Raw genomic sequence first — 144,179 nt, 5'->3', positions numbered from 1 at the left:
AGCATTTTGGCAGATCACCTACTGCACTATTAAAACGTGAAGTTGCAAAGATTTATTTGCACAGGTGAGGAAACAAGAAAAAATGTAGGTTGAGAATAATTTGAATCCTGACTCCCAGAATTGGAATTGAATCAAATGGTGTAGTACTTACAGATTCCCACCCCTAACATGCACGATGCATGAATCCAACATCATCTGCGGGAAAAGGCAGTGTCTTGTGAATGCAAGTATGACAATTAGCGGAAGCTACAAATACAAAAGTCTTTTAAAAATTTTAAACGGATATTTTACTTATATATATATATATATATATATATATATATATATATATATATATATTTATTTATTTTTTTTTTTTAAATGTATCGATTCACTACAGGAGACCTTTACACCCCATTCACATGGGGCGTCAGCGTCAATGCTTTCCTTTTACTTTAAATGGGTGACGTCAGGCATTGTCGAACTGCGTCGTCTGCGCCGCTTCAGAGGCATTGCTCGCTGCAGAAGTTGGGTCTAGCTCAACTTTTCAAGCGCCGACAGAAGCGTCAGCCAATCAGATCGTTGTATGCAAATACACCAGCTAGACAGTGGCGTATTGCTGTTGAATGACGATTCGCTCAGCCCCAACTTCAGACACGCCTTCAACGTTGACACTGAAGCCTCGTGTGAATGGGGCATTACTCACTCCCTGGAACCGTGAGGCACTTTTTATCATGAATGAATGTGCTTAAATGGATTAATTTTTGACAGAAAAGAAACATCCTCCTGTTGCCAAATCGTAGGCTAATTTTCATTTTCAAGTGAACCAACGCTTTAATGATCAATACATTATGACAGACTTCATGCTGATAGCAAAAAAACGCATGAAAAATGTGCATACTTCCACATTCAGACACTGAATGCACTGCACCACAGATGATTTGTGCTGAAACAGTGTATGTATAATATGCATTATTTGAATTAAGAACCGCATATTGTTTACCCAGGGTTCAGAATGACTGACAGTTGACTGTTACAAGTGCAAAAACATCCAGAATTTCATCTTAACTTTGTTAACATTCTCCCTCCAAAACTAGTTCTTGTTACATACACTACCTGACAAAAGTCTTGCTGCTTATCCAAGTTTTATGAACAACAAATAATAACTTGACTTCTAGTTGATCGTTTGGAGTCAGAAGTGGTTTTTATGAAAGGCAAAGGCCTCTAGATTACGCTTACTTTACCAAAATAAAATATGATCATGGCTTGATTTTTAATTATTTAATTAAGACAGTAAGGTCTGACTTTGCTTAGACAAAAGTCTTGTTAACAGAAATAATGTACAGTATAAAACAGGGGTGTCCAAACTCAGTCCTGGAGGGCTGTTGTCCTGCAGATTTTAGCTCCAACTTGCTTCAACACACCTGCAGGATGTTTCTAGAAAGCCTAGTAAGAGCTTGATTAGCTAGCCCAGGTGTCTGACTGAGGTTGGAACTAAACTTTGCAGAACACCGGCCCTCCAGGATCGAGTTTGGACATGCCTGGTATAGAATATAAAGTCATGGTGCAGTGGGAAAATGACTCCCATGAGCTTGGAGGACTGCATCCATACATCTCTGCAATGACTCAAATCACTTATTAATAAAGTCATCTGGAATGGCAAAGAAAGCGTTCCTGCAGGACTCCCAGAGTTCATCAAGATTCTTTGGATTCATCTTTAATGCATCCTTTTTCATCTTACCCCAGACATGCTTAATTATGTTCATGCCTGGTGACTCGGCTGGCCAATACTGGAGCACATTGACCTTCTTTGCTTTCAATAACTTTGTTGTGGAGGCTGAAGTATGAGAAGGAGTCCTATCCTGCTGAAGAATTTGCCCTCTCCTGTGGTTTGTAATGTAATGGGCAGCACAAATGTCTTGATACCTCAGGCTGCTGATGTTGCCATCCACTCTGCCGATCTCTCACACGCCCCCATACTGAATTTAACCCCAAACCATGAATTTTTTCTCACCAAACTTGACTGATTTCTGTGAGAATCTTGGGTCTATCCGGGTTACAATAGGTCTTCTGCAGTGTTTGTGATAAATGAATTGCAGTTCAACAGATTGAATGCAGTTCAACATAAAAAGAAGTCAAGTCTATTATTTGTTGCTCTTACACTAGGATCAACGACAAGACTTTTGTCAGGCAGTGTATAGGTGAAGTATCTCGATAAATTACTGTACCTCTGTGCCATTTCTCAGAACGACAAGCACAATACCTGTGAGAATGATGTTGGGGATGTTGCCATGGCTACTGTAGCTCAGCTGCTGTGCGTCCTGCTGACTGCTGTGGCTCCCAGTTAAACCCATCATGGCGGCCTGTGTGTAGTTGAGTGTTGAACAGGGACTAGTGCTTCCTGGATTCTCCATCATGTTCATGTTGAACTGCTCCAGCTGCACGATATGCAATAAAAAAAGAAGGTCACACTTTATTTTGATGGTTTGTTTGTTGAATTTAAGTTACATTGCATCTACATGCCAACTGATTCTCATTAGATTGTCAGTAAACTGTTAGGTTGAGGTCAGAGTTAGCGTTAATGTAGAAGTGTAAACTAAGGTTGTCTTGGGTGATAATTTGGATTAGTCGATTGGCTATGGTGTATGTTTTTGGACAGTGGGAGGAAACCGGGGAACTCAGGGGAAAACTACGCAAACACGGCGAGAACATGGAAACTCCACAGAAACGCCAAGCGACCCGATAGAAGGTTGGACCAGTGGTGTTTTTGCTGTGAGGCAACAGTGCTAGCCACTGGGCCATTGTGCTGTGGCAGGTAGGGGTGGAAGGGGGGGGAAACTTCAAGACGAAGATAACTGGAGTGAAAACTTTGGTTGTTTATAATGCTTCCGTAATTATCTAATAGGGCAGATTACTGAGCTAATGAGGTGTCAGCCCTGTTGATCATAAGCACGTGATCCTCTCGAAATTAGTTCACAAATAAACCACACTTATTTTTGCTGCTCACGCAAAACAATAGTCACCAACCAATGAGAGTGATTGAACATAAGAAAGCCGATTGGCTGAAATTATTCCAATAGTTAAAAAATAGACTTTTTGCTGGTAAAACACGAATATCTGACATTTTCCGAAACAGGATCTGGCTCAAATTAAGCACCGTCAATAATGTTACCTGTTGAGCATACATTTTCATAACACACAAAATCTTACCAATGATTTGTTATTCCTTTATGCTTTGTTTTCTTTGTTTGCTTGTTACTACACACGTACGCAGCGCAAAAGTCCAGCATCTTAAGATTGGCTTTAGTCTTGACTAAGTGCGGTTGAACGACTTTTGTCCTGGGAGCCATGTACCAATTTGGCGACAGTACTGACACATGCTCAAGGCCCATATGCTATATGTAATAATTTTATGACACGCATTAATTTGTAAAGTTTTGCTTTAATCTAAGAGTGCTTTCACACCTGTGAATCGATTCAGTTGTTCCGAAACAGACATTACAAGTGTTACATTGTTGCTCTTTGCTCTTGGTGCGGTTCGCTTTCACACTGCAAAGTTTCTAATCGAACCAAAAGAGCTAAAACAAGTCACGTGTGAGTAAACTCTCTTCACATTGGTCAGTGTCAGGGTTTATTTTGCAGAGTCCAGCTTAGCTGATTCAGGAGAGGTGGTGGTTTGGTGGTGTTTGACATGGTGCACGCGACGTGTCTGAAGAGAGAGATGCGGTGGGGAGGGGTAAGAAGGTTGCGCGACGTAGCCTATTTGAGGACCAGGAGGGAGACGCGCGATTATTACCCGGAGATTATCACCCATTTGCGGGCATCCAGAGATTCGCGAAACTTCCATGAAGATAATTCTCTCTTCATATAGCCGTAAGCCTATTACATATCCATAAAACACTGTGATATAACCGCGCCCGGATCGTATCGCTTTCTTACTGCAATCGATCCGCTCCAGGGTTCGTTTCAATCGAGCCGAGACCACCTCATTCAAGCAATCTTGGAGCGATTACTTTGGCGCGGATCCGAGAGCGATTGCTAGTTTCATATATGCCAAACGAACCGCGCTAACTGGGCAAACGAGACAGGTTCTGAAACAAAAGTGTAGGTGTGAAAGCACTCTATGTGTGTATTGCTTACAGCACCTCCTAAATAAATCATAACGTCTTACTGTTTGTATATAACCGACAAATATCCCAGATATGCAAAATTTGACACTAATCTAAATCAAGCAGGCAAAAGCTAACTTCAGAAATGACCACAGTCCACTATGAAAGCAGAAAAATGAACTTATCGATGGTGTTAATATCTGTAAAATCACGTAACGTAGTTGTCATTTATTTAATTAGAAGATTGAAAAGGATCACATGTATAACAGTACCTGGTTTGACAGGGAATTGGTCTGTCTGGAGGGAAGTTGCTGATCATAGAACGAATCTCCAAAGATGCTGCCAACCACCTGAATATGCTTGTGAAGACATAAAATCCACATCAGCTTCTCATTTTTAACCGGTTTTCCCTCTGATTAACCAAGATCTTTTAGTCTGTGCTGTCTTTTAGCAGATTCTTGAACAAAGAGTGACAATACTATGTTTTGTGCATTTGCTATCTAATTATTAGAATGTGTTTCGTGTAGTGCAGGGCCGGCCCGTGGCATAGGCAGTATAGGCAAATGCTAAGGGCGCTGTACATCCAGGGGCACCAGAAATGAATTAAGTTGTTTTTGATTTTGATATTCCTGACACATTCAGTGATATACAGCAATAACTCAAAAACCTCTTACCCTAAAAAGATCTAAAGTGTGTTTCCTACAAAAAGACAAAGCTGGTTATGTTTCACAGCTGTCTTTTTCTTTTTTTTTTTTTTCGCTCGACATTACGACCACTGCTCCGTTTAGCCAGGAGAGCTCGCACGGAGTGGAGCTCTCAGTAAGAGACCGTCGGAAAAGTGCTTCTTTTTTTTAGTTTTTTTTTTTTGCTCTGTTTTTGCTCTTTTTTTTGTTTGTTTTTTGCGTGTTTTATTTTAAACACAACTAATTGTCTCTTAAATGAGAACAAACAGTTATTAAAGTAGTCGAATGCGTCATTCATACATTCATATAGATCTGTGCATTCTTACATTAACATCTCTGTTATCAAACAGAACACAACGAAAGATTCATCTGCTACTTTTCACTAAACAACTATACTAACTTTAATCAATATGCAAATACAATTAAAAGTTAAATAGATTTTATAGCTTTATTTAATTTCTGTATAAACCATTGTTTTTAATAAGTTAAACCTTTTATTTTATTGTCAATATTTTCTATTGTTTGCTATGTATTCTATCATTTGAAGCTATTTGTTGTCCCATATTTTTTACATCCCAACGTTGACAGATATGGCATAACATTGCTAATCAATAAATATCTATAGTGCTATCTGTTAGGTTTAACGTCAGCTAATGTTATGGAAGGGCATAGATGTTATGGAAAATAGTAATGGTAATGTAACTACCCCCATCATTCCTTCCTCAAGCAAATGTGTAAATATTAGATCTATTCAGCAATAATGTTAATTGCATTGGCATATTTATTTGACGTTTTCCCAGCTTTCCCAAACTGGTTAGGGCCGGGCCTGGTGTAGTGAAATTGAACATTTGTCAACACCCCTGTGAGTTGCTGAAAAAAAAAAAAAATAAATAATGAAATGGCGAATTAAATTATAAATGTTATGCTTACTTGTGGTGAACCACCAGGTGAGAAGCCCTGATTGGACACTGGAGATGTTGGGGACTGATTTGTTGAAGAGCCAGGCTGACTGCGGTACTGTAGAGGAAGAATTACAGGATTTGGTGAATTTGTGCAGAACTGAAATGACCAGGTCTACCTAAAGTAAAATGTAAGACATACCGAGTTGGAAGTTCCACCTGTGGTTGTCGGTGATTGGCTGGCAAGAGAGGTCTGGGTGGTGCTGGGGGTGGAGCTTACGGTGAGGGGCGGGAGCCGTATGAGACGGATGTTCTGAGGGAGGGTGTGTGGCTGCTTCTGCAGGTCGTTCAGTAAACTCAGCAGCGAGTACTGAGACAACTGCTGCTCCAGTAACAGACTGTCCATCGTGATCGGCTATGACGACAGCAATGTTAAAATTAGACAATTCTATATACATTTATAAATTTCACAATACATTCATTCATTTTTCATCGGCTTAGTCTCTTTATTTTTCAAGGGTTACCACAGCGGAATGAACCGCCAACTTATCCAGTATATGTTTAACGCAGCGGATGCCCTTCCAGCTGCAACCCAGTACTGGGAAACACCCATACACTCTCATATACTACAGCCAATTTAGCTCATTGAATTTACCAACAGCACATGTCTTTAGAGTGTGGGGGAAACGGGAGCACTCATGTGGAAACCCACGCCAACAAGGGGAGACCATGCAAACTCCACACAGAAATGCCAACTAACCAAGAAAAGGCTCGAACCAGCAACCTTCTTACTGTGAGGCGACAGTGCTAACCACTGAGCCACCATACTGCCCAGTTTCGCAATACATGTTGTTCCAAAGTATCCTTACAGAAAATCTTAATACTAATGTTTATAATTTAACTCGGAATCTTCCAGGACGTGTTGCAGTGTTTAGCTTTAACTTCCCATAATACACCTGTTTAGCTGGCAACTAGCTCTCTGCAATTCTCACATGGTCGCCCACTGAAGCTAAGCAGAGCTGCGCCCCATCAGTACCTGGATGGGAGACCACATGGGAAAGCTAGGTTGCTGCTGGAAGTGGTGTAAGTGAGGCCAACAGGGAGCGCTCAACCTGAGATCTGTGTGAGTCCTAACGCCCCAGTATATTGATAGGGACTCTATACTGCTCAGTGAGCGCCATCTTTCAGATGAAAAGTTAAACCAAGGTCCTGACTCTCTGTGGTCGTTAAAAATGCCAGGACGTCCTTTGAAAAAGAGTAGGGGTTTAACCCCGGCATCCTGGCCAAATCTGCCCACTGGCCTCTGTCTATAATGGCCTCCTAACCATTCCCATATCATAATTGGCTTCATCATGCTGTCTTCTCTCCACCAGAGAATATTGAGGTCTGGATGCTGCACACTGGTGGGAATTGTAAGGAATATTTACAGTAGGGATAACTGTAAGGAATTATTATTAATATTATTAATTGTCTGGAACTCTCTAGTATGCTTAGTAAGACCATGGCTGCTTTTGAAATGGCAAACTTGCCTATACAGATGTTCCAATACCCTTTTTTCCTTCGCGATACAGATTCCGATACCTGAGCTTAGGGTATCAGTGATACCGAGTACTGATCCGATACCGGAATTTGTATCTGTAGGAACAGTTGTGTATACTACTAGCCCTGATTAAATTAAGAGAATTAATGTACGGTGTGCTTCAGACGTATCCATTAATAAAACATGAACAGACAAATATAGTGAACTAGAGTCTTTTTATTCTCTGACATTTTCATTATTAGATATTCAACAGTAGTATTATTAACTGTACTGTGCTGAAACAAGATGAGCCACAAATCAAACACTGAAAGAAAAAATGTAGGTTTCACAGTGTAACTATAAAAAAATAAAAAAATGAAAACATAATAAATGAATAGGAATAATATAGAAAAATAACCTCTTTAAAAACTTACAATTCAGAAACATTTTTTAAATAAAATAGCATTTCCTTCTTTCCATCTTCTTTTTCGATGCTCTAACAGTGGTTGTTCATAGTTAAATTTACATCGGATGTCGCTATTGTTGTCTATTGGAAGGAGTAAGTCAATAGAGCCATTTTGGTACAGGTTAGCGCTCCTTTGAAATGAATGTGGGACCAAGGTGCAGTGGCCATCTGGAGCCAGAGGTATATACACAAATATACATACATCTATGATCGAGAGTTTTCCCGGTGGCCAGAACGCAAATATCTACATCAATGAATAAGTGACCACACAGGCATTGCCGACAAAGAGCATGTGTTGGAGTGCATGAAAATGTATCATCATCCCTCCCTGTCAAATTTGACCTAATCCAAAAACAATGGTCCCAACGTATTTCCTGTTTTACATTTTTAACCTCCATAGCTTCCAAGAATGTAAACAGAGCCACATATTGATAAATAATAGCTGCGTCCCAAATGGCACACTATGCACTCATGCACTATGTACTTATGCACTTACACACTCAACAGGATAGTATATGTATGTAGTGTCGTCCCAAATGGCACACTAATATTTTTTTACTAAGCGGAAATTCAAACTGTTTCTTTGATGATGTTTGACAGTCGCCAAATCAGTGAAATAAACAACAGAATTTATCAAATAATACCTGCCGTGAGTATAACCGCATACACCATAGGGAGGCGCTATAATCACTCTCGTAGAAGAATTTTGCTTTCACCATCCAAAATAAATAAAGTTATCCAACATGTGCGCCCGATAGCTTCGCCCCTTCCGCTACGTGAGCAAACCTGCGGATGTTGAGTGCGTGAAGTGTCCATCATTACACACTTCTTTTTAGCAGCTGAATGAGTGCATCATCCGGGTAATTAAAGTGCACTTATTATTTTTAGAGTTTTCAGTGTGAAGGCACTACTTACACTATTTATACTACAAAATGGCGTAGAATAGTGAATAAGTATGCAATTAGGGACGCAGCTAATGTGATGAGAGCTGTTTTTACATTACATTATAATTGCAGTTATGAAATAGTTTGATAACAAGCAGGAAATGTTCATGGGCCAATGACATAGCCAGATTAAAACAGTCTATTTAAGATATAAATTTAAGACTTTTAAATTAAGCATTTGTTATCTTAATACAATTCAGTTTTAGAAAGCAGCACAGTAGTTATTGAAATAACACTATAAACTTTAAATTCACTTTCAAGGTCCTGGTTGTTTTATAGTATTTTCCAGGCATTGAATTCATATGTCTGTAACTCTCAGGGCCTACTCACACTATGCCATCCATACCGTGCCCAGACCCGTTTCCCGGATCGTTTGAGAAGTGTGAGTGCGCTGAATCGGGCTCCAGCACAGTTTACTTGGCTGGCCCTTGCCCGGTTGGAAGAGGTGGGCCTGAGCGTGGTTCACTTGGGCTTTGGCGCGGTACACTTGTGTGTGAGTTAGGGTTGTAACGGTATGAATTTTTTACGGTATGATAATTGTCTGAAACAATACCACGGTTTGACGGTTTCGCGGTATACGGTATGTTATAAATGTTACAAAATAAAAGAACAGTGAAGCAAATTTGACTTTTTGCAAATAATATATTTTCAGTTACTATAAACAACACCACTTACAATGAACAAATAAAAAAATAAGAAAATAATAAATAATGTGTCAAAGTCCAAATAAAGTCCAAATAAACATGGTGCAAATCCTCAGTAAAAAAATAGATATAAATATTTACTATACTATAAATAGTTACATAACGAAACTAGATTCAATATGGAACATCCTTAGGTTTTATGTGCCAGCATGGATATGGTTGTCTGTGGATATGGATTTGGATTTGGTTGTCTGCAATGCAGACAAACAGCTGCACCTTCATTTGTGTCTTTTGAAAACAGCAAGAGCAGCAGTTCGTCTTTGCTGTGTCACTGTTTTGTCATGTTTCTGTGCTGCTGTGGATGCAAAAGTACTTAGTATGAGAATTATTTCATGCAAAACTTTTTTAAAGACCGGCTGTCTCGGTCTTTAAGGGTTAAAACCGTTGATATGCAATTGTTCATGGTATGATAATCGTGCACGTTCAAATCGTGGTAGACCGTCATACCGGTATATTGTTACAACCCTAGTGTGAGTGCAAAACGCGCCAAAGCCCGAAACTGAAAGCGAGACGTGACTTTTAAGGGGCTGTTTCATATGGATTTATTAATCTTTCTTACTGTTCAGTGAACGCAAACTGCCGTAGTTTATTACAGACGAGAACACACTGCACGACAGCTGTGCGCCTTCAGCAGACCTCCTCATCCCTCCAGCACGAGAGCATTATGATTGTTTATGAGCGCCAAAAGTGGCGGATCTGTTCGGCAAAATATCTGACTGTGTGTCCCCGCATCCCTAAGGACTGTTTGGCGAAATATTTGACTGCATGTCACTGTATAATAAACGACTGAAATGATATAACTAGAGAAATCTCGACTGTGCTGCTGAGTGAAAGAGCGCTTCTCACTGAACAGCGCAGCAGCGATGACGCAAGCGTGCCGAGGCCCATTTGTGGTGTGAGTGCGGGCCGTCGGGGGAGACGGGTGGGGGGACAAGCGTGCTTTGGCCCGGTTCGAGGCAACTGTACCTAGTGTGAGTACAGCCTCAATGTACTTTCAAGAAGTCTGTGAACCCTGGTTTTCATAAGTTGCTACATATTAAGCTCTCTCAGCCACCATAGCTGAGCTATACAGTGTACATTTTAACTGGAATGCAAGCAAAATTGATATTTAGAAGCTGGCTTACCTGTGCAATTGGTATTTGAGGAGAGGCAGCAGGCGGTAGTGTGGGTGTGGTTTGCTGTTGGCTGAGGCTGGGTGAGGGGGCGGAGCCTGTGTGCTGGGCTGGAGGGGAGGGAGGAACGTGACTGGCAGCACTGATCCCCAGGTGGGTCAGATTGGTGGTCAGGTTGCTGGTACTGCTGGAACTGGATGTAGGAAAGGTAATAGGGTCGTCCGGATCCAGTGGGGTCGGGAGGGGAGGAGGGAACTGGATGTTTGTCAGATCAGGTAAAGAGCCGCCTGTGCTGTGAGCACCTGGCATCAAGGAGCAATTCATTTCTTCATCGGGAGAGGGAAATATGCTGGTGAATAAAAATGACACAGAATACATAGCGAGATAAGCTATGGTAATGTTGGTGGGTGTTATTTTTAGATAATGGCTGACACTTTCTACTCATGTTAGAGGCTAATAAAACAAATAACTTACTTAATGCCAGGAACATCACAGGAATCTGTGAGCAGAGATGTCTTGGAATCATCTTTCTCCATTTCTGATTCAGCGTCCTCTGTGTCCGGAGGGGTGAGCAACAGCACTGATGAAACACAGATATGGAGGAAATAGCGGTTACGTCATTGTAAATGAGGAAAAACACCTTACATGTTGGTGTATGATTTACTGAGTTTGATGTTACTGTGAATTGTGTGAGTTTTTACAGGGCACCTATGGTGAAGCATCTACTTTTCAAGCTGTTTGGACAGACATGTGTGTAGGTATAGTCCGCCATATTGGGGTGATATAAACACACCCAGTGCTTTTTTTTTTCAATTTACCAAAATAAAAACGGTGGACCAATTTGAGCGGTTTTCAAAGTGACCACAACTTGACGTAGGAGTGCGTTCCCCACGCCCACCAATATTGATTGACAGACGCATTACCATATCCTCAGTTTGTTGTTTCACGTCCGCCATTTTCAGCATGTGAGTCAAAGCGATGTCAAAATCAACCTTTCACATCATAATATTCATTAATCTTTTAAAAGGGCTACACTGCAAAAAAAAAAATCCGTAATTTTACGTTTAAAAACAAAAAAAAACGTCAAATAACGGCCGTTAACTTCAACCCAAGCTCATTCTGAAAATGTAGTACCGTGGACGTTTCTGGAGACAGCGGAATATGTCCCGGGAGGTACGTACGGCTGCATTTATTTTTTTCAAGCGAACGCTGCGGGGCGGTGTGACGCCGTTCCCTTTCGCGCTTGCCGGCCGACCGCTTACCTCCTTGTGGAGGGCTTTCCCGCTGCAACCCGTTTGTCCACTCAGCTCACCGTGTAACGTCGGCAGGCTCGAGATGCAGAGGGGGAGTTGACCACGGCGATCGATCGGTTTCGAGTCCGGGGAAGAGCAGTTCCAGCAATCAGGTAAGACAAAAACAGAATCCCAAAAATTAAGTGAACGAGTTTCATAACAGGGTGAGAACGCGGTGAAATCCGAAAACGCAGTAGAAAAAAATAAAAAAATCAGGGCTTTTCTTTTTTTGGACGGCTTTTGTAAACTGTTGCTCGGGTTTAGGGGAAGCGACCGGGCGGGCGGGTCAATCGGTAAAATTGGTTGGGTTCAGGGAAAGAGGAGGGCAGTCAGCCGATTGGCCGGTCGTGCAGTCAATCATCCGGTCAGTCGGACAGCGGCCTCTGGCGGGTTGACGCGAGAGTTCGCGCCTGCGAGAGACGTTCGAGATGAGAAATATCACACAACAGCGGCCTCTCGCGGATTCGCAAAAACAAAAACTGCAGCTGTACATACCCGCCGGGACGTATTCCGCGGTCTCCAGAAACGTCCGCGGGACTACGTTTCCACAATGAGCCTGGGTTGGTTAAATTACAGGAATGTACTGTAAAATAACAGGTTGAATTACAGAAATTTACCAGAAATTTAAATTTAAGGAAATTTCTGTAATTTAATGTCCGTTATTTTATGTTTTAAACTGTAAATTTACGGATTTTTTTTTTGCAGTGTACTTTTTACTCAAACTTTAAGTATTATTTACAACAGATTTTTTTACTCTACTTGAACTACATTTTGAGCAAGTAATCGTACTTTTACTTGAGTATGATTTGCAGTATTATTTCCACCACTGTAGATCAGTTAAATAACGCGCGATTCACATGGGCAGTCAGCGTCAATGCTTGACAGAGGACTTGTCTGAAGTTGGGACTGACGCGATTGTAATAGCAGCATCAGCCAATGAAATTAGACCACAATTGGCTACTGTCAGAGCTGGGGTATTTGCATTAAGCGATCTAATTGGCTGACGCTTCTGTTAGCGCTTGAAATATGAGAAATTCCTAACTTCTGTAGCAAACTACACCATTGAAGCAGCACATAGATCCAAAATTCAATTCAACTTAATGTCACCCATTCTAAAAAATGGGAAGCGCTGACGCTGATGCCTTGTGTGTATCGGACGTAAATGTACCCAAAAGAAAGAGAAAAAGATATGTATTAACTTTGTAGCTTATTGTTGTTAACTTAAACATTTTTTTACAATCAAACTAATGAAAACAAAACAAACAAACACATCACAAATTCCAAAAAAAGAAAGAATCTCCCAAAATCTTACATGTCTTTACGCCTTTTGACTGCAGTTCCTGAGATCCACCAACAAAAGAGTCCTGTGGAGCTGGATTCACAGCGCTCTGGTGTAGAGCTGAGTCAGAGTTTGTTCTGCAGGAGACCAGCAGAGGTGAGAACATGTATAAACCCTAGGATTTATGACCCTTATTAGTTAATGAGAGAAACTGTTTACCTCCGCCAACTTGTGTCAGGAGGCGGTGACAGATATACCGAGCCATAAGGGCAGCTGTCAATGTGATTAAAGTTAAGGACGTCTCACATGCATACATCAACATTATAGAAATCGGTCACACATATGGTTGAAGTCAAAATTATTAGCTCACCGGTATTTTTTTTTTATATGTTTCCCAAATGATGTTTAACAGAGCAAAGAAATTTGCTGTGTTTCCTATAATATTATTTCTTCAAGAGAGAGTCAGATTTTTTTTTTGGTGCCTAGAATAAAAGGTGCTGGGCCCAATCATACACCCGGCACAGTGTGGTGCAAGGCGTGGCGCAATAGTCTTTTGCTAGTTTCAGCTAGGCGCAAGAGTCGTTTTGAGGCATTGCGCTACGCTGTTTAAATAGCAAATGTATTAGCGCTCATTTGTGCGCTCATAGGCGTTCTGGTCTAAAAAGGGAGGCGTTCTGAGGCGGACCGCTGGCGCATTGCTATTTTGAAAAACTATAATAGATTTTTCATTAGACCAAAACTAACCCGGTCTAAACTCCAGCGCAGAGTTGCGCCTCACTTACGCACTGCTTAATACGCACAAGAGAACAATAGGCAAATATCTTTACATATGAAAAAATTTAAATATTAAGGATATATATAGGATATAATAAGAATAGATATAGGATATAAATATAAAGGATTCAAATATTACAAAACATATTATTTTCTAGCCTACATAAATATGAAAAATCACTGCTTTTATGTCTTCTTCATCTCAGGAGGCTTTTTCAGTTCATTCATAACAATTTGCTTTTGTATAATGTTATTATTATTAGCAGGATTATTTATTATATCCATATTTATATTTGTTTTATTAAAAACAAGCTTAGATTTGCCCACCTGTCAGGTTTTAGACCATATGGGGCACAGCATGTGTTTTAGGATATAACTCAGGTTTTTGTGCACATTTTGTTATTATTGTTCATTTATTCGGTTGCTGGAAATTAGAACTGAAATTAGAAATAGTTTTGAAACAAATCTTTGCGCTTAACAAACAAAAGTATTTATTTATAGACTAATTGATGTCTGTGCGTAAAGGTTTCCCTATCCAAGAGCGAATGTGAAAGTGATCCATTATCTCTCATTCTCACGCAGTAGATGCTCTGTTTAACAGTTTTGTGTTAAAAAACTGTTAACTGTTTGCTAGTGAAATGCTAATTTTTTCCACTTAGACTTACTTTGCGTCCTGTAAATAGCGAATGCGCTCTTGGCACGACGCAGCTGACTCTTAAAGGGAATGGGAGATGAGACACTAATTTGTTTATTCTCAAAACACAGCTATAACTCATTAAGAAAATAAACTCAACCCTTTTAGACCATGCGCCACGGAGCAAAGCAGGTTTTCCCGTCCTTAAATTAGCAAAAACCCATTCTGACACGCCCTGAAAGGGTTTGCGCCCTGCGTTTTGCGCTCTGCACATGAACCGTCAAAATAGAGCCTGCTGTATTTAAGTTTTACACCCAGTGGTTGATCTAGGTATTGCATTCCTGGATCAAAACAAACACAAGCACAGGTTGCCAGATTGATGACCAACAGGAGCGAGTCTGACCATCTAAAGGATTATTTAAATCGTGTTCTAGAAGGAATATTATTGTATAGTATATTCATATATTCAGTATATTCATATTTTTAATATGCATTATTAAATCAAAAACCTTACCATTTCGTGACTGAGTGCATATTATGTGCGTCTGAATGGCTGTATATAAATTTGTGTCCTGTTTCGTCTGATGCGAACAGCCAAATTGCTTATCACTGCGACTCCCGTCATGTGTTGTGTTGTTAGGATACAGGGTTACAATGTAACCTGCTAATGTTTATATTCTACTATTTATATTATTTGCTGATTAATAACCACCTCATGTGAAACTCTAAATCTGCGTCTCATTTCGAAGTCTGCTACTGTCCACCGGAGGAAGCATTTTGGTCATGAATGAATGCTTTAAAAGCCTTTCAGAAAGACAGAATGAAATACGTGCAGTTTTGCCAACTATTTTTAATGAAAAGTCACTAAGCTCTGCTCGAAAAGTCGCTAAATGTCGTGAGGTTATGTCATACGTCAACATCATACGCTTAATATATGCATGTAAATTTAATTAATTAAATGTAGTGTTGTTTGGATATCAGTATATCAGTATAGATGTGTATTAGTGTAAATAATTTGTAAATATTGTAGTAAATAATGTTTAATAATTGCTGCCTACAACTTTCATTTTTGAGCACATGACAGTGATTTTTATCTTTATCATCAGTGGTTTTATCTAAACTACAAACTGTTATCCTAGTAGTTCTGCGTTATTTGACTGTTTGTAACTTCATAACTAACTCAAAAGACTAAAGACTGAATCTCTTTCTTGATTTTCTAATTTATAGGGGAATTACCCACCTTTGTCACACATGTTGCATGAGTTCAACCGTGCATACCGGTTGCAAAAAAAAAAAAAAAACGGTTACAGTAGCAAACATGTTGTGTTGTGCGGTAGGATGCCAGAAGCGAAAGTCCAAAAATAGAAATATTAAATCTTACCGTACACCACACTGCTTTTAATGCCAACCGAAGACGTCTTTGGCTAACAGCCATCAGAACAGCTGAATGGAGTGAGGACCTAATTAAAAATGCTGGACTCTGCAGTTCTCTTGTTATATCAGGTAAGTTCACGCTATGCTAAATCATACACATTACTTGTTTTTGATTGCAGCAATGATTTCAGCAAAAACTGTTAAAGGGTCACGAAACACCAAAACACATTTTTTGAGCTGTTGACAGTCGTATATGTGTCCCACACTGCTAAAAACACCATTAGGACACATATATTTCATTAAAAAGTGTAAATTGTTTTTTTTGTGTTATTTCAAGCTAATTCGTACTTCCGGTTTGAAACGAATTTTTGAAGCTGCGTCACGGCTATGATATAATAGCGTGTATTCCAGCGTACAGACTGGACGTCTGTGCCAGAGTGTGTCTTATTACGTCTTACAGTGTGCTGCATTAATGCAAGAGTAAGGCTTGGTTCAAACCAATCAGCGCGCTCTATTGTGCAACTTCATTAATATTCATTACTGTCACAGTGTTTAGACGACAGAGACGCCACGTTGTGTTGGCAAAACAAGCGTGAAGTGTTGCTTTTATAGTTTGCTGCAGTTAAGTTTTGTTTTCATTTTCTCTCTGTGAGAGCGCAGCTGGAGTCACGTGTGGATTAACAGTGTACGCGACGCTCGACAACAATAACTTACGTGTCTAAGGAGGATTATTGTTTACCTGAGAGCTGTTCTCATATGCAAATGCTGAGATCCGGATTCGCTTGTAGTCTCCTCTTAATACAGACGCGGCTCTTGCTGGTGATTGTCCCGTCTGATTTGGTAAGTGAGCGACCAGGGCTCTTTGTTTATTCAGTTTTTTCGTATCGAACTAAGTTAACTATTGCACTGAGCGTAAACATGTTAGCACCACAACCAAACTTTACCCTCGTGTAGGATTTTCACCGCATTTTGTGACCAGAATAACACACACAGCTTTCTGACGCTACCTGCCGAGTGCATCTAAGTTTCCGGGAAATGCTGAGTTTTTTCTGTCATTCGCCGTGCGGTATCAAACATTGCATGAAAAATACACGCTTAGAGCAGTTCCTCATCACCAAGCCTCTTTTCTTCCTCCGACACTCCCCCTAAACAAAGCTGGACACGCCCACTTTTCTGACTTTTTCCAAAGTAGAGGTGTGAAAACACCCTGCTGAAACGAGGGGGTTTCATGGCCCTTTAAATATAATGAATTAAACTGCGGACACTGAATGCCTAGAATGAAATGTAAAGAAGCAAGTTCACATACCCAGCCATACAAGAGCAGTTTGCTGTCAGAATGCAGTTATTTTGCTTGTTGATGATTAATTACCCAGGCCTTGTACAGTTCCTTCTTCTTTCCCTGTTTTTAGCTAGGTAGAACCTCGGTTTTTAGCACTACATAGTTTTGAATCTGGTAACCATTATTTCTTGCACATGACCACACAGAACCAAATCGTAGGCATCCAAAGACTTGTTTAACTTCTCTCTTGTAAAATCACTTGATCACGCTGGATGCTTGGCCATTTCATCTTATCCAATATGCATTGGGAGGGTCCTTTCGCAAATGCACCTGTCAGACGAACGCTGCTCACTTTAACGTTAATTTTGACGAATAAAAGTGCTTATTACTGGGTGACAAGCTCTTATAATACACTGAAAGCATTATGTAAATAATGTAAGTAACCAATATAATTTATCCCTAATACAACAACAAACTCTGTCCCGCATCGGATGTCATTCCCTTGCAGTAAATATTAGCGCTCCCAGTTTTTTTCCTGCAACCTCGCTGCGCGCGCATCCTGAATGTTTACAAACCGGTAATTCGCCTATAAAAAACTCCAGTAACACCAAAAAAAGTTGCAAGATTCGTCGTTTTTTTTTTTTTAAATGTGTCACTGGGGGGTGTGAAAACTCACTAAATATCCGCCTGTTAAGTCGTGATGTAAGGAATACTGTTTCCAGGTCCAAGCCACTACTAATTTGAATTAAGAAAATATTCGTTTATGTCTACTTATGTCGTTTTAGTCACACTTTAAAATGAATGTTATATAAAATCATGGTGTACACAACAGTCACCGGACTTCCTGCATCAGAAACACTAAAATTGTAATAATTTCTAAAAATGTATCACTTTCTGGCCATCTGATATTAGGCATGGATATATATATATATATATATATATATATATATATATATATATATGTATATATTGGGATCGTGATTTTAGAAAGTATTACAGCGCTTTAAAAATGTTTATTATTACTATTTAATGAGTCTCCCCATCCAGTTTGATAGAGCACTTGGACTCGGAAGTCGATTCGAATGACGTCACACTTAAGCAGATAGCCACAAAGTCGCTAAGTTGGCGACATTGAATATGTGGTTTTCCAACAAGGCAAATGCTGAAGTGCTGAAATATAATTGGCTGAAGTGGCAGTGGACAGGTTAAAAGAACCAAAACAAAGACAGCGTTCTGACATTTTCAAAGAAGAATATCTGACTTCAGCATTGTTTTTCAGATAAACAAGAATATTCACTTAGCATGTTTCTTAAATATCTGCAAACACATTATGGTATTTTTATGTTTTAGAAGAGTCAAAAACTTACATACAGCACCTTTAAGGTCAATATTATTAGCCCCCTATTTATTCGATTGTCTACAAAACAAACCATTGTTATATAATGATTTGCCTAATTATCCTAATTAAGCCTTTAAATTACACATACTAGTCAATATCTTTGAAAAATATCTAGAAAAATATTATGTACTATCGTCATGCCAAAGATAAAAGAAATCAGTTATTATAAATGAGTTATTACAACTACTATGTTTACAAATGTGTTGAAAGATAATCATCTTTCCGTTAAACAGCTATTGGGAAATAAATATACATGGGCGCTAATAAGTCTGACTTCAACTGTATACAAGTCCAGTAAAACAAAACTCTTTCCTGTAAAGGATATCTGACGTCCGTGCTTGTCCACAGAGAGAGGTCTACGATGTGGAGAAGCGATGCGATTCCGGTCACGATAGACGCGGTCCACCAAGCCATGGTGCCGGGACGTCCGATTGGTGTCTAAAACTGTCGTCTGCAAAAGAATTGAATTTGTGATCTCCTCTGTAAAACTGACTTTCCCAGTAAAAGTTGTTGCAGTGTTAGGCAAATTAAAGCATAACACAGGCTTCCAGGCTGAAGATGGACTAGCAGTATGAAAGCTTAGAGCAATGACGACCATTTTGTATATCCTTATGCTCGTGTTTCATTAATGAAGAGCAATGAGAAGGAAGAAAATGACATTTATGCAGATATATCTCTTTGTTACATTTACCTAATTCAGTAAAATGGAAATCGTCACTACTTAGGGTGACTGATAATTTTATGAATCTTTGCTTAATTCTTTGCTTTACAATGTGAACAGAGTCATTCCTACTATGCAGTGCATGTCCCCATTAGCAACTCCAAAGGGTATCCGGATAAATAATCCATATTTACATATGTCTGAAGGTTCTTGGATCATACAACTGAGTATAAAAGACTTTACTTTCAATACTACAACAACATTTAACACCAATTTATGTCCTGATATCAGAATAAATATACTGACATTTGTTATAGTATAGTATCTAGCATACATTCAACAATCCCCTTGCATTCATGTTTTTTAAGACATACCTTTTAAAAACTGCATACAAATATAATAGTAAGTGAAGTATGTGTATTTATGTATATTGTGTACTTGTTTATATATGTATGTACAGTGTGAATGTATAAACACATGTACTCCTGACAAAAGTCTTTTCATGAATCCCAGTTGAAAGGGGAACAAATAATAACTACACCTCTGGTTGATCATTTGGAAAAGTGGCAGTAGGTAGACATTTTAGATGAATCATCTGTTTAACTGCATCCCAATCATCACAAATACAGGAGAAAACGTTTTTAAACCCGCATGTACCCAAGATTCTCATAGAAATCGGTCAGGTTTTGTAAAGGAAAAGTCATGGTTTGGGGTTACATTTAGTATAAGGGTGTATGAGAGATCTGCAGAGTGGATGGCAACATCAGCAGCCTGAGGTATCAAGACATTTGTGCTGCCCATTACATTACAAACCACAGGAGAGGGCAAACTTTAGCAGGATAGCGCTCCTTCTCATACTTCAGCCTCCACATCAAAGTTCCTGAAAGCAAAGAAGGTCAAGGTGCTCCAGGATTGGCCAGCCCAGTCACCAGACATGAACATTATTAAGCATGTCTGGGGTGAGATGAAGATGTCTTGATGGTTGATCTTGATGGTCTCTGGGAGTCCTGTAAGAACGCTCTCTTTGCCATTCCAGATGACCTTATTAATAAGTGATTTGAGTCATTGCAGAGATGTATGGATGCAGTCCTCCAAGCTCATGGGAGTCATACACAATATTCATACTTTTTCCACTGCAGCATAACTTTATATTCAATACTGTACATTATTTCTGTTATATTTGGTAAAATAAGCGTAATCTTGAGGCTTTTGCCTTTCATAAACGCCACTTCGAATACCAAATGATCAACTAGAAGTCAAGTTATTATTTGTTGTTTTTAAAACGTTGATAGGAGACAAGACTTTTGTAAGGTAGTGTACGATGTGTTTATATATATGTGGTATATACACTATATTTTTTATATATGTGGTATTTATACACACTATGAACAGCAGCTACGCTAATTATTCTATTTATTCTTTATTTCCACCTGGGGATACTCATTCAGAGGCCCCCGGAGACTATGCAGTGCCACTGATGCGATCCAAGACCTGTGAAGAGATGATCCCAAGGTTCCACAATCCCGGACCAGGCCGTATCCTGAGCGGCTGCTGTGGTGGTCATGGAGGAGTAGAGAGCATGTGTCTGATTCCTGTGACACTCCAGGGACAGCAGAGTCTTTGTTGATATCAGGCGTTCTCCACCCTCCGGCACCTAGACTGCAGCTCTGCATAATACATTTGGCCATAGGAGAAATGGTCGTGCCTAACTGAGCCTGGTTTCTCTCAAGATTTTTATCCTTCACTTTTGCTAATTGGTGAAGTTTTTTTCTCGCCGCTGTCGCCACTGGCTTGCATGGTTTAAGACTTGTAGAGCTGCGCATCGCATCGTGTTGAGGCAACTTGGAGCTAAACTCTGCAGGACGCCCGCCCTCTAGGACCGAGTTTGGGCACCCCTGCCAATTCAATGTATTATCCCAAGCTAAAAGTGATCCAGCCGGACCCAAAGATAGGCTAAAAGGATTCAAAATTGGAAAAACCCAACTGTTTAATACCTTTAATAATAATCTGCTTTAGCTTTTAATAGAATTAAATCACAACCATATTATCATGTATTTGTTTAGCAAGCTGACCCCGCTGAAAAGGCACTGCATAAGAGGAATGACCAGTCTAATGCATATAAGCATATCTAGGATGTTTAGGAAACTGATTAGGTGATTTAAAAGGTAGTTCATCCAGAAAGTGACAGTATAAAGAGAGAATTTTCATACTTATAAAATTTCTAAGGTCTCACCTGAAAAGGAAGGTCAGTGTTGCTATTTCCAATCTGATTGACATTTGGCAGTGACCCTCCATAGCACTGAGCTCGATTCTGGCCTAGTTGCAAATACTGGGTCTTCTGTAACTGCAGCTGTGCAAAATAACAGTGTGTGAAAAGCAGCAGTGAATGACGCAATGAGCGCATGAATGAAATGTAAACCGGATACTCTGGAGGAATAACACTTTATCAAGTGAAGAATGGGAAAAGCAGACTAGTTAATAAAACGTAGCAGAACATGGGCATCAACATATGTGACCACACTAAAATAAGCTGAAGGTTAAACACCAGGAGACTAAACAAAAGCCTGGATTTACAATATGGTAAGAATGATGATTTGCTAACTTCCAAACATTTTATTTCAGTGATTACTTCTCAGGGTTTGTTTGTTTTCATTTAAGTCATCGCAAAAGAAAGATAGAAATAAAGTTTCCTTTGTAAATTTCATTTACTGACACTGACCAAGGATTGGTATAAAATATTTTTAGCTTAAACTGAATTGACAGTGACCATTGTATTTTTTTACAGTATACACTCACCGGTCACTTTATTAGGTACACCTTACTAATACCAGGTTGAACCCCCTTTTGCCTTCAGAACTGCCTTAATCCTTCATGGCATAGATTCAACAAAGTATTGAAAATTTTGCTCAGAGATTTTGGTCTGTATTAATATGATAGCATCACGCAGTTGCTGCAGATTTGTCGGCTGCACATTCATGATGCAAATCTCCCATTCCACCACATCCCAATGGTGCTCAATTGGATTGAGATCTGGTGCCTGTGGAGGCCATTTGACTACAGTGAACTCATTGTCATGTTCAAGAAACCAGTCTGAGATGATTCACGCTTCATAACATAGCGTGCTATCTTGCTGGAAGTAGCAATCAGAAGATGGGTACACTGGGGTCATAAAGGGGTGTACATGGTCAGCAACAATACTAAGGTAGGCTGTGGTGTTTACATGATGCTCAATTGGTACTAATGGGCAAGAAAATATCCCCTACACCATTACACCACCACAACCAGCCTGAACCATTGATAGGATTCATGCTTTCATGATGTTGATCGCAAATTCTGACCCTACCCTCCAAATCTTGCAGCAGAAATCGAGATTCATCAGACCAGGCAACGTTTTTCCAATCTTCTATTGTCCAATTGATATATTGTATATTCTAATTGATATTATTCTATTGTATATTGATATTTTCTCTTTTTCTGACCATTCTCTGTAAACCCTAGAGATGGTTGTGCGTGAAAATCCCAGTAGATCAGCAGTTTCTGAAATACTCAGACCAGCTCGTCTATAAAAAAAAGAGCTTCACGATTTTCTTCTAGCCTCTCTTGAAAATACATCAGCCTAATTAGTACAGCAAAAGTCAGTAAGGTACTTGAAAAATGTGGAGAAAAAATATTAAAAAGCCTTTACTGACATGGCTATTTCTTAAAACTGCACATACACGTTTTGATAACACTTCACCAGGGTAACCTGATGTAGCCGCAGTTTTAAGGAACAGCCATGTCAATAAAGGCTTTTTATTATATTTTCCACATTTTTGAGTGCCTTGGACTGATTTTGATGTTTATTCTGATGCTTACACAAAGATCATCGACACATTATTTAAGCTACCCCTGATAACTTTTTGATTGATTTTGGATTTTTATACACAGCCTAATTTGTATTAAAATTAACTTTAATAGGCTGCTTTTGGTGCTTTAGACCTTTTCAATGGTTATTTTTTTTTCTCAAGAATAAGGTTCAAATTTAGAATAAAAGTTAGGCTACTTGTAAAATAGATTTTTCTTTTTAGAAATTGGTCAATAGTGAAAGTTGACTTCACTTTGATGGGTTTTTTCCACAATTTATGAGGATATAGCAGTCAAAATAGGTCAACTGAGAATATAGTGGGCTCTTTCGAACCCCCCGAATCCCCCCGTGGCTACAGGCCTGATATAAATGATATGATATATTGATTAATAATGAGATATATTAAATTAAAATGTGATACATTGAATGATAATATGATATATTTGATAATATATATTATTTATAATTTTATTTAAATTTTATATGCATAATATATCTCTTTTTTTTACTACAACTACTGTTTACTGTTTTTTTTTATTATATATGAATGTTATTTTATTTTTATGTAAACTTTACAACTGCTTTGGCAATACATTTGTAACATTTGTCATGCCAAAAAAAGCAATTATTGAATTGAATTGAGAGAGAGAGAGAGAGAGAGAGAGAGAGAGAGAGAGAGAGAGAGAGAGAGAGAGAGAGAGAGAGTGTGTTTATTACATTTAGCATACTTGTTTTACCCAACAGCTTTTACAAAGACACTACAGGAATAACATTTTAATCCAAACAAACACAAGATGTCTAATCCAGAAATAATAAACCTCTGCAACAGAATGCACATGTGCAATCAGACTGGTAACTCAATCCCCACAGACACTAGCCCAGTTCTCCTCAATATGATACTATTTCATGAAATGTGGCGGGTACAGAAAACACTAACAAGAAATAATAGAGCTGAAACCAATCGCACTCCATTGAAGGCCAGAGCAGGTGCAGATGTGTGTGACATCTGTCTGACCACTGCCAGCATCTCCTCAGCATCTCTGACTGAGATTAAAGCTAGTCTACATCCGTGAAGCTCAACCACCGACACATCATTATCGTCCTATATGTCACGACAGTGCGACAATAATGCTCTTAAATCAAACACAGGCGATATCCTACATAGCAGTTGTATTATGATAAGGTTTAGCCGCGACACACACCAACACACACACGTACCCGTGCAGCTCGCGTGATGCTCAGGTCTTTCATGACCTCCTCAAACGCCGCGGTCTCCTCCGCCTGCTTCTGGTTGTGCAGGGCGATTTTCTCGCTGAATTTTCGCGGATTGTTTGAGGACGCCATCTTCCGTTCTTCTCCAAAACACAGAGCGTTGCGTGAGACGCGTTGCGCGCGGCTGCGGCGGCGGCGTCATCATCATCACGGGAAGAGTTGTGGGCATTGGAGTCCAGTCCACTGCAAGAGCGCCCATTGATAAAACACTCTGGTGTTTTTATTAAATGTCTTCATAGAAGATGAAACACCTGTCTAAAAGTCTAAAAACCTGCTAGACGCTGTACAGGCAGCCTAACATAAATATAAATAAGCTAGAGAATTTCTAACTGGCGTCCAGGGAGAGCCAGGTCAAAGAGCGTGCTATTATAAGGGGCCCGTGGGAATATCTGGAGAGAAAAGCCTTAAAGAAACAAACAACAAAGATTTTAAAATAATAATAATAATAATAATAATAATAATAATAATAATAAATAAAAAGAAATAAAAAAGTAAAACTTACAAACATGAGGTTTTAAAAGACAAAATTCTTACTTAATTGTGATATTAAAAAATTACTGTGTTTTTTATTATATGTGCATGCTATTTTTTATGTACACTTTAGAAATGCTTTGGCAATAAATTTGTAACATTTGTCATGCCAATAAAGCAATTATTGAATCCAATTGAATTAATTTGAATTGAGAGAGAGACATGCACACACATCTAGATAATTATAATTTAATCACTGTAAATATACTGATTATTATTTTTTTACGTTTTTATCCTAAAATGTTGATTGTTAAAAGTACAGTTTATTCTGATCTATTATTATTTTTCTTGTTATAAATAAATAACATGATATGAATGATATAATATATTGGATATTATGATGTATTATTTAGAATTTAATTAAATTATTATATGCATAATATATCTCTCTTTTTTTGACTACTACTATTGTTTACTGTGTTTTTATAATATATGTACGTTCTTTTATTTTTATTTTATGAGAAACAAACGTTAAGGAAACAAACAAAAAAAGATTTAAAAAATTATAATAATAAACAGAAATAAAAAAGTAAAACCTACAAACATAAGATTTAAAAAAAAAAAAACTACTGTAAATTCTTATTTAATTGTGATGTTGAAATTTTAAAAGCAAATAATACATATATGGCAATATAATTTTATTCAAATAAATGTATGCACATATTAATATTACGGTACTATAAAGATGAGAAAAATGATGGATAGACACTATCCATCTGGAAATATTTTCCAGGTAATAAGGACAGGTGACAAAAGAAAGTGCAATTATAAGGGGCCCATGGGAAAGTCTGGAGTGAAAAACAGTAAACAAAAACAACCACATCAACAACAATATTAGTAATAATAATAATAAAAACAGTAAAAAAAAAAAAAAAAAAAAGTAAAAAAAAAACAGACCTGTAGCCAAGGGGGTTAGGGTGGTTCGAAAGACCCATAATGACAAAGTAAAGAATTTAGCTGCTGTACAAGCCAATTTGTCCCATTTCTAACAGTATGCCATGATTGTGCAAATAACCGAAAAAGAAAGCTTTAAGACAAATGTAATTTTTAATTATGGACTGAATTAAGTTCAGACTGAGCAAATGAGCTGGCCAGTTAGTTATTTGCTTATAGGCTACAGTTTTCCCATTTAAAACAAGTTTTAAAAGATTCCTAAAAACTCATTTTTTTTTAAAAGAATGGATGATAATATATTTGTTTTTTTTAAAACAATTTCAGGCGATGTAGTGGCGCAATAGGTAGTGCTGTCGCCTCACAGCAAGAAGGTTGCTGGTTTGAGCCTCGCTTGGGTCAGTTGGCATTTCTGTGGAGTTTGCATGTTCACCCCGTGTTAGCGTTTCCTCCGGGTGCTTCAGTTTCCCTCACAAGTCCAAAGACATGCGGTACAGGTGAATTTGGTAAGCTAAAAACTATCCATAGTGTATGTGTTTGAATGAGAGTGTATGGGTGTTTCCCAGTGATGGGTTGCAGCTAGAAGAGCATTGGCTGAATAAAACATATGCTGGATAAGTTGGCAGTTCATTCTGCTGTGGTGACCCCTGATTAATAAAGGGAATAAGCCGAAAAGAAAATGAATGAATAAAAACAATTTTCATATTTCTTTGTTCAACATTTATTTTTTTATGAAAAATTCTACGCTTATAACATTATTTATAAAACTGTAATAACCTACAGTTTACATGCACATTTGTAAACTAACACTTTGTGGTAAAATAGTATAGTTAGCACTTTGACAAAAATGTAGAGAATACTTTTGTTGCATCAAAAAGTGTGGTTATTATAATCACCATACGACAAGCTAATCTGGCAAAAATTAATGTTTAAAATGTCACTAAAACGCAGTATTTGATCCTCGTAATTTAATAGAAAACAAGCCGAATATCTACAAAAATGTCCACTTTTTGAGGAAAAAAACCCCCCACCCCTATTCAACAGGCTGGCTATGGGCCTGAAAACAACAACAAAAAGTAAAAAAAAACAATGAAAAAAAAACAATACAGTTTATAAGACAAAATCAGAAAGACAAAAAAAAAATAAATAAATGCATGGAAATATTATTTATTCATTTTCTTGTCGACTTAGTCCCTTTATTAAATCCGTAATTAATGAACCGCTAACTTATCCAGCACATATTTACGCAGTGGATGCCCTTCCAGCCGCAACCCATCTCTGGGAAACATCCACACACACTCATACACTACGGACAATTTAGCCTACCCAAATCACCTTTATCGCATGTTTTTTATACTGTGGGGGAAACCGGAGGAAACCAACGCGAATGCAGGGAGAACATGCAAACTCCACACAGAAACGCCAACTGAGCCGAAGATCGAACCAGCGACCTTCTTGCTGTGAGGCGACAGCACTACCTACTGCGCCACTGCATTGCCGGAAATATTATTCATTAGCACTAGAAATAATACAAGTATTTTTCAGACAATATTTTGGACCAGTTCATATTTTAAAAAGTTCTGCAGCCATCTGATTATGACCTCGAGCTGAAACAAACTCGGTTTCTGCAGCAGGACAATGACTTAAAGCACACCAGCAAGTCCACCTCTCACTGGCTGAAGAAAAACAAATTGAACACTTAAGGCTGGTTTATACCTCTGGATCAAGCGGAGGCCGTGACCCACGACTCATGCCTTGCGCGTAGTCATGCATTTATACTTCTACGTGCGGTTTGTGTTGCTCTGCAATAACATTTCAGAAACGCTAGATGACAGTAGGTCATGTTACTCTGTATCGAATTTCTTCACCGGTGTTTTGTTGCATCCACCCTGATCTCACGAGAAAACGTTAAGTATTTTTCGTTTTGCCAGTTTAGTGGCTAATTCGTACAAATTCGTACGAGTTGAGTCGTACGAAATTGTACGATTTTAAAAAGGAGGCGTGGCACCTAACCCCACCCCTAACCCTAACCGTCATTGGGGGATAAGCAAATCGTACTAAATGATCCCCCCTCCCTTTCTGAAAAGAAATCAGTAAGGGTGGGCAGCACATTGGCTCAGTGGTTAGCACTGTTGCCTTACAGCAGGGGTCACCAATCTCGGTCTTGGAGGGTCGGTGTCCCTGCAGGATTAGCTCCAACTTGCCTAAACACACCTGCCTGGATGTTTCAAGTATACCAAGTAATACCTTGATTAGCTTGTTCAGGTGTGTCTCTAAAATCTGCAGAACACCAACCACTGCCTTACAGCGAGAGGGTCACTGGTTCGAGTCCTGGGTGGAATTTCAATTGGCATTTCTGTGTGGAATTGGCATGTTTTCCCCATTTTCAAGTGGGTTTCCTCCAGGTGCTCCAGTTTCCAAAGGCATGCAGTGTAGTTACATTGAATAAGCTAAATTGGCTCTGGTGTGTGAATGTATGAGTATGTATGGGTGTTTCCCAGTACTATGTTGCAGCTGGGATGGCATCCGCTGCGTAAAATATATGTCGGAGTAGTTGGCGGTTCATTCCGCTGTGACGACCTCAGATAAAATAGAGACCAAAAGCCAAAGAAAAACGAAGGAGTGAATCAGTAAGCGGGCAATCACTTTTTCACACCACTGTGTGAATTTATACACACACACTCACTGCAAGTAAAGCATCTTTGTAATTGTTCACCACTGATAACAAGAGAATATGTTTGTATTTTTTATTTAGAACACATTATAATGGACACAACATTGATAAAAACATGAACACAAACAATATTTTGCACATGGAAGACACACATTTAAAAGTATTACCCATACAAGTACATTCAGGTTTTCATAAACGGTAGCACAAATTACAAAATGCAGGTAAGTTATACATCAAAATCAGATGGGAATTTGTGGAACGAGAACAACTAAATGTTTAATAAATTGTATGTCATGAATTCATTTAAACAGAGTTTACTTGGAAAACAGATAATTCCTAAAAGAAATAAAAGCTGCATGGGTTGAAAGCATCAGGCATCGGTTGTTACGTTTCGAAAGAACCATACAACACATTTACAATATGTGCTTTAAACAGGTTAAGGCTGATCTGTGACAAGTCAAATATAAGAGCAAAGGCCATTTGTTCATGTGTGAAGGCCCAGCTGGACTCCCCAAATGCATCACCAGATGTGCTCCATCTTTAATCAGCTAAGGCTAATAATAGTCATTTACTATGTTAGAAAATCTAAAATATAAAGCGGGAGAAAGGTCAAATCCAGCAAGTCGTTACTTTAAAAATGTACCAAAACATTAGGTAGTTTCTCGAATGTTGTAATATTTTTAAAATCACATCCATGTTCTTAAATGAAAACATGCCAGAGCAATATTATGACAAAAATGTTGCCATGGATCAATCACTGATGCGTGTCATGAAATGTGCTTAGTTAGTTTGTTAAGATAAAAAAAGTAAAAAAAAAAATAAATAAAAATTAATAATAATAATTATATATATATATATATATATATATATATATATATATATATATATATATATATATATATATATATATATATATATATATATATATATATATAAGTATTTACCCAGAGAATAGCACTGGATATTCATTGGTTTGAGGCCTTGAAGATTAACCTAGAATTCTGTTATGTGAATTTTCATAACGGCTTGTCATAGATTCAAACAATCTTGAAATCATTTGAGAATTAAAAATAAATAAATAAATTACAAAAAAAAAAAGGTCAAAACAAAAGTGCAGGTCTAACTTTTTAAATGAAACTGTTGTGAACATCCACATTCAAAGCTGCAGGGCTGGCACATGCTTTTAGAATACTCAAAGACTATATGTAATGTGTATTTATACAGCGCATTTATCGTTTATGACCATACACCCAAAGCGCTTTACAATCATGAGGGTGAGGGGTCTCTATGAGCACCGGTGTGCAGCATCCACTTGGATGATGTGACTGCAGCCACAGGACAACAGCGCCAGTGCACTCACACCAGCTATTGGTGTAGGTCAGACAATAGCCCCTTTCACACATACAGACCTTTCCGGAAAATTGCCGGCAATTTTCCGGAAACGTTGTATGTGTGAACAGGTCCTTTTTGAAAATACCGGTAAATTCGTTCTGGCTATTTTCCGGAAAGAGAAGTTGTAACATTACCGGCAATTTGCCGGAATGCTGCGCTGTGTGAATGCAGAGGGAAGATTCCCAGAATAAGCGCGTGCACGTCTAGAACGTGCTGACGTGAGACGTCTGCTTTAGCCAATCACAACAGTCAGATGCATTTACGTCCGCGCGGTTTGTGAGAATAAAAGCCTTTGAATATTTTTCCAGACACATTTAGCTGCTAGAAGTTAGTCAGATCATGTTCATATGTTCTTCTTAATGCCAACTGTGTAAATAATCATCGATGAGATGCTTATGATAAGCCGTTGTTTGTTTACCTTCAAGCTTTGCGTGTGGTTGTGAAACAGCCTTTGAGCGCCTTTACACGCACATATTATGAACATCTCGACATGCGAAAGTGATCCAGCGAAAGTTGTTCACAATATTGATCATCCACAGAGTTTTTAATTTAGTCAAATGTTTACAAATACAAGCGCAGCCGTTTAAAGCTCATTTGTGGTGAATGATGTCAGAATTTACCGGTATTTTGGAATGGATGTGTGAATGCTCTTTTCCGGAAAATTTCCGTAACGTCCTCGCCTGTGTGAACAGCGCTTTTTTCAATATACCGGTAAAGTCTTTCCGGAAATTGTCCAGAAATTTACCGGTATCACTGTGTGAAAGGGGCTAATGATACAGCCAATTCGGTGAATGGGGATGATTGGGAAGCCACGATGGAGAAAATTTGGCCAGGACATCAGGGTTACACCTCTAAGAGAAGTGCCATTGGATTTTTAATAACCACAAAGTGTCAGGACCTCGGTTTAACATCACGCTGACAGTATAGCATCCCCCTTCATTGTACTGGGGCATTAGGACTCACAAAGACTGCAGGTTGAGCCTCACCTCATGGCCTCACTAACACCACTTCCAACAGCAACATAGTTTTTCCATGTGGTCTCCCATCCAGGCACTGACCAGGCTCGGCCCTGCTTAGCTTGGCTACAGGGTGATATGGTTGTGGGCTACAGGGTGATATGGTTGTGGCACTAAAGGGTGCACACGACGTGTCGCTCGTATAGTTTTGAATGAGGAAAAGTGTAACAGCCAATATGGCGAATGAAGCTCCCCCTTCTAGTACAAGAGCCAATCAGCGATCTCTATAGACTATTGATCTTCCGCAGGATGGGCCCAAACCAGATGTGAATTTCTGACAATTTCTTGAGACAGTCCTCGCTGCAGCCTGCAGCTTAATGATGTAGTTGACCAGGTCCGCTATGTAGTTGACGATCGCCTACACCTCCCCTTAGTCTAAACCCAACCGTCAAAGTAGCATGGGTGTTAACTTAGTGGGCGGTACAAGGTCCGCTATAAAGTTGACGATCGCCTACACCTCCTCCTACCCTAAAACCAACCGTTACAGTAGCATGTGTGTTACCTTAGTAAGTGGTACAAAGTCCGCTACGTAGTTGACAATCACCTATGTCAGGGTGTCCAAACTCGACCCTGGAGGGCCGGTGTCCTGCAGATTTTAGCTCTAACTTGCTTTAACACACCTGCAAGGATGTTTCTAGACTGCCTAGTAAGAGCTTGAATAGCTAGCCCAGGTGTTTCTGATTGGGGTTGAAACTAAACTTCGCAGGACATCAGCACACCAGGACTCTGGAGTGTCTGGAGTCTGGACATCCCTGGCCTATGTCATCAAGCTGCAGGCTGCAACGATCACATCTTGATTTACTTGGTAAGCAATTTTGAAGAATTTGATGATTCCGCATTCAAACAGAATTATCGAACATACTGGCCGAGAGGCGTTTCAAAGATGGTCGCCAAGTGAAATGGTTTGCCTTAAAGGGACTTTGGTATACTGTAGGAGAAATAGGCATCTGCCTAGTGCGGCAAGACAGATAAAGCAGCAAGATGAAGAAACATTTAATTTGTTATTCTTATTACAGTCATTACAGGACATTCATTTAAAACTTTTACATTTATATCGAAAAGTCAATACTGGCACCAATTAGACAGAACACATTTTTTTTGCGAGGCACTTTTAAAAAACTTGTTTTCTATTGGCAGTCAATTCTAATTTGACATGGAGATGTGGGCAGCAATCTAAATGTTAGAGTGATAATGCTATGCTGACAGGAAATCTGATTCTGTGGTGGCATGGGGAAAAAACTAAACCCAAAATGCGCACTACATTGACGTAAAAAGTCCACGTAGTAATTCTAAATATTGGCTGCATTCCAGTGCACTTTTAGACACGCGTGAACTTCCCTTCCCTTGTTCCCTCGGAGGAGATCCCCAATGTCATATTGAACTGCATTCCACTATCACAAGTGAACAAGGGAAGCTTAAATGGACATACCTGTACCCTCGGACCCCTTGATTTTTGACGGAGGGAGCGAGTTGGCTTCAAATGTCCACTCTAGCACCTACAGTATATGTCCCAGAATGCAATATGATTGTAACAACACAACAGGGTAGTTCTCAAGTGCTCAAGGGTTTAGTGCAATCCATTTAAACCCATCCAGCTTTCCCACCAGTAGTGGACACTTGCTTAATGTAATCCATGACATACATCCGAGGGAACAAGATGAAGGGAAGTTAGCGAGTGAAGAGCATAAAAAGACTGGACAGGAAGGCAGCCCTTATTTCACTTATGTGCCAGACTGCCACTCCCGGCATTCTGTACATATAATTACCTGCGTATACTTTTATGTTAGAGAAATTTTACAAAATGTCCCACATATTCACATGTCTCTTGGTCATGTTTATTTGGAGTGTAATGCAGGGCTGGCACAAGCTTAAGCTAGCCCTGCAAAGCGGTGATGGAGACCTGTCTTGTAGGCAAGGTATGTAACACGCTGAGGCAATTTACAAGAAACATGTGCCAAGTTCTTGAGATGAGCAGACAGGTACTCCATGTTATCAACGGGATAATTAGGAAAACGTATTCATAATTTGACACCTAAACCCAACTCAGAAAGTGTTAGCAAAAGTCCATAGTGTTGTCGACGACCGTGTTGTCCAAATTGTAGCTAGCCATTTGAACTTCAGACCAAATTCAAAAGATCACAACGGGTTCCGTCAAGACTTATTTATTTTCAGAAAAATACTTGATTCTGTACTAGATTACAATGATTTTTGGCATAAATGTTTTTGTATATATTGAAGTTATAAATATTTCTAAATGAATCATTTTTGTTTTGTTTTGTTTTCTGGTGTCATTTAGCCACACCAGCAAGAACCTGTTTTAAAACCCTGTAGCTTGAAGGGTTTAAAGCATTTACTAAAAGGGCAAAAAGATATGCCCCAATGTTATTGGTCGTAATTGTAAATCACACAGGCACTTATATGAAACCTTCATCATGACACAGGATTGAGAAGCATATAGAAAGTGGCACAATCTCAAAAAGGACAGTTTGTGCTATAATGTTATTTAGGTACACTGTTTCGAACCTTAAATCATCAATGCCTTGAAAATGAAGACATTACGCTGTCTATTTTTTAATGATGAATAGACATTTATTCCATTACTTATGCTGTCCAGGTGGGCACTTGTAACTTGAGCTTAAAACAGCAATCGTGAAAGATTTTGTGCTCAGCGCTGAGTGGTTGTTTGGGGTAGTATTATGGGCGTACAAGCTATTCCTGCAAAAGATTCTGGAAAATGAAGATCTCTTTCCCACTCATCCGTCTCAGTATTATAAACCTGCACAATACTTGTGACGTTATTAAGATGCCAGTTGTATCCTCCAACGATATAGATCTTTTTGTCCAGCAAACAGCAGCCAGCCTCTGACTGACCAGCACGCATCGGACTGACAGTTGTCCATTGGTCTGTCTCTGGAATGTAATACTCTACAGCAAGAACATCAAAGCAACGGTCCACATGGTCCATTCTGCCACCGAGGGCGTAAATACGATTGTTAGCGCTGATCATAGCATGCAGAACTCTAGGTTCATTCATGGGACACTTGAAATCCCATTGATCCAAGGCTGAATCATAGCAATGGAGAGTCTTCTTATCTTCCACAGACACTCCATAACCTCCAGAGACGTAAAGCTTGTCTCCGCAGGTGGCTCCGGCGTGACCCCAGATCCTCCTCTTTAGGGAGTCCACATTAGTCCATTCATTCTTCTTAGGACAATAGCATTCAACAGATGATAAACTGCCAGACCTGTTGCGCCCCCCAGTAGCGTAAAGTTGACCATGAAGTACGTTGAGTTGAAACTGAATGCGGCTCTCCTGCATGGGTTGAATCCGAAGCCATTGGTTTAGATGCGGGTCGTAGCGGAAGCAGATGTCAACTGCACCTTCTCCACTACGATATTGCAAATGCTGCCCACCCACCACATACACAAAATTGTCAAGAACCGATACGCAGGCATGGCTGCATCCCATCTCCATTTCGGTCAACTCTTTGAATTGTCGAACTGTGATGTCGGGAAGAAAATAAACTTTGCTGCTGACTGTACGGTCGTTGTCCGTGTAAGGTGTCCCGCCGAAAGTAATTAGCGATGTGATGTCTGAGCGAATGGAAGTTCGCGGTGATTGCATTTCATGTTGTCGGAATGGAAGTATCTGATAATTGAAGGCCTCTAGGAGAAAGTGTCGACATTGTACATCTTCCACCATGATGTCGACAATTTGGACACTGTCCACAAGCTCGGACGATCGCATCAATGGGAAGCGCACATGGCAGAGCACTTCGCTGGCCACAGTTCGTCTTGAAGCATCATGCTGTAGCCAGCGGATTGCCGCATGGAACAAGTCAATCTCGCTACAGTTCTTTAACTTGTTGCTCTGAAGAAAGAAAGTCAGTCGCTCCATTGGAATGTGAAGGAAGTCGTCCTCCTGAGCGATTTGCAGAAAGTGACGGAACGTGTACGCATCGACTGACTGTTTGAGAGATGAGAGACTGAAAGTGGTGGCCATTTGCCCGATGTTTAAACAAGTCTCGACACTCATGGCAGATTTGAGAAATTCCTCACAAAGCTCCACCACAGGCACCATCTGCAGAAAGACAGCTGCACCGAGAACATCCTGTATGCAGTCCAAGTCCAGGGTGACTTCAGAACTGTAGGCGAAATCAATGATGTGCTTCAGTCCTCTAGCCGAAAGACCTATTAGCTCTATGGTGTTCTGGTTCGACTCCTTCATTCCACCAGTGAACATGGCTCTGCATGGATCAAGAAGAAAAGACTTAACATCTTTATTCAAATTGTGAAAATAAGAGTCTCCGTACTTTTTGAAGGGACGGTTTATCTCCTAACTAGAGAGTCTGAAAGAGAAAACATACACAAAGAAGAAAACATACACAAACACGAAAAACTGTAACACTGGTTAATAATATCAGAATTTACCTGCATTCTGGAATGGATGTGTGAAAGGTCAGCAAATTTTTGCAATTCTGCAACATCCTTGCTCGTGTTAACATCGCTTTTTTGAATTGATTAAAAGGGGTGGTCCAGAATGTAATTTTAGGGCTTGGTTGTGTTTATAAGCACAATCCATGTACACAACACTTTGGCTTGTTTCCCTCGCTTGAAAGTTTGACAGACCTCCTGTGCGTAGCTACAGCTGCTGAGCCACAATTGGTGTGTGGTGGTTTTCAGGTGTGGCTTAGCAAAGGGTCAGTTCGTGCCTTAAGCATATCAAACACGCAAACAAAAAAATCGTGCTGCTTCATTTGCACCACTTTATTTGTGCAAACGAAGCAGTCTGAATTGAGCGTTTACGCATTGAAGGAGACATTCGCGCCACGTTAACAAGTCAGGAGATGCTCTTGTAGCGGCGTGATTATGATGTAATGCCTGTTGTGAGAAATCCTGCTGCCAACATTAGACAACAGCGCATCAAACTGGGCTTGGCTCAGTTGGAAGCACCGTTGAAAGCTTCCATCATCCAGGTACAGTTTCCGGAGGAGTTGATGAACTTAGCTCTTAACTGGGTGCATCTCTGAAAGGATTTAATGGACTCAAGACATGGCGCCGAATGAATCTACACCGCTTATCAGCCTTCCTAAAGAACAGCGATTCTCTCAATAAAAACATAGTTAGCCATTTAGCAATGAGGCTAGAGTTACCAGGCAGACAGAAGCCCTGCCTATGATGTGAATCCATGTCTATTGTGAAGTGAATTTGACACGCAAATGAAGCGAGTAAACTCAAAAAGATCAAGTGTCTATTTCTATTTCGCAATTTATTTGCACATGCCGCATCCGGTGTGATCAACCAATAAGGTTTTCAGCATTCTTCAAAATACCTTTTTTTGTGATCAACAAAAGAAAGAAAGCTGTAAAGGTTTGAAAAAAGTAAAGGTTGAATAGATGGTGACAACATTTTGCGTTGTGGCTGAACTATCCTTTTAAGACATTAAATGTTTTCAAGTCTTCAATGAGTAAAGTATGTGGAATTTCATTAATGTCACCATTTAAACTCCTGCTAACAAACAGTCTCACCTGAAGTAGTCACTGCAGGAGGCTAAAACCGCTTTGTGAACCTCGAAGCGCTCGTTGTCAATGGCCAGAACCACATCCAGCAACTGACCTTGATCACGCAATGCAGACAAGCCCCTCAGGAGAGTGCTGCTGTGGCTGGGGGCTGAGAAAGTACAACGAAGCACGCTATTCTTGTTGTCAGCCATGCTGAAAAAAAAGAGAGAGAGAATCACTTTATGAGAAGGAATTGTATCTCACCACTCCTCTGCTCATCACACTAATGCCTCTTGCTTTACAGTCTATAGAAGTCTTCAAAAGTACTTGATGAGCTTGCTGTATGCTGACGTTACACCAGTTGGTCTCAGTTTCTAAACTGGTGCATCAACATGATCCCTGTAATAGCACGCACTTCTAAATAATTCAACAGAATGGATCAAGAAGAACCTGTTTAGAGAAAGAACTTATAAGCCTTACAAATACTCAAGCAACAAGCAGTTCTTGTGATAAGTGTTATTATGTAAAAAATATATATATTTAATAAAAAAAGAAAAAAAGCCCAGTAATGTTTTCTTCATAAGCATACATTTAAAAAGCACCTAAAATGAGGAATGCTCATTTTGGTTCATATTGCCAACCGACAACAGATGTTCCATAACCGAATAAGAACTGTGCTTTCACGCTAAAGGCGGCAATAGCGTCAAAGTAAAAGTCCACCGCTTGAAAATATTCAGAGAACACAGTACTGGGTTCTGACCACAGTTATTCCCAAGGGTTTGATTATTGCGGTTGCCGGATTTCCAGTTATCTACCATGTTTTTATAAAAGGACATGAATAAAAAAAAGTTACTGGCAAGTAGGGTTGGGCCAATATAAGATACCATCGTCAATCGCCGATGGCCAATAGACAACACGATGCTGAGCCGGCATCGCCGATCCTCAACCCTGCCCCCGTCGCAAACCAGCTCTCGAAAGATACACACTTGGCCCCATTTACACTGAGATGTCTTAGTGTTAAAATAGCATTTTAGAACTAAAATGACCCCCCCCCCCCCCCCCCACACACACACACACCAAACTATATATTATATTGCCCTCAGCCCACCCCACCTCTAAACCCAACCATCACAGTAGACTGTGTGCAGCTTTAGGCCGTACTCACACTAGGTACAGTTGCCTCGAACCGGGCCAAAGCACGCTTGTCCCCCCTCCCGTCTCCCCCGACGGCCCGCACTCACACCATATCGGGCCTCGGCACGCTTACGTCATCGCTGCTGCGCTGTTCAGTGAGAAGCGCTCTCACTCAGCAGCACAGTGGAGATTTCTCTAATTATATCGTTTCAGTCGTTTGATATGCAGTGACATGCAGTCAAATATTTCGCCAAACAGTCTTTAGGGATGCGGTGACAGGCAGTCAGATATTTCGCCGAACAGATCCGCCACTTTTGCCGCTCATAAACAATCATAAAGCTCTTGTGCTGCAGGAATGAGGAGGGCTGCTGAAGGCGCACAGCTGTCATGCTGTGAGGAGTTTGCGTCTTTAATAAGCTACGGCAGTTTGCGTTCACTGAACAGTAAGAAAGATTAATAAATCCATATGAAACAGCCCCTTAAAAGTCACGTCTCGCTTTCAGTTTCGGGCTTTGGCGCGTTTTGCATTCACACACAAGCGTAACGCGCCAAAGCCCAAGTGAACCGCGCTCAGGCCCACCTCTTCCAACCGGGCCAGGGCCGGAAAAGTGAACCGTGCTTGAGCCCGATTCAGCGCACTCACACTTCTCAAACAATCCGGGAAACGGGCCAGGGCACGGTACGGATGGCATAGTGTGAGTAGGCCCTTACTCTCTGATTAAACTCATTCTGTAGGATTTATAAGCATTTTGAGAAATGAGGACTTCACCAATGTCCTCATATTTCACCTCCTTTTTGTAATACCTGTGTCATACCTATGTAATTATACAGATTTGTGTCCTGATATGTCACAAAAACACGCACGCACACACACACACACACACACACACACACACACACACACACACACACACACACTGTCATGCGCTCCTCTGAGCTTCAGAGAGCAGTGCACGTCGGACAGTTTATCAAGGATGTACCACTGGATCGCGTCTCACTATAGTTGTTAAACGTGATATTCAGACATCCCAGGTCACTATGCAAACGAGTGATAATCTCCTGAAAATGCCACCCTTTTCACCCCCGGATCCCTTCTCGCTCTTCTCCTGTATTTTTAATCTCTCTATGAAGGGTGGCAATAAACATTAAAAAGCCGATCCTCCCTATACACAACCCATACCACCGAGTCACCAGAGGACGCCCCTTGCTCTTACATGTGAATCACCACAGCCGCAGGTCAGTACAAATATAAAAGTCGATACTTCAGTTCCGCTTTGTGGATGTTAAGTCAGGTTTATTTTGTACATTAATATAACATATCTATACAGCAGTGGATATTAACGTACAGTTGAAACCGGAAGTTTACATAAACTGTATAAAAAGGCACATAACCATTATTTTAAAAAAAAATCAGATGTTAACATGACTAAACTTTTTCTCTTTTAGGTAAGTAAGAATTATCAGATTTGTTTCTGTTATGCTTAATAGTACAATAATGAGAGATATTTTTGAGAAACTGTTATAACTTTTCTTAAAAATCAAGTTTACATACAATAAGATTATTATGTCCCAGAAAAAGCTTAGATGATGGTGTCAAGGTTTTGAAATTTTCTTTTTTTTATTTTATTAGAATATGCAAAAATCATACAAATACAAGAAAACATCAACAAATAACAAATACAAAGCAACAGAACAAAACAGGTTTTGAAATTTTCTGAGTGGCTAATTGACAACATTTGAGTTAATTGAAGGCACAACTGTAGAATAACATTTAAGGAAAACCTCAAACACACTACTTCCTTGTGTGACGACGTGGGAAAATCAACAAGCCAGAATCAACAAATAAGCCAGATTAAACTTTGCTAAATTACACTGGAAAAAAAAAAATTTTGGAGACATGTACTGATCTGATGGAACGAAGATTGAACTGTTTGGCCATAATGACCTGTGTTACATTTGGAGGACAATGGTGAAAGCTAGGAACACCATCACAACTGTAAAGTATGGGGGTGGCAGCATCATGTTGTGGGGATGTTTTGCTGCAGAAGGGACTGGTCCACTTCACAGCATAGATGGCATCATGAAGAAAGAACATTATGTAGAAATACTGAAGCAACATCTCAAGATATCAGCCAGGAAATGAAAACTTGGCCACAAATGGGTCTTCCAAACAGACCATGACCCCAAGCATACTGCCAAATTTGTTAAAATGTGCTTTAAGGACAACAGAGTGAATGTTTTGGAGTGGTCATCACAAAGCCCTGATCTCAATCCTATAGAACATTTGTGGGCAGAGCAAAACAGCCAACAAATCTGACTCAGTTACACGAATTGAATTGAGGAATGAGTCAAAATTCCTTCAACGTATTGTTAGAAAGACTTAGAATAGTAAATGTTCAGTATGATTTACCATCAGACATTTAAAAAAATGGTTATGTTGCTTTTTTTATAATGTATGTACATTTCTGGTTTCAACTGTATATCCTGTCACATTTGGCAAATAAAAACAGTGAAAAGTTAAACTCCAGGGTCTTATATTTTACCTTTTATAGATGATATTTGGTCAGCAATTAATACATTTTTACTCCTAAATAAGGTCAAAAAAATTAATTTTAAAATATTACACAGGTACCATCCCTGCAATATATTTATTAATACATTTTAAAAAAGACATTGTTGTTTTTGTAACACTGAGCCTGAAAGTCTTTTACATCTATTTTGTACTTGTACATTTTCTGATGATTTTTGAAAACCGGTCTCAGGGTTGTTTTTTGATTCATTTTACAAAATTATTAACTTTGACAAATGCATAATTCTTTTTTTGAATTGTAAAACTGGCTTTGAATATGATCATTTTTCTTGGGAAGTTTCACATACACAATGCAAAAGTAATGTCTATTACTACCTTCTTTAATTCTTTCTGTAAAATTAAAAAGATTATTTTATGATTCTTTGACCTCAATTACAAGAAACGGCTATGAAAACATCTCTAATAATGAAAAAAAAATAATAATCTGTGCAATCTAATAATTTTAATATGATAAATCCCCTCATATATGTTTTGCATCACTGACTAAGTTTTGTATTACTGTTACATATAAAGAGTTTAGATGCAAAAACCTCTAAAAGCCATTTGATATTTTCTTCTAAAAAACAATTTATCTCAAACTCTTGTGTGTAGGCTCAGAAAATTTACTTTTATAGTGATGAATAAGTTATTTTCATTGCTTTTAAAGTAAAATACTTAACCATAAACATGGGAGGTTGAGAAAAATTATCATTTTAGGAGAAAATTTCACATGGCATTTAGAAGTTTTAGTATCTGAACTCTTCACATGTTATCATTTAATCCTGTATTCTTGTCTTTTATATGCTTCAATAAAATAATAATAATGAAAAGTGTCATTTATTAGCACTTTATCATGTTGAATATTGGAGCAACTTCTCCTTAAACCCATGTCAAGCCACATCTGACGCTTCATGACATGCCTAATTACCTGCTTTGAGCTCGATTCGCAAAGAACTCCACACCATCTGACTCCGCCATGCTCAGCGAGGATGATGATGAGGAAGGTCATCATGTGCAGAAGCCCAAATTACCGCTAACCATGCTCGGTCTTAATAAAATCAGGAAAACAACACATTACAATGACGAAACACAAACAACCTGGATCATTTTGTCAGTTTCAATCGCATAGGTTGCTACGAGACAATGACAACACTAGAAGAGGAAGTAACCGCTAATGATTTCTACCTCAATGACTTTGTACTGTACTCGAGGACAGTACAGGTGCTGCTGACAGGCTTCAGCTGCTTACCTGCGCGCGAACACACACACTCTCTCAAGAGCTGCTTGCTTGCTTCGCGCACTGGGATGGTCTTTATTTGGGAGATGGAAGAGTAACGGAATACTTACATCACGTGTGCCTTTCATAACCAATCACATTACAGTTTTGGCCACCTGTCAGAGTTGTGCGACAGTCAGCTGCTGTTTGCGGATAGTATGGAAATGAATCCGAAGTGCCGTAAGCGGTGTCCTATTTGTCGCAAAATGTGTAATTTCTGTGGTAACTGAAACAGTTTAACCCATCATTAAAGATTAGTTATCGGTTTTCTAAATAAGAGCAGTTTTTAAGCATATTCATCACATAAACAGCAACATGCTTTAGATTTTGGCATTACATTTATCTCAAGTAACACGACTCACCAGAATAAACTAAATTTATCATTCGTTCATTTTTCTTCGGCTTAATGTCTTTAATTATCAGGGGTCGCCACAGTGGAATGAACCGCCAACTTATCCAGCATATGTTTTACACAGCGTATGCCCTTCCAGCTGCAACCCAACACTGGGAAACATTTACACACATTTACACTCATACACTAGCCAATTTCATTCATTCACTCGTTTTCTTTTCACCTTACTCCCTTAATCAGGGGTCGCCACAGCGGAATGAACCGCCAATTTATCCAGCATATGTTTTACGCAGTGGTCCCCCTGACTAAAGGGACTAAGCCAAAAAATGAATGATATATGAATGAATGAATGAATGAATGAATGATTGAATGAGATAACATAAATATGTTAACCTGGTGAGTTAGTTCCTTTTTTCATACAAATGTCTATGGATTGTGATGCTTGACTTGTCGAAATTGACAAAATTCATATGCTTTTTGGAAAATGTCACATTCACAAAACAAATAGTTTGCTAACTGCACCAAAAATGTAAACTTTTTTCCACTAATTCCTATGTCTTTTCCATTTTTAAAGCTCTTAAGAAATCTCAACTGCTGAATTTTTTTGTTTGTTTTATAGTTAAAATAAATAAATAAATAAGTTAGTTTTTTATTCAGTATAACTTTGTGTTTCCGTGATAAAACTATTTTTTATTAAATTTGCTGAACATTTCCAATCAAATGTATAGCTTTTTAACATAAAATCTGTTTCAAATAACAAATAAATAAATAAATAAATAAATAAATAAATAAATAAATAAATAAATAAATAAATAAATAAGGTTTATAACAATTACCACAGAGAATAGGTTGGAGTTTAGTTTTTGGAGTTCTGGTCGTTTTACGACTTAAAAGTCCTTTAAGAGTTTCAAAATAAGTGTTTTAATCAGTCTTGAAATTGAAGATGTTAGTCGTCCTCTCTGACCACTTGTACTTGAGTATATGAAACTTGCCTAATAATATTAAACTATTTAACATAAACATGAGATTGTTATTTTTTATTTACGTAAAATCTGGTATCTCATTTCCCCAGGATTTAATATACTTTAAAAAAAATCATACAAAACGTAAAGGGCGTGTTTTATTCAGTTCGTTGCGTCATTATGTGACGTCTAATTCACGCGACTGACATATGCTCACACGAGGAAGATTGTTGTCAATTTAGCGTCTCTCGAAGTTACAATATACGGTCTAGTTTATGTTTTTGGTGTTTCGTTTTTAACTAAGCCAGTAAGAATGGCCACGTTTGAGTCTCTCGGGCTGTCTGAGTGGCTGATCCAGCAGTGTAAGCAGATGGGCATCAGCCGACCGACCGCTGTACAGGAGAAGTGTATCCCTGCTATATTAGACGGTAAACAGTTCTTTCTCTCTTCACAGTAGACAACATTTGAAGTTGATCAAAATGTTTTTTTTTTCGGTTGTAATTGCTTTACTTTCAAAATGATACACGAATAGGTGTTGTTCAATAGTTTTAGGACGGCTTCAGATGTTTACTGTAAAAAATGCATCATATTTATTTGAGGTAAAGATGGTTTTATATTAATACATTCAGACTTTATCCTTAATAATATAATTTCAGAAAATAATTTATTGCAAATTGTAAATAATGAAATCACATCAGCAGCTAGTGACTATCAAAGTAGAACATTATATATAACTATAAATATTACATTTTTCATGAAAATTTTTTGAAGGGGATACAAATAATACAGTCAAATTGTACTTATAAAGATTTGTCCCCACGGTTAAAAATGGTTCTATCATTATTTTTATTATTATTATAGCATGAAGACTATGTCATTATGGTTATTTTTAAAGTTTTCTCAGGTTCAATGACAAACTTCACAAACTTTGCACTGATTTTCAATTGGCAAAAATAACAGTGCTTAAAGTTTTCAATCTGTTTTGTCTATTGTCATTTATTGTATAATGCGTTATAGTATAATGCAATTTTAACATGTCTATATGATTTACTTTAATACTGCAAGAATATGGATTTTGCTGTGGTATAATCATAACATTTCTGTTTTTTAGGTATTAAAATGTGATTTAAATTGAAACAGAACAGTTGATAACCATAGCCACTATTGGATTATTAATATGTAACTCTTTGGGCACTTTTAGACACATACTCAAAATGAATGTTAAATGTGTTCACAATAAACAATATTTGCACTTTTTCTCGTCGTCAGAAATTATTCCGAACTGAGTGTGTATTTTGTGATCTTAATCATAGGTCGGGATTGCATGGGCTGTGCAAAAACTGGAAGTGGAAAAACAGCAGCATTTGTTCTTCCGGTACTGCAGAAGTTGTCCGAGGACCCTTATGGTGTTTTCTGCTTAGTGTTAACACCCACCAGGTTTATTTTGTTACTTATAATACTCACAGCCTGCAACATTTAAGTCCTTATTTACATGCATTTTTTGTCATTAAATAATACATTTTTTTGTCTGTTTTCTTTCTAGAGAGCTTGCTTACCAAATTGCAGAGCAATTTCGAGTTTTAGGGAAGCCACTTGGTTTAAAAGACTGTATCATTGTGGGAGGAATGGGTAAGAACTTTTACTTAAGGCTCCGAAGTGCTTCAAGCAAAATCGGAAAATTACGTTATTTCATACAAAATCTTGACAAAATAGTTTTTTTGTTTTTGTTTCAGCAATTCAAAACAGCTCACCAAAGCATTTATTTTGGGGTTTCGGGGGGGTGGTGGGTGGGGGGGCTGTCATTATTGTTGTGTTGTCTTGTGTGATGTCATTGTGTGCAGCGTGACACATTTACAACCCTGCCTACTGCAGCGGCGTTCGAAAACAGTGTACTCTCACTCAGCCTTGTTTTGACTTTCTTTTTTTCCCTTTAATCTAAATGTTTAAAGTATATCTAGGCCTTAAGTCATCCTTTAGGACATTTAAAATGATGATAACGGTTAGGGCTGCACAATTAAATGAAAAAAGATCATGATCTCGATTCGACCCCGCCCCTCCCCCCAAAACCTTTTCCAGTATCTACGATTTAGCCAATTGTATTTCCAGCTTTTGGAGAGAAGTATGTAGGAACAAGACTTCACATTGTTTAATATAGGTTTCTCTGCAATGTTGATGCCTCCAAATGGTAAAATGGGGTTTGAATATTGTATTTATAAGGTATAATTCACCCAAATTTTATGTCTTCATGTAATGGTCTTGTGTTCGTGGCAGCAAAATCACACGTGAGCTGACCATTAGCTGTGACAGAATTATGAATAGTTGAAGTCTGATGCCTTATGATCACTTACATCAGAATATTTATTTATAGACATATTTATAGTCTATTCAAGTCTATACAAAATGTAGCATTTCAATCAGAACCTATACTCATATGTTTGAGAAATAACAAAAATAGGAGCTTAATTTTAACCTTTATTTTACATCTGCAGAGTTGTGAGAAAATCGTGATCGTTGTTTTAAACAATAAAACTGCGATTCTCATTTTTGCCAGAATGGTGCAGCCTGAATAACTGTACTGTCTAGAATCATATATGTATTAAATACATATTTTTTTCTTTTTTCTTCCATTAGACATGGTTACTCAGGGTTTGGAGTTGTCAAAAAAGCCACATGTTGTTGTTGCCACACCGGGACGACTTGCTGATCACATTCGCAGCTCTGACACAATTAACCTAAACAGAATCCAATTTCTAGTAAGACGATCATTTTGTCTGCCTTCAAGCTTTTTTTTTAATATCAAAGCAGTTTTGATGTAATTAACGTGTCTTTTGACAGATCATGGATGAAGCTGATCGTCTTCTGGAGCAGGGCTGTACTGATTTTACTAAAGATTTAGAGGTCATTCTCAGTGCGGTGCCAGCAAAGCGGCAGACTCTTCTGTTCAGTGCCACGCTCACAGACACGCTGCAGCAGCTGCAGAGCATCGCTATGAACAGGCCCTTCTTCTGGGAGCATAAATCAGAGTAAGACACTGTCAGACGTGTGTTAGGAGAATGAAGATATGTAAAGTGCTGAATTAATTTTTTTTTTAATGAAATTTGGCTTCTGCTGGTTTCAGATCAGGAACCAGAAATGTTAGTGGCTGGTGTTAAGCTTCTGGCAGTGTAAAATGTTCTTTTTTAAATAATTGCTTAACTTTTTATTACAGAAATTGACCTTAAATTATCATGATATTACTAGTTAAATTTAAACACTTTGCAATAAATTATCATTTGTGCATTTTAGTTAGTTAATTCATTAAAATCAACGCTCAGAAATGGCCATATCATAGGTGTGTGTTAAAGGAAATACAAATAAATACAACTGAATTTTATTCTTTTTCGTTCGGCTTAGTCCCTGATTTGTCAGGGGTCACCACAGTGGAATGAATCGCCAACTTATCCAGGATGTGTTTTACACAGATTTTCCAAAACTGTGACCTAGAGTAGTTTGCACATGACCACTGACCAGACTATGCTGTAATGTAAGCGGTTACACAATAATTTGCGTACGAAGTAAGTGCAACTGTGGGCTGAATCTGAGATCTTCAAAATTAAACCACTATTTTTTTTGGGTAGAAGAGGGCTATTTTGTGCATCAGAGCTGTTTTGACTGTGTCTTTCTTTTCTGTCAGTGTGCAAACAGTGGAAGAACTGGATCAGAGATTCATCCTCACTCCTGAGAAAGTTAAAGATGCTTACCTGGTCCATCTCATCCAAACCTTCCAGGATGAACATGATGATTGGTCTATCATAATATTCACCAACACATGCAAGTAAGTTAAGGCAAATCCCAAATAGCAGTCATAATTGAAATTAGCATGAATGATGTCTCAGATTAAGTGGCTACTTAAATTCACAAAGTGAATGGAGTTACTTTAAATGGGTGAGATGTGTCATATTGCTTTGTAGTTAAGTCACTGGTAAATTAAATAACCAATATATTGTGGTAGCTACGCAAGTCACTGTAGCTTTGTTAGCCAACACCTCTCACATTTTCAGGTAACACTTTGCAATAAGTATAACTCTGTTATTGAAAGTATTAATTATATAAACAAATAATGAACAATGCATTAATTATTTTATTTATTCATAGTTATTTATTCAAATAAGTCATTAATTGTTAGCTCTTTTTAAGAACTAACAATTAGTTAATGTTATTACACGGCTGTCTAGGGTATTCAGTTCTGATTGGTTCAGTCATGACATTCCAGTTAACAACTGCTGAACAACTTGGTCTCATTCGGGATCTTTGAATCACCTTGACTGTTAGTGAATACGTTTACAGCCATACTTACATTCTCATTCATATGTATGTGCTCGTCTGTCACAATGCTGTTTTTTGACTGTTTGGTGCCCTCTTGTAAATAATATTAATATGAATAATACATAGGTTAGTATATGCTTCATTTATCTAGTTTCATTACTGTCAGCTTTCCTTTTTTAACTGTTTGACGCCATCTTGTGACTGAATAATGCACAGGTTATTTTATGCTACATTAGCTTTTTTTCATTCAGTTTTGTTTCTTTCAGCTTTGTGTTTTTGACTTTTTGATATCATCTTGTGACTGAATAATGTACTGGTTATTAATTATATGCCGCAATAGCTTCACTCAGTCGGTTTTGTTTCAGTCAGCTTTGCTATTTTGTCTCTTTGACACCATTTTGTGACTGAATAATGTACAGGTTATTGTATCCTACATTAGCTTCACTCAGTTGGTTTTGTTTCAGTCAGCATTGTGATTTTGTCTCTTTGATACTCTCTTGTGGCTAAAAAATTTACAGGTTGTTGTATGCTACATTTAGCTTCACTTGGTCGGCTTTGTTTCAGTCAGCTTTCTGATTTTTGACTCTAACGCCATCTTGTGTCTGAACATTGTACAGGTTATTTTATGCTACATTAGCTTTTTTTTATTCAGTTTTGTTTCAGTCAGCTTTGCGTTTTTTACTTTTTGATATTATCTTGTGACTGAATAATGTACCAGTTAATTATTATATGCCGCATTAGCTTCACTCAGTTGGTTTTGTTTCAGTCAGTTTTGTGATTCTTATTCTGACGCCATTTTGTGACTGAATAATGTACAGGTTATTGTATGCTACATTAGCTTCACTCAGTTGGTTTTGAGTTTTTGATTGTTTAACTCCATCTTGTGTCTAAATAACATACAGGTTATTGTATGCTGCATTAGCTTCTTTCATTCAGTTTTGTATCTGTCAGCTTTGTGTTTAATTTTTTAACACCATCTTGTGACTAAGATTTTTATAATGGATTAGTTAATATTTAACTATATTTTTAGAGCCCCTATTATACATTATAAAACATCATGTTTTTGTTTTGGGGGTCTCCAACAACAGACTGATATGCAAGCAAGGTCAAAAAACACTTTCATTGTCTTTTCATATACATTTATTTGTACCCGCAATATGATTTGTTCAGTGATTAATTTGTTTCCAAACCCCTCCTTTCTGTGATGCTAATCTTCAGTGATTAGTCTGATGACCCTGTTGTGATTGGTTGACTGTGTTCAGCGCAAGATGGAGAGAAATGCCCATCATGCTCATGAAGTAGTTAGCCTGTTATACCCCTCAGCCGCATGTCTGGCCATCTCTCAGTCATAATAATATTTGCGTCATGATCAAACCCTTTATCTCTCGCACTTCACTCGTGTCTGAAGGGAAAGGAACATTCACGGTTTACCAGACCCAATATTTGACAATGTCTTTTATTGATGTCGACACAATCAAGCAAAAGATCCGAACAGGGTCGAATAATCCATCTGACTCTTGAAGTCAACTCAAAAGAGTCAATAGTTTTAAATATGGTGCACTTTCAGATTTAAACCTTCGGTGGATGTTTCCATTCACTTGGAGCTGTGTTAAACACTGCATGAATGGTAATTTTCAAAAACCCATAATAGGGGCTCTTTAATAAATGTTCATTCTCAGTTCATGTTAGTAAATCTATAAATTAGCATTAAATAAAGCAGCCTTATTGTACAGTGTAAAAAAAATTTTTAAACAAAGTTTAAATAGTATCTAAAATGACATTGTTATGCAGTAATGTTGTTCTAATGTTCCAGGAGCTGTCAGATACTCACTATGATGCTGCGGGAATTCAATTTCCCAACCATCTCTCTGCACTCAATGATGAAGCAGGTAAGTGAAGTAGTTAAAATTGATTCTTACTCCGTCCCTAATGTCTGTACTAATGCTTTTTCTCTTTTACAGAGACAGCGTTTTGCCAACCTTGCAAAATTCAAGTCTAACGTCTTCAAAATTCTCATAGCCACAGATGTTGCTGCCAGGTACAGAAAACACTTCTCAACACAACTCGCCAGTGTCTGTAATCTCTTTGCCTTTCTCTAATTTGGTTCTCTTTTCTGTGCTTGTTCTGTTCTCAACCGAAGGGGTTTGGATATTCCCACAGTTCAGGTTGTTATTAATCACAACACACCCGGTTTGCCAAAAATCTACATCCACAGAGTAGGACGAACCGCTCGAGCTGGTGAGTTTGCATATGTTAACAACATAATTGAAAGCCTGTTTGAATGAAGCAATTGTTTTTATAAGTCGTAAATCAGCCGTTATTGTTTTTCTCTAGAATAAATTATTAACAGCAGGTATTGGCTTCTACTAATAATATATACATTTAATTTGTCTAAAATCAAAATGTTCGATGTTTAATTTGCTAGTTCATATTGTTATTCTGATGCTGTGTTCACGCCAGACTCGGCACTCGTGATTAAATCCTGCTATTCTTGCGTAAATGAACATTTTGAGTTTACCCATTTCATTCATGCGTCTAATTTGCTTCATTCGTGTGTCAAATTCACTTCACAATAGAAGTGGATTCGCTTCATGGGTGGGGCTTCTGTCTACCCAGTGATACTAGCTACGTTGCTAAATGGCTAACATGGATTTTATTGAGAAAATAGCTGTGTTTTTGTGCTTTAGGAAGGCTGAAAAACGGCATATATTTGTTCAGAGCCGTGTCTGAGTCGACTAGATCCTTTCAGAGGTGCACCTAGCTCTGTGAGTTCATCAACTTCACCAGAAACTATATCTGGATAATGGAAGTTTTCAGTGGTGCTTCCGACTGAGCCAAGCCAAGTTTGATGAGCTGTTGTCCGGTGTCGGCTAGAGATTTCCCCTAAGGACACCAACAACAGGCACTACGTTATAATCACTCTCCCACAAGAACGAGCTCATGATTGGTTAATGTGGCTCGAATGTCCGCTGAAGTTCAGATTTTCTAATTCGAGCAATTCACGCATGAATCGCGTCAAACTTGCAAAACTCACGCCGCTTCCTTTGTACGAATCGCAACACGGCATGCCTATTCACATCTTTGCATTGACTTAACATGTAAATCACTTGTGCTTGATGATTCATCCGTGTCTGGTTTGAACGCACCATTAAGATGAACAATTAAGCCATGCAAGTTTTTTGTTTAAACCATTTTCAAAGTCTAACCATTTGCTTCCCGCTTGGGAGTGGTGGTCCTTCTCTGTTGACATCAACTTGAGGGCTTCCATTGCATTCATTCATTTGTTTTCTTTTTGGCTTAGACCCTTTATTTATCTGGGGTTGCCACAGCAGAATGAACCGCCAACTTATCCAGCATATGTTTTACACAGCGGATGCCCTTATTTGCAACCCATCACCACACATACTCATTTACACACATACACGTACAATTGTAGCTTACCCAATTCACCTATAGCGAATGTTCTTTTTGCACTTGTGGGGGAAACCAAAGCACCTGGAAGAAACCCACGTGAACACTGGGAGCACATGCAAACTCCACACAAAAATGCCAACTGACCCAGCCAGGGCTCAAACCAGCGGCCTTCTTGCTGTGATGTGATTGTGCGCCACTGTGCTGCTGCTTTCATAACAACAGTATATTAATAAAGGAATGATGCACAGAGTAAAGCCCGCCCCCTAATCAACATTCTGTTTCAGTTGGAAGTACATCAACATACTGAAAGCAACTTCTGAATCATGCAGACTTTGACACTAACACCAAAATATCTACATTATGCATATTCCAGAGTTTGTGTTCAGTTCATGATGCAAATTTCATCATCAGAACAGTGTTCACACTAGTATGGCAATAAATGTGGCATTAAAACTCACATCATTACCTGTGGTGACCATAATCAGTTTATCCGGTTGTTCAGGATGTTGTTCCTGTTGTTATCCTGTTGCCAGAAATAGAAGCCATTTATAAAAAATACATTTCAGGTGTTGGGTTATGATAAAAACTCCTTTCAATATGGAAAATATTCCTTTTATCGAGTGACATTGCTTTTAGGCTGAATAGTCAGGCTCGCTCCTGTTAGTGTCCTTACCTGGCAACCTTCTCTTACGTGTTTTGAATCAGGCATGCAATACTGTGGGGAAAAAAGGAATTTATTTTTATTACATTTGTGTCTTTATTTTTTATTAGAAAAATGTTTAAACGAACATACAGTTTAATCAATCTTTTTCTATTGTATGGTACCACATATTGACCAGACACACTTCCTCTTTTTTTACTGTGCTGCATACTTTTAGAAGGAACTGCTGAGGAATTGCTGACACAAGGGAAATGGCAGAATAAGAACAAATATAGTGCTGGGGCTCTTGTTCCAAACTGCTGTTTAAGACAAAGTCTGGACAGGTCACAAGGAGCATGATCCCTGTAGAAGTTGTGAAATATATTAAAGATGCACGTAATTGTGCAGTTCTGGTATGCAGAGAAGGGTTGCAAAAAGAGGAAGTATGTCTGGGGTACAAGAGCCAAAGGACTGCAGAATGACTGATAAATGGTGTTAAACAAAAGCTCCACCTGTTAATATCAGTTGTGTATGTACGCTGGAGTCAGGAAATGTATGTCAGTTGCGAACCTCTTGAATGTAATTCTTGTTTTGCATTGGGGTACCGTAACCCTGAGCTCTGTCATCGAATTATCATTTGTATCTAACAAATTACACATATTATTGGCATTGAAGAAAACCTTCTCCAGACCTTTTCTTATTGAACACGCATGGAATTGGCTTGATATTCCAACAATACCTAGTTCAACCATTGGGTGTCAAACTTGCATACCTCACCTAAAATAATAATTCAGAAGTGGCTTTAACATAGAGCAGTGAACTTTTGCCAGATCCTTGAGCAAATGTTAAGTGTACCCAGTTTAAATGCAATAAACACTACATTTGAGAATCTTTCTTTTCTTTATGTTTCATGTCCAGGCCGGAATGGAGTATCAATCACTCTAGTTACACAGTATGACATTCACCTTATCAATGCCATAGAGGAACAAAACCGTAAGTTTACCACTAAAACCGCTTATTTTATACAACAAAAAAGAAAGATAACTCAAGAATTTAAGTAAAATCACAATAATAACGCTCTTTGTATATAATTGCTTGCTTTATTTAGGTAAAGTTGGTTTTATATTCGCACATTTGTTCAGTGACAACATATGACATGGTATATTGTTTACCATGCTAATTTGAATATTCGTTCTGAAGCAAGTATGACTTCAAAACAACATGAGCAGTATTTAATTGACTGTGAAGAATGCTGTACTTTGATCATTTGTATGACTTTTGCTATTTAGAACAGATTAAGTCAAAATAATACATTTTTACATTTATTTTATCAAGGAGCAAGGCTGAATGTGTGAATATAAAACCAACTTTACGTCCGTGCTTTACATGTACGTTTGCTTGATTGCTGTTTTGTGTGTTTAGAGACGAAACTGAAAGAGTTTCCTATTGAAGAAAAAGAGGTGCTGAAGATCCTTACGCAGGTCAATGTAACGAGACGGCAGTGTGAAATTGTGAGGGAATTTATATATGCACATACACTACCTGTCAAAAGTGTTGTTGTCGTTCCCAGAGCAACAAATAATAACTTGACTACTAGTTGATCATTTGGAAAAGTGGCAGAAGGTCGATTTTTCAGATGAATCATCTGTTGAACTGCATCCCAATCATCACAAATACTGCAGAAAACCTATAGGAACCCACATGGACCCAAGATTCTCACAGAAATCAGTCAAGCTTGGTGAAGGAAAAATCGTGGTTTGGGGTTACATTCAGTATTGGGGTTTGTGAGAGATCTGCAGTGGATGGAAACATCAACAGCCTGCGGTATCAAGACATATGTGCAGCCCATTACATTACAGACCACAGAAGAGGGCAAACTCTTCAGCAGGATAGCACTTCTCTTACTTTAGCCTCCTCATCAAAGTTCCTGAAAGCAAAGAAGGTCAAGGTGCTCCAGGATTGGCCACCCCAGTAACTAGACATGAACATTATTGAGTTTATCTGGGATAAGATGGAGGCGGCTTTGAAGATGAATCTAAAGAATCTTGATGAACACTGGGAGTCCTGCAAGAACGCTTTCTTTGCCATTCCTGATGACTTTATTATTAAGTTAATTGAGTCTTTACAAATTCCTCCATCAAAGATGAGACCTTTTATCAATGTTTACATTTTAAACGAGTGGCAAGAAGAATGGGATGCATTGGAAAATTATAAATTATATGAAATTCAACCTGAAATCTCACACAGAAGACATTTTAAGACTAGATTTGATCAAGTTGTTTTTACTAGATGTTGTATTGGACAGAAGAATAACCCATGTTTTTTGTTCCAAGGTGAAAACCCTAAGAAGTCAAGTTATTATTTGTTGTTCCTAAAACTTAAATAGGCGACAAGACTTTTGTCAGGTAGAATATATACACTTATATATCTAAAGCATGCTATAAAGTTTTACAATTGTTAATTCTTTTATAGAAATTAGAGTCGACAGATTTTGATGAGAAAAAGAAGATAAACAAAAGGAAGCAGATGATTCTGGATGGAAAAGTGAGTTATTTTTAAAAAAAACTTGTATATTTGTATGTTTCTTATAAAGTATTTTTGTGTACATGCATAATTTTACAATTTTTTTTCCTTGATTTAATTTTAAATCTATTGCAGGATCCTGATTTGGAAGAAAAAAGGAAAAATGAATTAGAGAAGATCCGAGGAAAAAATAAGAAACTCAAAGGAAAAAACCCCCAGAGCAAAAAGGAAAAGAAAAAACATGAGAAAAGTGCAAAAGCGACAGAAGTTGGCTCTTAATTTCCTCTCTTTTGTACAATTTAATATTATGTATATAGCGTGAATATGCTTATATTTAATAAACATGTGATGCAGTGTTGACTGTGTTGCTACATGAATGAATGAATCTGTGTTGATTTTTTTATTTTATTTTATTTATTGCTTTTTTCTGTGATTTCCTACATCTTTTGGGTTTAAAATTTTTTTTCACAATTTAGAGTTTTTACACTTTTTTTTTATTTTATAGCATGTCCACTGTAGTGGACCACAGGACCATTTTAGATAGAGGTAAAGCTGTTTTTCTATTCACATATTCCTTTATTTAGAAGTCTCTATATTGTTTACCATGTTACTTTGAATATTCGATCGGAATTAGCATGCAAGTCTGACTTCTAAACAACATTAACACTATCTAAATCACTGTAAACAATGCTGTACTTTAATAATCATTGGCTACTAATACGATTTCCCAATTTAAAATTTGCTAAGAAAACTTTTCTAAAATTATATTACTAAGGGGAAAGTCTGAATGCGAATATAAAACCAACTTTACCTCTATCCATTTTGGTTCAAAACAACCGCCAAACTCGGACAACAAAACTCTACAGGATATGGCTGTAAAGGGATATTAATCCAATATCAATGTAACAAAAAGAAAACAAAAGCCATTTTTTCCTTTTGTGTTGAAATTCCTGAAACAGTTTAGTCTAAAAGAGAGCCAAACTCAAAAGAAAAAAAGAGGTGATGTTAATTCAAAACAAATTTAACATAAAAGGTATTTATTTAATTGTCTGATTGTCAGACTTTAAATCCGAGTCTCCCTCAACTATCTTATAAAGAATCCTTTCTGCTTCCATTCTGCCCCTACAACATGCAGTCATTAATTACATTAATATGGTCCTGGTGTCCTTGAAACTTTCTGCATGAAGGACTCATAAATGGCAGATTAACCTGCTGCTGGATGATGTGTGGATGATTTACACGGGGCATAACTAAGCAACACAGCGATCTGTTAAGGAGGAAGTAGTAAGTCTCAAAGCTTGCATACTCTTTTGTTGCACACTCAAAAGTATAAACTTTTCCTTTACAAAAAAGTACATACTTTTTAGGGCGTAGTATAAATATGTGATTTGGGACGCAGCGTTTTGGGACTTTTGCTTTGACAACTTCCGCTTTCACCTGGAAGTACAACAGTAAGTGGTTTGCAGATCGCCTTGTGCTGCGAAGAAGATTCACAGAAAATCATTTGTGATTGAAGTCTTCAGTGGATTAAAACTTCATATAAAGACTGATTGGTCATTCAGCTGACATGGTGAGATGAAGTCGATAAACTTACTGGCTAACGTTAGTGAAATTAAGATTTTCCGCTGTGTTTATTGGATGATCTGTAGGTCGGTTAACACCGATTACGCGCAGAAACAAAGCGTTGTGTAAACGTTTTATTTGGGTGTATACACGAATCTTTACAAGCACGTTACGTACTTATTTAGTAAAATAGATAAAATTAGTTAAAAATCAATGTAGACGGCTATTATACATTTATTACTCTATTAAATTATCTCTACAGACATGCGAGGAACTTCAGAAGTCAGAAAGGTTTTGGCGTAGTTTTATCAAGAATATCCAAAGTCGGTTTTATATTCGCACATTCGTTCAGTGACAACTTGTGACATGCTCCCTACCTTGTTTACCATGGTACTTTAAACATTTGGTCTAAAATCACATGCAAGTATACTTGTGTATATGACTTGAAAACATCATTAGTGACCAGCCCGTCAACAACCATGCCACCTTCATAGTCACTTAAATCCCCTTTCTTCCAGCTTTCTGATGCTCGATTTAAACTAACGTTACAGCAGATCATCTTGACCATGTGTACATTCCTGAAGGCATTTCGATTCCGCCATGTGATTGGCTGATTAGAAATTTACGTTAATGAGCAGTTCGACTGGTGTACCTAATAAAGTGGACAGTGAGTGAATGTTTAAAATATATAAGCAATGGTACCTAAATAATCAAGTAAATCATCTTGCATATAGAGGTAAGTTTAGTTTTATATTCGCATATTCAGACTTTCCCCTTAATAATATAATTATAGAAAAGTATTCTTTGCAAATTCTAAATTGGAAAATCAAATTAGCAGCCAAATGATTATCAAAGTACAGCATTGTTTACAGTCAATTAGATGGTGTTAATGTTGTTTAGAAGTCATGTTTGCACGCTAATTCCGATCAAATATTCATGTTAAACATTATAGGGACTTCTAAATGAACGAAAATGCGAAAATAAAACTAACTTTACCTCTATATCTTACGTCAATAGTTTTTTTTGCATTATTATATATGCAGCAGAGAATGCAATTCGCTCCTGTTATGGCTTATATGAATAACAGGACTGAGTTTTTAACATTTAATGATCAAATACATGCTAAATGCTGTACGCTGTAATCTCTCGGCTGTGTATTTTAAACATGGCAGGTTTTTTGTTTTCATTCTGGCTTATTGCGTAGACGAATGACGTATTTCTGTAAACCTAGAACATTCAGTTGCACATCTAGCTCCGCCTTTTGGTACCCTTTCTCGTGTTTGGTATCCTTTCGAAATGGTGCCTAAGAAGTGGTACAGTTCGGTTCGCCTTTTGACAGTGCAAATGGCCATAAAAGCGTACCAAACCGAACCGTACCACTCAGTGAAAACAGGCCATAAGCGATTTGTTTTTCAAATATTTGCTGAATCGTGGGCTAACCGGTGTCTTGAGATGTAGAGGGTCCTTTTCTGCTGGAGATAGTGTTGCTAAATGAAAACTAAATGAAATCAAACAATCAAACAAAACTTGCATATAACATAGAAAAAATATCTGAAAAATAATAGCAATTTTAAAATTTTAAGTTTTCCAAACCGCTGTTAACCTTGAACCCAGTTATTGTCCTATATGCTCAGTCCAGGGTCACATATTCTGGTTAGTGAGTGTAATCTCCAATTGAATAACAATTAACAATATTCCATTGTGAGCACAGAAGAAACTCTTCATTTACTCTGTTGTTAGCATGACCACTCGAATTCTTTCTTTTTCTTTTCTAGCTCCCGTTATCTTTACTGAAGACGGCACAGAACCACCCGATGGTGAGTATCAAGCAGCTCACTTCATGCGTGCATCTTTATTGTCAGCACGAAGTTAAAGGTGCCATGATCAGGGATCATACTGTCCTGAAAAGTCATGGAATTTTGACAAGGCATTTTCCAGGCCTGAAAATGATTTGGAAAAACAAATAAACCCAAAATGTTATAACGATGGTTTGTTCTGTAGACTATTAGAAAGATATATAGCTTAAAGGGGCTAATAATATTGTCCCTAAAATGTTTTTTTATTTATTTAAAACTGCTTTTATTTAAGTAAAACAAATAGGACTATATATATATATATATATATATATATATTTATTTATATATATATATATATATATATATATTTATTTATTTATATATATATATATATATATATATATAGTACTTCAATTAAGAGCAGAGAGGGATTTTCTCGTTGTTTTATTAATTATGATAAAACAGGCGGCAGCTATTGTGCTCTGTCACTTTAATGGTTTCGCTTTCACGCGTCATTTGATTCTCAACTCATTTGTTTATTACACAAATGAGGGTTAATATGAATAATCACTAAATACTGCGTTTTGACACCTGTTTGAACATTAAAGCGCTCACGTTAATGACTTTAGATGTGTGTGCTCTCTGCTCGTCGCAATGTGCGAATAAGACCAACTGCTGACCGCATGCTTCTGACTGTGTCTGTGCGGCGCACACACACAAGCATGTGGTCTTTCGCGCTTTTAAGAGCAACAAGTGAGGACAATTGGACGGGGGCGGTAAATAATGGAATAATCGTTTATCTCGATTAATGTTTTTTTATAATCGTTAGAAGCCGAAATCGAATTTTCGATTAATTGCACAGCCCTAAAATGAAGTGCTGAACAATAATTGAGCTTTTAAGTTAATCTGCTTTTCTTTTCAGCTGGTTGAGTTAAAGAATGGCGAGACATACAACGGCCATCTGGTCAGCTGCGACAACTGGATGAATATAAACTTGAGAGAAGTTATTTGCACTTCACGGGTAAATACGACTTCATTCAGATGAAAACGTCTTTGGGAGACTATTGATTCCTTACAAAATTAAGCAAAACACTTGTTTGTTTTATTTAAACAAATCTGCAGGTTATTTATTTGTCTTGCTGAAATGTGACGGCTGTTTTTTCTGCTTGCTCTGATTTGCAGGATGGAGATAAGTTTTGGAGGATGCCAGAATGCTACATAAGAGGAAGCACCATTAAATACTTGCGAATCCCTGATGAAATTATAGATATGGTGAAAGAGGAAGTGGTGTCAAAGGGCCGTGGCCGGGGTGGCATGCAGCAGAATAAGCCACAAGGAAAGGGCAGAGGAGGTGGACCTGGAAGAGGTGGCGGACCTGGCAGAGGTCTGATGCTTTTATATTCATACAATAGATCATATCATATAATCATTCCAGACATATATAGCCCTCCTTTTCCCCCAAGTTCTGTTTACTGAGAGATTTTTTTCAGGACATTTCTAAACAATAGTTTTAATAACTCATTTCTAATAACTCATTTCTTTTATCTTTGCCATGATGACAGTAAATATTATTTGATTAGATCTTTTTCAGGATGCTAGTGATCAGCTTAAACTGCCATTTAAAGGCTTGATTAGGTGAACTAGGCAGATTAGGGTAATTAATGGTAATTAATTGCTTAAGGGGGCTAATAATATGATAATAAATAATGAAAATAAAATGGTAAAAAACTGCTTTCATTCTAGCTGAAATAAAACAGACTTTCTCTAGAAAAAAATATTATCAGACATACTGTGAAAATTGATTTGCTTCATTAAATGTCACTTGAGAAATCTTTGAAAAAGGATAAATAATTCACAGGAGGGCTGACAGTTTTACTCTCATTGGTATATTTTTTTAAATGTGTACACGCAGTTTTGGGCTTAAAGGGCCATGAAACCACCTCGTTTCAGCAGGGTTTTCTCACCTCTACTTTGGAAAAAGCCAGAAAAGTGGGCGTGTCCAGCTCTGTTTAGGGGGGAGTGTCGGAGGAACTAAAGTGGGATGGTGTGGGAGTGTCTATTTGGGCACGCGCGAGTTTCAGTCAAAATACACACACATGAGAAAGTGATGGTGTTTAACCTACATGGACATCTGTAGTCGAATTATTTGCCAAATTATTAAATGGGTGACTTTAACTGCAGTTTGGCTCTTTCATTCAGGGAATTCATTCATGCCCCTCGCGACAAACGTGATATTTGATTCGAGGAACTGCTGTAAGCGTGTATTTTTCATGCAACGTTTGATACCGCACGACGAATGAGAGAAAAAAACCCTCCGCATTTCCCAGAAACTTAGATACACACGGCAGGTAGCGTCAGAAAGCCACGTGTGTTATTCCGGTCACAAAATGCGGTGCTATGTTTGCACTCAGTGCAATAGTTAACTTAATTCGATACGAACAAACTGAATAAACAAAGAGCACTGGTCGCTCACTTACCAAATCTGTAGAGACAGGACAATCACCAGCAACTAGAGCCGCGTCATTATGAAGAGAATACTAACGTTACAAGCGAATCCGGATTTCAGCATTTGCAGATGAGAACAGCTCTCAGGTAAACAATAATCCGCCTTAGACACGTAAGTTATTGTTGTCAAGCGTTGCGTACACTAAGGGGAGAGAAAAGGAAAACGAAACTTAATGGCAGCAAACTATAAAAGAAACACTTCACGCTTGTTTTGCCAACACAACGTGGCGTCTCTGTCCTGAAAACACTGTGATAGTAATGAATATTAATGAAGTTGCACAATAGGGCGCGCTGATTGGTTTGAACCAAGCTTTGCTCATGCATTAATGCATCACACTGTAAGACGTAATAAGACACACTCTATCACAGACGCCCAGTCTGCACGCTGGAATACACGCTATTATGTCATGGCCGTGACGCAGCTTCAAAAATTCGTTTCAAACAGGAAGTACGAATTTGCTTGAAATAACGCAAAAACAACCAATTTACATTTTTTAGTGAAATATAGGTGTCCTAATAGTGTTTTTAGCAGTGTGGGACACATATACCACTGTCAACAGCTCAAAAAATGTGTTTTGGTGTTTCGTGACCCTTTAAAGTTTTTTCCACTTGCCCTGACAATTTTAACTCTCCACACACGCACACACACACACGCGCGCACACACACACACACACACACACACACACACACACACACACAGATTAAAAAAAGAAATTCCCATTCTATTTGACAGGTGTTTTTGGTGGCCGTGGCAGAGGCATGCAGGGATCTGGCCGTGGACAGCAACAAGACAAAAAGCCTGGAAAACAACAAGGTGTCATAAACTAACAGTAGATATAAAACAGATCCTCCTTTTATTATGGGCTCCTAAAAATGACAATTCTGTGTTTAATTACTCTCCCTCATTTCCTTAAACATGAGACATTTGTTCATCTTCAGAACCCAAAATCTAAATCCTAAATCTGAGAGCGCCCTCGTCCTCCATAGACAGAAAAGTGGACAATGTTATCGTGCGACGTAATGTTATGTGTATTTATGTAGCACATTTATCGCGAATAGCCATGCAACCAAAGCACTTCACAGTCTTAAAGGGGGTCTTTCCACTCCACCACCAGTGTGCAGCATCTACTTGGATGATGCGACGGCAGCCACAGGACAACGGTGCCAGTGTGCTCACCACACACTAGCTATTGGTGGAGTGGAGTGGAGAGACAGTGATAGAGCCAATTCGGTAGATGGGGATTTTTGGGAGCCTATGATAGGTAAAGGCCAATGGAGGGAAATTGGCTAGGACATCAGGGTTACACCTCTTCTCCTTACAAGAAGTGCCATGGGATTTTTAATCACTACAGAGAGTCAGAGAATGTCTCATCCGAAAGACGGCGCCCACTGACAGTATAGTATTCCCTTCACTATACTGGGGCATTAGGACACACACAGACCACAGGTTAAGCGCCCACTGCTGATCACACTAACACAACTACAACAGTAACCTAGTTTTCCCATGAGGTCTCCCATCCAATTACTGACCAGGCTCAGCTCTGCTTAGTTTCAGTGAGTAACCGGCCTTGGGCTGCAGGCTGATATGCCTGTGGCTATACAGTTGAAGTGTACATACACTCTAAAAAAAAAAAAAAGGAACAAAACCATTTTTTAAATGTCTAGTGTAAAATCATACTAGTTTACTATTTTAGGTTCGTTAGGATTACCTAAATGATTTACGTTTGCTTAATGCCTGAATAATGAAAGAATTTTTTTTTTTTGAGAATTTTTATTTTACTTTCTAGACAGTCAAAAGTTTACACACATTTCCTTGGTATTTCTTTTTAGCTTTGATTTCAAACTGTATAATCTGGGCAAATGTTTTGTGTATCCTTCCACAAGCTTCTCTCAGTAGTTTGAAAGAATTGGCCATTCCTCCTGACAGAATTGGTGTAACTGAGTCAGATTTGTAGGTCGTCTTGCTTGCACAAGCTTTTTCAACTCTGCCCACAAATTTTCTATAGGATTGAGATCAGGGCTTTGTGATGGCCACTCAAAAACATTAACTCTGTTGTCCTAAAAGCACATTTTAACTAATTTGGCAGTATGCTTAGGGTCATGATCTGTTTGGAAGACCCATTTGTGGCCAAGTTTTAATTTCCTGGCTGATGTCTTGAGATATTGCTTCAGTATTTCTACATAATGTTTTTTCTTCATGATGCCATCTATGCTGTGAAGTGGACCAGTCCCTCCTGCAGCAAAACAGCCCCACAACATGATGCTGCCACCCCCATACTTCACAGTTGGGATGATGTTCCTAGGCTTGTAAGATTTCCCCTTTGTCCTCCAAATGTAACATTGGTCATTATGGCCAAACGGTTAGTTCCATCAGACCACAGGACATGTCTCCAAAAATTATTCTTTTCCCAGTGTAATTTAGAAAAGTGTAAACTGGCTTTTTTTGTTGATTTTGGCTTGTTGATTTTCCCATGTCACACAAGGAAGCAGTGTGTTTGAGGTTTTCTTTAAATACTGTTCTACAGTTGTGCTTTCAATTAACTCATGTTGTCAATTAGCCAATCAGAAACTCCCGAAGCCTTGACACCATCATCTGAGCTTTTTTAGAGGCAGAATAATCTTATTGTATGTCAACTTGACTTTCAGGAAAAGTTATAACAGTTTCTAAAAAAAAATACAATAGGGTAGGTTAAATTGTCCGTAGTGTATGAGTGTGTGAATGAGTGTGGATGTTTCCCAGTGATGGGTTGAGGCTGGAAGAGCATCTGCTGTGTAAAAACGTACTGGATAAGTTGGTGGTTCATTCCGATGTGGCGACCCCAGATTAATAAAGGGACTAAGATAACAAGAAAATGAATGAATGAATGTGTAAACCATCCTGGAACCTTTGACATACTCTTTTCAACATACGACGATTTGTGACATACTAATTCTAATTTGAAATACTATTTAAGACAGATAGTATGCAAATTGGGATGCAACAATTGGTTTTGGTCTTGACTAAACATCTTGCTGTGGAGGATGAGGGAGCTCTCTGATTTCCTCTAAATTATGTTTATTTGGGTTCTGAAGATGAACAAATTTCTTAGGGGATTTGAAGACATGAGGTTGAGGAACCAATTGGAGAATTTTCATTTTTGAGTGAACTAACCCTTGTAGTTTTATTCCCTTTAGGCAAGAGGTGTCCAAACTCGGTCCTGGAGGGTCAGTGTCCTGCATAGTTAGCTCCAACTTCTTTCAACACACCTCCCTGGATGTTTCTAGTATACATAGAAGGAGCTTGATTAGCTGGTTCAGATGTGTTTAATTGGAGTTGGAACTAAAATATGCAGGACACCGGCCCTCCAGGACCGAGTTTGGACACTCCTGCTTTAGGCCATAGGTCTCAAACTCCGTTCCTGGAGGGCCGCAGCTCTGCACAGTTTTGCCCTAACCCTAATCAAACACAGCTGATGCAACTAATCAAGGTATTTAACACTACTAGAGACTATTAAGCGTGGTTGGAGCTAAAATCTGCAGAGCTGTGGCCCTCCAGGAATTGAGTTCGAGACCACTGCATTAGGCACCTTAAGGTCTTATGCCATTCACGCATTAATATAATTTAGATATATTCTTTTAGAAGCCTCAATGTGTGCATCAATTAAGCTTTGAATGGAAAAAAACAGAATCTTTGTCATTAAATATTGTACAGTGTATCTAATACTGTTTGTTTACTTTCTCAGTTTGATCATCGACCAGAAAGAACGAGTTTAATTTGAAATGGACGTCCTGGATCTCCGTGAAGATTTTAATTTGGTGATGTTGATTTAAAGATGCTCTTCCATTCGTTCTAAACTGTTTTATTTTGTCTTCAGTCATTCGGTGCATGTTTTCACATTTCTCTTTTTGTGCTTTAAAACACAACCATGCTGTAAGTTTGACTTGTCTATATGCACTTGTGAATAAACGATTTTTGTTAAATATGGCAATCGCTGCTAATATTTGAGCACTCTGTTATGTCTAAGTATTTTTTAAAGACATAAGTAAAAGAAATAGATAGTAAAAGGGTTAATGGGTCGATTGATGCTGTTCAGGGGGTCGTCTGTACAACTCAAGTCTTTTGGTAAAATGAGAAGGTCTGTAGTTTTTCTGAACGGATGGCTTTTGAGTGGTTTTCAAAAGCAGTGTGATTATGAGATTGAGAAAATAGTGATAATGTTGACTGTTTACATGGACACCAATAATCATATTTTAATGTGATTAAGACAATACTCTGATTAAGAGTCTACAATGTAAACAGAGATTTTCGATTAATCTGATCAAAGCCATAATCGAACTAAACAGAAATCAAATTGAGACGTGGAGTATGCAGATTTTAGTCGCATTATTGAAGTGCAGTACAAACATGTAAACACCGCAATCCAACTATTACTGTTGTGTCCCCTTCACTATACTGGGGCATTAGGACTCACACAGACCACAGGTTGAGCACCCCCTGCTAGCCTCACTAACATCACTTCCGACAGAAGCCTAGTTTTCCCATGTGGTCTCCCATCCAGGTAATGACCAGGCTCAGCCCTGCTTGGCTTCAGTGAGTGACCAGTCTTGGGCTGCAGAGTGATATGGCTGTGGGAGAAAGATCCAGGAGCTGGGAATCGAACTCGGGTTGCTGTAAGCATCAATATTGGTGCAGACGAAATTGCAGATTTTTGAAGCCCATTATTCAATCTATTTACTTTTCAGGGTTTCCGCGGGGTCTTAAAAAGTTTAACATTTAAAAATCAAAATGTTAGGCCTTAAAAGGTCTTACATTTGCTGTTCTAGGTCTTAAATACTATTGCACAGGTCTTATTTTTCCGATGTTCATGTAATGCTACAGCTAATGCTCATTTAAATTCTTTTTTGTTGTTGCTTGGTTTTTGTTGTGTTGTAGTTTTTTATTTCACTGGTCCAAATGTATTTTAAGGTATTACAACTAAGAATGAGGCCAACATGCAATCCACTTTCTGTTATCGAACTCATCGCAACGTCATTGCAGAGTTTGCGGAGGTTCGCTTTGACATTGTTTAGGCGGGCGGAGCACGCAAAATTTTTTTGACACTCGAGCGAACGGTTCGTGCTATGCCACATTTTATTTGAGTTGAATATGAATCACTTCGAAGAGATTTTGTCTGAAACGGGTACGACGGTAGTTCCGGAAACTTCCAACTTTGTTTATTTGTCTGACTTAACGTTTTAAAGAGCCTCATTTTAAAGAGTGAGGCTGTCGTTTTAAAAGGGCCTCGTCTGTTTAAGGTGCGCTTGCGGTCAGAGAAGGTGCGCTGTGCGGCACAAGGCGAAAGTATAAATCAGCCTTAAGATGTTTTTTTTTTTTTTTCCTGTAGTTCAGTGATGGTCTTCAGTACTGTTCAATTTGAATACATTTATTTTGCCACTGATTTTGTGATTTTGCATTTTCTCTATGTGTATGCGTGTTTTAATAGTGATATAGGTCTTAAATTGAATACTTAAGGGTCTTCAAAAGGTCTTAAAGTCTTACAATTGACATTATGATATCTGCAGAAACCCTGACTTATGTAAATGTATGAAAATATATACATATTTATTTATTTATATTAATTGAATATACAAGTTGGTAAAGTAGTATTTTCTGTCTTTTAGTGGATGTGTCGTATGAGACAGTGGTCACTTGGGCAGTACCTTTTTTAAAGTTACGCATTTGTACCTAAAAGGTCCATCTCTGTACCTCAAACGTAAATATTTTTTGTCTAAAAAGTACTGATGTAGGACCCAATATGCACTTCGAGTTACCTTTTTGGACCTTTTAGACGCAATTACGCACTTTTGCAACTTTCTGCCTCTTTCCGCACTTTTTTTTGCAATTATGCAATTACGTACTTTTTGAAAAGGTCCTGCCACAATGACAGCTGTCATTACCTTTATTTCCGAGTCCCAGCTGAAAAAAACAGCTTTAACCAGCCTAAGCTGGCTGGCTAGTTTTAGCTGGTCGACCAACCTGGTTTTAGAGAGGTTTTGGCCATTTCCAGGCTGGTTTCCAGTCATTTCCAGCCTGGTCTTAGCTGGTCAGGCTGGAAAATTACCAGCTAAATCCAGCTAAAACCAGCTTGACCAGCCTGGTTTAAGCTGGACATAGCTGGTTTTGGCCGGGCTCCCAGCCTACCCTGCTGAAAAATCCAGCTTAAACCAGCCTAGGCTGGTTGGCTGGTTTTAGCTGGTCGACGAGGCTGGTTTTAGAGGAGTTTTGGCCATTTCCAGGCTGGTTTCCAGTAATTTCCAGCCTGGTCTTAGCTGGTCAGACTGGAAAATTACCAGCTAAAACCAGCTTGACCAGCCTGGTTTAAGCTGGACATAGCTGGTTTTGGCTGGTCATCTCCCAGCCTGACCAGCTAAGACCAGGCTGGAAACCAGTCTGGAAAAGGCCAAAAACCCTCTAAAACCAGCCAACCAGCCTAGGCTGCTTCAAGCTGGATTTTTCAGCAGGGTAAGCTGGTTTTAGCTGGCCATCTCCCAGCCTGACCTGCTAAAATTCGCTGGAAACCAGCCTGTAATACCCCCTCTAAAACCAGGTTTGTCGACCAGCTAAAACCAACCTAGGCTAAGCTGTTTTTTTTCAGCAGAGTACTTAAACTGGTAACAGTCAATACCTTTTATGAGCAATCTTATATAATAATCATGACCTTAATGAAAAAACACTCATGACCATGAGGGTTTTCAGAAAGCGTTAGCTTTACATTTTGTTTTCCTGCAATTGTATAAATGTGTAAGTGTGGCCTGCCTGCTGCAGCGACTACAGAAAGATGATTAACCCAGCAGTTTCCTTAACCAATCCGTCGCTTCTCCTCGCATGGAGCACATGCGGCTGAGTGTTACCATGACAACAGCTGATTCAGCCTTCATCCTGGAGATTTGCCAGCAAGTGTGCTGCTATTTTTAGGTGAACATTTACAGTCGTGTCTTCAGTTCCCTCTAGTGGTCAGTTTCAGCACATGAATCAGCAAGAAGACGTCCCAAGTAAACAGCACAAACCTTTATTTTAATAACTTCAGTCATTTTCACAACATAGACAGTTGATTTGGTAAATTTCACCACTGGACACTTTGACACCAAACCCCTTATTGTAAGAACAGTACATTTACTACTGCATATTAGTGTATTTTTTCCCCTTGTACATTACACTCCGATTATCAGAAAAACAAAATATCAAAAATAAAAAACTGAATCACAATGGAAAGCATGAGTACAAATAATCCAGAGAAACATGTGGGAAATGGGAAACAAACTCTTTAGTCATGATAAACGATATCTGAATATAGCGTGGCTATTTTACATGAAGCTAGGATGTCAATATTCACTTCTTATATCCAGGGTCACATGTATGGTATCGAGTGCTCGTTTGAGATTTGGACCAGCAATTTGTCCTGGGCCTCATGGATTTTAGACTCTTCTGACCTACATTAAATGTGAACATCTAACAGAGTTTGATCTGTTTTAACAGCATTTGCCACAAATATAGTCTAGATTTTAAAGGAACACTCCGCTTTTTTGGAAATAGACCCATTTTACACGTCACCTAATGTTAAACAGTTTAGCTTTACCATTATTTAATCCATTTAGCCAATTTCCAAGTCTGGACCCCGCTAAAAAAATCCAGCTTAAACCAGCCTAGGCTGGTTGGCTGGTTTTAGCTGGTCGACCAGGCTGGTTTTAGAGGGGTTTTGGCCACTTCCAGGCTGGTTTCTAGCCATTTCCAGCCCGGTCTTAGCTGGTCAGGCTGGAAAATGACCAGCTAAATCCAGTTAAAACCAGCTTGACCAGCCTGGTTTAAGCTGGACATAGTTGGTTTTGGCTGGGCTCCCAGCCTGGCTAGGCTGGTCAAGCTGATTTTAGCTGGTCCTCTCCCAGTTTAACCAGCTAAGGCCAGGCTGGAAATAGCTGGAAACCAGCCTGGAAGTGGCGAAAACCCCTCTAAAACCAGCCTGGTTGACCAGCTAAAACCAGCCAACCAGCCTAGGCTGGTTTAAGCTGGATTTTTCAGCAGGGGAGGGAGCCGTTTTAGCTTAGCTTAGCATAAATCATTGAATCAGATTAGACCATTAGCATCCCTCTCAAAAATTTCTAGATTTTTCCTGTTTAAACTTGATTATTGGGCAACACTGTGCCTCAGTGGTTTAAAATGTATGAGTGTGTATGGATGTTTGCAGTTGGAAGGGCATTCGCTGTGTAAAACATATGCTGGATAAATTGGTGGTTCATTCCATTGTGGCGACCCCTGATGAATAAAGGGACTAAACACCTTATAAAGCACCTAAAAATAGTTCCCAAGTTAGTCCCCAAAATAGTCCCAGCTAGGTAACTAGGTAGCAGCGCTGCATAATATTGTGCCTGCTGCAGGCATGGAAAGGCAGCAAAAATGAGAGCTGCTAATGGTCTAATCTGATTCAATGATTTATGCTAAGCTACGCTAAAAGTGCCCTCGTCTGACCAGGAGATCGGCTAAATGGATAAAAAAAATGGTAAAACTGAGCAGTAAAACTATTGCACCTGCTGCAGACATGGTACGGCAGCAAAGATGCAATATGCAGTATGCTAATGGTCTAATCTGATTCAATGATTTATGCTAAGTTAGGCTAAAAGTGCCCTCGCCTGACCGGGAGCTCGGCTAAATGGATAAAAAAAATGGTAAAACTGAGCAGTAAAACTATTGCACCTGCTGCAAACATGGTACGGCAGCAAAGATGCAGTATGCTAATGGTCTAATCTGATTCAATGATTTATGCTAAGTTAGGCTAGGCCAAACGTGTTGTCGCCAGTCTTAGAGATTGGCTGAATGGATTCAAAAATTTGTAAAACTGAGCTGTTTAATATTGCACCTGCTGCAGATATGGTATGGCAGCAAAGTTTTGAGATGCTAATGGTCTAATCCGATTTAATGATTTATGCTAGGCTAAGCTAAAAGTGTTGTCGCAAAAGCCGGAAATTGGCTAAATGGATCATAAATGGTAAAACTGAGCTGTTTAATATTGCACCTGCTGCAGACATGGTACGGCAGCAAAGATGCGAGATGCTAACAGTCTTATCTGATTCTATGATTTATGCTAAGCTAAGCTAAATATGCTCTCGCCAGACCCAGAGTTTGGCTGAATAGATAAAAAAATGATACAACTTAGCTGTTTAATATTGCACCTTTTGCAGACACGGTACGACAGCAAGGATGTGAAATGCTAATGGTCCAATTCAATTCAATGATTTATGCTAAGCTAAGCTAAAAGTACTCTTACCAGACTTGGTGATTGGCTGAATGGATAAATTTTTTTAAAACTGAGCTGTTTTTTATTGCACCAGCTGCAGACATGGTACGGCAGCAAAGATGCGAGATGCTAACGGTCTAATCCGATTCTATGATTTATGCTAAGCTAAGCTAAATATGCTCTCGCCAGACTCGGAGATTGGCTGAATGGATTCAAAAAGGGTAAAAACTGAGCTGTTTAATGTTGTGTCTGCTGCAGACATGGTACGGCAGCAAAGATGCAAGATGCTAATGGTCTAATCCGATTCTATGATTTATGCTAAGCTAAGCTAAAAGTACTCTCGCCAGACCCGGAAATTGGCTGTTTACCTCTTTAAAATGAGCTTATTTCCTCCCCAAAAGTGGAGTGTTCCTTTAAATTCCAGCAAACCTGCTCCACAGTAGACACGTCTGTCTATCTGCCTGCTTTGGTTTACAACAGTACTTTCCAACTAGGATTTAAACCACTTAATCAAGCACATATCCATCACCTCCTACCAAAAAATGTTCTGTTTATGTTAACAGAATGATAAATAATCCGCGACACGTTAAAATGTATTCTCTTCAATATTGCTCTATATTAAAAGTGACACATTCATTCACGAGCAGGCATACACAACAGCAGGTAAAGAACATCCGGTATATCCTCTTTAGAGTTCTTTTTTTCTTCTTCTTTTGTTTAATATCACCTAGATTGTTTTTTTTTTTTAAAGCCCAGAATCAATACGACACAGATCACACATAAAACCCAAATGTATTTACAGTACGTTTTCACAAAAGGAAGACGGAGTAGCAAAGGAAATATGCAGGAATAGTCAGGGAGGGCCTTACACATGTAAACGTTAATACTCTTGGGCTTTTTTTAAAAGTTTTTTTGGAAACTGATTTTTGCATTATAGTTGCAGGCCTGGTTTTTTTCCACAGAGCTACATATAATCGTTCACAGGACACACCAGTCTAGAAAGTCCTAATGGGGAAATTCCAGTCAAATCTTAGTAATTTTGAGAGCATATAGGAGTATTGTTGATAGTACGCGGTGTAGGTCGAGCTTACGGCTATTATAATGAAATAAGCAACAGCGTGACTGCAAATCAGACTCGAATTCTGCCTAGAAATATACTTGACTAGTTGTTTTACGAAGCATTTCGAAAGGAATCCTACCACTATTTGCCTAAATGGCTTTATTTCCTTCCATGCGAATTTACATTAAGGAATGTTCGTGTATGATATCTGGCTTTCAGTCCCGGGACTGAAATAACATGAGGCAAGGCAGTGAACAAGATACGATGTCACATATATAAATAAGCGAGAAAGGTTTGTGACGAGCACTGCAAAGAATTACCATGAAAACAGCGTTAATTGACTTCTCTATCTTTCTTTATATATATATTTATATATATATATATATATTTATATTTATATATATGTCTGAATTAGTCATTTTCAACAAAATAAAATAACAATATGCATCTCTAACTGCATTGTTTAAATACTGAACTGTATTTATTATGTACACGTCTCGAATAAATACAGAAATCTCCCCCCATTGCTCTTTTTTTAAATATTTGTTCATAAATAATTGAAGGATGTGGAAGAGTAGAAGACATGAGGTGAAATGAAGGCATTGACAAGATTGAAGATAACTGATTCTGTGTGCTAGGGCAAAGTTGGGCCCAATCACACCTCCCCATCGGGCACCCTGATGTTGTGTTGTCACGATACTGGGATATTGGGTACCAATCGGTACTGAAATTGTAATAACATCGATTATTGAACATTTGAGTGCTGTTGAGTATGTTGAAGCATGTAAAGGTATATAAAACCCCCCTGTCTAGTTTGAAAAAAAATTCAGGAAAGTGGTCGAGTCCAGCTTTGTTTAGGTGGGAGTGGTGAAAGAGGAAAGGGTTTGGATGAAAGGGGAGTTTCAGTACATGCACAACAACAACACAAGCACAGATGCAGGGGAGATAGACGGTGATTCTGATTCTGGAAGTGGAGGACTTTCAATCCATAATATTGTAGGTTTTGTTCACGAGTGAGGGAAGGATGGAACGTGAGATTGACAGACGGATTGGTGCAGCGGCAGCAGTAAAGCAATCAATGTACTGGTCTGTTGTGGTAAAGAAGGAGCTGAGCCGAAAGGGAAAGCTCTTGATTTACCGGTCAATCTACGTTCCTACTCTCACCTTTGGGTCATGATCGAAAGGACAAGATCTCGGATACAAGCGGCCGAAATGTGTTTCCTTCGAAGGGTGGCAGGGCGCACTCTTATGGATAGGGGGAGGAGCTCTGACACCTGGGAGGAGCTCGGAGTAGAGCTGCTGCTCCTCCACATCGAGAGAAGTCAGCTGAGGTGGCTCGGGTGTTTTGGATGCCTCCTGGACACCTACCTAGGGAGGCTTTCCAGGCATGTCCCACCGGAAGGAGGCCTCGGGGAAGACCTAAGACACGCTGGAGGAACTATGTCTCTCGGCTGGCCTGGAAACACCTCGGGATCCCCCCGGAGGAGTTGAAGGAAGTGTCTGGGGCGAGGGAAGTCTGGGGTTCTCTCCTAAGACTGCTGCCCCCGCGACCCGGCCCCGGAAAAGCGGCAGACAATGAATGAATGAATGAATATTGTAGTGATATAACTGTAAACTTAGTAACTAAATAATTTTGACTAAGGTATGTCTTTAAAAACTGAAGAGTATTGCTGACGATACTAACTGTTATCTGGAGAAACATAAACAAAGTACATTGATCACACACTTCTCAAATCCGTAGAGATAGGACAATCAACACCAACTGGGACCGCGTCTTTTTTAAAAGAAGATAAGTATCAAATCCGGATTTCACCCCTTCCATGTTCCTTACAAATGTATTTTTGTCGCATGTTAGCAGACCACTGTAATCCACACATGTGGATCCACAAGTGAGCGGTGTTCTCATCGCGGGGGCACAATTATAAACACTGATGACCCATGTCTCCGAACAATTCTTCTACTGCAATTCTTCTTAACACAAAGTGCCGTCTATCTGAACACTGTAACAGGTCTTCGAAGCTACATCATGCATATTAATGAAGTTGCATCTTGTTCACAATAGAGCGCGCTGATTGGTTCAAACAAAGTCGTTCTCATGAATTAATGAACAGCTGTTAAACCCAGTGACGTCATTTTACACCGGCCGGTACAGATAGCCAATCTTAACGCTGGAATTTACACGATGATCTCATGGCCGTGACTTCGCTTCAAAATTTATTTTTGAACCGGCAGAACGAATTTAGTCGGAATAACGCAAAAACAACCAGTTTTCACTTTTAGTGAAATACATGTGTCCTAATAGTGTTTTTAGCAATGTGGCACATATATGACTGTCAACATCTCAAAAAATGTGTTTAGGTGTTTCGTGACTCTTTAAACAGCGCTGATTTGCCATTTTGTTCACATGCTCAACAGAAATGACTGGAACTGTTCCCACTCAACAGTGATTGGACTGTGATTGGGTCAGTTCACATAACTCACCACTGTTTACTGAGTGTAAATACAGATATAGGGATTGTTTCAAAGTCACATCGATCAGCTGGTTTGTCTATAAGCTAACATACGTGTGGTCTACTGATATATCGTGGCTCCAGTGTCCCTGTATATGTGGTTACACTCAGAAAACAACGAGTTAGGAGAACTAATGATCATCACAGCCAATCAAAGTCTTTTCCGTTGAGCACAAGAACGTGTTTAAGAACGTGTTCAACAGCGCTCAAATGTTCGCGGGAAATGGATGTTTTTAAAATTTGAGTATCGGTTGATACCGAATTCCAGTATCGTGACAACACCACCTTGATGTCAAAATGACATTTTAAAAAATGCATTGATGTCTATTTGATGTCAAAACCTTAACGTCAATTTGACATCCACATATTGATGCTCTTTTGACCACCTAAAAGTATTCTAATATAAGAAAACTTCTATTTATCTGAAAGCTTCGAGTACAAATTTGAAAATTACAATGGATTACGTCAATTTGACATCTAACATTGGCGTCAAAAACTCGTCAAATATTGCCAATGTTAGGTGTCAACTTGATGTCATTTGCATTGTAGGGATACAAAATCCATTGTAATTTTCGAATTTGTAATCGAAGCTTTCAGATTGGCGTCAAAAATGCGTAAAAAAATCGTCAATGTTAAAATGGATGTCGTTTTAATTGCCAATTAACATCAAATCGATGTGCATCTTTGACGTATTTTTTGACGTCATATTGACATGTAAGTGCCCATTAGGTTCCTAAATTTTAAACTTAGGCCTTAGGTTAAACCCTTGAATCTTAATTTCAAGCCTAATCAACCTCTATGGCTTTGCTTTTTAAAATTTGATGGATTTCGTATTAAATCAAATCAAGCTTGAAATGTAAAAGCGAGCAATCATAAAGGAGGGGGAGGAGCTAGAGGGCGTGGCCAGAGGAGGCAGTAAGCAGTATTGAGGGTTGATTTATGTTTCTTGTTCTTCTTTTTAAATACCTAAACCTGTGTTTTTTCCGTGTGTGAGTGTTGGTGCAAGGCAGTGCAGACAGAGCTGTGGGATTTTCAGCAGGCGCAGTCCTGGTGCGGGGCGGCGGGCTGCTCTGTGAGCTGCGGCCCTTGTTTGGCTCCCGTCACTGCAGGATCGGCAGCATCCAGGCTCTCTGACATCTTCTCGCAGATTATGTCCACCAACCGCTCGAAGGTTTGTTTAACATTAATGTTGTCCTTGGCACTGGCTTCGAAATATTCAAAACCTGAGAATCAAAGAAGAAACTAAATCAAGACCAATGCATCTTCTGAAATCCAGTCAGCTGCCATTGACAAAGCGCAAGTTAAGCTGCCATTGATTTTTCAATCGCTAGTTAGCCCTGTGCAATACTGAACCCTGCAGGCACAAAACGTCAACATGACACCATATTGACGTTGTACCTCAACGTCAAGGGGACGTTAGATTTTGTTGGGATGAAAATCGGGTTGACGTCGAACCCAACGTCAGGCCGACATCAATGTCCAACGCAAAATCAGCCTAAAATCAACCAAATATCAATGTCTAATCATGTTACACCTCGATGTTGTGTGGAAGTTTCCACTATGACATCTATCAGAAGTTGATTGATTCAGATTCATAACAATCATCATATCATTATAAAGAACATTTATTATAAACAACAAATCTTATTCAAAAGTACCTAATGCAAAACTTCGCGCACATTTCTCATTCAGTAGGAGTGCTTTACACAACCAAAGTTAGCTGCATTGAATATCATATGTAGCACATTTCAAACGATAACCAAATTAATTTCAGCAAACTGGCCATTCCTAGAAAGAATATTAATAATATTTTGACTTACCAAGATGCTCAGAGAGCTGTCTGCCCCTTTCAGAAGCCACGACCCTCTCATCCTCCATGTCACACTTGTTGCCTACTAGAAGCACCTGAGCGTTATCCCATGAGTATGTCTTAATCTGTGTGGACCTGCGGGTGATCAGTCAGACATGATTAGATGTTAAAAAGTTACAGTAATTGTAAGCTCAGGATAATTTGAAATATGTGCCTCATTCTACATTTTTACAAAATGTAAAACAAGTTGTTTAAGGTACATTTCGTTGCACATTTAGGCTGACAAATACACTAGAGGGTGCTGTCTAAATTTTTCACCTAGCGTACCACTAACTTTAACCATTCCCTAAACTCTATAGTGTTTTCAAAAGCAAACATAAGAGAAAAACGCCTTGTTAATATGTAGTTTACTCTGAATTTTTGTTTCTTTTGTTTCGTCGGACTTGAATCTGAGTGCTCTTCATCAAAAGTACAACACCGTACAAGGTGAGCTACCAAGCAAACTGACCACTGCAGAAAAGTTGTCCATATGGAGATAAATAGGTGACGTAAGCATATCAGATTACAAATAATAGACATACTTGAGATATTTTGTGGTATTTATCTTTTTTTTGTTAATAACCAGTCTCTTTAAATATCATTAGTGTGAGAAGGAACAAAAGTTTTTGCTGTCATACTGCCCCACAGCATACATTTTACCTAGAAACTGCACTCAAAAGGTATTTTTATGTAAGTTGTTGTGATTTCACAAAAATGTACAGTATGTAAAGCACATATTTCCAATGAGCCTGTGTTATTATTTTTTATGTTTAGAAAACTCACCAGTCCTGCACTGCAGCGAAAGACTCCTCATTGGTAATGTCGTACATGAGGATGAATCCCATGGCTCCACGGTAATAAGCGGTGGTGATGGTTCTGTAACGCTCCTGCCCCGCTGTGTCCTGTGAAGAAATAGTCAAAACACTCAGTGTTGGGTTAGTTACTTTAAAAAAAATTATTGATTACAAATTACTGACTACTACTGGAAAATTGTAACTTGGTTACATTACTAATTACTTCCAAGTAAAAAGTAATCAGATTACTAATTACCTTGCTTTGAAGTTACCATTAAAGCATAAAATATGCATACAAAAATACTAAATAAACTGCAGCTCTATCAGTAATTTATTAATCACTGAAAAAAAAAACATTACAATAGGTTGATCGCAGCAGCTTCACATGTTTAAAAGACTTAGAGAGAGTTCACTTAAAAACTTAAAATTTTCTCATCATTCACTTGTTTCAAACCTGTTTGTCTTTTTTAAACACAATAGAAGACATTTAGAAGAACACTGGATACCAGTAACCGTTAACATCCATAGTATCAAAAAACAGCAGTGTTTGAGGTGTTCTGTGTTTGTCTGAAGTAATTATTCATTCATTTATTCATTTTCTTAATGGCTTTGTACCTTTATTAATCTGGGGTTGCCACAGCGGAATGAACCACCAACTTATCCAGCACGATTTTATGCAGCCGATACCCTTCCAGTCGCAACCCATATCTGGGAAAAATTCACACACACTCATTCTTACTCATACACTACGGACAATTTAGCCTACTCAATTCCCCTGTACCGCATGTCTTTTGACTGTGGGGGATACCGGAGCACCCGGAGGAAACCCACACGAATGCAGGGAGAACATGCAAACTCCACGAGGCTCGCCAACTGACCGAGGCTCGGACTAGTGACCTTCTTGCTGTGATGCAACAGCACTACCTACTGCGCCACTGCGTCGCCCCCTGAAGTAATTAGTCTACCCAAATGTGTATATTCCAAATAAAGTATGAATCTGGTTGGTCAGTTCGTGTCACAAAACTCACATTTTTTTAACTGAGGGCACCTAGAAAATGCAAGTGCGTGCAATATGCACTCCCAATATGCGTGCGCAAGCCGTACACCTCCATCAGAAATAACAAACTAGCGCAGGCAAAAGATAAGGCCCCATTAGCAGCTACGCTGCCTTCACATTCACTCTTCCCATTCACTCTTACTGCCTTTACTCCCGATCCTGCACAAAAAAATCCAATTAGGCCTGCTTAGGCTGAGTTAGACCATTGTGTTTTTGGAGTCTGGTGTCCTCCTTGGCAACAAGTTGTCATAAAATGCTTAAACAAGTTGCTGGTTATGAGAGACTGGTCGAAAGATCTTTAGAGGCTGGACTGACTGCATTTCACAGCAATATTTTTGTTTTCACGCTCAATGAAATCGAAGTAATGTCTGCATTTCCACTTGAAGAAGCAACCACTCTTCAGGAACCATTTCAGCTCACGTTCTGCTTATTAAAGGTGCAGTAGGTGATTGTTTTCACAAACATTTTTGTTGCTGGTTTAAAGTCAATAGGAATGATTAAAGTAAATTATCGAAATGTATTTATATGTATTTTTATATTCTCGGTAAGGGATAAAACTAATAAATGTTCGTCCAATTAAATATTGTCAGACCAACATGTACTGTTATAATGCAGTAATTTTACACCTATCACTGGTAACACTAAGATAAACCAAAGCACTTTTTTTTTTATCTGTTTTTGTCTTGTTTCTACAAATATCAAAAAGTAAACTAAAAACTACATACTTAAATCAAGAAGCATTTACTATACAAATAAAAAAGATTGTATTGTTTTAAGAAATATTATGTCAAAATTAAGTCAGTTTTTCCTTAAAACAAGATAAATAATCTGCTAATGGACTAAGCAAAAATAATATTATTTCAAATTATTTTGGTTGTTTTAAGAAAAATCTCACCTAATTTCTACAATATTTTGCTTGTCTTAAAAAAAATGACTCTTGGTTTTAGAATTTTTAGATATTTGGACTTGAAACAAGACAAAAACTTGTAAGTAAGAAAAGCATTTTTGTCACCCCCTTTACTGACCCCTGCACTCTTTTATCATAACCAGGAAAACAGGATTTAGTCATGGTTTCGGTATTCCGGTTTCGTAGCTCCTCCTACCAAGAAATGTGAGAGTGAGTACAACAATAAGCATCCACCATTATAAGCAGCTGATCTCTGCATCACTGCACCAGAGAATAGAGCCAGTTAATTATGAACACACTCAGTTCAGTCATTAAATGTTGGGCTAACTGTATGCGCAAAGCCAAGTAAAAGCTGGTCTAGTGACTGACTACATACAGTGCATTCGGAAAGTATTCATAGCGCTTCACTTTTTCCACATTTGTTTCTCTTACAGACTTATTCCAAAATGGATTAAATTTATTTATTTCCTCAACATTCTACATACAATACCCCATAATGACAATGTGAAAAAGACTTAAAAGATTTTTGCAAATTTATTAAAACAAAAAACCTGAAAAATCACATGTACAGAAGTATTCACAGACTTTGCCGTGAAGCTCTAAATTGAGCTCAGGTACATTCTGTTTCCACTGATCATTCTTGAGCTGTTTCAGCAGCTTAATTGGAGTTCACCTGTGGTAAATTCAGATGATTTAAAAAGGCACACACCTGTTTATATAAGCTCCCAGGGTTGACAGTGCATGTCAAAGCACAAACCAAGCATGAAGACAAAGGAATCGTCTGTAGACCTCCAAGACAGGATTGTCTCGAGGCACAAGGCTGGGGAACATTACAGAACAATTTCTGCTGCTCTGAAAGTTCCAATGAGCACAGCGGCCTCCATTATCTGTAAGTTGAAGATGTTTGGAACCAACAGGACTCTTCCAAGAGCTGGCCGGCTATCTAAGCTGAGTGATCGGGGAGAAGGGCCTTCATCAGATAGGTGATCAATAACCCGATGGTCACAGTCTGAACTCCAGTGTTCATCTGTAGAGGAGAAACTTACAGAAGGAATAACCATCTGTTCAGCAATCCAACAATCAGGCCTGTATAGTAGAGTGGCCAGTGGGAAGACACCAACCGCCTGGAATTTACCAAAAGGCATCTGAGGGACTCTCAGACCATACAAAACTAAATTCTCTGGTCTGATGAGACTAAAATGTAACTTTTTGGAGTGAATGCCAGGTGTTACGTTTGGAGAAAACCAGGCACTGCTCATCACCAGGCTACCATCCCTTCAGTGAAGCATGGTGGTGGCAGCATCATGCTGTGGGGATATTTTTCAGAAACTGGAAGACTAGTCAGGATAGAGGGAAAGATGAATGCAGCAATGTACAGAGACATCCTGAATGAAAACCTGCTTCAGAGTGCTCTTGACCTCAGACTGGGGTGAAGGTTCATCTTCCAGCAGGACAATGACCCAAAGCACACCGCTAAAATATCAATGGAGAGGCTTCACAACAACTCAGTGAATGTCCTTAAGTGGCCCAGCCAAAGCCCAGACCTAAATCCTATTGAACATCTCTGGAGAGATCTGAAAATGTCTGTCCCTGTCGCTTCCCATCCAACCTGATAAAGCTTGAGAGGAACTGCAAAGAGGAATGGGCAAGACAGGTGTGCCAAGCTTGTGGCATCATATTCAAAAAGACATGAGGCTGCCAAAGGTGCATCAACAAAGTATTGAGCAAAGGCTGTGAATACTGACGTACATGTGAATTTTCAGATTTTTCATTTTGAATAAATTTGCAACAATTTCAAAAACTCTTTTTTTTCACATTGTCATTATGGGGTATTGTGTGTTGAATGTTGAGGAAATCAATAAGTTTAATCCATTTTGGAATAAGGCTGAAACATTAAAAAAATGTGGAGCGTAATGAATACTTTCCAGATGCATTGTATTTGCTTCTTGTTTTCTTTTCTATTCAAATTTTAATAATAATCTAACTCTTTAACCCAGAATTTTCACTTGGGCCCATTTTTGTATGTAAATTCATTCTATTGTCCAGTGCACCAAATTAAATAATTTAAGACACAAATTTTAACAATATTTTTCTGCAAGACACACTATTTCATAAACCTTTTTATTGGCACACTGGGACAGGTCAGTGAACAGAACATATAATCAGATCACATTTATTCAGAACAATAAGTATTCTCAGTAACAACACTGGTTGTAGTGCTATATCATACCAATGCAAGTATTTAAACGTTTCCCACCATGTTCAGACATTACGTATCCATTTTAAAATGCCAGTATTGTTTTTGTGCTTTGGGAAATGAATAATGCAATGGTCAAACTTTAAAGACAATTTTCTATGTTCTTTGGGTTATGCAAATGCGTTACACAAGAGGGGAAGGGTGTGCCGTACACCCTCTGATGAAGCACAACAATGGAGAAGCACCAAACTGCAAACTCATCCTCATGAGAATAGAATAAATGTGCTTCGCAACAGTCATGCCTTGTTCTGAGTTTACAGCCTCCAGTTAAATGTCAAGAGAACAAAACAAGCTCGCAGAGGAAATCAACAGATCAACTGAGTTCTCTGAGACCTGGCATAGATACAACCAAGGGTTCTGGACCTTCAACCTACAAGGAAACACAAAGCTATCAATAAGTGTTTTTCAAGCTAACCACCATTCTCCATCGCAGATAACCAGAAGACTAAGGCCCGATCCCAATTCTGGTTTCAAGTGTGGTCCTGAAAAATCTTCATTCGAAGGGCTATTCACCCCTTCCCCTTAGCCCTACGCCTTCAAGGGGGCACCCCTACCCGTCGGCATGCACACGCAAAACGAGAGGTAATGGAAAGGGGAAGGGCTGAGGGGTAGAATTGGGATTGGGACTAAATCCCAGCTGACACTGTCTGGTTTTTAATAATCCTAAATGATTGTAGCAAGTCAGACTGCATAGAGATGATTCCCATGTCACACTGTAAGATCTCAGTTGTCATAATGTCAGACTGAATGACTATCAAGATGCGCTAAACACGAAAGAAAATTCATCCGGAGTTTGACGTCATTCATCCATTCCATGACACTTTCACCATCCTACATTCTGGCATGATACCTCACGGTAAACATAAGCAGACTGTATGAGGTGAAATGATCAAACCAATGATGAAAGACTACAGATTTTAGCCTAGCATTACAGTAATGTTTCAGGATTTCCTAATTTTGTCTCGGATGACCAAACTGTGGCAGGGCTTTAATCTAAGGCCGTACTCACACTAGTACAGTTGCCTCAAACCGGGCCAAAGCACGCTTGCCCCCCCTCCCGTCTCCCCCGACGGCCCGCGCTCACACCATATCGGGCCTCGGCACGCTTACGTCATCGCTGCTGCGCTGCTCAGAAGCGCTCTCTATGGCAAGCCTTTTTAGCATTTAAATCTTTGTTCTGACTCCATAAATATATTTAGAGATATCTTTAATTATATTTTGACTAGTCATAATTATAATTCGACTAGTCAGAATGACAATTAGAGATATCTGCAATTACAATTGTACTAGTACGAAATCAGATTGGAGATATCTGCAAATATATTATGACTAGTCATATTCCTCCATTGAGTTCCATTGAAAAATATTTGCAGATATCTCTGAATGAGTTTTGATTAGTCACAATTGTAATTAGAGATATCTCTAACTGAGTTTTTACTAGTCATACATTTGGAGATGTCTTTAATTCGTAATATTTAGAGATATTTAGAAATATATTTGAAGATATCTCTAATTAATTTACTAATAGTCGAATTACAGTTGTAGATATCTTGAATTGGATTTTTGACGAGTCAAAACTCAGTTAGAGATATCTGCAAATATTTTTCAATGGAAGTCAAAGGAGGAATATGACTAGTCATAATATATTTGCAGATATCTCCAATCTGATTTCGTACTAGTACAATTGTAATTGCAGATATCTCTAATTGTCATTCTGACAAGTCGAATTATAATTATGACTAGTCAAAATATATAATTATATCTCTAAATAAATTTATGGATAGTCAGAACAAGGATTAAATGTTAAAACGGCTTGCCATACGCTCTCACTCAGCAGCACAGTGGAGAGTTCAAACAGTCCCTTAAAAGTCACGTCTTGCTTTCAGTTTCGGGCTTTGGCACGTTTTGCACTCACACACAAGCGTACCGCGCCAAAGCCCAAGTGTACCGCGCTCAGGCACACCTCTTCCAACCGGGCCAGGGCCGGCCAAGTGAACCGTGCTTGAGCCCAATTCAGCGCACTCACACTTCTCAAACGATCCGGGAAACGGGCCTGGGCACGGTACGGATGGCATAGTGTGAGTAGGCCCTAAGTCTGACCCTGAGAAGAATAGTTCAGTACAATACGATTGGTACACCCAAATCAAGCTTGCCTTTTCACTGCCAACAGTACCCGTGCCAAGTAGGCTTGTTGTACGCAGCATCATTCTCGCTCGAAGAAGGAAGCAATTCGGTCAGTTGGCATTTCTATGTGAAGTTTATTTGTTCTTCCTGTGTTTGTGCGGGTTTCCTCTGGGTGTTACGGTTTCCCCCAAAGACATGTGGTATGGGTGTTTTAAATAAACTAAATTGGTTGTAGTGTATGTGTGTGAATAAAGTTTGTGAGAGTGTATGTGTGTATGTGATTTGTGAGGTTTCCCAGTACTGGGTTGCAGCTGTAAGGGCAGCAGCTGTGAAAAACATGCTGGATAAGTTGGCAGCTCATTCCACTGTGGTGACCCCTGATGAATAAAGGGACTAAGTCAAAGAAAATTAATGAGCGAATCTCCATTGTACGGAGTGAGAGTGCTTTTCTTTAGTTAAAGTGAATAGTTGCATCATTGATGATGTTAGCGTGCTCAGGCTACGAAGTTAAAATACTGTGAGTGCAGGCTGAGAGGGAGAGGGGACAATCATGCTTAGTGTTGAACCGGTTGCAAATGAATAAATGCAAATAAACCACGTTTTTTTGCGTGTAAATAGACGCGTGAACATTTTGAGTTTACTCTCTTCATTTGCGCATTAAATTTGCTTCATTCATGTGTCAAATTCACTTGAGAATAGCTGTGGAATCGTATAATGGGCAGGGCTTCTGTCTGCCCGGTGACTCTAGTTTTGTTGCTAAAAGGGTAACATGAATTTTATTGAGAGAATATCTGTTTATGTGCTTTAGGAAGGCTGATAAACAGCATCGATTTGTTTGGAGCCATGTCTGAGTCCACTAGATCCATTCAGAGATGCTCCCAGTTCTGTGAGTTCATCAAATCCTCCAGAAACTTGATGATGGAAGCTTTCAGTGGTGCTTCCGACTGAGCCGAGTCCAGTATGATGAGCTGTGTCTGGGGTCGGCAAGAGGACTTTCCCTGGGACACCAACAACAGACGCTACGTCATAATCATTCCCCTACAAGAAAAAGCCCCTGATTGATTAACGCGGTGCGAATGTCCGCTAAAGTTCAGATTTTCCAACTCAAGCGATTTGCGCGTCTTTCATATTTTTACATTGACTTAACATGTGAATCACTCGCACTTGATGCTTCATCCGCTTCCGCAGCATCAGAGACTGTGATCCAAATTTCACAATATCAGTGGTGACACGAGTACCAATCCACATATTACTTGACATCCCTGATTGAGCAGAGTTTCCATAAACCTTCAGCCAGTGTTTCTCGACCACGTTCCTGGAGGACCACCAACACTGCATGTTTTCAAAGTCTCCTTTATCTGTCACACCTATTACAGGTTTTTCAGTCTTAGCTAATGTGCTCAAGATCTGAATAAAATGTGTTTGGTTAAGGCAGGGGTATCTAAACTTTGCTTCCTCCGGGTGCTCCTGTTTCAGCCACAGTCCAAAGACATGCGCTAGAGGTGAATTGAATAAATTAAATTGGCCGTAGGGTATGTGTGTGGATAAGTGTGTATGGATGCTTCCCAGTACTGGGTTGGACCTGGTAGGGCATCCGCTGTGTAAAACATATGATGGATAAGTTGGCGGTTCATTCCGCTGTTGCGACCACAGATTAATAAAGGGACTAAGCCCAAAAGAAAATGAATGAATGAGAACTTTGCAGCACAGTGGGAGTTCAAGACCCCTAAATTAGAGTTATTCATTATAACGTTATGTTATAAGCTCTGTTTCACTTACAAGGGATGTTAGAGGATGCCTCGTGCATAAATTCCACATTTGCATTACAGAAGACATCAGCTATCACGGCAGCAGAGAATAAAGATGATGGAAACAGAATATTTATTTCATTTTATATGGATATTATTTGAAATTATATTTTTTGTCTTCTTTAAGCCATTTTAGGTGTTTAATAAGGATAAAGTGTAATACAATGCGAAGCTAATTGATAGTCTTCCTTACTGTATAGAATACTATAAAAATGTATGATTTCTTCCTCATTCTGTTATATTAAACCACGTCTGGTCACAAAAGGGAGTTATTTCAAACACTCGCCTGATGCTGTGAAGTGAATTTAGAGTGAAAGCATGTCAGTAAATCTCTGTAAATAGGCTCATAAATGCAATGCGGCACTGCACACATGCTACCGTGATAATTCATCGCACAGAACGATTGCACAGTTTATTGTTATAATAACTATAAGTCCTTTTTTTATCATGGGGATCATTTTTAGTATATTGCTGTGAGATGATGGGTTATCGCCCATCTCTAAACCACATATAAAAATTCATTCAGCCTTCACCTGTCAAAACTGGTTTTTGCGTTTCTTTTTCGGAAACCAATAGCAGGTATTTGTATACCTACTATGGAAGGTAAAGACTATGGTATCCAACATTCTTCAATATATCTTCTTAATTTTCATATTTGGGTGAACTAGCCCTTTAGGGCCGAAAATCAATGCATCAACCTCATGTAATTCCGAATCTATTACAAACTCAGGAGACTTTAAGAATAGCTAAACACAAATGTAATCCTTACGATATGACATGATTACGTACATTTGTCCAGATCTTTTAAGCTTCAAAGTGCACAAATTTATTGAAATAATCAATAAAAATCAAGCATGAATAAACATTGATCAACATAGATGTATTTGTGCGACTCTTAAAAGAAATACTGGCGTAACAGAAGTATGAGAATCATGACACATCATGGATCAGCCTAGTGTGAAAAATCAATAGACCAAATCCACACTGACAATGTAACCTCTCATTCCTACAGAGACTTTAAGAGGTCAAAATGGAGTCTACCGAGCAGCATCGATGGACCTATTAATATACCAAAATATCCGTGAGACTGGAAGCCTATTTTTAACAACTCTGGTACCACATAATATATCAGCAGCTTTTTAACAAGATACTGATACTGAGCAATGGATTTCTGTTTTTATAACAGTGAAACCATTTGCACAGTATACTGTAGCCTTAGCCTATGTAGATTAATGGAAAAGAGGCAGTGTTATGTGCCATTAAATGATTTTACCTTTATGATATGCAAATTATCAAACTGTGGGCCACAACAATGCACTTTACTAACCTTTCTTTCTAATGTAATGAATGAACTGGATGTAATATGAACTGCAGTTTGTTCAGCGCAGTACTTAAAGGTGCAATAGGAGATCTTGGAAAATGCTAACGTTAGCCTGATAGCACTGAAAGCCTACGGTATGTTGCAACCTGCGAATTGCCATCACAAAGCCTACGGATCACTAGATAGTGTCACTACAATACATCACATGACATTCATCAGAGAGAAAACTTTATAGTACAGTTTGTCATTACGATAACAAACTTAAAAAAGAAGGTGTGTTGTTGATGTTGACCTGCCATTCTCTATCTGAACCAGATCTGTGAACGTGCCGTAATCATTTCTGTGTGAACATGGTGCTCAATTACATGTTTTGACAGGCAGGTAGGACAGGATATCATATTGTTCGGACCGAACGTTTTGATTGGACAAACCTTTCATGGTCCTACACCTTCTACAGAATATTAAAACAATTAGGAATATCGAGACTTTCAACCAGCATAACAAAAAAGAGTTTCAGAAGACCAGTGTTGGGCAGTAGCGTTGCTACAAGTGACGCTAGTAGCTAAACTACATTTCTCAGTAGCGTGTTGGTAGCATCACTATTTTCTAAATCAAATAGGTTTTCAGTAGCAAAGCTATTTTTAAAGCAGGTATTGCAGAAGCGTCTATACAAGCTACATTCACCGATCGCGAATCAGTACAGTAAATGACACCACTACCATTCACAGAGCTGTGAGGCTGGCGTCTGGCCAATGAAAGTAAATTCATATGAGAGAGAGCGAGATTGGTAATTTCTTCTTCCTCATATTTAACAGAGGTTGACAACAAGCGTTTTGGGGTGTTACTGTCTCCTTGCTATGGTTGGCGATGTAGCCAACCAATCAATGAGCTGACCCAAGAAACTTGCTTGATGGAGAGATGACTGCGGGAAAGGGATTATTTTTGAAACAGAAGTCCTTGTGACCATACCTCGAGAAGTGGACAGTAAATAGTTATTAATTATAGTAAATATACTATTCTGCTTTATCAGCACTCGTACAGCCTCTTCCCTATTCCCTATTACTCCGCCCACATAGAGTGACAGCAGATCAATAAACTCACTACAGTTTGGCGGATATTGCAGCTGTTGGACAACATAATGTACTTTTTTTTTTAGATTGCAACTATGCAGTTCATTTAAAAGGACAGTGCTTATTTAAAATATTTATAATTCCTGAGATTCATCATGTTGGCGGCCATTAGTCTGTCATTAACAGAGCAAAGAGGGTTGACGTTCCGCCATAAGATGGCGCATAATATGTCCTTAGGGGAGGAAAAACTCAAAACTTTAAATTACAGCTGATTAAAAATACAAATTTACAAAAAAAAAAAAAAAAAATTCAAATTACAGCTGATCAAATCATTATAATAAAGATAAATGACATTCTAAGTTGATCTCTCTCTTGTATATGTTGCAGTGCTGTATTTTTTACCATAGTAATCTAGTAGTGTTTACTTCCGGGGTTAATTATTGTGATCTCCCGATTGCAAAAGAGAAATACTAGGAAACCTCTGTAGACTGATGGCATTTCATGCTGTTCAGCCTTATAATCTTAAAATGTGAGCAAAATCACCGGTTTTGTCATCACATTAGACATTAGGCTAGAGAATCATTCAAATACTAGCTCAACTAAACTGAACAATTGTACGTCATGTTTCATTGACAGTTTTAGTGATTACTGAGATAGAACTGATTTAGATTGAAGATGGTTTGATTTATAAAGAAAATAAAAATAGCTTAGATGTGGCTAAGCTACGTTTGCCATGTAGCTTGTAGTTTAGCTTGCTACATTTCCCAAGGGGTAGCTTTAAGTGTAGTTTTAAGCAGAGTAATTAATAGCTACATTTTTCAAGTTATTGCACCACTTTAAAGCTCACAGTATCAAATAATACAAAAAAGTTCCAATATATGAGATTTTAACTGTATAACATGTTTTGTGCACACAAAGAAAAACTTAAGACATTTGATCATACAACTAAGAAATTAAATAAGACAAATTTGACAAGTGATATTTATATGCATACTTATGTGCTTGTATTTATGCACATTGTATGATTGTAATTTGCTATAATAGTATAAAGGTCTCTCATTTACATTATACAATCAGAATTTGAGGTTATTTTTAGTCAACTATAAAATGCAAAAAAAATAATAATATTAAAATTTTAATAATAATAAAATGTATATTAATATTTGATAATAAAATTTATACAACTATAAAAATGCAGCAAATATCTGATTGTATTTATAAAAGCCTAAGGTATCACATAAGATACTCAACAAATACACAAATGCTAATATTACATGAATTTCTTTTTTTTAAGATAAGATGACATTTATATATCTGCAATTACCAAGCTGGCATCATAGTTTAATTAAATTAAATTTATAATTTTTTTTTTTGAAGAGTTTGGAATATACAGTACATTCTGTGCAATACTCAGTAAACCATAAGCATTCAATTCCAAATATAGTCAGACCATATACTGTATCCTACACAGCCATGTATTCTATGCATGGTGACGATGATGAAGGCAAGCTTTCCTCCAGCGTGAGCGGATGGGCCTGTGCTGCGGTCTGCTGGGTGGGGGAGGGTCAACTTCCACCAGAGGGAAATTTGAGGCATTGGGGGAGGGGTCCTGCTGCATCACCAGCTATTCTGATTGGTTACATATCTAGAGCATCAGCAAACCTCCTCAACCATACTTGCTGCTGACATTTCTCTCTCTTTTTTCCCCAGTAGACAAAAACATTTCTCCAATAAACCACAACAGCTTAATTGACTAGGTTTAAAGCAATTCTACTACATTATGATAAATAACTAAAATTAATGTTGATCTTTTTGGAAGATAATTCATGTAAAAACAAGGCACAGCTCTGTTCCTGAGATTTAAATGAGATTTATAGGTTCAAAATGTGAATATTTTCAAGGGATCAGACACTATGGATCTTACAGAGAGGAAATGGATGTATTTCAGACAGAGAATGGCAGGCTGACATCAACAATCTACCTTCTTTTTAGTGTTTGGTATCATAATAACTAACTGTACTATAAAGTTTTCTCTCTGGTGAATGTTTCACGATGTATTGTAGAGATGTTTTCTAGTGTGCGTACATATGTTAAAAAATTGTAGCTTTGAATTTGCAGGGTGCAGCACAGACTTTCAGTGCTATCAGGCTAACGTTAGCATTTTCAAAGACCTCCTTTAGTGATACAACCTTCTAAAACCTAATTGGAAATAATAACCTACACATTTATCTACTAAATTAATGTCTACCAAAACAAGCACATAAATGCCACATTTATGTATATCAGGCACCAATCAAAAGCTCTTAATGCTTTTGGGAAACGATATCTTACCCAGATTTGCAGCTTTATCCTCTTGTCGTTCCTGTAGATGGTCTTCACCTTGAAGTCGATGCCGACCGTGCTTACGAACGCTGGCGTGAAGGAGTCGTCTGCATAACGAAACAGAAAGCTGGTCTTCCCAACGCTGCTATTCCCGATGATTAGGATTTTGAACATGTAATCAAAGTTCTGGTCAGAAGACTCCTTTTGTCCATAACGGTTGTCTGTAGCTGAAGCCATCTGGAAGATTAAGGGGAAACAAGACATTTGTACTTGTTTGTTTAATATCTTGTGTCATTTAAGTTATGGTACAGTTACTTAATAGAAATTCTCGCATGTCAAATTAGCACAAAAGCTACTAAATTTGAAAAAAGCTAGTTGATACTTTTTGCTGAACAATTAATGATTCAATCCAAAATCCCAGTTATTCATTCATTCATTTTGCGTAGGCTTAGTCCCTTTATTCATTAGTGGTCGCCACAGCGGAATGAATGGCCAACTTACCCAGCATATATTTTACACAGTGGATGGCCTTCTGTACTGGGAAAAAATCTATGCACACACATACACTATGGCCAATTTAGTTTACCCAATTCCCCTTTAACACATGTCTTTAGACTGTGGGGGAAACCGTAGCACCCGGAGGAAACCCACGCCAACACGGGGAGAACAAGCAAACTCCACACAGAAATGCCAACTGACCCAGTTGGGACTCGAATCAGCGACCTTCTTGCTGTGGGGCAACAGTACGAACAACTGAGCCACCGTGTCGCCCCTAACACTAACATATTTTTATAAAACAAAGTAATGGGGTTTGATATCCATTTTCAAGTGTTTGGTGGGTGTGTCAAAAATGTCAGCTGCAATATTTACACTCACCGGCCACTTTATTAGGTACACCTGTCCAACTACTCGTTAACGCAAATTTCTAATCAGCTAATCACATGGGATTTTTACGCACAACCATCTCTAGGGTTTACAGAGAAAGGTCTGAAAAAGAGAAAATATCCAGTGAGCGGCAGTTCTGTGGGCGCAAATGCCTTGTTGATGCCATAGGTCAGAGGAGAATGGCCAGACTGGTTCGAGCTGATAGAAAGGCAACAGTAACTCAAATAACCACTCGTTAAAACCGAGGTCTGCAGAAGAGCATCTCTGAATGCACAACATGTCCAACCTTGAGGCAGATGGGCTACAGCAGCAGAAGACCACACCGGGTGTCACTCCTGTCAGCTAACAACAGGAAACTGAGGCTACAATTCACACAGGCTCATCAAAGTTGGACAATAGAAGATTAGAAAAATGTTGCCTGGTCTGATGAGGCTCGATTTCTGCTGCAACATTCGGATGGTGGGGTCAGAATTTGGCATCAACAACATGAAAGCATGGATCCATCCTGCCTTGTATCAATGGTTCAGGCTGCTGGTGGTGTAATGGTGTGGGAGATATTTTCTTGGCACACTTTGGGCCCATAAGAACCAATTGAGCAACGTGTCAACGCCACAGCATACCTGAGTATTGCTGACCATGTGCATCCCTTTATGACCACAGTGAACCCATCTTCTGATGGCTACTTCCAACAGGATAACGCACCATGTCATAAAGCGTGAATCATCTCAGACTGGTTTCTTGAACATGACAATGAGTTCACTGTACTTAAAAGGCCTCTACAGTCACCAGATCTCAATCCAATAGAGCACCTTGGGATGTGGTGGAATGGGAGATTTGCATCATAGATGTGCAGCCGACAAATCTAAAGCAACTGCGTGATGCTATCATGTCAATATGGACCAAAATCTCTGAGGAATGTTTCCAGTACCTTGTTGAATCTACGCCATGAAGAACTAAGGCAGACTAAGGCAAAAGGGGATCCAACCTGGCAGTTGTAAGGTGAACCTAATGAAGTGGCGGGTGAGTGTACAGTATGTCCAAGTAAAGTCTGTTCTCTTTTATTCTGTAACATTGAATGTATTTTAAATATTAAGCAACACATATTTTTACTGATTTCATCAGGCTCTGAAAAAAAAAAGAGCACAGAATGGCGTTCTCAGCTGCCATAACTGCAACTGTATCATTAAAACAGCATTCAACGCACTACTGTTAAAAATGCTGAAAATGAAAAAAAAACAGGGCTGAATGCACCTGTGGTGTCAGATTACATATTTAAATAATTTAATCACAGCTTTTGTGAGGTGATAATCATGCTAAGCCATATCACATCCCCACAATTCAATTAGAATTCACAACAAAGTTACTGACTAGTTCGAAAGCAACAGTTACATAATCACGCCAACACAGACTTTTACTCACATTTGGCACTTAGTAAGTGTTAATATTGGGCCCTGCTTGTATGGTTTGCAAAGAAGGCAATTCATATACTGCAATGAGAAATGAAATAAAGAAAAACAAAGAAAAATGCTGATAATGTCTTATGAAGAAAATTAGTTCCTGACTTTAAAGAGATCACCCAAAACACTCACTCACTCTTTACTTGTTCCAAACTTGTTTGCCTTTTTTCTTCTTCTGATGAACACAGACAAATATAATTTGAAGGAAGCTGAAAACCAGTAACCATTGACTTCCATTGTATTGGTTTTCCAACTATGGAAGTCAAAAGTTACCCATTTTGAGCTTTTTAAAAAAATATTTTATTTAGTGTTCAACAGAATAAAGAAAATCATGTTTTATCCAGCTCCGATCCAAATCGAGCCCGATCATGCGGTTTCAGACTCGATTGGAATCAGACTTTACCTCCCTTTCAGGACATATAAATACATACAACAGTTCTGTCTGGTTCTCAAATCTGATTGGCTGGTAGCTGTGTGATATTCTGCAATAACAGCACTGGACCAGCCTCCTCACCCTTCACCCTTGTGTATTACTCCGCCCACAAACAGCGACCAGCAGACACAAGCAGAGACTCTCCAAAGTTTGACAAATATCACTGCTTTTGGACAATATAATGTACTTTTGAGGATTTTTTAGTGGAGTATGTAGTTGTTTAGATTGCAATTATGCAGTTTATTTATAAGGATAGTGCCTATTCCAATATATTTATCATTTCTGAGAGACAGCGCGTCGGTGGCCATTAGCCAAAGACGGCTGACTTTATCTATCCACAAGATGGCGACAGGAATGGTAAGTGACTTTCTAAGTCGATCTCTCTCTTTTGCATCTTGTAGTGCTGTATTTAAACCATATAATTGCAAACACAACAGCAGTCTGGTAGTGATTGTGCTGCTTTTTTCAGGGTTAATTATTGTGATATCCCGATTGCAACAGAGAAATACTTTAGACTTTAATACTGCAAGGAGATATCTCATTGCATGGCATTTCATGTCACATTCAGCCTTATAATCTTAAAATCTAAACAAAATCACCAGTTTTACGCTAGAGAATCATTTAAACACTAGCTGTAAAGTGACGTTGGTGAATAAGTAATGGTTTCTGCAGATGTGAATGAATGGTGGAAGAAAGTAGTTCCTCTTACAAAAGGTTTTTTGAGATTGCATGTTTGACTTTTCTTTTTCATACACATGATTGTGCCGTCGAACTGTTGTATAAATGCAATATCACACTCGTAGCTGTGCGATATGCTGTATATCACCACTGGTGGGTCGTTAGGTCACCTGCAGCCTCGTGCCAACGCACACCTCCCACCAGTGCTGATATACAGCCATATCGCACTGCTTCTCCGGTGATATTGCTCATATATATATATATATATATATATATATATATATATATATATATATATATATATATATATACTCAATATTTTTTAACACATCTATAGTTATACGGCGGCACTGAGTTGGACCTCTTTCTTGACTTAACACAGAAATAGCAACGCGTGACATCACTTTGTTGCAGGGACGCTATTGGTTAAATGCCAGCAAAGTAGAACATGGAAGCAGCTTGAAGCAGCAAGCGCGAGTATGTCTGCGGTCTGGAGGTATTATAAAGCTGATGACAACAACATTGCCATGGCAAACTGTGAGATATGTAAACTTGGGACTGCAAAAGGTGGAAAGGAAAAGGCTACATTTAACACTACAAACCTGATAAGGCACCTCAAAAACAAACATCTGACACAATAAAGCGAGTTTACCCAGGCAACCAAACCGAAGACGAGTCAGCTCACGCCGCGTTGAGAGTTTGAAGAGGAGAGAAAAAATGCCCCATGACAGCGCGAAGGTACAAGACATCACAGTCAATGTAGCATAAATAATTGCAATGAGTGACCTGCCATTTGTCTTTTTAGAGAACCTTGGACTTCTTATGCTTATGGAGCATGTAAAACCTTAATTAGAAATTTTTATTTAATGTATTATAGAAAGATTAGATTGGGATTCTCAAAATCGAGGGCAAAATAAACTGATTGGTACATCGCTATTTTATAAACACTGTGAGTAAAGAGTTAGTAAATTGCAATTTTTGAATGAACAATATCTTTAAGTGATCACCAAATGATTTTTTTGTGGACTTCTTTCCACAGGTATACTGCGTCACAACTTCTCCCATTGATCATAATATTTGATCAATGTGTGTTTTGAATTAGCAGCATTATTTTTATGACACCTATATTTGCTGCTTACGTAGTGAGCAGGCGGCATGCAGCTGGGTATTGGAACGGGGCCATTTCGATTTACTGCATTTAGAGGCTTGCTTTAGATGGCAGAACGAGCAAAAGCTGACTGTTTATGTGGATCGACTATGGCTGAGTGAATTCTCATCCTTTTTTACTGTCCGTCACTCATTCTTTGAGACCTGTGACCAAACAGCAGCGGTAGAGTCACCAGCTACCGAAAATCATTCAGGCAAGAATCCCGGAACAAAAATAAAATGTCTGAGCGCCTGCCAGGCCTTGGCATTAATCTGACATTTTCTTTTTTGTGTGTCAGATCGATAGTTGGCACAGGCCCTTCTGAATATAAAGCACTGGCTTTTTAACACCTCTATCACAAAATGACAATGGCAACTCGTTCCTTTGTCCATCTGAAGTTCACATGAGCAGGCAGTAGTGCCTGTTTGATTTGAAACTAATGAAATAACTGGTAATATATTAATGAGAAATGTAGTGTTGTTAAAAAAAAAAATTATTTATATATATATATATATATATATATATATCGATACTGAAATATTTAAAATGATATTTATCATTATCGATAAATACATAATGTTTCAGTATTGATATTAAGGCAGCACGATATTGGAAAAATTGGACATTGCGACATTTTGTTTTTCTGTGATATTCTGTATCTGTACCTATTTCACCAAATGAATGAAAAGCAATATTTGGAAAGAATTTATAGTCACGCTTTATTTTAAGGTTCAATTCTCGCAATTAGCAAACCATTAAATATAACTTTTGACTTGTGCGACCGCCTTTATGCTTCTCTGCTGACCTTGAAAATATAATTGGCTGATTTGTAGAAAAGCAGAATTAATTGAGTTAATTGGTTGAATTGAGATTAATCGTGCAGCCCTAGTATATCGCAGAATAAAGGCTTGTACACACCGGGGTGCTTTTCGTTTGCGTTTATCATCAGAGTTTTTCGAGACGTTATTCCGGATTCAATCCGCGATTTTTACTGGCGTCGAGCAAAAATCACTCATTGACATTAGATGGCGCTACACAAGTTGACATGCTTGTTGTTATATTTATCCAATATTGTGCAGCCCTAGTCGATATTTATCAATATATCCATAAATATTGATACTGACATATTTAAAATGATACAATCTTGCTTGTGGTTACTATTGACACAGGTTTTGACCTCTCGCACTTTCTTCTCAGCAGCTGGGAGATCAACAATCAATCGGGAAAGTTGTCATATCGCTTCACTTTTTTCAAATGTTTTTATGTTACAGCCTTATTCCAAAACTGATTAAATTAATTTATTTCCTCAAATTTTTACACACAATACCCCTTAATGACAATGTGAAAAAAGAGTTTTTGAAATTGTTGCAAATTTATTAAAAATTAAAAAAAACCTGAAAAATCACATGTACATCAGTATTCACAGCCTTTGCTTAATACTTTGTTGATGCACCTTTGTCAGCGATTACAGCCTCAAGTCTTTTTGAATATGATGCCACAAGCTTGGCACACCTGTCTTTGGGATTTTTTGCCCATTCCTCTTTGCACTACCTCTCAAGCTCTATCAGGTTGGATGGGAAGCGACAGTGTATAGCCACTTTCAGATCTCTCCAGAGATGTTCAATAGGATTTAGTTCTAAGCATTGACTGGGCCACTAAAGGACAATCAGCGAGTTGTTGTGAAGCCACTCCATTGATATTTTGGCGGTGTGCTTTTGTCATTGTCCTGCTGGAAGATGAACCGTCGCCCCCAGTCTGGGTCAATAAAGGAATAAACACATTAAGGGTGTTTATTTGCTGAAATTCATATTCAATTTTTTTTTATTTATATTGTACAACATATATTTATACTGTTTTTATTCATTGAATATATATTTGAAAAGGGGAAAAACAATAAACCGTTGTATCAATGATGTAATATTCATTAATTTTCTTGTCGGCTTACGTCCCTTTATTAATCTGGGGTCGCCACAGTGGAATGAACCACCAACTTATCCAGCAAGTTTTCTCCCTTCCAGCTGCAACCCACCTCTGGGAAACACCCACACACATTCACACATACACTCATACACTACAGACAATTTAGCTAACCCAATTCACCTGTACCACATGTCTTTGGACTGTAGGGGAAACCGGAGCACCCGGAGGCAGGGAGAACATGCAAACTCCACACAGAAACGCCAACTGAGCCAAGGTTCGAACCAGCGACCCAGTGACCTTCTCGCTGTGAGGCGACAGCACTACCTACTGCGCCACTGCCTCGCCCGAATGCTGTATTAGTTAAATCATTTTCCTTTAAAAATGTTTGAAGGTCACATGACCATCAGGAAGAACGCACCATCTCATTTCTCACAGGAAGTGTTCTCGTGGTCTCCCGAGTTCGATCTTCCAAGGACACCTGGCAAGACTGGTCTCCACAAGAGCGCAAGTCCATTCTCTGCGTTCTTGGAATTGACAAACAGCCAAAATGTAGGCCACCTGAGCTCAATTTAGAGCTTCATGGCAAAGGCTGTGGATACTGATGTACAAGTGATTTTTCAGGTTTTTTATTTTAAATAAATTTGCAACAATTTCAAAAACTCTTTTTTCACATTGTTATTATGGGGTATTGTGTGTAGAATTTTAAGGACATAAATGAATTTAATCCATTTTGGAATAAGGCTGTAACAAAAAAAAATGTGGTAAAAGTGAACGCTATGAATACTTTCCAGATGCACTGTAGACTTAAACACTTTTATTTGAATAAGAAAATAAGATGAGATTGTGCTAATTTAGTTTCTTTTTTGCGTAATTCGTTACCTTTCAGACTTAAGGACTGCTGACATACCTGGTATAAGCATTATATGATTTAATTTTGGCATATTTTTAATAGTGCGAAATTTGTTCCCCTCTGTATCGAAAATGGTATCGAATATGAATATTTTTGAAGGTATCGAAGTATCAAAGTTGGAAATTCTAGTACTGTGACTGTATATACTGAAGACAAGAATAATTTTTTATTCTGTTTTTTACAAGCTTACTACCAACAAACTGCAAAATTACAAGCAAATACATTAACCCTAAACTTAACCTTATAGTTAAAGTGACCTAAAAAACAAGAATAAAATCAGACTACAACAATGATAAAAAGTATTGGATGGAAAATCCTTCTAAGACTACATACTAGGGGTCCGTTCTTCGTACGTGGATTACTCAATTAGCTGGATTTGGATGTTGACGATTTGACACAATCCAGGATCGTTTCGTTCTTCAAAGCTGATCCGAGAGTTGTTGTCATAGCAATAGTTCTGCTAGGTCAAACCTGATCGGGAGCAGGTTCAATTCATATAAACAGGATTAGATCGGCTTAGTTCAAGCAAAGATAATACAGAAAGTATGTTCCGAATTCTGATATTTTCTTACAGTAGTAGTTATATACACTTGGGAAAATGGTACATATTTTTTAAACTATATATATAAAGTTATAGTCATTAATAAAATAAATTAAGTTATACATATTAATTAAACGTATGCAATCTGCAGCCTCGAAATGAAAGTACAACTGCCACCTGGTGGTGCAAAGAGAAAACTTATTGATATGAACTTTTTAGATCGCTTTAGTACAAATTGTGTATAATAGAAATGCACAATATGTGACTTTTTTTAAAGCAATAATACATTTATGCAGTCATAAACTTGAAAGTTAATATGCCGGTGATTTGATGCTTCACAAAAGTTGCAGCTGCCTTTACCAATATGAAAATACTTTTGTAAACAACCAGTTATTCTTTACGCCGATTAAAAAACAGCTACTATAATAATATTTAGAAAAATATTTTCTAAATGTGGAACTAAATACATTGATTTGCATTGAAATACATGATGAATACTCTTGACACATGAAAGTGGAAATTGCAGCTCACAACAAATGTGGAAGGTTATTGCGTGTCATATTTAACAAACCGTTTACTGCTAATTTGATGTCATTTTGCTCACATGGATAATTGAATATTAATCAGATGATGTCATTACGCTGCTGTGCCGTCAGCCAATCGTTGCATTGCTGATCATGATTTCGAGGATCGATAGATCTGTCCTTCAGCGATCTCAGATCAGTTTATCCAGACATTCTAATCTGATTCGCAAACTCGTTTGAAGAACCAAATTAGCGAGAGATCAGTTATAAAGATTAAAAGATCCAGGATCTGCCAAATCATCTTAGATCATTTAAGCGAGGTACGAAGAACGGACCCAAGGTGTCCTGTGGCGTATGTTACTTGCTTAAGGGTTAATTAGAGATAATTAATTACTAAGGTCTGTTCACTATAAACATACGACCATAGAAAATTTTCCCTACACAGTCCCCACCAATGCACACCAACATTCTGTTTATAAAAAGCGAGCTGCTAGATGCTTGAGGTGTTTTTAACAGGACGGATTATGAATCAGCTTGAAAAAACATGTTCTGAAACTAAATGCAACTATATCAGTGTGTCAGCCTATTTGTGAAACTGAGTGCAAAAACAGAGTTTTCTGGGAGACAGAACAATATGGGAGTATTGTGTGGAGTTTGCATGTTCTCCCTGTGTTCGCCTGGGTTTCCTCCAGGTGCTCCGATTTCCAACACAAATCCAAAGACATGTACTACAGGTGAATTGGGTAAGCTAAAATTGTCCATAGTGATGAGTTGCAGCTGGAAGGGCATCCGCTACATAAAACATATGTTGGATGAGTTGGCGGTTCATTCCGCTGTGGCGACCCCATTTTAATAAAGGGACTAAGCCGAAAAGAAAATGAATGAAAACTGGTGAATCTGTTCAGCAAAATATCGCTATGGCGACCCCTGATTAATAAAGAACTAGGCTGAAGGAAAACTACTGAATGAAGATTATAATATTTACGTTCTCTGGTGTGAATGGGCTTTAACTTAGTACTTATTTAACAACACTGTAAAAAGTCACCTTGTGTAACCTAAATGAATAACACAAAACATACTTAAATAGTTATAATGACTTTAGTTATCATTAATTCCTCGTTTTCTGTAATACAAGTACCAGTGCGGATGCTGAAGGTGAGCAGGAAAGAAAGTTACAGAGCTCTGGAGGACAAATGCAACATGAGCTTATAGGATGTGTGTATCACAGTGACTCAACAAACCAAGGAAGATCAGCCGGGAATCAAGTGAAAAACAATAAACAGATCTTACGGACGTCTGGCAGACATGCTTAGCTAAAAAGGGAAGAAAATGCTGAAGAGCTAAAACATTGTGCAAGTGTTTCACAAGGACAGACGTTTGATTCTTATCTCAGGAAGTACTATCTCAATCCATTACACTCACAATCTTTTACACCTATTTTCGACTGGGGAAGTTAAATCTCAAACTGGCAGATGTTCTCTAAAGTAAACCATGGTATACATACGATGACTATATTTGGAATGGCATGTATATTGTGCAAGTAACCCTTAGAGTTGGGTCAATAGATGATGCCATAGTCCAGGGCTTTCAATTAGTTTGTCATGGGGGACGGTTCATGAAAAGCATCCCAAACGAAGGGCCGGAGAGATATGACTTGCTATATGAGTGATGACACAACTGCATATGCTGTATTTTTGCTCCTTCAGATACCCACGTTGGCTTTTTCTACATTAAAATGGGAATATTTTGTATTTTGAAACTACATAATATCACTGCATTGTCAAATTGACTTTATTTGTTTTACAAATATTCAAATGTTGTATTTCAGAGCACTACAAATTCTTCTTCTTTGGCTTCTTCTACATTCATACACATTCGTATGCTATGCTTTAAACTGCATAACAATTAGGGATGCAACATTATAAATTTTGGTTCTACGATTATATATTCTGAAGAATAATCATGGTTTAACTGTTATCACGTCTAATATAAAATCAAGCTATTAGGTAAGTAGCTATTTAGATTAACTGTTGTTGCCATCTGCGTTTATGCATACATAATCATTTTAATAATAATTCTTCTAACATATCTTTTGCTGACATTGCACTGAAAGTCATGCACAAATCTCACTGAGAGATGTTTTCTACTTTGTGCGCATTGCTCCGCTTGTCATTCTTACATTAGATATAACAAACTTGCAAGTGAAAAAAATGTGATATGGGAACGGCCGCTGCTATAGTTAATCCGGAGTGCGTGCGTATTAGCCTCGGTGTACATACTTGGAACTTGTCAAAACTTTGTTTAATTGCAGCAGCTTCGTTTCGTTCCATGCAACAGAAATGCGGCTTAGAGACGCCTTTACGATTCATTACTGTGGCGAATTCAAGTGCAGTTAATAGTGAAATCAGCTAATCATTGCATCCCTACAAACGATTACAGTTAATTGTACAAAAGGCCATTTCTACAAACACATCCAAATGTTTTTCGGCTGTCTACACCACTCGCTTATAGTAACACCCTCTGTGCAGCCTCTGCAGCTCGTGCTGTATTGAACAGACGCACGTCACTTCATAACTATAGCGCAATGCGCTCGCAGTATTCTTTCAACTAGGTGCGCCTGGAAAGCGTGAGCACGTCTTTTATAATATATGTGTGCAAGCTGCATGCCTCCATTGGAAATACCGTTGGAAACGGCCGATAGTTAATTGCCTCAGTAATAGTTAATTCAGTGAGTATTAGCCTCGGTGTACAAGCTTCAAACTAGCGCACAGTTGGCATAACTTTGTTTAGTTGCAGCAGTTTTGTTCCGTCCAGAAACGCAGTGTTGAGAAGCCTTCACGAATAATTAACCATGACAAATTATAGCGCAGTTAATAGTGTAATCGGTTATTCATTGTATCCCTAATCAATTTTGATATCATGTCTTCATTTCTTCAAAGAAACACTTTAGATTATAACTTACAAAAAAAAAAACAATTTATAAAAAGTTTCGGCTCACCAAGACATTTGGGTTGAATTGTTGTATTTGTAATGAGCTTTTCTATTTTTTTTTTCGCACAGCAATAGCGAGAAGGATATAAACGGATGTCGGAGCCAGCTCCAAGTAGGTGGACCTTGATCTCCAAGTAGGCTGTACAAATCTAAAATGTTATGTCTTGTACATGACACTCAGTCCAATATTGTGCTTTATTTTGTTTACATCTATTTGTGAGCTATAAGATAATTTTTTGAGCTATGATTATGTGTAAACTGCAAGACATTTCTTTCATTTCTATGTTGATGTATTTTCAAATGAAACAGAAAAATGTGTAGGGGGCGGGGTTTTCTTTTTGTCCAGCATTTCCTCATTGCAATCCTGTGGCTTTCACAAAAATGGGTGTGGTAAGGAAAATTGTAGTTGAAGCCATCAAACTGGCGTCAATAGAGAAGAACCAACACTCCAAATATGAAAACAAATGATCAGACTTTCAATGAAGATTAATAAAGCTTTTTTTTTTCCAGTGAATTACCTTACACCGATGAATTGTTCACCTAAAGAAATGTATTATTTTGATTTCTCATGGACTTTTAAAACTCCATCATATTCTATTTCAGTGCAATATGATCTGACGTAAAATGGTTATGACTGATGAGAAAACAGAATGATCTGATGACCGTACAACACCAGATTTCTAATTTAAGTTTAATTAGCTTTAAAGAGAGCTTTGAACTAGCCTCACATTCATCAAAATCAATACAACTTTCACCAGACACAGCTAAACTAAACAAAAAGGCTTCTCCTCAGGAGACCCTGATTTGCAATTCAGCACACCACGTCTGGTGTGTCTGAAAGATTCACAGAACACCAAAGCATCCTAAAGTCAGCATCTCTCCTGATAACAGAGGGCTTGAGCTGACTAAAAATAGAGGCTAACTTTTAGACCAGCTGCTCTTTCAGCCTGACAAAAACATTCTGCCGGACAGCCTTAGGGAGGGGGGACTGAGAGAACATCTTTATGAGTATATCTTGAGGAAAAAAAGCAGCAATTACACTACAGGAAATGCTCGGGCTGTGCTCCAGTAAGCACTTTTCTCTTCCTTTAGACACAAATCCTCAATAATGCAAAGGTCTGGGTAATCAAGACTGACAGAGCTGGTCACTGTGTGGTCAGAGCTGCTCTGTCCAAGAACTGTCAAGCTGATTTGTTTCAAAATCCTCATTTTAACATTCAGAATGAAAAACACTTGAATTAAATTGGTATAAACATTGCCAAATATATGGGGTGCATTACGGGTATACAGTGCTCAGCAAATAGGAGTACACCCCACAAAAATCTCTCATTTAAATTAATATTTTCTATAGAAAGGTTTACAATATTTTATTTGTGCATATACATTAGATTAGTCAGTATTGAAGCCAAATCTGGAACTTAACAAAATAACTTACGATAATGGTCCAAACATCCAAATTTATATGTTTGGGGAAAATATTAAATACAAATTTAAAAAAAAGAGCAAAAATCAAGAAATATCTAAAATTTTGTAAAAATTTTGTACTTTGTATATTTTTTCAATATTTTGCATGAATTTAAATGTTTTATCTTTATATTTCTAGAGATATTTGGTGACTATAATATTCAAATGCAAATCCACCAAATTATATGACCTATATTCACTGCGAAATCGATACAAATATTAATTTTCAAAATGGGCTGTACTCATTTATGCTGAGCACTATACTTCACCCTAAAATAAAAAATGTACACATTATTTACCTAAAGTGATTCCAAACCGTGATGAGTTTCTTTAAACATTTAAGAAACATTTAGAAACACAATAACTTATGATAGCAGTCCAAAAATGTGTACACCCAAATTTATATGTTAGGGAAAAATATTAAATACAAAAAAAAAAAAAAGAAAAAATCAAGAGAAACAAAAGAATATATAAAATTTTGTTGAAATTTTGTAGTTTGTATTTTTGTTTTTGCAATATTTTGCATGCATTTAAATGTTTTATCTTTATATTTCTAGAGATATTCGGTGACTATAATATTATTTAAAAATATATATCTGTTTTGTTCAAATGCACCAAAATATATGACCTATATTCACTGAGAAATGGATACAAATATTAATTTTCAAAATGGGGTGTGCTCATTTATGCTGAGCACTTTAGCTCACCCCAAAATAAAAATTTACACATTATTTACCTCAAATGATTCTAAACTGTTATGAGTTTCTTTAAACATTTAAGAAACATTTAGAAACACAATAACTTACGATAGCGGTCCAAAAATGTGTACACCCAAATTTATATGTTAGTGAAAAATGTTAAATACAAATTTAAAAAAGAACAAAAATCAAGAGACACATAAAATATATAAAAGCTTATTGAAATTATGTAGTTTGTATTTATTTTTTTATTTTTGCAATATTTTTTATAAAAAAAGAGCAAAAATCAAGAAATATCTTAAATTTGCTAAAATTCTGTACTATGTATTTTTTTCCAATATTTTGCATGAATTTAAATGTTTTATCTTTATATTTCTAGAGATATTCGGTGACTATAATATTTAAATGCAAATGCACTAAATTATATGACCTATATTCACTGAGAAATGGACACAAATCTTCATTTTCAAAATGGGGTGTACTCATTTATGCTGAGCACTTTAGTTCACCCCAAGATAAAAATGTACACATTATTTACCTCAAGTGATTCTAAACCGTTATGAGTTTCTTTAAATATTTAAGAAAGATTCAGAAAAAAATACTTAAATCATTGACTTCCATAGTAGGAAAACAATTGAAGTGAATGGACAGGTTTCCAGCATTTTTCAAAATATCCGATTTGTGTTTAACTCGAAGAAAGAAACTCATAAGGGTTAAGTGAATGAGAAATGAGTGAACTACCCCTTTATTGACCAAAACCCTGCAGTTTTACTGAAAGATGAAGGAAAATCTCTGAGCCTAAAGCTACTAAACGGATGTGCAGCATCATAAATGCTCTATGTCGGAATGTAATCAGCAGCCTATCCAGTGTTATATAGGATATAGGCTAACATCACAAAGCAATATACTGTAACGTTTTAATATTAAAGAAAATTATAGCCAGTTATTTATTACAACGTAGCAAACGAAAAGAGCATTCTTACATAATAGGAAACAGCACATGCAACAGTGCTGCTGCTGCGGATGATATTTTCACCTGATTCACCATCTTCTGAGATGATGCTAAAGAGCACGGCGATCATGAAATCATCGTTATTCTCTTTGGGATATCATCGAAAAGGCAAACAATCATATGAATCGGAGCAACGTAAGATCTCTGCTTTAAAAGCGATGTGGCAGATGTGCATTTCATAGGAATTATAAATAGAACCGTATAGGATGCGCGATGTCCATGTCAAATGAAGGTTATTCTTTCTGCATTCAGCGCAATAATTCGCAACTTTACCAATGAAAAACACACATATACAGCACATAGTTCGATGTATTTATCATAAAGCATCTAAAAACGCGTATTAGTGGCGCTGTCTTACCGTTAAAAGCCGTTTAAAGCGTCTCTTACGCCAATACTGCGCCTCTTCCAACACCTGCAGACACTTTGACGTCACTTGAAAGGAGTGACGGCAGCAGGGGGCGGGTTCGGAGGTTTGATTGACGGCTCGGAGGACTCGTATTGAAAATGCAATCCCACCCACAGGACGTAAAATATTCAGGACGTTTTAAAACCAGCATCATTCATTATTCAGGAACGTGGCTTCGGCCTCTCCATAATTAATCAATTAAAACGGTCGTAGAAAATGAGCCGCTGACACAAGGATTTGTTTACATTAGCGGCGCAGGTCAGCGTTCTTTGCGCCACACTGACATGTAACCAATGTTTGGCTTTTTATTGTTCATGCACCTTATTACAAATCACATTTGGCAACTATGGTGAGCACGAATATAGTATGATAGTTGTTATTATTGTAAAATCATAATTTGTTAAGGTAAGCCTACATTTATGGAGGTTTTTTCCTCTGTTATTGACAGAGTATACTATAATATTATTATTTCTTTTCATAATAATGATTGTGGATAATTATAGTTATAATACCACTTTGGAAACCACTTAGAGATCTCTTGAATATTTTACGTTTTTTTGTAATACTTGTATTATTAGGCAGCACGGTGGCGCAGTGGGTAGCATTTTTGCTTCACAGCAAAATGCCCTGCTGAAAAATCCAGCTTAAACCAGCCTAGGCTGGTTGGCTGGTTTTAGCTGGTCGACCAGCCTGATTTTAGAGGGGTTTTGGCCACTTCCAGGCTGGTTTCCAGCCATTTCCAGTCTGGTCTTAGCTGGTCAGGCTGGGAGATGACCAGCTAAAACCAGCTTGAACAGCCTAGCCAAGCTTGGAGTCCAGGCTAAACCAGCTATGTCCAGCCTAAAGCAGGCTGGTCAAGCTGGTTTTATCTGGTTTTAGCTGGTCATTTTTCAGCCTGACCAGCTAAGACCAGGCTGGAAATAACTGGAAACCAGCCTGGAAATGGCCAAAACTCCTCTAAAACCAGGCTGGTCGACCAGCTAAAACCAGCCAACCAGCCTAGGCTGGTTTAAGCTGGATTTTTCAGCAGGGTGGTCGTTGGTTCGAGCCCCGGCTGGGACAGATGGCATTTCTGTGTGGTGTTTGCATGTTCTCCCTGTGTTCATGGGTTTCCTTTAGGTGGTCCGGTTTCCCCCACAGTCCAAAGACTGGATGAATGACAGACGTCATCAAGTTGGTGCCGAGCATGGCCGCGGTGTTGCGAGCTCTCTCTAAGCTTTTCCCTCATCATAGCACACGTGCTGCTGATGATGTGACAATAAAAGTGATTTGATTTGGAACTAAATTGGCTATAGTGTATGAGAATGGGTGTGAATGCAAGAGTGTATGTGTGTTTTCCAATACTGGGTTGCAGCTGGGTTCATTCCAACCCCTTAAAAGGATTAAGCTGAAAGAAAATAAATGAATGGTTGTCAGAAATGGCTATGCCAGTTCTATGATTAAACTGTAGTGTAAATATACAGTAGCCTACCATATATTACAGAATCTAAGCAGAAATGATTATAGAAGTTTGGTCAAATTGGATCCAGACTTGAGCCAGTGAAGTGTTTAAATCCTACGGATGGAACAAAATGCGAATGGAGGGAGAATTAGCATAGCTAATTAGCTAGCTTACCCCAAAAATAAAATATTTTGTTTTTTACTCACCTTCAGGTTGTCCAAGATGTAGGTGACTTTTTTCATCAGTAGAAGATTAAAAATATATATTTTAAGCTGAATTTGTGGTCCTTGATCGTTCATACAATAGGCATTCATTATTAGATTAAAAATAAGCACATACAAACCATCTCAAATCAATAGCCATAGCTCCTGGTCACACACTGAATTCTTGTAAAGTGATACGATGATCTGTGTATGAAATGAAACATTAAATATTTAAACAAATCTTCATATAAAGCTTCATGTTTCACTAAAGTAAAAAAAGTTATCAGCATTTTTAAAAATCCACAGATAAACATTTATTTGATCTGATATGAATTGAAGAGTGACAGTGGCTCAGTAGTTAGTGCTCTCGCCTTGCAGCAAGATGGTCACTGCTTAGAGTTCTGACTGGGTCAGTTGGCATTTCTGTATGGTGTTTGCATGTTCTCCCTGTGTTCGCGTGGGTTCCCTTTAGGTGCTCCGGTTTCTCCTACAGTCCAAAGACATGCGCTGTAGGTGAATTTGATGAACTAAATTGGCCATAGTGTATTAGAATAAGTGTGAATGCGAGAGTGTGTGTTTCCCAGTAGCGGGTTGCAGCTGGGAAACATATGCTAGAATAGTTGGTGGTTCATTCCGCTGTGGTGACCCCTGAAAAAATAAGGGACTAAGCTCAAAAAAATGAGTGAATGATTATCAGAAATGGCTATGTCAGTTTTATGATAAAATAATCATACTGTTGTAGAGTAAATATACAGTAGCCTACTGTAAATGACAATTTATAAGGAGAAATTATTAAAGAAGTGACACTTTTGGTCAAATTGGTTCCAAACTTGAGCCAGTGTAGTGTTTAAATCCTGCGGATGGAACAAAATTCAAATGGAGGGAGAATTAGCATAGCTGGTTAGCTAGCATACCCCAAAAAATAAAATATTTTGTTTTTTACTCACCTTCAGGTTATCCAAGATGTAGGTGACTTTTTTTTTTTCCTCAGTAGAAGATTAACAAATATTTTAAGCTGAATTTTTGGTCCGTGGTCATTCATAGGCTACAATAGGCATTCATTATTAGATAAAAATAAACACATACAAACTATCTCACATCAATAGCCATAGCTCCTGGTCACACACTGAATTCTTGTGAAGTAAAACAATGGATCTGTGTATGAAATTAAACAACATATATTCAAACAAATCTTCATATAAAGCTTCCTTCATGTTTCACTGAAGAAAAAAAATGTCAGCAGCATTTTCAATAATGCACAGACAAACATTCAATTGATCTGATATGACTGGACAGAGTCGTGAGATGCATTATGTGAAAGCTTAAGAAGGTACACCCTAACTGAAGATTATAACTGAAAATATGTCTGATATATTTACAAGATATTTTCTTAAAGACGAAAACACGTTTCCTCCTTTGGTAAATGTTGCTATGCTAGTTACTTGCAGAAGTCTTGTGACTTTAAAGAGCGAGTTCATAGAAAAATTTACCTATTTACACACCCTCAAGTGCTTGTAAAGCTTTACGAGTTTCATGTTTTCTATTGAATACAAAGGAAGATATATGGAAGACAGCTGTAACAACTGACATCCATAGTAAGGAAAAACAAATACTTTGGAAGTTAATGGTAAAATGTTTCTGGCTTTCCTCAAAATATCATCGTTTGTGTTCAACAGAGGAGAGAAAGTCAAACAGTTCTGGAAGAGAAGGGTGAGTAAATAATGACAGATTTTTCATTTTGGGGTAAACTATACCATTAAACGCGTATATATTATTTCTAGCGCCATCTAGTGTTAAAATACGTTCACTCAAATAACATTAAAGGGATAGTTAAATTTAAATTACATTGCATCATCATGCCAGCTAATTCTCATTAGATTATCAGTAGACTGTTTGGTTAGGTTTAGGGTTAGTGTAAGTTGACATGTACTTGCACAGTTTCTTATCAGTTAAATGTCTGTTGAAGAAGCAGTATCAACAGATATTAAACAGACAGTCTACTAATATTTAAATGGACTATCAAAATAAAGTGTTATCAAAAATTTTAACAGGAACTTGTAGCTTCATTGGCACTCTTCAGAAACCTATGGGTGACGTCACAGATACCACATCCTGATTTGGGCTGTCAAACTGACATCCTCAGAGTAGGACAGCCACTCCAAACGCAGAAGCAAATAATCAGATTTTAATGAAAAATTACTAAAAACACATTCATTTCAGTGGATTAACTTGCATGGAATAATTTTTCACCTGCTGAATAACAATGTGAGCTAGTAAAATAAACACTGTAAATGTTGATTTCACACACACACTTTAAATACAGAGCCACACACAAAAATATGTTTATTTCATGTAGATTTTATTGGCAATTCAGAACAATCTGGATTAAAAATTGTAAATTGCTTTATATATATATATATATATATATATATATATATATATATATATATATATATATATATATATATGCATATATACACACACACACACACACACTGTAAAAGTCATCAGTCAACTTTATCAAATGAAACGAGTGTAGTTAACCCAAAATTTACTGAAAGATATTCTACTCATTTGAAAAGAGTTTTGAACTCAGTGTTGAAGGTAATGAGACCTCATTACTTCAGCTTACATTGAGTAAGTTCACGGTAATCATATAAATTAGTTTCTTAACTCAAATGGTTGGTAGCAATCGGTTTCCTTTAACGGTTTAAGTTGCCTTAACTTATTAGGTTTGACAGTACTCAGTTGGTTTGAGTTCTCTTAATTTTTTGGGTTTTACTGTGATCAAATTGTTTCATTTACTCAAATGGATTAAGTTCACAGCACTCATTAGGATAATTTTTTGTACTTTGAAATGGTTTAAGTTACATTAACATTTTGGGTTTTACAGTGTAGATATACAGTTGAAACCAGAAGTTTAAATTCACTGTATAAAAAGGCACATAACCATTAAAAAAGTCAGATGTTAATGTGACTAAAGTATTTCTATGTTTTAGTTAAGTTAGGATTATCAGATTTGTTTCTGTTATGCTTAATATCAGAATGAGAGATATTACTTAAGAAATTGTTATAACTTTTCTTGAAAGTCAAGTTTACATAACATTATTATGCCTATGAAAAAGCTAAGATGATGGTGTCAAGGTTTTGAAAGTTTCTGATTGGCTAATTGACAACATTTGAGTTACTTGGAGGCACAACTGTAGAACAGTATTTAAGGAAAACCTCAAACACACGGACTGGTCCACTTCACAGCATAGACGGCATCATAAAGAAAGAACATTATGTAGAAATACTGCAGCAACATCTCAAGACATCAGCCAGGAAATTAAAACTTGGCCACAAATGGGTCTTCCAAACAGACCATGACCCTAAGCATACTGCCAAATTAGTTCAAATGTGCTTTAAGGACAACAGAGTGAATGTTTTGGAGTGGCCATCACAAAGCCCTGATCTCAATCCTATAGAAAATTTGTGGGATTGAAGTTGAAAAAGGTTGTGCGAGCAAGACAGCCTACAAATCTGACTCAGTTTTGCCAATTCTGTCAGGAGGAATGGGACAAAATTCCTGCAAACTATTGTGAGAAGCTTGTGGAAGGACACCTAAAACATTTGACTAAAGTATAGTTTAAAAGCACAGCTAAAAAATACCAAGGAAATGTGTGTAAACTTTTGACTGTCTAAATTAATACAAAATTCTCCAAAAGTCAAAAAAGCCAAAAAATCTCTGATTCTGGCATTTAGCAACTGTAAATTGTCTAGGTAATCCTAACGGACCTAAAATAGTAAATGTTTAGTATGATTTACCATCAGACATTCAAAACAAATGGTTATGTTCCTTTTTTAGAGTCTATGTAAACTTCTGGTTTCAACTGTGTGTATATATATATATATAAATATATATATATATATATATATATATATATATATATATATATATATATATATATATATATATATATATATATATATATATATATATATATATATATATATGACAGAGGAGAACATGAACAAACACTGTTATAAACAACCTTTCTCTGAAACATGTGACCTCAAGCTATAAACAAACAAAAATATTTTCAACAATGTAAGTAATACCAACATACAGAGGACGCATATAAACTTAGCACATCATTACAGAGAAGAGGATGCCATTCAGGTAATATAAATACAGAAAAGTTGGATTTAGACTCTGTAAATGTTTCACAGTCACTGCTGTAATGGCACTGAAACTAAAGGGATGTGCTTTAAGGCTGTTCGTTCTACACTGGCTTTTCCGATTTCTGAGAACCAAGGCTACTAGGTAAAGTGGCACTTTTAACATTTACAGTCAGTCTGGCTACAGCTTCACTCCCAGAGAAGACAAAACTGAATGACGATGGATTCTTGATCAATAAAAAGTGAAGTGTGCAATTTCTAGGCTGCTATAAATGGACTTATCAATGAAAATGAAATAAATGAAATATTCAAATATTTTCTGAAAAATATTAATAGTTTAATCTTCTATTTATAATTTAGACTACACATTATTTATAAATGTGATCATTTTAATTACATATCACAGATGCTCATTTTAGAAATAGAAAATACAAAAGGCTTGCTCATGATCATATATTTAAAGTGAAGCAGATTTACACACTTCATGTTTAATATGTAATTTTAGAGACTCTCAGACTGAATATTTATGTTTTTATTTTATTTATTTTTAAAATGATGACAATATTAGATGAGTTAGTTAAAGTCCTTTATGCAGGACGGAAACATGTCTGGCTAAAGGCTCATTCACATAAAGACTGATAACTATAAAGACACGTGATAATAATAACTTTATCAGGGTCAATGCAAATGTAAGATAGCATTCTGTTTATTACAAAAATGTCCACATTTCTGTCGCATTAAAGATCTTATATGTTAAATGGATTCAGATTTGTCGGCAAAGAAAAAAAAAAAGGAAAGTATTTTAATCATTACTAAATGAAATGATCAGGATGATATATTTTCAATTAAAAAACAAAACATTTGGCTTATAGTTATCAGTGTTTACTGTGAATAGGTAAGAGAAAGGGTTGGTGCTGATCTAGTATCTAGTTCACCCAAAAATGAAAATTATCACCCTCAAGGCATCATTGGTGTATTTTACTTTATTCTGTCAGACGAACACAGTCAGAGTAGTTTTACATTTTTATAATGGCTCTTCCATGCTGTATAAAGGTGTTGACCTTTTTTTAAAATCATCTAAAAGTGTATAAATCCACATTTATTTTAAAATCTGAACAAAAAAGAAAATTTTTTTTACAGTCTGCAGATTTCTCTATGTGTTTTGATCATTAGCCACATGAAAACACAGTATTAGGTGACTGAAACCAAAATTTGCTGAAAATTCCAACCATGGAAGATTTTCCAGTTATAGTGTGGTCGTGTGACCTCGAGAGCTGAAGTTTTTGCCTCAGGACATCAGCATGCCATTAAAAGGTACTCCTTTTTGATTAAACAATATAGATGTGTTTACACCACAAACGAAGAAGTAATTGAGGCAAATTTCGCACACTCGCAGCAAATGTGACGCGCATTCCACATTGTTCACATCGCGGGACGGTAATCTGCCACTGTTCCTATGTTTGCATTAACTTGTGAGCAATGAACTTGCACGATTTATAATTTAAGGCAGAAATGTTTTTGATACACATGGATCCACTTCATTACACAGGCATTAACCTCCCTGTCAGTGTGTAAACCATGCACTGTTATGTGATTTATGTGCTTTTGGAAGCTTCGAATAAAGAGCCACAACCCTACACCATTACACTCTGTAAAGCTGGGGTGTCCAAGTCCGTTCCTGCAGGACCACAGCACTTTGAAGTTTAGCTTTAACCCAAATGAAACACAATGGACACACTAGAGTTTAAACATGCAAAATACTGTTATATGTCGCTGCGAAAAGGGGCGGGATTACACAAGATGATTAGACATTTTAAAATACAAGCGATTGGTCCAAATTTTAAATCTCTGTACAGAGAGGTCATGTTTTGATCTTCGATTGGTCTCAAGCAGTCACGTGACGCGATTTCGCAGGTCAGAGCTCATCAAACTTGAACTTTGCAATGCAGCGAACTTCGAAACTTGTTGCACGAGCTAACGTTTCCTGTCTGACGCATAAGGCAGGGAAAACTCAATGTATAAAAATACACATATACATCTGAAAATAGCTTAAAGTGCACAGAGCAGGTGCATTTAGGGTGTGCCAGAATACACTTTTTTATTTTAAGGACAGGAGAAACAGTAGGTGTACCAGGCGCATAGCCTAAAAAAAGTTGAACTATTGTCTTAATGAGTTATGAGTTAATACATTTGTTTAAATTATGAACCCAAATCACTGATTTCCAGCAGCTGCCTGTAATGCATGTTCTCGACAATTCATTGGCTCACCTCTGACTAAACATATGAAGCATGCCTTCACATTAGAATGAACGGAAGTTTGTGGGGTGAGAAGTTCAGTATGACTGTGGCTTAAGTGTGTCAAAGCGGGGTTGGAACAAAAGTCTTCAGGGCTGCGGCCCTCCAGGAACTGAGTTTGATACCTTTGCTCCAAAGAATTCTGCGTGACGTATACCAGTGTTGGGTCAAATATGGTCAAAACCAACTTTTGGGTTAAAAAACGTCATTTTAAATTAATTGAAATAAATAACGCATCATTGGATTTGTCCATATTTGACCATATTTACACAACAACGTTTTTTAGAATGTACAGCATAGAGGAGACAATTTAAAACTACTGAATTTGTTTGTTTGGAAGAAGAATGTCTTGTGTACACCAAGGATGACTTGAGGTTGAGTCAGTTTTGGGGTGATTTAGATTTTTGTGTGAACAATTTCTTTAAAAGCCACACACACACATATATATATATATATATATATATATATATATATATATATATATATATATATATATATATATATATATATATAAAACCAATGTCAGATCCACTTCACCTTCAGTCAGAGGCAATCTCCAAATCTCTAACATGGGAACATCCGAATAAATCAGCATAAAACACTGACTCACTCATGAATGTCAATTTATGTGAGTTTAGATTCGAAAAAGGATTTGTCATCATTTGAGTTCATTCATTAAGCAGATAAAACATCAACCCTGTTTCTATTTCTATATTCTTTTATGTCTATATAGTGCTAACTTTCCAAGAGGTATAAAGGTATTTCAGTACAAACACGTGTAAAGATATTCTCCATACGGTGATCTAACAAGCACAAGTTTTTGGCTTTTAAACTATTATGTTTTTCTTTTACCCAGTAGTTAATGAAAAAAAAGTGACTGCACTTGAGTCTTGCTACATTAAAATGAAATCAGTATTATCCTGAGATTGTTATCAATCACACTCTTACTGTTAACCCGTTAAGGCAAGACACCATAAGCTAAAGTATTTTTACTGCTTAATTTTGGAATATTTTGTTAACATGTTTTTTTCCAGACTAGTGTAAAATACACAAAATACACACTTAAATGCACATTATATTTGTGTTTGTAGATTTGAATTTCAAGAACCTCAATCCCACTTCAGTAGAAGGCCACTTGCAAACATTGAATTTCCAGTTTTATTCCTATTGATTTTCAGAATCTTTGAACAAAAGGTTTGTTTCTATAACATTTGCCTGATAAACATACAGCTTGGCGCAAAAAAATGGTGTGCAAACAATTTTGGTGGGACCTTAATTTCGACAACAGTTTGTTTTCCATTTGCTTTTTGCCAAGGGTTATTTTAGGAATGCACCGAAATGAAAATTCTGAGCCGAACCTGAAAATTCTGGATGCACTTGATCCAAAGCCAAATAATTATTTAATTTTAACTCATTAACTCACTTCATTCATTCATTCATTCATTTATTTTCAGGGTGCTTTCACACCTACACTTTTGTTTCGGAACCTGTCTTGTTTGCCCAGTTAGTGCGGTTCGTTTGGCATATGTGAACAGGGCAATCGCGCTCTGTTCCGCGCCAAAGTAATCGCTCCGAGATCGCTTGAATAAGGTGGTCTCGGCTCGATTGAAATGAACCCTGGAGCGGTTCGATTGCAGTGAAAAAGCGATCCGATCCGAGCGCAGTTATATCACAGTGTTTTATGGATATGTAATAGACTTACGGCTATTTGAAGAGAGAATTAAGAGTATGGCGGGAAATTATGCGATATGCCCGTATCTCCGTATGCCCGCAAATGAGTAATGATTCACTTTTCTAGGGCCGGGTTGTGGGGGCAGCAGTCTCAGGAGAGAACCCCAGACTTCCCTCTCCAGACACTCCCCAGACACTCTCTAGCTCCTCCAGGGAATCCCGAGGCGTTCCCAGGCCAGCTGAGAGACATACAGTAGTCCCTCCAGCGTGTCTTGGGTCTTTCCCTAGGCCTCCTACCGGTGGGACAAGCCTGGAACACCTCCCAAGGTAGGCATCCATGAGGCATCTGAAACAGATACCCAAGCCACCTTAGCTGACTTCTCTTGATGTGGAGGAGCAGTGGCTCTACTCCGAGCTCCTCCCGGATGACAAAGCTCCTCCTCTTATTGCCACCCTGCGAAGGAAACTCATTTCGGCTGCTTGTATCTGAGATCTTGTCCTTTCAGTCATGGCACAAAGCTCATGACAGTAGATAAGAGTAGGAACGTAGATTCGGTAAATCAAGAGCTTTGCCTTTCGGCTTAGCTCCCTTTTTATCACAACGGACCCGCACATCGATCGCATTACTATTGCCACTGCACCAATCCGCCCGTCAAGTTCATGTTCCATCCTTTTCTCACTCATGAACTTAACCCCAACATACCTGAACTCCTACACCTGGGGTAAGGACTTTCCTCCAACCTGGAGATGGCAAACCACTTCTTTCCAGGGGAGCACCATGGCCTCGGACGTGCTAATCCTTAATCTAATCTGATTCTCTTATGTAACTCAATGATTGAATTCATACTGATTTTAAAAACACAAGCAGATAAAATATTATTTTATTGACAGAAAATCGAGAGTCGGAGAGGCATCATTTTACCAGCATTGCCATGACAGCACAGTTGCATTATTGCAAGCTATAGAAACAAGTAGACAGTGGTTCCTCGCTATAACGCGGTTCCCCTTTTGCGGCCTAGCAGGCCTTCCCTGCTAATTTACAGTGCACTCTGCTGCCTGTGCGCTTTGGTCGAAGCAGCCACAAACTGCCCTTGCATGGTGCAAGCCATTGAAATTAATTCATTGAAATGAATTTCATATTGCAGTGCTTTCCACATTCAGTGTGAAAGCCTCTCACTACAGTGACTACAGCTGGTTAAATGTTGAACAATACTGTTCTGTGTGGTGTACTACAGAGTTTTTTTTTTATGGCTCATATTTTCAGCTCTTTTTTTTTCAGACGAAAAAAGAAAATGACATTTTCTGTCGATACTTTTCGGGGGCCGAAAATTCGGTGCATTCCTATTTCTTACTGCCTCAAACGATTTGTTTTAGACTAGAACGACACTCTACACTGAAAAAAATATTCAAAGATTATTCCGTAGATTTACAAATATTTTTAGGTTAAGTGTGCGTTAACAATTAATTTGGGTTGAATTTAAACAAACAAATTAAGTTGAACATTACTAAATTTAATTTGTTTAAATTTAAAACATACTTTATAAATTGTTTTCGAAAAAGTTTCTATGATTTTTATGAATCTGACGTAAAAAAAGAGCCAAGAATGGAGATCCAGGCTATTTATATTAAATGACATATTTTGTTATTTTCAATGCAATCTTGAAATATTCAGTAGTGGTAATCAGTGTTTGACAAGTTTTGGTAATAAAACGTTTTCTAGCTAAATAAATAAGCATTCCTCAATAAGCATTTCTTAATTTTCAAACTGAAGTACATAAGAAAATTAAGTGAAGTAAAACTAAAAAGTAGTACTTAATACTTTTAAAATAAGGTGTTTTAAAATAATGGTTTCACTTAACAGTTTTTGTTTGTTTACTTATGACAATTAACAGCTTTTATCTATGGCAAAAGTCTTGTCGTCAATCCCAGTTAAGGAGCAACAAATAATAACTTGACTTCTAGTTGATCATTTGGAAAAGAGCCAGATTTTTCAGATGAATCATCTGTTGAACTGCATCCCAATCATCACACATACTGCAGAAGACCTACTGGACCCAGCATGGACCAAAGATTCTCTTAGAAATCAGTCAAGTTTGGTAAAGGGAAACTCATGGTTTGGTGTTACATTCAGCATAGAGGCATGCAAGAGATCTGAAGATTTAGATCTGAAGTTTTAAAACTGTCTATTTCCCGCTAACATTGAAGCGCTGCCGAGCGTGGATGACTCGACTCATCTTGACGGCTGCTTCGCGCTCCGGTCTCCGTGTATCTGTGTTTGGTTTGCACTCAGTTTACCGCTCTTCACCGCTCAAACACAGATACACTGAGACTGAAGCAGCTGTGAAGATCAGTCGAGTCATCAAGCAGATTGCTCGTCTGTCTCTGTTTGTGCTTGGTAAACAGCGGAGGGTGAACTGATGACCTTCTCGGGCAATCACAAGCCTTTTTGTTGAGCACGTGAACCCAATGGCAAATCAGTGCTGTTTTAAGAAAGCCATCAACAGTGCCTTAAATGTTAGCGGGAAATTAATGTTTCACCTTTTAATTCAATATCGTTACTAGTCTAATATAGTCAAAGAATCAGTTTATTAACTCAAGTTTGATAAATGGGATGGCAACATTTACAGCCTGAGGTATCAAGACATTACATTAAGGCAGCCCATTACATTACAAACCACAGGAGAGGGCAAATTCTTCAGCAGGACAGCACTCCTCATACTTCAGCCTCCACATCAAATTTCCTGAAAGCAAAGAAGGTCAAGGTGCTTCAGGATTGGCCAGCCCAGTCACCAGACATGAACATTATTAAGCATGTCTAGGGTAATATGGAGGAGTAGGCATAGAAGATTAATCCAAAGAATCTTGATGAATTCTGGGAGTCCTGCAAGAGCGCTTTCTTTGCCATTCCAGATGAGTTTATTAATACGTGATTTGAGTCATTGCAGAGATTTATGAGTGCTGTCCTCCAAGCTCATGGGAGTCATACACAGTATTAATTGTTATCCACTGCAGCATGACTTTATATTCTATACTGTATAATATTTCTGTTAAGTGACAAGACTTTTGTCTCAGCAAAGTCAGACCTTCCTGTCCTAATGAAATAATTAAAAATCAAGGCATGATCATATTTTATGTTGTTCAAATAAGCGTAATCTATAGGCCTTTACCTTTCAGATAAGCCACTTCTGATACCAAATGATCAACTAGAAGTCAAGTTATTATTTGCTGTTCCTAAAACTTGGATAGGCGACAAGACTTTTGTCAGGTAGTGTATATAACTCTTAATAGTTGACAAAAAGGAATTTTAAATGTCCCGATTTTGTAATTGCAAATTATTTCATATTACCATAGATAATGCCTCTTTTGTATATTTACACATAACATTTTCATACATTTTTATACAAACACAAATGGACAAGTATAGTGTTAACTATTAGTTACCGTATTCACCTGTGGTGTCTTGCCTTAAATATTCCCACAACTGTCCCGTTTCACTCATCAAAGAGATTTTGCAGTGGGAATAAAGCAAAAGCATTAAGTTATCAGCTATTAAAAAAGATTCAACATAATAAATATTCTAGCGTCTAATGACAACATTTATGAGCAAATCTGCTTTCTTCTGCAATTGGCATGGACAGTCACTCAAGGGAAGACTCGCGTTTCTCCATGCGACCACAAAAACATTCATCTACGATTTCAGCACCCAGTCCTTTTGCAAAATATCTGGGACACAAATACATTTTTAAAACACAGGCTTATTTGGTCGTATAAACCTTGGGTCCTATGATTCGCACTTTATTATACCATTATTCTACCTGACTGCAGATTAATCATGAGTGCTGCTACTACTGGTTTCCAACTGCAGGGCGGACACACTGGTCAGTTCCTGATCCAGTTCTCTTTCGCTGCTGTCTAAAATGGTAGTGATTCCAAGAGGGGACGTTTGTGGATGCTCAGGATCAGTCATAGTCCTCGATCTTTCTATATCTGTGTGCTCTTCTTCAGTCTCTAACTCTCCATCCTCTTCCTCCAGAGTAAGCTCGAACTGGAACTTTTCTCCAGCTGAGCCTGTGACCCCTGTGGGCCGTGAGTCATGCTCTTCAGGGGTTGGCGAGGGGCTGCGCGGAATCATACTCTGGTACCATTCTCGATTGTCCTCTAATGTATCTAGAATGTCCTGAGCATCTGGATGGACCAGATCAGCCCATGTTTCCCATAAAGGGTGGATAATGTAATCAATGAATCCCACCTTAAGAAACAACAATTAAAGACAGTTATCATTATTATCGAATAGGACTGTTGCTTATAACTAAAATGTAAAGGCAGCTCTATCATTAGGAAGAGAGATTAAAGGGTTAGTTCACCCAAATATGAAAATTCTGTCATCATTTACTCACCTTTTACTTGTTTCAATCCTTTTTGGGGTTCTTATTTATGTTGAACACTAAGAAAGATATTTTGAAAAGCTGGAAACCTGTAACCATTGACTTGTTTTTCCTACTATGGAATTCAATGGTTACTGTTTTTTTTTTTTGCCAGAAAATACTATTTTGTGTTAAACAGAAGAAGGAAACCCATAAAGGTTTAAAAACACTTGAGGGAGAATAAATTGTGAGTAAAAATTCCTTTTTGGGTGAACTATTCCTTTAAGTTTTAAATCATGATTTAAAATGTTTTTATTTTTGGCTTTACATTGTCATCTGCAAATGATTAGTAGCTGAAAGTTGCTAAAGTTATGTATTAATACATTTCATTTGCATATATTATACTATTTAACAGGGCGAAGCAGTGGTGCAGTAGGTAGTACTGCCGCCTCACAGCAAGAAGGTCGCTGGTTCGAGCCTCGGCTCAGTTGGCGTTTCTGTGTGGAGTTTGCATGTTCTCCCTGCGTTCGCGTGGGTTTCCTCTGGATGCTCCGGTTTCCCGCACAGTCCAAAGACATGCGGTACAGGTGAATTGGGTAGGCTAAATTGTCCGTAGTGTATGAGTGTGCGTGTGTGTAAATATGTGTGTGTGGATGTTTCCCAAAGCTGGGTTGCGGCTGGAAGGACATCCCCTGTGTAAAAACTTGCTGGATAAGTTGGCGGTTCATTCAGCTGTGGCGACCTTGGGTTAATAAAGGGACTAAGCCGACAAGAAAATAAATGAATGAATACTATTTAACAAAACATTATAGAATTAAATGATTAATTTAGAGAATGCTAAAATCATTATATTGGCTTCATATCTTAGCACACTTTCGGCTCTATTTTGACAATTCAGGTGCAAAGTCCAAAGTGCAGGGCGCAAAAGCATTAAGGGTGTGTCAGAATCCACTTTTGCTATTTTAAGGACGGAAAAATCAGCTTTGGTCACACTTTACAATAAGGTCCATTAGTTAATGTTAATTAATGCATTTACTAAGATGAACAAACAATGAACAATACATTTACTACTGTATTTGTTCACGTTAGTTAACGTTAGTCAATGAAAATACAGTAGTTCATTGTTAGTTCATGTTAACTAATGGTGCATTAACTAATGTTAAGAAGCATGGGCTTAAATGTTAATAATGCATTAGTAAATGTTCAATTATGATTAATGGGAAATACCCATACAATCGGACATTCATACAAACACTCGTACCTTATCAATTATTCATTCGATTATTCAATTCACCTATAGAGCATGTCTTTGGACTGTGGGGGAAACCGGAGCACCCGGAGGAAACCCACATAATAACTCCACACAGAAATGCCAACTGGCCCAGCCGAGACTCAAACCAGCGACCATCTTCCTGTTAGGCGATAGTGCTAACCACTGAGCCACTGTACCACCATAATAAAAATTCAAAATATCTATACAAAAAAAAGAAATGTTTGTATAGTTCAGTTTTTTATGTATGTGTTTATATCACATATACTAAATATAATCCACACACATATCTTATGTCAAACAAACTTTCATTTTAGATGTTATTAATCGTAATTAATCTTTTTTCCAGCACTAATATTGACAATATTTTACACTATTCATGTGTTTATTAGTTTTTTTAAATGCATATTCTTTGTTATAATTAAAATTGAAAACTAGCTTTTAATTGGATCACAGTTGATATAATGATTTATGTCCATAAAATGTAGTAAAATTCTTGTATGCAGAGCACAGCATCTTCTCCAGACCCTATTGTGTAAATAAAAAGATGGATATTTTTGATAAGAGCATACCTGAGTGTTTTCCATTGAAGCTGTGTGTTTGTCACACATAGGACTGACGTCTATGCCCTTGTCCCGCTCGCGGTCCCCCTGACTAAAGAACTCCACCATGATGCGATCTGTCCACTTTCTGTAGAGCTCCAGGGGTTTTGTGGGGTTGCTGAGGTCGGCGCAGTGCACCATGTTCTGTAGAACCTTCAAAAGGAAAGAAAGATTCATTTAAATATTCACAGTTGAGCTCAGAATTTTTCAAGCCTGGGTTATACTTTTGCGTCGAGTGATCGGCGTGACCCACGGCGCATGCAACGCCTGTTGCCGTGCATTTATACTTCTGTGCGCTGTTTGTATTCCTCTGTAATAACATTTCAGAAACGCTAGCGTTAGTGTTTATGTTTCTTCGCTGGTGTTTAGTTTTTTCTGAACGCTTCCTTAATGTACAAGTGGCTCAAACTCGCTCATTTTGGCTGGAATTGGCGAACGTGCAACAACATTAATCATAAGGTAAGGTAATCATAATCTCCTTCACAGGACTCGACACTTGTAAACACTAGATGCATTGGGCTTGCGCGGCTCTCACCTCCAGCCACACTCGTCAGCGATATCGTTGCGACATGTAGTTAAATTTTTTAAAAGGTGAGTGTCAGTGTCGCCGACGGCCACGCCATAAGCTATGTGTCCACGCGTATGCTCTGACGCAGACGTCACATTTGCCGCGCGCACTGAGTTCTATAACAGAAAGCTAATTGGCTATTGCATGCTGGCCTCATTTGTAGTTGTAATACTGCAAATTACTATAGGACTAGTGAAATAAAGAACTACATCACGAAAACCAAGCAACGACATAAAAGGATTTAAATGTGCATTAGATGTAGAGTTACATGGACATTGGAAAAATAACACCTGAGCAAATATATTTAAGATCTAGAACAGCGAATTTAAGACTTTTTGAGGCCTAAAATTTAGATTTTTAAATTTGAGACTTTTTAAGACCTCGCTGAAACCCTGTAGGTAGGCTGCCAGCCTCCGTTCAAATTACATCAGAGTTCTCGACCGCTTCTTTGTTTTATTCTTAAATTTATCGCCATGCCGCAAGAAAACTGGTTGGGTCCCGTGGCTCCCGCAGAAACAGCCACGGGAATGCAGATCTCTACTGCAGCGTCTCTCTATGCAGCCACTTTCACTGTGTTATACATCTCAAATGACGAACCCGCAAAAAATGTGTGAACGTTTCACAATACTTACACATGCTTATTCCTAATATATGTGAAAGACACTGTCAGATATTATTTTAGAGAGCAGGCATAAGGTTCAGCTGGGTTCGCTTCATTTTCTGTCTGATTCAGGCACAACAGTAATTCTCTAACGGACAGTATTTATACAGCAGTCGCACAGCGTGTGCGATGCTATTAATCTTGCTGGTGACGTGGAGCCGATCCGCCAATCCCAGCACATTATGTTAGCTGACCAATCCGAGCCTCTTGAGGGCGGGTCTTCAGAGGAACTAGGAAATATGACAGTCGTTTTCATGTTAGCTGAGTAGCTGCATATAATCAAAGTAGGATATGTGGTAAAATAATGTGATTTTCTGTGTGAGCACACATTGCTTTGCATCTTATAAACACAACCAAGCCTTAAAAATACACTGTGGACCACCCCTTTTAAAATGGTTTTAAACAAACGTTAAACTGTTTTATTCTAGACAAAATAAAACTAAGAAGACTTCCTCTAAGAAGAAAAAATATTATAGGAAATACTGCGAAAAATTCTTGCTTTGTTAAACATAATTTAGGAAATATTTAAAAAAGAAAAAATCAAAGGAAGGCGAATAATTCTGGCTTAAACTGTAGCTATTTACACGCCCAATACTGCCGTTGTATTTGTGTGTTTGGTACAATGTGGCCTGTAGTACCTGTATTCGGTCTGAGTAGTTGTCCAGTAGTAAGACTCCTTGACTGGTCACTTTTTTAGTTTCCACCATTGTCTTCAGGTCTGCCAGGAAATTCATGTGTTTGGACATGTCAGTCGCTAAAACCTGGAAACATGATTTTGCCCCCCTTTATTATAGAGAGCAGTCTTTTAAAAAATATAAAAAATCTTAGTGTTCTAAAACATTTTACATGTACTGTATTTCACATATTTGACATTTAATTTTTAACAAAAGTTATTATTACAAATGCATTAATTAAGATTTCTTTATATATATATATATATATATATATATATATATATATATATATATATATATATATATACATACAACAGTTCTGTCTGGTTCTTGAATCTGATTGGCTGATAGCAGTGTGATACTCTGCAATAACAGCACTCGTACAGCCTCTTCACCTTTGTGTATCACTCCGCACATATAGAGTGACAGCAGATCAATAAACTCACTACAGTTTGACAAATATTGCAGCTATCAAACAACATCATGTGCTTTTGAGGCTTTTTTATGTAAAACTTATGAGAATGTGGTTTTTTAGATTGCAATTATGCAGTTTATTTATAAGGATAGAGCCTATTTCTACATATTTATAATTTCTGAGAGACATCACATCTAGCTAAAGACGGTTGACATTGTCTATCCACAAGATGGCGTATATGTATATATGTATACCATGTACCATATCTATAGTCATTTGTCGCAGGGACTGCCGCTGTTTCTTGCTCAGATTGCAGAAGATATCACAATTCTCCTCCTGCAGAAGCTTGAAGCCCACCGCCAAATGATGATTCTCCAATACTGAAGCATCATTATACATGAGAGCCAGTTCAGAGTCTGAAAAACACCAAACAACATCTACTTTTCTGACTGGCTTTTGGATGTCTGCAATTCAGATGGACATCCCATTCTAATCCAAATCTTACATTCCCTTACTTTCAAAACAAAAAACTGACAAAAACAATCTGAATCGCCGTGATCTATAATAAAAAAACAGGCAGCTGTTGTGTCCCTCCAGAATTTTGTGATTCTATGATCGATGAATTTAACACAAAATCAAGCAATTGATTCATGATTTTGTTTTTAAACAGGGCCTATTATGCCCCTTTTGGCGAGATGTAAAATAAGTCTCTGATGTCCCTAGAGCAGGGGTTTTAAACTCGAGGCCCGATAGTATGATAGTTTAATTTGAAACCTTAATTGACCTTAATTTGAAAGTTTAATGTTTGATATGTGTAACACTTTACAGTTTTGTGTTTGGAGCTGAACGAACCCACCAATCACAGTGGGCTCAGGGCTTGACGCAGGCAGAGTAACATTTCCCAGTGAGTGAAAGCTACAGCAGTGTTGCCATGGAATGTTTTCTTCCGTGCCTGCTGGCTGCCTCGTTTCTATTGGGCACAAGCGGACGTTTGTCCCAGCGCACTTCATTCACAACATTTCAAAAAAAGTTGCTACCCAGTGTGACATTATAAATATATAAATGTGTATATAAATCAGTGCCTAATTTGAGCAGGTTCTTGCCGGATCCTGTTCCAGGAAATGTCAGATATTTGTATTTTACTTTCTGGTATTTATTTTAATTGATTTGGCATTAACTTGTGATGGTAGTCATGTGCTAGTTAAAGCAAAATTCATGTTTAACTACTGGTCCTAAACAATGTTTTCAACCAATCATCTTTCTTGCTTTTACAATCATTCTCATTGTTTGGTGGTTATTGTTTCGCGCGCAGTGAGCAGAAAATAAATTAAAGTGATGCGTACGAGGCGGGATAAAACTCAATGCAGCCTAATGTAGTCGTCTGCAGTCACACATGTATATTGGCAATAAGAGTCCCTGGTAATGCGGACCAATTATGCCCCATTCACACAGGGCGTCAGCGTCAACGCTTCCCATTTACTTTGAATGGGTGACGTCAGGCGTTGCCGAACTGCATTGTGGATCCGTCGGCGCCGCTTCAGAGGCGTTGCTCGCTGCAGAAGTTGGGACTAGCTCAACTTTTCAAGAGCCGAAGGAAGCGTCAGCCAATCAGATCGCTGTATGCAAATACACCAGCTAGACAGTGGCCTACTGCTGACTGAATTTAATTGGCCAACGCTGCTATGACGATCGCTGCAGCCCCAACTCCAGACACGCCTTCAGTCAAGCGTTGACACTGAAGCCCCGTTTGAATGGGGCGCTATAGAGTCGCACCGTTATTTGTGGGTCATTTGCATCGCGTTACTTGCATTGTATTTGCATCGCCTCACACAATAAACATTACATATATTTCTACATGATGTAAAAGTAGTTCAAACAAAATGACAACAACACAGTGTTGCTGCTTTTTCCTGTAACAACAGCATGACGGATAACAATAAATTCATTTATTCATTTTCTTGTCGGCTTAGTCCCTTTATTAATCCGGGGTCGCCACAGCGGAATGAACCGCCAACATATATAGCAAGTTTTTACGCAGAGGATGCCCTTCCAGCCACTACCCATCTCTGGGAAACATTCACACACACATTTACACACACACACTACGGACAATTCAGCTTAGCCAATTCACCTGTACCGCATGTCTTTGGACTGTGGGGGAAACCGGAGCACCCGGAGGAAACCCACGCGAAGGCAGGGAGAACATGCAAACTCCACACAGAAATGCCAACTGAGCCGAGGTTCGAACCAGCGACCCAGCGACCTTCTTGCTGTGAGGCGACTGTCAGGGTTCTGCCACTTTGGTCTTGTAAATTCTTGTTTTGGTGGCAGAGCTCTGACACTACTCATGTCTGGTCCTGTTTCTGTCTCTGTGTGCGCGCGCGCCGTCGTGGGTGTACGCAGAGTGTGCCCGCTGCCGCTTGATGTGGCCGCGCACGCTCTGCGTCCCTCAGACGCACGCTCTTGTACTAGTGTTTGTGTTTGTTCTGTCAGCAGCGCGCTGCTTTATTCTCAGCGCCTCCGTCTAGTTGGTTTCAGTTTTGGTTGGCGCTGAGATGAAGCATGCGTGTTGCATGTATGTGTGAGCGCACGGTAAGGTGTTTATCTATCGTGTGCTCGTGTCTTGCCTCTCTTTTCAAAGCACGTGGCTCGCTGTTTACATTGTGGTCACATGCTTTTGTCGTGTGCTTCAGTGTTGTGTTTGTTGTCATGAACATGCGGTTAATGAGTTCTCTCATTGGCTGCATGTTCTTGTCCTGTTAAGTGAGCGCATGGCTTGTGTTGTCTCTCTGTGTCATGCACTCTCCCGTCTATTGTCTTGTCCCACCCTCCTCGTTAACCCATTATTAGTTAATTGTGTTCACCTGTTTGTGTGTTAATTTTCTACAGTTTATATACCCCTCACATTTGCTGTCCTGTGCCAGTTCGTCATCACATGTTGTTGTTTGAAGTCTTGTCCTGTCGTGTTTCCAGTCCTCATCCTTGCCAGCCTGCCCAGTCCTGTTTGTATGTGTATGCATTTGTTTTGTTAATGTTTTCCCCCTCGGGGTAGTTTATTTTGCATTTTATTTTATTTTTATTATTTAATAAATTCCCATTTTTCCTGCACTTGAGTCCTCGCTCCTTTTTCCCCATTTCCCCTCACCAACCCTGACAGCGACAGCACTACCTACTGCGCCACTGCCTCGCCTAACAATAAATTATTATTATTATCATTATTATTATTATTTCTATTTATTACTGATTGATTTATTTTCTTATTACTTTTTAATTTGTTTACTTCTTTACTTATTTTGTGTTTAAAAATTCCAATCTTCTCAAATCTCTTTTTTTATTTGTATATTTTAACACAAAATAAACTAAATAAACTGAAACTGAAAAAATAAACTAATAATAATTTATAACATAATTAATTTCTTGTGGAAAACCTGCAGCCCAGCCTCACCCTGAATCTGTCTCCAGCGACCCCCAGGTAAATTAAGTTTGAGACCCCAGCCCTAGAGCGTCTACGTGAATTTTTGGCTCAAAATACCCTACAAAGTTAAAATGAAGAGAAACAAAATGTGTTTTTTAAATGAAAATGAATTAGTGTGGACATGGCCTTAGAAGATATAAAAAGAAAAGAATATCTCCCTAAAGCTCCCCAACTTTCGATGTCTGACATAGACCCTTTACAATTCCATCATGGGAATCATAGATAATATAAAAAAAAGTCATACTTGTGTTAATAAGGAACTGGTTGGTCACTCCTGGATGATCGACATCATGTATAGCGCTAGCAAACAGAGCGGCCATGATCTCCAGGTCTGTGAACACATCCTAAAGATAAAAAAACACATGTAAAATGGTGTTAGCAAAGGTATATTTAGCAGTTATTTCAAAAACACTTTATTTTGATGGTTCATTTGAGTATTAGTAGACTGTCTGCTTAATATATGTTGATACTGCAGCTAAACTATATGAAACTTTGCAAGTACATGTCAATTTACACTAACCCTAACCCCAACCTAACAGTCTACCTATAATTTAATGAGAGTTAGTCGGTATGTAGATGCAATGTAACTTAAATTCAACAAACAGGCCGTCAAAATAAAGTGTGACCGTTATTTTCCATGAGCACCATGTGTGTGTGTGTGTGTGTATGTGTGGATCCATGTAGACCTCTAGGGCAGGTGTGGAGAGAAGAACGTGTGTGGACTGAACAACATCTGCTGCGTGGATGTTGTTATGGTAGGCCACATCCGCATGGTAGTGATCTTCCAGGGTCATCAGGAATGTTAAGAAGGTGTCCGATGGGATTTTAAAGGTTTTGAGTAAATCTCGCTCCTGAGAATAAAAGAGTGCATTAACATGTTCAAATATCACATCAATTTGCAGATGAAAATAAGTACAGAGATAAAAAGGAAATATTTTCTCATTTATTGTCTACTGTGAATGTTTTTCATGTTTTTTTCATAAGATATTTCGGTATTTACCTGAAAAATGGTGTACATCATCACTGTCAGTGGCCGATTCCCAGAATATTCTGCTATCTTAAAAATATCTATACCCCATCGATCCAAGTCCTCAAGCTCCTGGAGGGAAAATATGGGCATTGTAAGTCCAAGTCCACTTATTATACAATAATCAGTAATGAAACAGCGTGTGTGTTTGTCTGCAAAACATGTTTTTCTTTCTTAGGGCTCTATTTTAGTGATCTAGGCACAAAGTCTAAAGTACATGGCACAAAAGCAAGGATGTGTCCGAATCCACTTTTGCCATTTAGGATGGAAAAATACGCTCTGCGCCCTGGCGCATCGTCTTACAGGGTTGTGCTTATTCTCTTAATAAGTTATGGATGTGTTTTGAGCATAACCTGCGTTAAACCAATCAGAGTCTCATCTCCCATTCCCTTTAAGAGCCAGTTGTGCCATGGTGCATTTGCTATTTACATGGCAGACTTTGTAAGTGTAAAAACTGAACCCTTTACTAGAAAGAAAACAGTTAAACAGAGCATCTACAGCGCGAGAATGAGAGAATGAGGCTCCTCATTCTTTACTTTCACTTTCACTCTCTTGGATAGGGAAACGTGTTGTAAGCACAGACATCTATTAGCCTATATAATTAGTTTCGTTTGTTAAGCGCAAAGATTTGTTTCAAAACTATTTCTAAATTCAGTTCTAATTTCCAGCAAACAAATAAATGAACAATAATAACGAAGTGTGCTCAAAAAGTTATTAATGGAGTTATTTCTAAATGCTCATATTGTGCCCCATATGGTCCAAAACCTGACAGGTGGCCAAATCTAAGTTTGCTTTTAATAAAACAAAAATAAATATGCAACTAAAAAATACTACTACTACTAATATTAACATTATACAAAAGCAAATTGTTCTGAATAAACAAAAAAAAAAAGCCCCCCAGGATGAAGAAGGCATGGAGGCGGTGGTTTTTATATCTATTTTGAAAATAATAATTTTTGTTATATTTTAATTCTTTAATTCTTTTACATATGTAAAGATATTTGTGTATTGCTGTTCATGCTGTGTGTATTAAGCAATGTGTAAGTGAGGCGCACAAGTAACGCGCTCTACGCTGGACTATAGACTTGCTTTGATCTGGTCTATTGAACAGTATATTCTAATTCCTCAAAATAGCAACGCACCAGCAATGAGCCATAACATGCGCCTCCTTTTTTAGACCAGAATGCCTATGGGTGCACATATGAACGCAAATGCATTTGCTATTTAAACAGCGTGGCGCAAATCTTCAAAACGACTCTTGCGCTAAGCTGACACAAGCAAACAATAATTGCGTTGCGCCTTGCGCCGGGTGTATGACAGGGCCCAATAAGACTGAGTAAAGTAAGTATTTCACTTATAACAAGCGAAATAATCAGTAGGATAAGTAAAATAATCAAATTTCAAAATTTCAAATTTCAAAGTGGAAACTATAAATATTTTTGAATATTATATATTTTTTATTTTGACCTTAAAGCAACACAGAGCAATATAAAAAGCAACAACAGTTATAAAGACAGAAAATAAATGCAAAAAAATTACAAAAAAAAAAAAGAGCAAAGACACAAAAATAAAAAGATTTTAAAACCATTATTTCATCAGTTCCTTCAGTATTATACATGGGTCAACAATGTTATCTAGACCAGTGGGCACACGCAATTTGGCTATATCTAGGCCAGTGGGCACAGGCAATGCAGGGTAATACCTGATATCCTTGGCATTTGACAGATAATTAAAAAAGGGTTTCCAGGGGGCTTCGATCCAGCAATATTATCAGATAGATTGTCTCTTAAGTCTCTCTAAATGTAAAGTGTTAGAAAATTCTGAAAGCCATGATTTAAAAAGTGATTTTGATGCCTTTACCCATAGACAAAGAATCATTTTTTAGCTATCACCATTCCATATTAGAAAGCTTTTTTAAATTTGATGAGTGAACCCACGAAGTGAGTCAGACCAACCAAAAACATCGATCGCTGGATTGAGAGGAGTCTGGATGCAGACCTGGTGCAGCGCAATCTGAGCTGCATCCAATGCTTTTTAATGCACTCACCTAACCCCACCCCTAACCCTACACGTCACAGTGACATCACTTACTGCATTGAGTGCATTGTGTCTGACATTACATCGCTGAGTGATGCAATCTCAGCTTGCATCAAATAGGCTGCATCCTAATACTATTGGCTGGATCAGGGGATAGCTCACAAAAATAAGCCTTAGAGAAAAAATCTGAAAAATTTCGCTCCAAATCGTTTGGGCAGGACCAAAAAAGATGTCCTTAGGAGCCTTCTGCAGAATCACATTTGTTACATTTAGAGGAGATGGAGGGGTACAATTTATTAAGCTTAACTCCAGAATAATGAGGCCGATGTACTACTTTATATTGGATTAGTTGGTGTCTTCAGTTAAATGAACATGTATTTAGGACTTTGATAGACTTTTTCCAGTTCTCATTGGTAATTTGAATGTCTAAATCTTTCTCCCAGGAATCTTTCAATTACAAGGTAGATATGTCTGATTATTAAAAACGTCTATAAAACAGGATCAAATCAAAATAAAGTCATCAGGGGTCTGTTCTTCGTACGTGGATTACTCAGTTAGCTGGATTTGGATATTGACGATTTGACATGATCCAGGATCGTTTCGTTCTTCAAAGCTGATCCGAGAGTTGTTGTCATGGCGACAGTTCTGCTAGCTCAAACCTGATCGGGAGCAGGTTCAATTCATATAAACAGGATTAGATCGGCTTAGTTCAAGCAAAGATAATAGAGAAAGTACCGAATTATTATATTTTCTTACAGTAGTAGTTATATACACTTGGGAAAATAGTAAAAAAAAAAATGTAACTATATTTATAAAGTTATAGTTATTATTAAAATAAAGTTATATTAACAAAACGTATGCAATCTGCACCCTCGAAATGAAAGTACAAAGAGAAAATTCATTGATAAGAACTTTTTAGATCGCTTTAGTACAATTTGTGTATGATAATAGAAATGCAGAATATGTGACTTTTTAAAAAAAAGAAATAATACATTCATGCAGTCATGAACATGTTTTGATAGTTAATATGCCAGTGATTTGTTGCAGACGCCTTTACCAATATCAAAATGCTTTTGTAAACATCCAGTTATTCAATACAGCGATTAAAAAAACGGCTACTATAATAAAGAAAATCTTTTCTAAATGTAGAACTAAATACATTGATATGCATTGAAATACATGATGAATACTCTTGACACATGAAAGTGTAAAGCCTGCAGCTCACAACAAATGTCGAAGGTTATTGCGTGTCATATTTAACAAACCGTTTACTGCTAATTTGATGTAATTTTGCTCACATGGATAATTGAATATTAATCAGATGATGTCATTTCACTGCTGTGCCGTCAGCCAATCGTTGCATTGCTGATCATGATTTCGAGGATCGATAGATCTGACCTTCACAACACACGCAGCGATCTCAGATCAGTTCATCCAGACATTCTAATCTGATTCGCGAACTTGTTTGAAAAACCAAATTAGCGATCAGTTATCAAGATTAAAAGATCCAGGATCTGCCAAATCATCTTAGATTATTTAAGCGAGGTACGAAGAACGGACCCCAGGAGAAGCAGAAAGTAATTTATATACAACATGTTCATCTGATAATAGTTCTATTTAGATTGTTTTCAGGAAAAAAACTTTGTTTTAGTTTTAAAGTAGACCTATTTGATGCAAAAATCACTTTTATAAGGGGTTTAAACACAGTTGTGTGGCAACAGTGTGTGAAAATAACCAGCTTCTTATGGTAAAAATGTATTTTTTTAATTAATGATTGTCTATTTACATTTGTTTTCTTGCCTTTCAACATGTTTGAGCTCTTTCTGCCACTATAGAAATCATAGTCTGAAATAATACTAGAAATGAAGGCACACCTTGGCCAGGAGGCTCTCGTGCTGCGTGTTGACACCAAACCGTGGGATGCATGTTGGGGGGAGACTCGGACTGGGGCTTAGTTTTCTCACTCCGCTAATCTGAGACATCGGCCGACGCTTCTTCTCCTCCTTACATGCTGCCGACAGAAGCTCCACATCGTACTGTTTTTCTGCAGCACAAACACAATGAGTGTGTAAAAGTTACATTCAGAATGTAAGAATTAATAAGTGACTGTAAACACACAGCTATAATTATATATTAATTCTTGTCACTCACGTAATATTGTGCTTGCTATGAACTCAGACACCTGGTTTCCTGAGCGGCTGGTCTCCGACAGCTGAGTAAGTTCCCTGTTGAGCATTCTTTTAAACTAAGAAGAATAAAAACATAAGAGTAAAACATTTACTACACAATTATGACATGATTTGAGTAATATCAGTGTAATAATATTAATGACAGCAAATGATATGGACAAATTGTCTCTCAACAGTAGATCAGAACATAACAGAAGAGAATTTGGACTTTTCCCATTTTTAGTTAGAGATATTTTAGCCTAAACACTAGGCGAACGTCACAATTTTCAGGTGTATTTAAACAAAATATTGAATTTTCACGAATGTTTATTTAGTTTTTGGTACTTTCCCTCCACCATGGTGAACTTTTGAACTTTCTTCTCCATGTAAAATCCTGTTATAAATTCCCAATCACCACTAGAGGTCTCTAACACCTTTTCCATACCAGACTCCATCTCCCTTTACACCCTGTGCCTAGGAACTGATTATGGACTAGTGATGTGCGATACCACTGGTTTCCTATCCGATACCAAGTAAAATGAAGGCGACTATTGTTGGCAATACCAATCCGATACCGATACTTTTCCAAAAATTACTGTTTGGGAAATTAAAGTAACAAGTAGTGTACTTAAAAGTGTCACTTCATACTGAATACGAGACATATTAAGTGTTATTCTTGTTTATTGATGAAGAATTATCATACAAAAAAAGAGCCAACTTACATACTCATTGTCACAAAAATCCAAGCCCCCAAAATACAGCCACATTTTCTCCCTCTGTACCTGGCTGTTGCCTACCTGCTGCACCTACGAACTCTAAAAGTGATGTCTGTCTCACCCTAGCAGCAACTGTGCCCCTCCTTTCCTCCTCTTCTGACCGCCTAGTCATGACGTAGTCATATTCTGTCTTGTGATTTATATGTAGACGTTTGATTAGATTTGTGGTTTTACCACAGTACCACAGTGTTTTGTTACACCTGTCACAAACCATATCGTTTGAGTTTATGGAAGTGAAGTAGCTCCACACATAACTTTGCTTGCGGTCACCCATATCCAACGACAGCATGACTGAACAACATGTGCCAGCGGACTGAGTGGCTAGCTAGCGTGATCTGCTGTTGTACAGTGCCATATTACGCACTTGACTTGGCAGGCGGAAGAACAAGTAGTTCTGACTAAGTTGGCATCATTCAGTTAAACTAGGGTAATTTTGGTTCCTCTCCACTGTATTTCTATTTCCTATAAACTACATATTTGCTCCAAATTACTGAAATATCGATATTTTGGTAAGATAATCGATTCTAGAACATACAAAGCTGGTTTCGGAGATATTGATATTTTAGTATCGATCCGCACATCACTATTATGGACTAACCAGTTTCCCACATGTCTATTTAAGCTGCACAAATTGGTAAGTTCTGTTTGGATCATTAAAAAGAGACTGAAAAATAATGGGTAGAAACTAGAAAGGGTCAATGGTTTCATAAAATCGGAAGGAAAGTGGTAGAAATGAGCTATACCGGAAGAAATAGAAAGGATGGAGTATTAATATTGACGCTTTGGTTTTTGACATAATTGTTGTCAATTGTTGTCATTATTGTGGAAAAGAAGAAACAGTAAAACAGGTTATAATACATTATCAGAAATATGAACCAGCAAGAAGTCATTTAGAAGAAACTATAAGAGATTAAAATATGGTATGATTTAATGAACTTATTAAGAAAACAATCAATGTTATGTTGTTTTACGGAGAGAATTTAGTTTTTGAAGGATATTGGATCTTTCACAGTGTATAATGGGTATTTTTTTGTAGCATTGGTTGTATATTCGCTATGGCGGTACATTGTTGGATTGATATCGTCATCTATGGTTTTGGACACCAAAAACAATGGCTGCTCCTTCAAACAGTGCACTATTTAAGGGTATGAGGGGGGATTTCGGAAACAGCTACAGATGTTTGTCTACTTGTTCTAAACACTTCGAAATAGTCATGACATTACTAACCCTCATTTACTGAAATGACCAGGGGCAGTTTTATTATTATTCTGATATTAGGGCCCAAAGCAACTCTAGCCATGGGGACCATTTATTATTATTTTGCTGTTTTTTTTTCTTATAACATTCAGTCACCTTTTCTCTTAGTGCAGAATAATAAAAACACATGTAAAGCACCTCGTGAAACTTTTAAAACTATTTGTTTTCTTAAAAGGAATTCACAACTAGGCGGTTCATTCCGCTGTGGCAACCACAGATTAATAAAGGGACTAAGCTGAAAAGAAAATGAATGATTGAATGAATGAATGATTGAATGAATGAATGATTGAATGAATGAATGAATGAATTCACAACTAGAAATAAGTAAAGAACCATTTTATTTTGAAAACTAAATCTTTACTGATTTGACTGCTGGACTGCTCCATGATTGAAAGTGGGGGACACATTTGTGCAGCAGTTACACTCAAATTAAAAATTTAAGACCCTCAACCTACAAAATATGATAAAAACAATGTTATATATAATTTATAGGTATCATTTATACTTCTAGGTATTTATTTGGGTGCCCGCAGATTTCCTGGGGCCCTAAGTGGCCTCCTAGCTTGCTTATTGGTTAAATCTGTTGAGCTTTTGAACACAAAGGCCATTCATTCATGACTTGCTTTATCATTGGTAGGCCAATCCGGAATCTGAATTTTGTGTATTTACTTGAGTATATGTGTGTAAATCTAAATTTTTTCATTTTTTTTAAATTAATTTCAGTAATATTATTAACTAATATGAAAATGTTCATCTAATTTATGTACAATGCAGTTTGTACAGTATTATTTTCTGTCGTTTACTAGATATATTACATGACAAACTTGCTTTATTTACCAAATAAATTGAATCTAATTGGATTTGCATTTTAAACATTAAATAAAAGTTGAAAAGATTTAATTTTTATTTCATATATTAAGATTTTAGTTATGATACTCCCAAAATAATTCTGCAGAAATCGGCTGACTTTTACCAAAATTCTCAGCAGAAACAGCAAAAAAAAAAATGTCCACAGATTCCATCTGGCCCTAGTCATTAGCTGCAGTTCATCACTACATCTGAACTTACGTGGGGTCGAGTCGGCTAACAGATATGGAGTATTTAGTATGCTAGATGTTGATTTTTTGTTTGTGAGGTGCCGCGACGAGTCTTTGATGCATCATTCGCCCAGAAAAGCGGCCACTGATTTTCCCCTAATCACAACCCGATCTGTCAGCAAGCTTGCTAACTTGCAAATCAGGCCTAAATTGAGCTTCTGTGATGTGAACTAGCCATTATTTGTGGACTGCTTCAAAACTGTTTAAATAGTATATTTTATAACCTTCTCACTTTTATTTGGGCTCTGTCCCAATTTTTGCAGTATACTCAAATAATAGGAAATAATAAAAAGTCAACATTTATTTATATTTAAATTATTTTTAATTTATTTAATTAAATTAATTAATTAATTTAATTTAATTTATTATTTATTTATTAATTTATTATTTTATTTATTTATTTATTATTTAATTTTCCTCATGCATACTTCAAATAAACAAAAGATAAAGAAAATTAACAATAGTGCATTGTGGTTTCCATTTTTGGATGAAATATTTCTTTAAATACCTTATTGGAGGCCATTTCACTGACGGAGTGACGTGTTTGCAGCGTCTCCAGCTGGTCCAAACACCAGTCCAGCTCTTCAAGAGTCTCGACGGTCAGTTTTTGATATGCTTCATCTAGAAAAACAAATCTCAGATGTCAAAACAATCCAAAATGTGTTACAATGAAACGCAAAAGCCATCTGCATCTCTGGTGACCACTATAAAATTCGGTGTACAGGTCTACAGCATTAAAGGTTAGACCACTCACCGGACAGGTTTGTTTTACAGGCAGATTGAGGGTTAGTGCCTGATGGTCTCCTAATATAGAAAAATAAAAATCAAAAAAGACAATTAATGTCATAAATCTTTTATTAATTCTGCCATTTACTAACATTTAGATATTTTGGCTACAGACTCACTTGTTGCTTCTGTCTTGCATGTGGGTTAAAGCTGCAACATTTCCTCTCACTGTACGTAGACTGGCAAGAACCTACAGCACACACACACACACACACACACACACACACACACACACACACACACACACACACACACACACACACACACACACACACACACACACACACAAATTCAATTCAACTTTATTTTTATAGTGCTTTTTACAACTTAAATATGTGTCAAAGCAGCTGAACATAGATGAAATTCAAACTCTAGTTCATTTGTCACTCACAAAATATTGAAAATTTGATTTATTTTTAATAAAATTAATATTTAAGTTTATTTATTTATTTATCTATTATTATTATTATTTATACGTTTTTGGCCTTCCACATATTAAACAGCAAAAATACAGTTCGATTCATTGACAAGGAACGATTAATTGACAGGAATAAATTGAATTAATAAAATGAATTTAAACCATTTTGGAATAAGTAAAAAATGTTGGAAAAGTAAAGTGCTATGAATATCTTCCGGATGCACTGTAAATGACTGTTTTTACTGCAAGGCATTTAGGTTGTGGCACATACAGTATATAGTATTGCATAATGTATATACTACAATTAATAAGCACCCAACTGACCTGAGCAAATGGCGTTACAATCATGTCCTCTCCATGACTGCAAAAGACAAGATATCAACAATAATTATCATTAAATTACGAATTTAACAAATAATGAATCAATAGTCACTGAATTTACATGTTTAATGCTGTTTTGCAGTTTGGTTTACATCACAAATCCCACTTTTGGGAATTCTTTCCCTGCTGAAAACTCCAGCATATGCTTTTAACCCCCTGGGGTCGAAGACCACGTATACGCATTCTGACAAGTTTTCATCTCCTAAAGCTGAAATGAACTTCAATTACTTTCAGTTTTGATTGTACAGATCATCTGTTAGGTGTCTAGTTTTTATTGTGTACACACAAAATGAGAACAAACGTGTGTGCTTATGCAAAACAAGGATAACCAGTTAAACTGTACTGCTATTTTGGGATTTCCACCTGGATTTTGCCTACCCAAATTTAAAAGATTCCCAAATCCACATGCAGAAGCGTAAATGCAAAAATTTGGTATCATTTTAAAGAACACCCTTTGAATTTTCATTAAACACTATTGAAAGTGTTTAAAATATCTGATGTTGTCTGTGTTATAATAAACACCTAAAAAAAGAGGCGCTTTTTATATATATATATATATATATTTTTAAACTTAAATTTGAAATGTGTACCTTTTAGGTGTGTGGTCTAAGTTGCTGTAATTAATTTTGGTGGTTCCGCACATGTCTGTAATCTTAGGAAAAATGTCTCTACCATAATCTATGCAAAAGTTATTGTATTCCAACTGATGAGAGGTGCTGTACAAGCCACAGGGATCGATCATTGTTTTCATATTTCACTTTTTCTTTTGTTTGATCAAACATAATTCACTGTGTTTGGACCACGTCAGACATATAAAAGGATTATTTATGCACATCACCTCAAAAACAGAGGAGAATGGCCCTAAAGCACAAAGGTTAAGAGATGACAGCTGTCTGTGCTATCTGGGGCTGCTTATTGATCATAAATGTATTGTTTTCACTTCTGCGCCATGGAAACACCATAATTCATTCGACAACTGTTTGATATGTGAATATAATTCAGTAAAAAATTGCTAGAACCGGAGGAGCACCGGTAAAAGCTTTTCATTTGATAATGGCCATTAAATCGAGTGATAACATTCGAAGCGGGTGGATATTTACACATCTACAACAACTGCAATTTTTTCACAATTCTATTCCATGTTTAAACTATGATAGTTCTAATTTTTATAAAAGTGTAAATAAATTACTCATATGTCAAAAAATGAAGTATTAAATAAGCAAGAAATCACGTAAAAGACAATAGCTAGTAGCTAGACAAGAGATGTGAATTAGATTTATTCACAAAACTGGAATATCGCATAAAACAACCCGGCTCATTCTGAAAATGTAACACCATATACATTTCTGGAGAGCGCCAAATACATCCCAGGAGCTACATTTTTTTCTGCGTTTTTTTTTTTCGCGAATCCACCAGAGGCCACTGTGTATGCTTTTTCACATCTCAAATTTCTCTCGCGAGTACATTTTGCGCCTGCTGTTCTCACGTAAATCCACCAGAGGCTGCTGTCGACTACTGACTGACTGACTGACTGATCGACTGACCCACCCTCTTCCTTCCCTAAACCCAACCGACAGTTTTAAAAAGCAGTCCTGAAAAAGAAAAGCCTTGGCCTGATTTTTACACGTACCAGATTTTTACCCTGATTTTTACCTCCTCGAAAGCACAGATGCTCAAGACCAGGGGTCTCAAACTCAAATTGGCGGTGGCCAAATCAGTGACTGATAATTCATAGGGGGGCCACTTTTAACATTTAAGCACAACAAAAAAGTGGAAACCTGATGTAATTGATGACCTTGGACATTCTTCCCTAGAGCAGAGGTTCTCAAAGTGGGGGTCGGGACCCCCCGAGGGGTCGCGGGACAATGAAGGGGGGTCGCCTGGTAATTTTCAAAAATCAATTAATTTTTATTAAACCTTAAGACTTACTGTATTTTATCAATAACCTACTGATGAGAAAAAATAGTTGTTTATAGTTACTATAAACTATATAGTTAGTATAGTAGCTTATAGTTACTAGTTCTATTGGATTGCGACTTCTCGTGTAATTACATTATACTAAAGACACAGCAACACTGTCAGATGCAACACATTTTGTAACACCAGGTTAAACTTTCTAGCCCATTTACAGCACTGACATACATAAAAAAAAACAAAGAATAGACTTGGGTCTATTGGTGTTTGTGCGTCATTGCATACAAGGTTTCTGTATTTATAACCACCACCTCAGAGAATATTGGGGGTCACGAGTCACTGGCATTCTCATTTTGGGGGTCGCGGGCTGAAAAGTTTGGGAACCCCTGCCCTAGAGTATCAAAGCTCCTTCTTTTTGTTTCTTATAGTACATGTTGAAGAGGTAGTTTAAATTGATACGAAAATACTACAATTTAATAATAGGCATAATAATAATAAATATTATTCTGTCCCAATCAATTGTTGCTTAACCAAACCGACAGCATAAGACAGCAGAAAGCAGATTGGGTAACTTTAGTGACTTTACTGGCAATTGTTCTTTTTTAATATCTTTTTTTTTTTCTGTAAAACTACAACAAAGAGGGGGAGAGTATATATATTGTACAACACAATACAGGTGGTATAAAACAGATTATAATTAAATGACCCTTAAATATTTTTAAAAATAGAGCTTTAGTAAAAAACAGAGCACTTACAGACATATATTTCAAAGATTAAATCAGCCCCAGAAATAATCTGCATGTGCGTTACTTTCGACCGCACACTAAGAGAAACCGAAAGTAACCTGAACATATAGTACAGTACTTTAAATGTTCAGTAGGTGGGGGGACAAAACCACAAGTGGTTATATGCGACTGCACAACTAAGATTGTGATGTTTCTTTTGGGGGACCGAATGTTTTTTATTTTTGACATCAGATGTGGGCCGGAGAGACGGGGGTGGGGGTTGCAAATGGTCCTGCAAGCCGGCAGTTTGAGACCTCTGCTCAAGACGAGATAATAATACCGAACCACTGTGATGACAGACTTTGGCTGAGGGATTTTAGAATGACCAAAACAACATGTCTGATGTTGTACAATGTGGTTGATCCACTGGTTTGTCCATTAATGCCTTTACATTATTTTCATTTCGGTTGTGTATCAAAAAAATCACATGACTTTTTGGATACACATGTTGACATTTTTCAAGTATTTATGTAAACGTTTTAGTCATTTCCTCTTATCGGATAAAAAGTTCATCCTACATACAGTAGTTATCCACATATTTAAATGTGTGTGCATCTTTTTTGTGCATTTCATTCATTCATAGATTCTCAATTGGCTTAGTCCCTTAATTTATCAGCATCTATAATGCAGCAGAAGCCCTTTCAGTCGCAACCCAGCACTGGGAAACACCCATACACTCTCACATTTACAGTCATACACTACGGCCAATTTAGCTTAATCAGTTCACCTGTAGTGCATGTGTTTGGATTGTGGAGTAAACCGAAACACCCGAAGGAAACCCACACCAACACGGGGAGAACATGCAACTCCACACAGAAATGCCAAATTACCCAGCAGGGGCTCGAATCAGCGGATTTCTTGGCATTTCCATTAACCTTTTAAATGTGATATTCCAAAATGCACATAAAAATAGGTGTATGGAAACATAGCTATTGACATTTTATCTTAATATGTGATGAATGCTTACAGCTCGCTGGCGGTCGAGGAGTTTCTGGACATCGTCTTGGGCGAGAGGTCAAAATCCGAGTCTGAGCGGTACAGGAAAGACTCTCGCCTCTGGCTGTTTGCCTGCAGGACCAGCCCGGAGCTCGGACTGGGGTCCAGTGAACTGCGACCCATCGACAACCCATTTTCCACATCGAAACTGTGACGGAAAGAAGGGAGACAAGAGATTGGTTACACAGTGAAGAAACATAGACTAAATACTGGTAACAATTTAAAATAACAGTACAGGAATAATCATGTACTAATACGTAAATTAAATATTGTTATGAACTAATGATAAGGAGTGCTTTAACCCTCCTGTCATGTTCACATCCTGCCCCTTACTTTAGTGTTCCCGGTCGAAATTGACCGGTCTGTTTTAACTGCTCTTATATTAGCACAAATATCATTTTCTCCACCAGAACAATGTCTTAAAGAAGTGTTTACAAAATTAGGCATAAAATAACTGCAATGAAAATAAAAATTGGTGCTGAAAATGTATTACAAAATGAACAATAAATGACAGAAATCAAAATACTTTGATTAAGACCAAAGAAATTGACATTTTAATTCATCTGAATGATTTATCAACCAGCAAAGCACAAACAAAATGCTATCCTTTCCCGTGTTCTAAGTGATCGAATTTTCAGTCCTTCAAGTGTTGTAATATAGGGAATAGTGACTGAGGGTATATACGGTGAGCATGGGCACAGAACTAGCCCTAGTTGTACTTTGGTCTATTTTAAAGCGGAATAATAACTGTCTCATATTATAAATTATATTTGTTTATAGCAATAATTATAATTGTTGCTCAGCTAAGCTAGAAGTGCTCCTGCTAGACTTCTGCTAGAAATTGGCTGAATAATAAAGAAAAAAGTAAAGAAAGAAAGAAGGAAAGAAAGAAAGAAAGAAAGAAAGACACACATAGATTAATTCACATAACAGACACCTAGTCTGTGTGAAGATATGACACACTGTTTTATCAGGAAGTTGATTCACGTTGGAGGATCCAACACTTTCACGGGAATTCATAATTTAGTGAGTAAGTGAGTGAATGGGTGAGTGGGTGGGTGGGGTAGTGTGTGTGGGGATGTTTTCTGTCTGATGAATTAATATAGCCTGGATACCCATTCATTTCCTATGGCGGTCACTTTTGACCGGGAACACCACAGGTGTAACAAGGTTGATTAAAACACTCAAAATTCAATGAAAGAGGTGCTCATCACTTTTATATGTTCAAATGCATAGTCTGAGGGACATCATAAGGCCTTGAGGCAATCAGATGTAAAACCCAATATTTATGAGTGATTTAAGTTGTAAATCATAGGAAGGTTAATCAAGAACTATCTTTAACCACAACATGAGTTTATGTGTGAATAATGGCTGCCTTGATTACTTGTTAGTTCATGTTTGTTAATGTATTAATTGTCACATTAGTTTAAGCTAAATGTAACTAACACAAACTCGTGTCCTGCTAATGCATCTTTATGTCATGACTTTCACATTCAATCCATAAAAGTTCACATAACTCAACATATTAAGTTGTTATAACTAATTGGCACAATAATTGTTTTACAGTTGATGAACTCATGTTGTAGTTGAGGTTAGTTCCTGATTAGTGAATGCCTTAACTCAGTGGTTCTCAAACTTTTTTCACCAAGTACCACCTCAGAAAAAATGTGTCTCTCCAAGTACCACCCTAATGACCAGTGTTAAAATAAAGTAGCGTAGTTGGCCAAATTAAGCAGCTACAGCAAAATATGAAGCTGATCAGTCGCTCTTATCAGTTGCATTCTAAAGAGTTAAGATGCTTTTAACTGGGTATGCCTGGAATACGCAAGCGAGTCGAGCTGCAGTTCTTACTCATTTTGCTAGCCTGTGGGTTAAATTTTGGCACTCATGTGACCGAGATGTAACAAAAGAATACGGTCATTTTTCAAAATAAAAGATTTTTCAAAATAAATGACCGTTCAGACTCAGATTATAAATAAAACTCAAATAATTAATGATTTTTTGTGCGGCCGGGTACCAATTGATCAGTGCCGGTCTGTGGGCCGAGGGTTGGGGAGCACTGCTCTAGCTCGTACAGTATCTGCTCTGCAAGCACCAAGCACATCTTTCTCTAGTTCTGCGCCAATTTAATTGATTTTTAACAGAGGATGACGCAATACACTAAAGTAAACATTCTAAGCACAACGCTTTGATCGTAGGCTTTAGAGAACAGCCAATAATGATCACATTTGAGTTATCGTATGCATCAAATGATTACATTTGTATAACATTTTTCTTTCGTTACTCAGTGATTCCTCCACGTACCACTAGATGTAAGCTCGTGTACCGTTCCACAGTTTGAGAACCACTGCCTTAACTCATGATTAGTTCATAATGAAGTAATGTTTAATTTACATTTTAGCACGTCATTATTCGTGTACTGTTATTGTTAGGTGCTACTGGAATATTAATAACTCCAATATTGATCTAATCTTTCATTTAAGAACAAACATAGTCATTCTTGTAGTTAAAACAGCAAGGACAAGTGTTGTTTTTAATATCACTTCTGGGAAAATCCAACCATAGAAAGAGAAGAACGTGTTTATTTTAATCCAGACTGGATATAATGGTTTCATTTATGATAGCCAGTCAATGAAGACCTCTGGCCCACAACCTGCCAACTTAAAAAGAGAAGAAACAGGCCTCCGCTGGACTCCTTGTAGGACTGAATTCAAGGACTTTCTGCTCTGATTCAGACTGACTTTAGAAGAAAGTGAGCTAGGACAGCTTGTAGTTTATTTATATCTGTGGTAAAGGTTCCGCGGCAGAGAGTCTAATTTTAGTTCCTCAGGTAAAATATTGCTTCACCCCATTCAGAAATATCAACACGTTCGCATGTAGAGAGAAAACAGAAACTCGTTTGATAAGGGACGTTTACTTGTTGTTTCGAGTACAGATATAACTTATTGGCTCAAACCCTAAACCTTTTAACTTACCGTAGCATTTCTAAAATATCAATGATAAGTTTCCTCAGTTCAAACTGTTTTAGTTTCAGATAATCACATGTATAATTTTGATGATTACAAATGTATTTAAAACAATCTATTTACTTACTGTGAAAGACGGACCTGAGCCATAGCTAGAATCCAAAGGGACTTACATGTAGTTGTGGCCTTTTGTGACTCGGCCAGTATGTAACCCCCTAGACACCAACCAGATCAGCCTTTGAGTAATACACTACAGTTGAAGTCAGAATTATTAGCCCTCCTGTGAATTATTTTTATTTATATTTTTAAATATTTTGATAATTATGTTAAACAAAGCAAGGATTTTTTTTTTTACAGTAATTCTGATAATATTTTTCTTCTGGAGAAAGTCTTATTTGTTTTATTTCAGCTTGAGAAAATCAGTTTTTAATTTTTGAAAAACAATTTTAATGCCAATATTATTAGCCTTCTGAGAGACCGCTCACACCCAACGTGCTTTTTGCATTGAGAGGCGCCTTTTTTGTGTTTTGCATGCTGCTTATGCACCCTGCACACTGCACGTTTTAACCACTTACGGGGGTCTGGTGCAATGCTGGCCCTTTAAATCTTAAAGCAAAAGTTGATGACGTCACGGCCGCAGAGTTAAACTGGTTAAAAACATATGTGTACAGACATCACGTGTGTGGTTGTGTAGTCTACTTCTGTTGTTTTGACTGTCAAGTACTGTACTGTAGACTAAGCACATGCAGGCAAGCCACCTTATTCACTAAGATGACAATAGTGTGTTTTTCAAACCTGCAACTTTAAACCAGTTTTTAAAATTTTGCAGCTTACAATAACAACAAAACAACAAAAACCTGTGCATTAGAATAATCCTTTACTTTCCTCTGTGATAACGTAACCATTGAGCCACTGTACTGCCTATTTTGATAAGTTCAGTTCACCTTCCTCCTGCTGTTTTGGATAGACTCTAAGCAGCTGGGCAACACAACAGCATTTATGAGAACCCCAGAGAAGTGAATTGGCACTGAGACACAGATGTTATCATTAAAGAACACTGTCCCTGGAACAACAGAGAGATTCTTTGAAAATAAAGGCCAAACACGACCCTTTTCTTTCTTTTAAGTAAAGTGAAAAACAGGTTGTATACATTTGTCCAGCCGGGCCCTGTAGCTTGACCTTGGCACTTCAGAGACGAGGGACCAGATGAAAAAACATGTGCCACAGGAAAAAAACGAGACGCAAGATGAGGCATAAAGTGCTCGGGTGGTGCACAGAAAACACTTAAAACAAGAAAACAAGCAACGTGTTTTCTCACTTTTTAAAGTAAAGTCAACGAATCGATTCAAAAGTGAGTAAACCTGTTGCTTTTAAAATCAATTAGTTGACTTTACTTTAAAATGTAAGAAAACACAATACTTTGAAAGCGATTGGTTGACTACATTAAAATGAGTAAACACGTTGCTTTCAAAAGCGATTAGTTGACTTTACTTTAAAAAGAAGTTGCTTTAAAAGCAGTTAGTTTACTTTAACAAGTTGCTTTTGAAGCAATTAGTTGACTTTACTTTAAAAAGTGAGTCAACACGTTGCTTTAAAGTGATTAGTTGAATGTAACAAGTTGCTTTAAAGTGATTAGTTTACTTTACTTTAAAAAGTGAGTAAACATGTTGTTTTAAAAGTGATTAGTTTACTTTACTTTAAGAAGTGAATAAACACGTTGCTTTAAAAGCGATTAGTTGACTTTAACAAGTTGCTTTAAAAGTGATTAGTTGACTTTACTTTAAAAAGTGAGTAAACACGTTGCTTCAAAATCGATTAGTTGACTTTAACAAGTTGCTTTAAAAGCGATTAGTTGACTTTAACAAGTTGCTTTAAAAGTGATTAGTTGACTTTAACAAGTTGCTTTAAAAGTGATTAGTTGACTTTACTTTAAACAGTGAGTAAACACGTTGCTTCAAAATTGATTAGTTGACTTTAACAAGTTGCTTTAAAAGCGATTAGTTGACTTTACTTCAAAAAGTGAGTAAACACGTTGCTTCAAAATCGATTAGTTGACTTTAAGAAGTTGCTTTAAAAGCGATCAGTTGACTTTACTTTAAACAGTGAGTAAACACGTTGCTTTAAAAGCAATTAGTTGACTTTAACAAGTTGCTTTTAAAAGCGATTAGTTGACTTTACTTTAAAAAGTGAGTAAACACGTAGCTTTAAAAGCGATTAGTTAACTTTAACAAGTTGCTTTTAAAGCGATTAGTTGACTTTACATTAAAAAGTGGGTAAACAAGTTGCTTTAAAAGTAATTAGTTGACTTTAACAAGTTGCTTTAAAAGCGATTGGTTGACTTTACTTTAAAAAGTGAGCAAACACGTTGCTTTAAAAGTGATTAGTTGACTTTAACAAGTTGCTTTAAAAGATGTTAGTTGACTTTGACAAGTGACTTTAAAAGCGATTAGTTATCTTTACTTTAAAAAGCTAGTAAACAAGTTGCTTTAAAAGTAATTAGTTGACTTTACTTAAGAAAACATGTTGCTTTTATATCAATAAGTTGACTTTACTTAAAATGTGAGAAAACCCATTGCTTTTAAAGTAATAAGTTGGCTTTACTTTAAAACTTTTGTAAAATCATTGCAATAAATTTATTCAGTACATTGACTGTGCAAAATTATGAAACTTTAGTTGTCAACTTAAAAGTTTCAAGTTACAGTAGCAGTAGTAGTAGTAGTAGTTTAAAAACAGCTAAGGCTCATTAGGGATACATGCCTCGTTCTGCATTTTTTCCGAAAAAGTAAAATACATTGTTCCACTTATATTGAGACAGTCCTCGCTGCAGCCTGCAGCTTGATGACATAGTTGACCAGGTCGTCTATACCTCCCCCTACCCTAAACCCAACCTTCACAGTAGCATGGGTGCTACCTTAGTGGGCGGTACAAGGTCCACTACGAGACATGCCCTTCTTCTACACATCTACAAGTTGCCGGCCCTTGTCATACAGATCCCCCATCAAACCATGGAATTAAACCCAACCAAAAGTGTTTTAAAAAGCAAAGACATAAACTGCACTGCGAAAAAAAGTTCCATTCCTTTATCTCTTAGGTATAAACTATTAGATTAT

General features: G+C 37.8%; 6 protein-coding genes and 1 long non-coding RNA gene across 17 annotated transcripts in view; 3 read left to right on the top strand and 4 right to left on the bottom strand.

The window, feature by feature from the left end:
* The window catches only part of crtc1b (CREB regulated transcription coactivator 1b), a 31,290-nt gene extending 6,895 nt beyond the window's left edge, over nucleotides 1-24,395 (bottom strand). The window contains 11 exon segments of the mRNA NM_001365302.1: nucleotides 2,243-2,417; nucleotides 4,361-4,447; nucleotides 5,702-5,788; nucleotides 5,873-6,085; nucleotides 10,428-10,764; nucleotides 10,890-10,995; nucleotides 13,020-13,123; nucleotides 13,206-13,267; nucleotides 18,772-18,897; nucleotides 21,341-21,457; nucleotides 24,170-24,395. Coding sequence (NP_001352231.1) covers nucleotides 2,243-2,417; nucleotides 4,361-4,447; nucleotides 5,702-5,788; nucleotides 5,873-6,085; nucleotides 10,428-10,764; nucleotides 10,890-10,995; nucleotides 13,020-13,123; nucleotides 13,206-13,267; nucleotides 18,772-18,897; nucleotides 21,341-21,457; nucleotides 24,170-24,295 — 1,540 coding nt within the window. The 5' untranslated portion in view covers nucleotides 24,296-24,395.
* Nucleotides 24,396-31,707: 7,312 nt separating this feature from the next.
* Nucleotides 31,708-42,446, bottom strand: klhl26 (kelch-like family member 26). Of its 4 annotated transcripts, XM_073915968.1 has the most exons (6): nucleotides 41,953-42,432; nucleotides 41,570-41,711; nucleotides 41,279-41,433; nucleotides 40,860-40,979; nucleotides 36,256-36,441; nucleotides 31,708-34,974 (listed from the first exon to the last, which is right to left on the bottom strand). In XM_073915968.1, the coding sequence occupies exons 4-6, from the start codon at nucleotides 40,907-40,909 to the stop codon at nucleotides 33,393-33,395; spliced, it is 1,818 nt and encodes a 605-aa protein (XP_073772069.1). In that variant the 5' UTR covers nucleotides 40,910-40,979; nucleotides 41,279-41,433; nucleotides 41,570-41,711; nucleotides 41,953-42,432; the 3' UTR covers nucleotides 31,708-33,392. The 4 variants fall into 4 exon arrangements, with proteins under 4 accessions (XP_073772069.1, XP_073772070.1, XP_068080283.2 ...); XM_073915969.1 differs by lacking the exon at nucleotides 41,570-41,711 and having other exon boundaries at nucleotides 42,396-42,446; XM_068224182.2 differs by lacking the exons at nucleotides 41,279-41,433; nucleotides 41,570-41,711; nucleotides 41,953-42,432 and adding an exon at nucleotides 41,117-41,217.
* A 265-nt stretch (nucleotides 42,447-42,711) lies between these two features.
* ddx49 (DEAD (Asp-Glu-Ala-Asp) box polypeptide 49) lies at nucleotides 42,712-53,784 on the top strand. The gene is given in 13 exon segments (NM_198365.1): nucleotides 42,712-42,949; nucleotides 43,835-43,958; nucleotides 44,065-44,150; nucleotides 45,153-45,274; nucleotides 45,357-45,544; nucleotides 46,195-46,335; nucleotides 48,640-48,715; nucleotides 48,788-48,864; nucleotides 48,967-49,064; nucleotides 51,799-51,873; nucleotides 52,303-52,391; nucleotides 53,353-53,424; nucleotides 53,539-53,784. Coding segments are annotated over 13 exon segments (1,407 nt in total). The 5' UTR covers nucleotides 42,712-42,834; the 3' UTR covers nucleotides 53,683-53,784.
* Nucleotides 53,785-54,855: 1,071 nt separating this feature from the next.
* On the top strand, nucleotides 54,856-63,236 carry lsm4 (LSM4 homolog, U6 small nuclear RNA and mRNA degradation associated). 2 transcript variants are annotated; one of them, NM_200696.1, is given in 6 exon segments: nucleotides 54,856-54,973; nucleotides 56,742-56,783; nucleotides 57,685-57,783; nucleotides 57,945-58,146; nucleotides 60,002-60,082; nucleotides 62,991-63,233. In NM_200696.1, coding segments are annotated over 6 exon segments (432 nt in total). In that variant the 5' UTR covers nucleotides 54,856-54,970; the 3' UTR covers nucleotides 62,996-63,233.
* Nucleotides 63,237-73,041: 9,805 nt separating this feature from the next.
* rab3ab (RAB3A, member RAS oncogene family, b) lies at nucleotides 73,042-102,680 on the bottom strand. Its single transcript, NM_001017761.1, is given in 5 exon segments — nucleotides 73,042-73,309; nucleotides 73,907-74,031; nucleotides 74,719-74,837; nucleotides 87,605-87,832; nucleotides 102,614-102,680. Coding segments are annotated over 4 exon segments (663 nt in total). The 5' UTR covers nucleotides 102,614-102,680; the 3' UTR covers nucleotides 73,042-73,118.
* Nucleotides 102,681-111,368: 8,688 nt separating this feature from the next.
* Nucleotides 111,369-114,918, top strand: LOC141376521 (uncharacterized). The gene is made up of 2 exons (XR_012386960.1): nucleotides 111,369-112,288; nucleotides 112,541-114,918. It is a non-coding gene; the product is annotated as an uncharacterized lncRNA (long non-coding RNA).
* Nucleotides 114,919-116,202: 1,284 nt separating this feature from the next.
* Nucleotides 116,203-144,179, bottom strand: part of pde4cb (phosphodiesterase 4C, cAMP-specific b) — a 135,963-nt gene continuing 107,986 nt past the window's right edge. For 6 of the 7 annotated variants that reach the window (XM_068224267.2, XM_073916272.1, XM_021479705.3 and 3 more), the window contains 14 exons: nucleotides 138,075-138,251; nucleotides 134,352-134,388; nucleotides 133,729-133,799; nucleotides 133,578-133,627; nucleotides 133,332-133,444; nucleotides 129,677-129,770; nucleotides 129,400-129,569; nucleotides 125,462-125,560; nucleotides 125,148-125,312; nucleotides 124,706-124,805; nucleotides 121,248-121,402; nucleotides 120,536-120,658; nucleotides 118,639-118,821; nucleotides 116,203-116,681 (listed from right to left, as the gene is read on the bottom strand). In XM_068224267.2, the coding sequence (XP_068080368.2) occupies nucleotides 116,259-116,681; nucleotides 118,639-118,821; nucleotides 120,536-120,658; nucleotides 121,248-121,402; nucleotides 124,706-124,805; nucleotides 125,148-125,312; nucleotides 125,462-125,560; nucleotides 129,400-129,569; nucleotides 129,677-129,770; nucleotides 133,332-133,444; nucleotides 133,578-133,627; nucleotides 133,729-133,799; nucleotides 134,352-134,388; nucleotides 138,075-138,251 (1,960 nt within the window). In that variant the 3' untranslated portion in view covers nucleotides 116,203-116,258. Of the gene's footprint in view, nucleotides 116,682-118,638; nucleotides 118,822-120,535; nucleotides 120,659-121,247; nucleotides 121,403-124,705; nucleotides 124,806-125,147; nucleotides 125,313-125,461; nucleotides 125,561-129,399; nucleotides 129,570-129,676; nucleotides 129,771-133,331; nucleotides 133,445-133,577; nucleotides 133,628-133,728; nucleotides 133,800-134,351; nucleotides 134,389-138,074; nucleotides 138,252-141,196; nucleotides 141,301-144,179 lie in introns of those variants that run through there. The other variant, XM_073916273.1, reaches the window with a different exon arrangement.

Source organism: Danio rerio, chromosome 11 (genome assembly GCF_049306965.1).
Source record: "Danio rerio strain Tuebingen ecotype United States chromosome 11, GRCz12tu, whole genome shotgun sequence".
Taxonomy (NCBI): domain Eukaryota; kingdom Metazoa; phylum Chordata; class Actinopteri; order Cypriniformes; family Danionidae; genus Danio; species Danio rerio.
The sequence above is the reverse complement of the archived record's forward strand: the minus strand, read 5'-3'. Positions and strand labels throughout refer to the sequence as shown.

Bases quoted from the DNA above. Each gene is read 5' to 3' on its own strand.
- klhl26 (XM_073915969.1), bottom strand. From the start codon at position 40,909: ATGGCGGAGTCAGATGGTGTGGAGTTCTTTGCGAATCGAGCTCAAAGC. The intron at 36,442-40,859 runs GTAATTAGGCAT...CTTTTTTTTCAG, and splicing joins GCGAATCGAGCTCAAAGCAG to CATGGCTGACAACAAGAATA. The intron at 34,975-36,255 runs GTGAGACTGTTT...TGATCCATGCAG, and splicing joins TCCTGCAGTGACTACTTCAG to AGCCATGTTCACTGGTGGAA.